Source organism: Pseudochaenichthys georgianus, chromosome 9, assembly GCF_902827115.2.
Source record: "Pseudochaenichthys georgianus chromosome 9, fPseGeo1.2, whole genome shotgun sequence".
In the NCBI taxonomy this organism is placed as follows: domain Eukaryota; kingdom Metazoa; phylum Chordata; class Actinopteri; order Perciformes; family Channichthyidae; genus Pseudochaenichthys; species Pseudochaenichthys georgianus.
In genome coordinates, this window is record NC_047511.1 from 5,139,641 (window position 1) to 5,283,819 (window position 144,179).

Sequence of the window (144,179 nt, forward strand, 5' to 3'; positions counted from 1 at the left end):
AATATGTTAATAGGTAAATCATTGTATTTGAACAATTTGTAAAAGAAAACGTATTATAATTATGACTTTTATCAATTGCGGTATATTGGAAGGATGATCATTATTGCATCATTATTCTCATTGAGAAATATATTATGATGAAGATAGTGTGATATTTTTAGAGGATCGTTTTGTCTCCTCAGCACCATAATACTTCAGATCAAATGGTATTTGAACACATATTTAGCCTTTAACACATATTTTTATTTCTCTAATTTGAAGTCCATATTGCCATGACGATGACATTTCGATTGATTGTGCAGCCCGAGTACATAAACTCTGAGTGTTAGGGTTTGGGTTGTACAACACTTTTCCTATATTGACACTGATCGCATTGCTTGTTGATGGTCATGTCAAGTTCAGATGTGACTGCAGATATCATCTCTGACTGAGATCCCCCCCGGGGCATGTCAGCCTCTGAGCTGCGGGCCATGATCAAACCCTCTCTTCCAAATCCTCTTCGACAGAGAAAAAAACCCGGTGTAAATGATGGCAGCACGTTTCTCTTCAATATTTAGCAGGAGGTGTACACTGAAAACAGAAATGGACTTACAGGAAATATATGTAGTCTTTAGTGCTGTTGCTTTTTCTAAACAGTTACCCTACAAGACTCTTTTCAGATACAAACATACATAGTAAGTGAACCAGAAGAAAATGAAGACCCTCTTACAACTCAGGGTTTTACTGATGTTATAAGATCAACATTAAACAGAGAGGAAATCATCACCTTTCATTTTGCATGAATAACAAAAACCTCCCTGCTGCCTTCTGTATGGAAAACTCACCCTGTTATTCTTCTTAATACTATTCATCTTGTATCAGAGGAAATGACTTACAAAGCGGCAGAAAGTGGTCTTTTCATGACTCCATGAAAACATGCACTGAAAAAACGAAAACATTGACTTGAATTAAATGCATTATGTCAGCAGATTTCAACTAACCTAATACATGCAAGTTATGTGAAATGTGTTGACATAATACATTTCATTCAAGTCAACGTTTCAGCGTTTTCAGTGTATACAGTGTGTACGTTTGACTCAGCAAGCAGCAGATAAAGTGATAGTATAAAACCTGTTTCATAGCTCAGGTATACGGTGTTGGGAAAACCTTTTTAGATGAGGCTCAACGTGCAGAGAAGCAGCTCTTCTCTGAAAACAGATGAGCGGCCTGTGCTGACCCTGCTGATGATAATTGATTTGCTTCAGCTAAATGATATATCCTACCTTACACTAAGCCTTAATTGTAGGGTCACTGTGGTAAATGGTGGCAAATTGCAGGGTTCTCAGAAATGATATTTTAACTGCAGTGCAGACATGGACATGTATAATTCACTTTAAACAACATTTTTGAAAGTAAATATAAGAGTTAAAGTGACTTGATTTTGGATGTGATCATAAAACACTGGAAATGCAGGACTTTTTACTTTGTTATTTGGGGTGGGCTCTCATCTGAAGAAGCAGAATAGTATTATGTATTAGTGGGATGGACCTGACAGCAGTGGGGGGGGGGGGCTGTGTAATGTCAGTTAAATATGCAGACAGGTGTCCTTTTTGTCTCCATGTGTAGCAGCCGCTGCAGGAGGGGTGTGTCCCGTCCCAGGTCAGATGGTTCTGATCGTAGTGATGATGAAAGGTACACACTGTTTGATTCAGGGGTTTGGGTGAAGCCGGACATTAAGTTCAGTGCAGCTAATCAATAGGAAGAACTGGATTTAGCATCAATATGATGAGTAAGGCTGGCTCGATTTGTCCGAAACAGAATTAGACAGTCGACTATTACCTTTATCTTTAATTAACATTATTGATTTAATGCGCAACACATATAACACAATATAATAACACACCAAAGAGTCAAATACAACAAATATATAACAGAAATAAATTAAATGCATTTGAATAATTATTAATATCATTTTGATTATTATTTATGAATTCAATGTAACAATTATCAAAACAGTTATTTAATTATTATTTATTATTAATATTATACATTTTTATTTTTCAATGAAGAACTTTTTTCAATGAAGAACCAGCATTTTCTTTTAACAAGTTCTAAGTTGACTACATACACTGGATCACCATACATTGAAATTATTACAAAAACGTAAAGAATCGGTGCCGTCTTAAGCAAGTATTCAAATGTTTAGATAGTCTGTCAGTTGTAAACGTTTTAAACATATATATCTTTTTAATGTGTTCCCGTGGTTTATGACAACTGAAATCAAACAATACATGAATAAATGATAATTTAATCATTTTATGTCATATTTATTCTAAGTGTCCCCAGGTCGCAGCGGTCCGCCTCAGCCTGCAGTAGGCCTACTGTCATACTGTCAGTATATTGACGTGTAGTTAGCAGATGGAGCAGGGGGCTGATCTCCACCTCCAGAGGTCATCCTCTCTACAGTCACCACTTGTTGCCAGAGCAGCTCGGGGCTCCAGCATTCAGCAGCAAACACATTTCAAGTATTTATTCCGCCTATCGAGACCTACATGTCTGGATGTTGAATGCGGAACGTTACGCGGACTGAAGCAAGACTCCTGTGATCCGGTTCCTAATATCTGGCGCATCTGACGGACAGAAGCATGGTTGATAATATAGCTACTAAATCTGCTTTGGTAAGGGTCCAGGCTTCTATTGGATTATTACACCTAACTACTTTACATAGTTTTCTATTCCAAATGCATTCATAAGTAATAATGTAACTCCATTAGGAACTTTGTTTGTCGACAGTTTATCGGCTCATTTAGTGAAGTTTGTCACGTTCGCTTGTATGAGTAAAATGTAATCCTCTTTATGTCACAGCAGCGGTGAGCCAAACTGTGTAATGAGGCTAATTGGTGGAGCATGTGTTTTAATCGTATAAAGTGCCGCTTTTAATAATTTCGCCACCGCCCTCTCCCCGCAGCAAGGCTCTTTCTCGTCCGCCAGCAGCCTTCCCCTGCCCGCTCCCTCCGCATCCTCTCACAGCCTCTTCCCCGGCGCACAGTCCCAGCAGCCCGCCAGCGGAGGCATGAAGCTCGAAGCCGTCATGGAGAACCTGCAGCGGCAACAGGCGGCGCGGCTGGCCCTGGAAGAGAAGCTCCGGCAGGCGGAGACAGAGAAAGACCTCCGCTCCATGGTGGAGTCCCAGATCCACCAACAAGCTCTGGCTTTCCGACACTACCAGGCGGCGATGCGCGGCGCCCTGACCGCCGGAGTTGCCAACTCGTCCCCCGGGGTGACGCTCCCACACATGGAGGTCCGAAGAGCTGACGAGGACAGCTCCAGACCGGGCAGCGACGACAGGGAGCGGGACGATGAGGGAGAGGACATGGATGAGCAGGACCTGATGGATGAAGACGAGGAGGGCGAAGAAGATGTCGGTTTGAACCACTTCCAGCACCGGCAGTCCTCGCTCCTGCAGGGAGCCTGCCTGCCTCCGAAGAGCACCCCGATGCATCTCATGGCCAGAGTCCCGGCGGCCTTCGCCCCGGGCCGGCACGCAGAGTCTCCATCGGCGCCCCCGCCCCAGCACCACGACTGGACCTACGAGGAGCAGTTCAAACAGGTAGGACATCCCGAGCGGCTCACACTGAAAGTAGCCGAAGTTACTCCACTGTTTGACCTCTGAATAACCATGCGGGCTCTTCATTAGATGTGCCGTTTATTTAAAATACAAGCTTGTGCCATCTTAGCCTTCCTTTACGCATTTGGATACATTGTTTTGGAGCGTCACTTCATGTTGCTGTATTTTGCATTCTGAAGAAAAACATGGCGATGAAGAGTCTGTTATCCAAAGGCTCTGTGTTGAATGTATTTGCAGATAATAATGAAAATGTTAAATGGTGAATATGTTCAGCTATCACTTTCTGTTAGAATGAGGCTTTCTAACAAACTGCGAAATGATTCCATAATAATCAGTGTTGATGCTCAGCTATAGATCAGATATAAAAAGAACAACAAGTTGTGAAGATTCACAACAGCTCCAGATTCCTTTATTTACATCAAAACAAGCAATATTTGATAGGACACAAACTAATATAACTGTATTAAAATGACAGACTATAAAGTACTCGGCTATTTACAATGAACAAGAACCCGTTTCTGGTTGCCTGTTTTTAAAGGCTTTCCCTTGTGTCTTTTGTTTAGATGGCAATAATGCAGTTAAACATGTTGATGGTACATTAACATTTAAAAACATTTCCATGAGACAAGTTGCCATATATGATCGCTCAAATTGACTTTTTACAAACTATTGCCCAAAAGTTTTTCCTGTTAATGTCGTATATCTAGAAAACGTAATTTGTAATGAATTATAATAATTATAAAGAATAAGTCATGATTTGCTCTTTTACTTTGTTAGCAGCTGGTTAATGACACTGAGTTATTTGAGTGATACGGCTGTGTGGATGCTTCCAGCCGGCAGCAGCGGATCTATACTCTGTGAGCGACTGTAGATGCTCCATGTCATCCTTTATTTATGATGGATCATTTACAGACTTCCCTAAATGTGATGTGTACATTAGTGACTGCATTAGCGCTGCACATTAAAGCAGCCCAATGCATGGAAATGCAATTTAAATAGGGGCTGAAACCAATAGCCTCAATATAGAGACAATTATGTGTGAGATGACGAGTGTGTGCAGAGAACGCTCAATCGTTGTTTTCTCTTCACATTAATGCTGTATTTTATAATTCATCTTCAGCCCTATAGTCATGTTAGTGGATAGCTTGCTTGACTTTTGCCATCAATGAGATCTGATGGTAAGTAAGCATTCCTTTCTTAAGTTACTACATCTTAGAAACAACAGAAAAGCTTCAGCGAATAGATTTAAAATCTACCAGTTATTATTTGTATAATATCCTGTGTGTACATGCGTGCTCCGTGCCGTCAGAGCAGCTTGAAGGGCTCCACAGGATGTGCAGTTGTTGCGGGGTCATTTGTATGTAGTCATTCAATGTAATGGTCATGGGACAATAAAAGGATGCTTATGGCTGCTCGGCAGACAGAGTGGAGCCAGCATAGTAAGCATGCTCAAAGCTGCAAAACAAAACCACATTTGAAGGCAGTAAATGCATCTTTGGAAATAGGAACAAGATGTGGGCTAAATATAAAAAGGCCTCAGTGAGGCGGAGAACTTTTAATCTGATCTGAGCCAAATGGGAGCAGCCGGTGTTTACAGTCGCTGCTAAATCACATGTGTTCACCTCGGGCACAACGGGAAGGCGTGTCAGGCAAGAAAACATTACATTAATAAACATACATCTTTTTTGACATAACATTACATTTTCCATTCCTAAATAGAAACAAAAGGTAACCACCACCTACATATGTCTTGTACAGAATGATGACAGGCAGCTGGTGGAACTTATTTTAGTTTTAATGACCCAGCAGGAGACGACGCAAAGAGATGAGAGTGTAAAACATAACGTCAATTCCTGGTGACAGAGAAAGATGCTGACGACAGAAAGATGCAAGGCGATGAGAGTGTGTGAGGCCGGAGGAGCGGAGCGAGAAGCGTGGAGCTCTGGCAGAGGCTCAGGAAACTGGATCTGGTGCTATTCCAGCCTGGCCCACACCCAAACAACGCTGGGATCTCCCTGTCTGGCAGCGTGTGTGTGTGTGTGTGTGTGTGTGTGTGTGTGTGTGTGTGTGTGTGTGTGTGTGTGTGTGTGTGTGTGTGTGTGTGTGTGTGTGTGTGTGCGTGCGTGCGTGCGTGCGTGCGTGCGTGCGTGCGTGCGTGCGTGCGTGCGTGCGTGCGTGCGTGCGTGCGCGCGCGTGTGTGTGTGTGTGGACTAGCATTACTATACTTGTGGGGACCTACATCTGTTTGCATAGTCACGTGTGGGGACTCGCCTCCCTTATGGGGACACATTGGAGGTCCCCGTAAGGGGGATCATTAATTTTAGGGTGAAGACTTGGTTAGGTTTAGGGTTAGGGTAAGGGTAAGGGTTAGGGTTAGGGTAAGGGTAAGGGTTAGGGTTAGGGTAAGGGTAAGGGTAAGGGTTAGGGTTAGGCATGTGTTGGTTATGGTTAAGGTTAGGATAAGTCTCTAGGAAATGCATGTAAGTCAATGTAATGTTCCCTGAAGTGGTGTGTGTGTGTGTGTGTGTGTGTGTGTGTGTGTGTGTGTGTGTGTGTGTGTGTGTGTGTGTGTGTGTGTGTGTGTGTGTGTGTGTGTGTGTGTGTGTGTGTGTGTGTGTGTGTGTGTGTGTGTGTGTGTGTGTGTGTGTGTGTGTGTGTGTGTGTGTGTGTGTGTGTGTGTGTGTGTGTGTGTGTGTGTGTGTGTGTGTCTAGGAGTCGGCTCTGTGCCAAACTATTACGAAACAGAAACAAAAACGCATGCTGCTACACACTCGGCCATGCTTTCACTCTTCATCACACACACTTACACTCGTGCAGATATGTGAGCATGCAAATTGCACTTCTCAGTATCCTCTTAAAAATGACAGAAAGAAAAAGTAATAGTGGACACTGAATAAACTAAAACGTTGACTTCATTAAATGTGATGTCACTGTATTCGGTTAGTTGAAACCATACTATTAGGTTTAAATATAGATTATTAGGTTCAACTTAATATTATTGCTTTTAACTAACCTGATACCGTTATGTGACATTTGTGACACTATACATTTCATTAAAGTCAACGGTTCAGCTTTGTCAGTGCATTATCTTTGGCATGTACAGCCTTGTGTTTAATGGTCACGATAGACTAAACTTTGAACTTGCTTTGAGTGTTGTCAAACCTCCGCTGCTGAACGTGCTCATGGGTCCTAATCCGCAGCGCTTTGCCACACGGCAACAACGTGACCAGGAAGAATGAAAGCAGATATAATGTTCATGTGGCGGGCTGTGGTCTCTGCAAGGTGATTTTCAGAGACCACTGGAACATTCTGGAATGAAGAGAAAGACAATGTCACCAATGTTACCTGTCAGTAAGAAACATTACAACACTTTTTGGATTTCAAGAACATTCTCATAAAGTCTGATCCTGAGATATGTGTGCATGATTTCTTCACTAAATTCACTGCTTCATGAGAACATGTTCTGACTATACTTATGTGGGAAATGTTTGCATTAGTGCTGCTCCTTTATCTGCAGAACATCCTGCATCTTCAAAGCCATAATGCAACAGCACGCGTATCAGAAAGTTGTTTTTCAGACATCAGAATTATGGTCCAATACGTTGTCCAGACTTCAATCTTCCCTCCAGTCAAATGTGTTTCCCTAGTTAGTATGCAGTGTTCCGACTCTGTGACGTTTAAAGACACTCATTTCTAGAGGCTTCACTGAAAAAAACTGAACCGTTGACTTTATTATTAAGTAAGTTGATATATATGTTTTTTTTTAAACATAAAATGATTGCTTTCAACTAATCTAATACAGTTAGGTGAAATGTGTTGACATGATGCATTTCAGTGTTAGTTGAGGGCTGAATGTCTGCATTTGAGACGAAAGGACTTGTTTGAACAGTTTCTCTTAAATCAGTCAAATTCAGAGCAGTTTCGTGTCTCGTGTCCTTCTCAAAAAGTCCACAGACAGACAGTAAAACTGATTGTGAACCAGACGAGACATCGTCACGATGTGTCGGTATACGGAGCCACTCCTTGTTGTGGATTGTACCTCTTCCAGCTTGTTTTTCCAACAACTATAGAAAAGTGGTGGAGTGGGAGCGTGAGCTGTACCGGTGTATGATTTCAATCCCCTCCCCCCCCGGCCACTCAAATGATCCACACTGCCAAAACGAGTCCTTTTAGGCAAATCAGGTGAATGTGTTCAGAACAGTCATCTGTATTCACCTGCAGCTACTGCAGCTTATTGCAAATACTCTCAGTGATTTTTGAAGTGGATTCAAATTGAAAACAGATTTTAAATCTTACCAACATGGCAATGAGTTCAGTTGTTTAGACTCAAGCATGCAATAACAGACAAGATGCATTTATAAGATATTTGTTAAATGGCTCTTTTCCCCAACAAGTAGTGTAAAAACAGAGACTGTGTACCGTTCATTTATCATATAGAATATAGATGATATGGTAGCCTATAGCCAACTACTGACGACCGTAAGGGAACTGCGCAGTGTGGCCACAAACGCATCACGGGATTGCTTTCATGAGGATCCTTTGAAGGACCAGATCTTAGATCCAAACATTAAACCTTTCTGCCAATTTCTCAATGCATTTCCGATTGATCTTTCATTCGGTTTCAATTAGGGCTTCATTTTGAAGGCAGATACTGGTATTGATATGTAGGTCATTTAAAATGACAATTTAAAGCCTTTTATTCATCACATACGTTTAGTTTATTATTAACCCAAGTTGGGATCAATAAAGTATATGTAATCTAATCTTATTACATTAGAAATACTCATTTCCATTGCTTGTCCCCAGGCAACAAACATTGTCAATGAGAATCCCGTAAATGTGGTATTTCAAGAGTTGTGCCCAGGTATGTGCTACATCGAGTGTCGGTGTAAGAATGAACACGTCAGTGCTCTCTGGAGGTGGAACTGTTTCCAAACCACCTCAAACATAGCTTTGCATTTCTGTATTGGCATAACCTAGATACCAAATATCCATCATAAACGCAAATTGGCCGATTTATAAACCCAGACAGTGAAAGCTCTTGTTTCAGAAAGCTGTGTCTTGCTGCAGGAATGCAAATGAAACTGTTCATATACATTTTTGAGGTGAGGGATCTTTTTATTTTCATGATTCTGGTTAGCACTTGAGATGTCGAGCAGAAATATTCAATGTATTATACCTCTTCACAAAATCAAAATAAAGTACTGCTTTCAGCGTGTTGTTTGTTGTATATGAAAGCAAATAAGCATAGTTTCTGTCATCCTTCTTTATCGGACAGCTTCTGGGAGCATTAATCCGAGCTAACTCCAAGCAGCTGTTCATTTCCATTCACTTGCTGTGTGCTTGAAAAATCAATTAACACACTCTGGAATGTGCGTAAATCAGTGAGCATCCATTCTGGGGTTACACAGAATGAATGGAAGCAAATGTATGCCTGGAGAAGTTCACCGCTCTGCAACAAGTGTACAGTTCAGTGAGATGTATGCGTGGTGAAGAACGGATGGGTTCTTTAGTATCTCTCAGCCATGTATCGAAGGGCTCATCTTGAAAAACAATCAGCCCTTCAATCTGACCCTTCCCCCCCACCCTGCACCACCCACTTTAATGTGACCATAAAAGCCAGCAGGGAGAGCCTCTTTGAAAGAGACACATGCTCCGCACCGTAACTCCCGCGTCAACATTCTGTCAGGGATGTGGAAACCCAGCCTGATCTCATGAAGCTACTGTAAAACCTGAATCATTCACATAGCAACGTTTCTTTTTACATCAGGCAAGACCGTCCGTAGTTGAAGCACGTCCCCGGCGCCCCTCCAGGAACCTTTCTCCACATATTCATCTAACAGCTGTGGGCCACTTTAAAATGTGCTCCGTCACCGCCAATGCTTTAATGGCATTCCTGGATTCTTTCACTGGGTGCCATTACACTTGTACACAGGGCTGCCACACGGACGGGTGGGGTAAAGGGGAACAGAAGTGAAAGGAGGATCGGAAGTGTGTGTGTGTGTGTGTGTGTGTGTGTGTGTGTGTGTGTGTGTGTGTGTGTGTGTGTGTGTGTGTGTGTGTGTGTGTGTGTGTGTGTGTGTGTGTGTGTGTGTGTGTGTGTGTGTGTGTGTGTGTGTGTGTGTGTGTGTGTTACCCCTTTCGCACCAAACTAGTTCCCGTTATAGCTCCGTGCTTGTACTTTTCTGGTTTCGAACCGGTCCAGCCCCAGTTGTGTTTCCACCGCTCAGAGCCCAACTGGTGCTGCGTCATGACATCACCGTTTACGTCGCTGATTGTCTCCCCAACGCCAGTCACAACAACGGGTCGATGCTCATGTTGAATTGACCCTATTTGGCATTACAACGCTACAACGTTATTAAACTTCCTTAGACAGCTGATGTTAGCATAGCAACTGAAGCTCTGACTGTCTTGACTGGTTGTTGTTATCATATCGTGGCATAAGCCGTTTTTTTACAGGCATATTTTTTCGGCATACTTTATGATTTTACTTGTATAGCCCATGTACTGATTCCAACCGATAGCTGATATAATAAAAAACAACAGGAAATCGTATGAGGCAGTGTGCTGGTCTTCAAACCGGGAAATATCAGCGAACGGATGGTCATTAAAAGTAAGGTTTAAACAAACAGCATCACAGTCTGCCTGGTTAGTGTTGCTAACTTTATATAAGTGTGTGGTGCTGAAGCGCTATTGCTTGTTACAACTTTATTCTCTTCGCCATACCCCCAAATAAACTGTTATTGCTGAGGTTAATCACGCCCCCACCTCCGATGGTTCGCATTAGGAAATCTAAATTGAATTAAAATCAAAGTTTCAGTTTTTTGTATGTCATTGACTTTTATTACTAGTGCCACATCGGAGCAGAAATGAGTCGGAATTTAACCAGGAAATTCGTTTTGTTACCACTTCCTGTTCCCTCTTCTCAAAATCCCCTTTGTGTTACAACTTGTTCTCGGTAATATGCCTGAAATAACAGATTAACATGTTTTAATACGTAAACAACCCACTTGTGAATGTTTAAAGCTTCTATGTTTCCTAAAAAACGGCTGTAGCTAACGTGTCAGAATGAGACTAATAAACATCGTCACGCTGAACATTAGCCGCCATTAGCTTAGCACTGGGGATGTGCGGCCATGCGACAGTAATGTAGCTCGTTTATAGCCTTAGGTTAGCTTCTTACATCAGCGGTTGCGACATAGAAGTGGTGTTAGTAGAGGTTATCCTGAAGAACAAAACGTGTAAGAGTCATACATCTGTGTTTGCCACAGATTTGTCTGCAATGATATGGAACCCAATGGAAAAATCCTGTTGTCAAGGGAGCCCATGTGATCAATCACTGTACCACTCTATACGGTCAACTGCCCCGACTTTCACGCTGTTGTTTTTTGGTATTTGTCTTATAATGGCAAATTCATCAGTAATGTTACATCTGTAGGCTACTAGTGTCAAATAAGGTCCTTTTCCTGTAGTCCTATTTTGTAGATGGTCCCTGTGTGCCAATCTATTGTAAGATTATCATTATCAGAATCAGTTCACTGGACAAGTACTGCATGGGTACACATCAAAGGAATTGGATTTTCTTAATGCTAGTTTTTCTCATTTGACTGCGTTTAAAAGTTTATTTTGCGCAGAGGGCTAATTGTTGGCGTTGTATCCACTCAGCGACGGGACTGCCCCAAACAGTCCATTTTGATTTCTTTTCAATGAGAAAATGAATCAACCAATCGATGAAATGTATATGTTTTCCATTCACATGACAATTGAAAGGGTCCTGAAACATCGTAACACTGAATTGACGCAACTTGCAGGAACCCTGGTATCATTAGGACATTGATCTCCTCATTTCCCCTCCCTCACACACACACACACACACGCACACACACACACACACACACACACACACACACACACACACACACACACACACACGCACACACACACACATACATACACACACACACACACACACACACACACACACACGCTGGGGCTGTGTCTCCTCTACTCATTCTGTGTCTCAGTGAGCAGTGGAAGGTGGGCTGTGAGACGTACTTGTTTTCTCTACAAATGGCTCTTCTTCTCTTTTCATTAAAACAGGGGCAGGGTTGGCTTGTTCAAACATCCACACCCCCCCCCACCCCCCAACCCTCGATGTGGGTGTTACTTTTTAATCGCAGCAGCCTGGAATTTCTGCAGCTGCTTGCAAAAGCCCCCCTCTCTGTTTACGAGACCTGACTGTTGGGCAAACATTGCCTCACCGCTGCGTCTCTGACTGGCTTTTTCCATCCTGCCATTGTTGGGGAGGCCCTCAGAATTACCATGACGACGTGTTATCTTTTGATTAAATGCATGTGTATCAGTTTGTAGATCTTTGTGCTCCATATCGTTGCTGCTAACCTTGTTATAAGAGAAATGTGGTGTAGCACAATCAAATGGTGCAGTGCTTCACGTCGTTAGTTATGGGGCCCTGAGAGGCCCTTAAGGGTTGATTATTGGGTTTGGAGGCGGCCCTCTAAGAGGGGCGATGTCACAAAGGCTGAAAATAAATGTGATGAAGAGTTTGGGAAAAATGTGAAAAATCAACTATCGGTGTCTTCCCACTGAATATGAACCGGAACCTGTGAAGTATTCCAGCAATCTTCATTCGTTTGAAGTCGAGGCAATGATGCTTTCAGTCCTGTCCTAGTTGGGCTCAGGTTCAACCATTTTGTGTATGTGTGGATGCTTCTACCTCAATTTGCTCCATCTAGAACACATTCACAACTTTAGGCATCCATTCACGTCTCTTTATTTGCTTTGCACGAGAGTATAGCAAGCATATTATCTGATTATTATATATGTATAAATGTATCTGCCGGCTTAATGACTCTGATAATGAAATCCTCTTGGCCTTATCGAACATAAGGTGTAGTACTACACGCTACCAATCGCAGCTGTGGAGACATTGGTATAGTTGTCTCTTTGTAGGACACTGATTTAAATTATTCTTAAACTATGAATTATTTTTATGCTATGTATGTAATTTATTATATCTAATGTCTTGTCTTTTATCTGGACCCTGAGTCTGTAATAACGTTTTCATTCATTCATTATTATATAATAAGGCATGCAATCAAGGTTAACATTTGTGAAGCCATCCATAATATTAGGAAAGTCAACTTGCTGAAACATTTTAAATACCTAGTTTCTGGTTACCCACAAAGGGAACCATACAGAGGAGTCACCAGCAGCATGGAAAGGCCCCCGCACAGGGAGGGTCTTGGGCCCATCTAAATAAAGACCACCAAGTGTCCCTGGGAAAGGTCTTATTCAACAAGTTCAATAATGTGCAATGTCAGCCGATTCATTAAATGTAGTTTTAATAAATAAACATTGAAATACCAAACAGTGAGAATTAGCTCATGCTCTCAGCTTTGACTCATTGGATGTCACGATGGCTGGACCAACACACCAATAGTATTGTGTTCTAATTCCCCAGAAAACCCACAAACATCTGTTGTAAAACACTGCAGCAGTCGAGTCAACTTGAAACGTTGCTTTAGCGAGAATGATTGAGACTAAATGACTCACTGAAATATGATTGCGATGTTTTTAAGTGAGCAGGTTGGTGATGCTGTGAATACATTATCGTGAACCGAGAATGAACCCGACCTGATGCTCTGAAGACTGAGTGTCAGAGCCAGGATGACGTGCACACTATGGCTCCCTCCCTGCAGAGGCCACGGATAACAAAGACAGAATATTCACTGATTCTTCAATATAGGCGACCTTCAGCCTCGTTTTGCATTCGCTGTAATGGCCAATCAGCATGTTTGTGACCCAATGTATGTAATCAAAAGCTGTACGGTCAATGGCTCGGGATGTGCATGTGCCACCTGGGCTGCTGCTCTGCACTAAGCAGATTGAGTAATCATTGATAGTCAGACGCCAGGCTAGCAGATTAGATTGCTGCCATAAAAGTGCGTTTGTGTGTCAAGGTCTCCGCGGTGCGCTGTGGAGGATCTGTCGCTGCTGCTCAATCGATCCTTGTATGATGAGCACTTTGAAGTGTTCTCTTTCCTGACGGTGTTTCCAAAATAAGCCGACAGTATGTGAGCATATAGTTTCAGAACAACACAGTACGGGGGTTTCACGGGAGGTAAACCGTGTACTTTTACTCCACTACATTTATTTAAATGTTACTTCACAGATTTGGATGAATGATGTGAAATATAATCAACTCGTAAATCAGACTTTAGTTCCACCCTGCAGAATACAAAGTCATTCAGACTAGCTGCACAGTTCGGGAACTTATGCACTTCTTTTTCCTGACAGTGGAGTGTACGGCAAACTTTCAAATTCTGCGACTTATAAAACACGCATCGAGTGAATAAGAAAAAAAGGAGCGCGGCCTATTAAAGATGATATTAAGTCTAGTCTCGTCGAGGCTGAGATGTTCCCGTAGAACCAGGTACTGTAGACAACGTGTGCTCATTTGAACCCGGGGACGGTTTGAAACATGAACCCATATGCTGCATGTATTTTAAAGGCGGGGGTGGCCGTGAATGCAGAAATGGCAACAAGCTGACGGACACAGAAAGAGATACACACACCAGTTCCATCTGCTGTACCTCCTGTCGTAGATTAATGTGTTTGTGCAGGTGTGTGTGTGTGTAATGCATGCCATTACATTCCTATTGAAGCCTGAGGGGCCCCCGTGTATCAGTGCTCTCCAATAGACTCTCGTGTCCGATAGAGAAGCAGACGTGTGTGCAGTTTAGCGCCATGGTTTCAGTTTCTCTGCTACTCCAGATTGAGGGTAATCTGGACATGTCCGCTCTGATCTGTCCGGGCCAATGGGTCACCGGGATCAGGTGCAACATACATTTGTAGTCTTTATTTAACCAGGTGAAAGCCTCTTGAGATCAAAAGATCTCTTTTTCAAGGATGACCTGCAGGACATTAGTTACACATGTAACATAAGTTACACATGTAACATATAAATGAATGAACCTCTCTGTTAATCCGATCACTGGGGAGTTTTCATAATGCTTAGAGACACGGCTATACACCATCATCTGGCTACCGATGCCATGGGAAGTGGGTAAACACATTTGTCAAATCTGAGATGAGTATTGGGGGGATGTGAGGAGACAGACAGATACAGTGACTAAAATAAACCAGGAGGCGGAGCTTGGAGCTGCTTTGTTCATCATCTTCCTGACATCAACAACACATGGCTTCTTTGCATGTGATTTGCATGGTGCACTTTATAGAGATTTTGCATGCATTTTGTATTTAAGCACCCTTCAATGTGCATGTTTGTCGTAAAGTAGAGTTTGACTGCCTTTTTGTCAGCAAACCTTTGACCTACTGTCCAACTCTCATATCGCTGGAACAATGGAGAAACATGGCCATGCTTACTTTTGACTGGTATTACAAATCGCTCATCTGTCAGGTCACAGAAAGAAAACCTCAGTGATCTTCTGAAGGACTGCTGCCATGGGCCCAGGAGAAGCAAAGTCACTGAGGCACAGAAAGCACCAGGATTTGATATTAGCATGCTACGTAAAATATAGTCACTTCTAAGCATCCCACCCTGTCCAAAAAGGCTGCTCAATCTGCAAAAGTACTATTTGGGAAGTGGTGATTGTCACAATATAATGATTAATACAAAGTCCTTCTCACTCGAATCACCTAATTACAAACCCACCTTGGGCAACTTCTAATGATAGATTCTAAACTCCCTGTAGCTGGCTGAAAATACCAAATGACCCAATATCAATCTTACAAGTAAGTGTGTCTAAAACATTGTACACATTCAATTAGATATCATGTTGCAATTGTTTGCTCAATTTGAGTATGATGTGGCACTACTACTACCAATACACTTGGACTACCTATGTTGCAAATGTATTATCTTTTCAATTTACACACGGCATCTATTGCACGTCTGTCCGTCCTGGGAGAGGGATCCCTCCTCTGTTGCTCTCCCTGAGGTTTCTCCCATGTTCCCTTTAAACTCTGGGTTTTCTTCGGAAGTGTTTCCTTGTACGATGTGAGGGTCTAAGGACAGAGGGTGTCGTATTGTCATACTGATATTCTGTACACACTGTGAAGACCACTGAGACAAATGTAATATTTGTGATATTGGGCTATATAAAAAGAAAGAAAAAAAAAAAGAAAAAAAAATACAAGATTGTTCTGAAAAGACACCCTATGCGTAATGGTATTTTAGTTTATTTTATCTTTTATATATCTGTCTAATCCTCTGCATTTATGATGTTCTCCCTACATTTACCTGACACCCACCATTGTTGATTTTGCTGCTGCCTCCACTATCAGGGAGACACAATCAAGTGTTTCCCCCAGCCGAGCAGAGCCAGAGGGCTGCCATTCAAGTGTTCATGGCAGTCACTAACTCCGCCCCCATCACTAATGATTATCTCCCCCCCACACACACTGACCTGCTATCTCAGATGCCACTACAGCCCCCCTCCCCACACTCATTTGGCTGGGAGTGACAGGGCGACATCAGCCTAACTATAGCTGCTGCTCATGTTTCCTGCCCTGCTCTCGCACCACTGCAGCCCCATGGAAAGACAATACCCTTTCTGGCTGATAGAGACGTGTGAGGTGACACTCCACTGAGAGAGCCTCCGCAGTCACTGATCAACTGGAGCCGTGTCAGGTTACTCACACATGCAGGCGCTACGCCCACAGTACTGAATGACATTTGATGAAATAAATCAGCATTATACTCCGATCTACACGTATGCTGAGTCCCAAATCACATACTTCTGTAGCCTACCTATATTTGCTGTTTTGAGGGCACACGTGCATCCCAATGTGAGACACAGTGCCTTATGCACACTTGAATGGTGCACTCGTAAGGCCCTCAACAATCGCAGTCTTAGCTATATAATGGAAGTGACACGAGCAGCCACGATTGTGGTTAACACAGCACTTTACATATAAGTTAAACACGTGGGAGTCTTTTGGCAATTGAAGTAACGCACCACCATACTGTTGACAAAAAGAAGCCACCGTGAATGTAATCGGGTTCATTGGGCAGTCTGTAATGATTTGCTAAAGTGATTGATTGTAGCATGCTAGCTAGGTAACAGCGGCAATCGTGAAACAGCTTCATGTGATTCGAACGCTGCAAAATTCACATACTGCAAATGTTCACAGTGCGTGACATCATGCAGAGGTGGGAGGAAGTCCTACATGTGCACGGCATGAGCACGTCTCAAGTCTCGACCTACAAGTATCAAGCAAGTCCCAAGTCACTGTGGTGAGAGGCAAGCAAGTCAAGTCCTTGCTCAGGTCAAGCAAGTCAAGTCAAGTCCTTGCTCAGGTCAAGCAAGTCAAGTCCTACGACATTCTGATGAATGAGCCCAGTTTCCACATGAAACCAGTTCAAAGACGGTGGGTATGAAATGGATTCGACCCACATATGATCTTCATTACAGACACAGTTAGTCATTGAGATCTAATTCAGAGCGACGACGATCATAGCTTCATATTAACGCAGAACTGCAGACGATAAGCGAGGACTCAAACAGCCTGTTCAGAAAGGCAGAACTCCAGGTCAGAACATCATAGATGGCGTTTTCCATTACACGTATTTCATTTAAACTTCTGTAACACGAGAACCGCCACCAGCGTCAGCGCCTACAGAGATATCGTTTAAATCACTTCCTGTGCTCCTCTTCATCATTTCCTTATGAACTAAGTACATTTAAAACTCACTTAATTGGGTTCATTTAGAAATGGCTTCAGTTTATCATCATAGCAGATCAAAAGGTTCAGATTCATTTGACAACAAATCAAGGAATGATGCACTTCTACAAACAAACAACATCATTAAAACATGTAAACAAACTACTAAAAGCAGATGAACTACATTATTTTAAAGTTTCCAGAAACTTCTGATAAAAACACGGGGGAAATAAACGAGGAATAGATCTCCCATCGCGAAGATGATACAGAGAAAGAGAGCGACTCCTCACTAGACATCCTATTCCTATCTCTAATGCCCTAGATCTCCCTCTCCCTCTCTCTCTCTCTCATCCTCTCTCCTCCCTCCTCTCTCTCTCTCTCTCTCTCTCTCTCTCTCTCTCTCTCTCTCTCTCTCTCTCCTGACAGCCCGTCAGTATCAGGGTTAGTCAAAATGAATCCCTTGGCGGTTCGAGTGTTCATTTACCGTTTTGTCTTCTCTTTGCTTAATCGATTTGAAACCAAGTCTAACGTAGCTTAAACTTAACGTTAGCTTTCTAGCTAACACAACACATGCACGTAGCCTAGCTTTCTCTGTGTTTTTGTTGTAGTGACGAATGAAGTTGGATGTTGTGGTGGTCGTGTCACTGACCTTTATGCTGCAGACCCTGCATACCGCTGTTCTCTTCTTATTACCGTCATCGACAAAATAATCCTTGAATCCAAACTTCACTCTTTCTGGAGTAACGCTAGCCGCTGCCATGTTAACTGACACTCCTGCCTACTAGTGGGTTGCCAGGTTTGCGCGCATGGCGCTATAATCACCCAATTACATTTAGAAAAATGTTTACGTAATATCTCAATACAAAAACAAACGCAAATATTTAATTTTAAAAAGTCAAGTCCTTTCAAGTCATCTGTCTCAAGCTTAAGTCAAGTCTCAAGTCATGAATACCAAGTCAAAGTCAAGTCAAGTCTTTTATCAATGTTAGTCAAGCAAGTAAAAAAATATGCGACTCAAGTCTGACTCGAGTCAAGTCATGTGACTCGAGTCCCCACCTCTGGTGACATGCAGTGCACTAAGGAGATTATCCAAACTGAAACACAGCATTACTAATACTTAAATATAATCAAGCGGGTACAAACTGCTTTTACAGCTAGCATCAAGCTAACACAAGGCAAACAGAGGGTGTTTCTCAATGTCGAGGACGCTTCCTTTACATTACATTACATTACATTTAGCAATTTAGAATTCCAATGATCCTGGACAGTCCTTCGGCGGGCCTCGATGACGTAGCATCCTTGAAATAGTGGCTCTGGAGGAGCCTTCCTCGACATTGAGAAACACCCAAAGACTCTTGGGAACAAAGTAGAGAATGTAGCCAGGTTGATTTACTTTGCTTTGACGTATTTTCTCTCTGCTGACTATGCCATCTACAAACAGCTAAGTTAGTAGCTGACTTAACTTGTAGTCAACATGCAAAAAAGGCTTTAGGATTATCCCTATGCTTTTACACAAAGCAATAATCAAATTCTGTAATCTTCCACTGTCATCCGTTAAGATGGAGGAAGGGTGGAACTCTCTTCTGGCCATTGTGTTACGGAAAGCAAATTTACAGGGAAATCAGTGAGGACGATTTGCATGATCCTTGAGATATGTATTCCCGTCGCCAGGCAGCGTTATGAGCATCCGATCATCTGGATAATATGAGATATGTGAAGAGCATACTTGCCAACCTTGAAACCTCAGAAATCGGGAGCATTTCAAAAGCACCGCGGGGGGGGGGGGGGGGGGGGGGATGGTCGGAGCTGTTAGATTAACATTAACATGCTTATTGTAGTTGTAAGGGCACTGCCTTGCTGCCTGAGCTCCTTGATGGAGCATACGTGCGGGCTGGACCTGTATTGTACAGGGAAGGTGTGAGCAGAGGGTCGAGTTGTCCATTATCGTTCAGTTTTCTGTGACTGTCTTCCTCACCATGCTGAACACCCTCTCAGACTTTCAGTTGCGTGCGCTACTAAAGAGACGCGCAACCATGGAAACCAAACAATGGTGTAGCTGTATTGAAGTCCGAGTGGAAACAGTCGTGAGTAAATCTGATTTTGTCAGCAATCGGGAGAAATGCGACCCCGGGAGGAAACCGGGAGAGGGCAGTGGAACCTGCTTCTTTACTCCCAGTTGTTGATGAATGAAGCAGAACATCAGCACACATTAATGTAGAGGGGCTTCCCTCTCCATTCGGAGTGGCACGCACACTTCTCCATTCCCATCTCCATATTGGTAATTATTCTAGAACCATCAATCCATCCATCGTCTTAGTGAGAACGGTTGTGCTAATGTGACAGCTTCATCTATCAACTGCACCAGCTAGTCATGACTACACATTACGATGGGAACACTAAAGCAGACAGATCTGCTGTCATGTGATTTCCCTCTTTAAAATGTATTGTCTTTCAACTTCCATAATGTATCATTTGTATACTATTTAATCAGAGATGACATTTTTGTTCAACTATTTATAATATATGCACCTTGTTATGCTGCGTCACACTAAACAGTCTTGTTGAGTATTATTATATTTGAGACATTTTTAGTAGTTGTTTTATTATGCAACCCAACGTAACGAATGCTATTGCAGTGATGCCACCATTGCATTCTTGAAACATTGCATTCATGTAACAAACCTGAGAGGACAGACCATTTTTAAATAAAAACAATCCAGGAAAGAGTTTGGACCCACTTAATAATAATAATAATGAATAAGCAGTCAAGTTAGTGCTGCTCAATTAATCCAATTTTAATCGCAATTACGATTTTGGCTTGCAACGATTACGAAAACAACGTAATCGAATTAAAACGATTATTTTTATTTATTTATTTTTTTGGTTTTCGGTTTTTCAGTTGAGTTATACTTAAAGTTCAGGGTAATCAACTGTTAAAAACATACTGTTCACATTTTTCTTTCAATAAATGGATGTTTTCAAAGTAAATGGATAATCGTGATATCAATTATTGACCCAAATAATCGAGATTATGATTGTTGCCATAATCGAGCCGCCCTAATTCAAGTGGTCAAAATGTCAAAATATCCAATATACTGAACTCCATGGCTCCTGATGCTATAGTCAATGGTGTGCCACTGTGTGACTAAATAACCGTGTGTGAGAGGGTACATGTTATTTTCTCCTGAACAGGTGGCACCTTGTGTGTGTGAATGCTAACATGAGTTGTAAAAGCGCTTTGAGTGGTTGATTAATGCTGTCATTTATCATTAAACATGCAGTTTAGACATTGTGAGGATGTTGCTGCTTTTCATTACCTTAGTCTTAGGCAGATAAGACTCCATTAACATGGAGGTGGACATTTTTTTATTTTCTGACAGTAAACAAATGTGTCGATTTATCTAGCAGCAGATTGATCCACTATGAATTGATTTGGTATTTACAATCCAGGAAGGCTGGTTGCGGCTACAGATCCATGCATTTGAAGGCTTATGGATTTATGATACTATGGATAGAAGTCAGGAAACATAATAATAATGTAATGTTTGTCAAATGATGGTGAGGTGCACAGAAATAGTTCATTCACATGAGAAAGTCTTGTGTTTCAAATAATGGCTTCATTTAGCTGCCAGTCTATTTAAAGCTTCTTATAGAACTCCAACCCACAAGATCCTGCTGGTACATTTACTTTCAATAAGCCACGTTTGTTGCTGCTGCATTCGAGACGAGCTACTGGATAGAGGTGGGATGTCAATTGCAGGTGGTCCAGGAAAGAGATAATGTGTGTAATGTATTAACTATAACAAAGAATGGAAAGCAACATTTAAGCTGCACTTGTAATATTTTAAAACAAAGCAAGTGTCTATGGATTTATTAAAACTTGTTGGTTGAGTTGGTCAACCAGAAGTCTTTGAGGAACAGCAGGGTTTCTGGGTGTCTTAAATTAATAGTTTCTGTTACAATAACTAATTACCTGAACACAAATGTGCTCTTTTCTATCACAATATACTCTTTTTAGGTTTTTTGTAATACCCATTTTATAGAAATGTAAATCTGATAGGGTGTCTTATGTTTTTTAACTGTAAGAGAATACAGTTACTTTTTTTTGTATCCCGAATCCTGTTCCTTGTAATCCGTTACTCACCAAGCCTGAAAATACAACAATAACTGATGTTACAAATCTTTTAGTAGTGATTGAAAGGTAATGATGATAAATGCGAGGCTCTTTATGGATCCCATGAACTGAAGATGATATTAAACATCAGCATGTCCTTTGTTTATGGAGAGGTCCCAGAGGAATTCCACAGCTTATTGGCACATGGAAATTGCTTGCATGGTTCTTTGTCCAGGCTTGCTACAAGAATCGTAACACTTAGTGACGGGAAAGGGGACAGAGGCATGGAAGAACGATAAGTGACTGCATGGACACTGGGTGATAAATAGAGACATTTCCGTGTCATTTAAGTTGTGACAAAGAAATCCAGATGGAAGTGTGCTCTTTGTTCACAGGGTCAGAGAAGCAATCAGTAAATTCAAGCCGAAGTGTAGCTGAAATCAATACAAACTAGATATAGTTCCTAATGTGCTTATGGATTCCTCAGTGCGAAAAAAGGAAGCAGTTGTACTTCCTGTCTTTGTTTCCTTCTGGTGAGATTGCTTGAGAAAACACGTTGTACAAACAGAGGAAGGCTAGCAGTGCAGCAAGAGGAGCTTTAATTTATGGCCAGCTTGGTGGGGGGCCATGGGGAAATAAATGGGTCACTTTGATTCACCCACGACCAGGACACTGAGGAAAATGGCGATCCCATTAATAATGTGTGAAGTAAACCCAGGTTTATTTGACACAAGCAGCCATTTTTCACAGCCAGCGCAGATGACATTATCCTATTTTCTCCAGAATGAAACCTAATGATGTTAAAAAGGAGCCTCACCAATTTTCTCTCCAGTCCTATCCAGGCTGATGACAAATGTCTCAGAAAAGTAAGAAATAGACATGGAAAAGATTATTCAGTGCTGCTCACATGGGAATGAAAAATCAATATTGACCTTGTTGGAAAAAAGCCAGCGGAGACCTATATAATTTGTGAGGGAGTCAGCAGTAGGAAAAAGTGCCGTTGTTTTGTTGGAGTCGAGCCTCATATGATTGTGTGAGGAAGGATGTTAGTGGACAGGGGCCTTCTTCAGGGAGCCATGTCAAACCAATACTCGGTAATAACATGAGAGGTGAGGCTGCATGCTGTTTAATACTAACTATATACTATGTGGTGCTTGGCCGAGAGTATATCCATCACAAGCATCCTGTGTTTTTTTCCCTTTATTTTTAGAACTCAAATCCAATTTTCCTTAAAGGTCCCACGTCACGGCCATTTCTACTGATCATGATTCCATTGTTGAGGTCGACTGGAATACATTTAAATTGTGCAATGTTCCAAACTCACGGTGGTTTCTCACAGCATCTCTGTATAGTCTGTGTACTCACTCTCTGTCCTAAACGGCTTGTTGGAGCTCCTGCCCCCCCCCCCCCTCCCTGTGAGCCCAGTGGCCGTCTGCGAGACGGCGAGACACAGCGACACCCAGCCCGAAACCAGCCCGAACACACACACACACACACACACACCCGCAGCCTGGCTGGGAGTTTGTGTGTGTGCTCACACACCGACTCACAGCCTCGCCGCGCCCCCCCCCCCGTCTCAGGGAGGAGAAATCGGCGGAGCTGCAGCTGAGAATAGATTGAGTGTGTGTGAGGAAGTCTAAACCTTAACCTAACGGCTCCGCGGACGAAACGACATGACATGGGCCCTTTAAGCCAATACGCTGAAGCACTCAGTGAATTGATTGTTTTGACCCAAAAGAAAAACAATACATTTGAATGAAATGTGTTACTGGATATTTACAAAGAAATAAACAGACATCCACAGTGCGGATTTAAAGGGGCCCTATTATCCTCCTTTTCAGGTTTCATAACACCTCTACTGTGCTGCAGCACCTCTTTTCACCCTCTGTCTGAAACCAGAGCCCAGTCTGCTCTGATTGGTTAGCTGGCCGGCTCTGTTGCGATTGGATAACATTGCATAGTGATGTCCCGCCCCTTTGCCTAACACATACAATGTGTTGGAGCGCTAGCCAATAGAAGCGTGAGTGTTACATAGTGATGTCATCATTTAACAGAAGTAAACAAAGGAGTCCAATGGAGTCGTTTCGGGGGGGGGGGGGGGTTAGCCCTTGCAGACCATTTACATGCAGTAACACCCACAGAGCGGGAACTCCCCAAAAGCAGACGGTGTTTAAAAACACATTTCGCTTTGGGAATTCTCCTGAAATGTGGTTGAGAGACCATGGGGTCTTCTTTAGTGACAGCACAGGCTGAGGTTACCATAACAACAAAAGCTGTCAGATGAAGCCTAATGACACAAGTAGTAAGTATTTTTCACTCAAACACAGCAAAGACCTGTAAACAAGTAATCACTTCATGATCCCTCCCAAAAGGCACTTTTCCTTTGCATACAGTAAGGGGGTATCTTCCTTTCTGCTTGGGCGTGTGCGCTTGTGGACATTTTACAGTTATCATTGTTCTGTCGTCCTGAAGTATGGAGAGCTGGTCTCGTGAAAACAGATGAACTGGTTGATGATCAAAATAATTGATATAACTGAATAATTAAAAAGAAAATTGAAAGTGTTTCCTTTTCATTTGATGGTTAGTTGATACTGAATTCTGATTGGTCAATTTGGAAGTTTCAAAAGTTTAAAGTTCTCGCAAAGAGGCTGCGGATCTATGGACCATTTTCACTAAGCAGAAGAATAGGTGATGATGTGAAGGCAGCAGAAGTCTTGTCGTGTGAACACGGTGGGTTTGTGCAGCAACTCCAAGAATGTGGCCCCGCCATGTAATGCGATCCTCTTTAATCGGCGTGTACTCCTGTGAAATCTAGCATGGGCTTGCTGACACTTTGTTTCTGTTTGGCATAAGCTCTGTTTGACGGCCTCTGGCCTACTTGTGAGCCGCTGCCCATCAGAACGCTGCTTAGCGCTCCTACATACCTAAGTTGGTCAGAGATCACTGAGGGGATCAACATCAGATTAAAACAACAGATTAGTGTTTGAGCACATGAGGCTGCAAGGGCGTGGTGGACATGGACCACTTACCGCTCCACATTATGAAGTTAAATAAAAACCTCTTGCCCAAAGTGGCAGAAGTTAATTATCTCCAGTGTTAATAGTACAAACGTTTTTAGTCGAAGTATTTCTTGGAGTTTATATGGTTGTGATCACCTTATAGCGGCTTACCAGCTTACCAAGCCCACAGGCCGACCTCACAGTGACATAACGTCAGAGGGACTGTTTCATGTGAGGCACCATGGTTTGGTATCACAACGTGTTCACATGTCTTGTACCACAAACTGAAAAAAGTAATTATATGTGATTAATCAATATACTATTAGATGTCGCTTTAATGATTTTATATGTATTTTACAAATGACTAGAATTTTTTCCTTGATTTGAATATTGTTTTTATCGCAAAGCTTTATTTTGTTCTTATATTTTCTCAGGTCATTTCCTGGAGAGTTGTAACTTGGTTCTTAAATGTCCATTTACTTGTAATCAATTAAACAATTATAATGAATTGCTTCACACAAATAGGTCAACATTTAAGATTAAACATTATAATTTATTTCCAAATGAAATATCCAAAATGGTTGAAATTGCAGCTATAAAGAACGGCTAAAAGTAATGAATGTATAATTAAATAAAAGTAAACATAGCAGAGTTTACAGTTAACGATAATGCATAATAATAAATAAATACTTGGCTTGTAATGAGAAAGGGGACGTTCCCCTCTTCAATCCACCCACAGAGATACACAGTCACTGTGCTGTGGGACGGTGCATTCACATGCTGGCATTAATGGACGTACTATATTTTATTGTTTTGAATGTAAAACATAAAAACATGGTTTGATAAATAGCTGGCACCTGTGAGATAAGATGCAACAATGTTTGATCCAGCCTCTCATATGATGGCATGACGACTGGAATCAGAATCCAATTCAAATCTATTTGAATACAGGACCGTGCAGAACGGTGTGTCTTCATTTCCTTTGCAGCAGCTCTTCTGCTGGTGAGATTTTAATTGGATTACCATAACCTAATTCATCCAATAGATGGATACGAATCCGAACATATATCAAGTGACACACAACAACAGCGACATGACAGGAAGTCGCCGGGTTGAGACTTTATTTTAAACAACTCGGCCTGCTTTACTAATAAATGAATAGTATTGATGAAAACATCCTTTATAGGAGACCTCAGTACAGAATGTAAGTAAGCTACAAGAAAGAAGGTAAGTGGATGTGAATAAGCAGGGTGGGGGATGGGGCGAGCTGACCAGGGGAGGAAGGGGGAGGAGGGGGGGGGGGGGGGGGGAATGGTAAATTTATGGCTCAAAGTGCCACATCATCACACAGGGCTGGTATTTCCTGCCAGGACTCCAGGCAGCTCCGGCCGCCGTCGTGTAAGCAGATGTCCAAGATACTAGGAATTATATCACACACACACACACACACACACACACACACACACACACACACACATGATTACTTTAAGCATGTTCTACAACTGAAGCCAGACTGAACCTTGACAATATATAGGTCATGTTTTTGCCTTCACCCCAAAACAATACAAGCTGATAGAGTTTAGGAGTTTAGCTCCTGGTGCCGTCAGAGGTGCTAAAGGCTAAAGGCGGTCCACGACATGAAGGATGCCTCTGCGCTTTCTGCTCCATTCTCACAGTGTGGACTTTCCAAGGGACTTTTATTTGTACTCTTCATCTACTGCAACTTTTAATGCAGCAATGTGCAAAACTAGTAACAAGAAAAAAATACAAGTTAAAATACTCTACAAAAAAGTCTACAAAAATGGAACTGGAAGTAACTGGAGCGAATGTATTTTTTGAAAGACATTTAAAATGCATTGCCCACTGAGCCCACTGAGCATGTGAACAATGAACAGGACACACAAACAAACAAACAAACAAAAGAGACCTACTCGTAAAAAAAACCTAGAAGTAACTCACTAACACTTTTTTAACCACCAACACTTAATCAACACATCACGTAATACTTTGTCCCTTAGCAGAACTTGAAACTGTCACTTTGCCTTCAAACGGAATCGGAATAATCTAATCTCTTAGATCAGTTTAATTATTTATTTATTTTTACAAATGGCTAGACATTTTTTCCTTCCTAAAGTTGAATATTCAATCAATTAAATAATTACAATGAATTGCTTCACACAAAAAGGTCAACATTTAATTGACATGAAATTAATAATGAATAGGAAATATCCACAATAGTAAAAAATAAGGGCTAAAATAAATGTATGTATAATTAAAATAAGTAAACCATAAGAGTTTACAGTTGACGATAATGCATACATAAACACATGTCGACGTGACCTGGTTGCATTACTGTCAGAGAGTAAGACCTTAGTATGTACCTACCAAAGACGTGCCGGAGCACACAGAAACAAAGTGCATGCCAAAAAGTTAGTTTTCCTGGAAAAAGGGAAACATTAGTGGAAACCCTGAGCGGCCCCTCGTCAAGAGCGGCCTCATGACGAGGTCACAGCGCGGGTTGATGCCGTTATCTTTTACCTTTATTATTCATATTTCCAAACATATGCTAATGAGCAGTACATCTCGACGTGTGTTTTGGTTCCATTTGTACATTTCCTGTATGTCTGACATGAAAGAATTGAGTACATTAATTTCAATCAAATGGTGCCCTGTCAACATATTATGCATATTTGATCAAATGAACATATAAAATACAAACTTACTATACTATACACTTTCTATACTCAAGGCATACACACATTGTACGTCCTAATGATGTTTGCATCCTGGACCCAGGAGCTACAGCTGCCTGGAATTCTATTAAATGAAATTAAATATGGGAAGATTCGTTTTTATGTCCGAAAACCTAGTGTCATAAATGTTAAATAAAATGCAAGCCAGGCCTCATGGAGGCATGGGCTCAGCGAGGATGGGCTCCTGGGCTCAGGCGGTGCTGGGGCTCCTGTGTGCTCGGTCGGGGCGATGTTTGTTGACTGCCCTATAAAAACAAAGGTATCATGGGAATGGCAGTTGGCTTGTCAGGCCCTATAAAAGGCCAGCACACACAGGGAAGAGCTGTTGATTCGGCAAAGCTCCCCTTCTCTACTGCTGAGGTTAATGAGACACAAACAAACACACACACACACACACACACACACAGCTACAGGAAGGAGGAGGGGGAGCTCTTTGCCGTCCTTTATCTGGGCGAGGCTAAGACTTTACTTTGCTCTCAGCTAGTTATGTGTGTTTGCCTATATTGACTAGTGTGCGTGTGTATGTGTGTGTGTGTGTGTGTGTGTGTGTGTGTGTGTGTGTGTGTGTGTGTGTGGTGTGTGTGTGTGTGTGGTGTGTGTGTGTGTGTGTGTGTGTGTGTGTTTGTGAGTGCGTGCGTGCGTGTGCGTGAGTGTGTGTGTGTGTGTGTGTGTGTGCGCGTATGTGTGTGTGTGCGTGTGTGCGTGTGTGTGTGTGTGTGTGTGTGTGTGTGTGTGTGTGTGTGTGTGCGTGTGTGTGCGTGTGTGTGTGTGTGTGGTGTGTGTGTGTGTGTGTGTGTGTGTGTGTGTGTGTGTGTGTGTGTGTGTGTGGTGTGTGTGTGTTCATCTCCTGTAGTTTCACATTACAGCACACTAGCTGATTGCAGTATAACACTATGCCAAACCCCCATAGCAACTAGAGTCACATGCTGCTGTGTCTAGTCCAACATAATTATAGCAATAACATATTATAGTTACCACATGTTATCATTTCAATTGAGTAAGGGGTTACTGTATGTGAATTCAAGTTTTATAGGTAGCTGTCACTGAAGTCTGGCATGCAGGGACCGGATGACATTTAAAGAGTGCTTTTAAACTTGTATTACATGCCTGGCAACCCTTTCCACGCCTGATGGCTGTCATCACTCTCTGCTTTTCCATATCTACCCCGAGTAAATATGATATTAGTGATTAGTGCTACAACACATGTTAAGAATCATGCCATGCAGCTGCAGAATCACACTCCACTTTATATCTTAGACAGAAGACGGATAACAAGAATAATGAGCCAGATAATAATAACAATAATAATAATAATAATAATAACAATAATAATAATGGAGGACCTGCTTTAAGTCCTTTATCGGTTTATTATCGTGCCGGTGAATTGAAAGCAATGTGTGGCGTGTTAATGCCTATCCTTTTAACATCATGGTAATAATAGATGAGCAACTATTCAAGTTACAAACCACAAATAAAGAATTATCTGGGTCCTTTGTTAGTTGAAAGATTCTTATAATAATATGTTTACAAGTTTAATAATATATAATCTGCGTAAAGGCTGACTTCCTGTTGTAAATCGGCACCCTAAATGTATTTGATGTTGTTGTGTTGCTGCCTGACTGCAGAGGCTGGTTGTCCTGAGAAGGTTGCAGCTCTGTGAGACCCTCTGAGGCTCACCTGAGGGTAAGCTTTGCTCATTTCACTCACCTGTCAGCCCACTCTCAAGTTCACTCCCACACTTTTATTTTGTTCCGTGTAATGTACGTTGGTTGTGTGGAAATGCTTCTTTGACAGTATGATTGACTGTTACACCAGCTGGTCTCTCCTCCTTCACTCACATGTTAAAGGTCTGTTGCTTGTTGCCTGTAGTCGGCCTCAGGTCCTCCTCTGTGTCGAGGTGATGACGGGGCTCGCCGGAGCAGCGCGGTGGTCCCCGCGGTGTGCCTTCTCGCCGTCCGGCTCCTGTATGTCTGCCAGGGCCCACGTCACAGCGCACTTTGTCTGACCCTTCCCACAGCACTTACACTGCTCACTTCTCTGCCAGAGCTAGTGTTGGCACCCGTCCAGCTGGCTGGGTCCCACGTGGATGCCTGAGAAGCATGGGAGAGTGAGATTTACACACTCCAGAGGAACGTGCTTCTGTTTGTGGTTCCAAGTGTACACATGAGAGTGTGTGTGTGGGTTCTTGTAACCATACATTCAGTCTTTCTGAATGATGGCAACAATCAAATAATGAATAAGGGTAAGACCCTATTTGCACTTTTAATGTATTTATGTCTAAGAATGCAGTGATTGGTGGAGAAATGTGAAGGATCTTTACCAAATAATCCGACTAAAGTTCATTTTCAAAACATGCCAATTGTGTTATATACATGTAGCTAAGCGGACGCATTTTATTGGTAGATGCTTTTTTTGTATTTGGTGAAGATTTTCTCAAGGCAGAGTGCATTTCAGTGCTCCGTAGTTACTGCACGGTAACGGTGCTCGAACCCTCCTTGAAATGACTTACCTTTTTAAGGCTAATATTGTAAAATTGAACATTTTCAAAAACAAATCAAATTTTAAAAAATGGACAGAGGGAGTTGCAGTTATTTGTAATGTGGAGTCTTCAAATATCCCTCTTAGGTTGCATGCAAATAGCTCTACTAGCTCCACCAATCAGAGGCTTAGAACAGATGTAGCCTGAGAGACAAAACCCAGGAACAGAAAACCAAAGGTCATTACGTGTGTTGGTGTGAATGAATGTAATAACTGAAGCCAGAGGAACATCTTCATCATCTGCTCGTGTCTCGTCTGAAGTCTGACAGACTGAGGACAAGTGAGAGAGATGTTTGTGACATCAAACTGAAACCTGAGAGGCACGAAGGCAGGATTTTAATCAAGCTAGGATTATTGCTAATCCAGAATAAAGATGTCTCTAAAGTTGGAGTGTCCTGTAAAGTGGGTTGAAGTGCTCCACCTCTCACTCCCATGCAGGCTGGGGTCTAGGTGCTGCGAGAGTCAGGCCGTCGTTATCTCCCCTCCATTTTATGAGGAGGAAGTGAGGGGTCTTTTCCCCCATCTTCAATGGCTCCTTCTCGTTCAGTTGAAGTGCACTAATGCGCTTCAATGGCAGACAGTGGAAACATGCTGTGGCTTGTTACCGGGCAGAGAAAAGCTGTTGTTTGTAATCCCTAAAAGTGCTTTGCTTTCACAATGTTGGAATATGTCAAAGTAAAACACAAAATGACATATACACGAGGTAACCAAAGCATAGCAGAATCTTTGTCATGTATGGATACAGATTTGAATTGAGACTTTATTATGATTGACTCTGCAGTTCCTATATATATTCATGGGCTGGACACTATGAAAAAACTGAAACGTTGACATAATACATTTAATTAAAGTCAACGGTTCAGTTTTTTCAGTGTGAATGGCACATTTAATGGGACTGTTGGAGTAAATATAAAAGCTGTATCCGATGTGAGGACTAGACAGTTGGTTGTTATGCTCCTGCGAGCACTGAGGCACGTCGCTGAATGGCAACCAGGCATGCAAGGCAAGTTTGTGCAACTGATACAAGCGGCGGGATTTAGGAGCTGGCCTTCTGTCTGGCTGTCTAGGTGTGGTTCTCAGGGCGAGGGTTGTAGACTCGTCCACATTAGTGGCAGACTCAAGATTAGCACCCACGTTTTATGGCCACACAATTACCCATCCTCTCATTCTGATGGCCTCTGTTTGAGGTGGCCATTTGGCTGAAGAAGGCAATAATACTCTGAAGAACTCTGCCCATGAATCCCAGAGCCTTTCATTAGCTCTCCACTGAAATAGTATTAGATGACAAAGGAGACCACTCTATAGGTGTTTGAAACTTGTTTGACAAGACCTGAAGCCAAGGTCGAAGCTGACTTTCAAGATTCTTGAGAGTAGAGTCATCGATGGCTAATTGCCCCCTCACCACAGACAACATGCCTCAGCTTGTCACATGACCAGGAGGCTCAAATGTGAGTAGAAAGGCCCAACGTGATTGGAAACTGAACATGAGATGTATTACCTGGACACACATTCCAATGTTGAGTCATAAGAGTAAGCTATTGGTTTCCAACTCCAACACAACAACGGGCTGTTCTTAGCAGAATGACACACTCCTGAAGAACAGTAGAATGAATGGTAGCGGCATGTTTAATTTTTATTTGATCAGATGATATGAAGGCATGTCATAACATTTCTGGAAGCTTAGAAATATGCATCTTTTGTCACAATTAGTCACTGGACAGCGAAAAGCAGTTAGCTTGCATTGTAGAAGTAGACATACCCTTTGCATGTGGACATGACTTGGCCCAGATGAGGTCATTGAGGCTTGCCAGATCTCTGACTACAGCTGACCTTTTGACCATATGCATTATGTGCTTTGGAGGTGTAAGACAACTTTAAATACATCTGGTTTATACACAAGGGATTGCTATTTTTGCTGTTAAGGATTTAAAAAAAGGTTCACCATTATCTAAACACACACACAAACATTCACACACATGCACATACACACCCACTCACAAAAAAACCCACACACACAGTGGACACCTGGTTGGTTTCCCTCAATCTGTCATTAGGCTGAAAGATGTCCAGTCAATTAGATTACAGGGCAGTGTGCAGAGGGCCTGTCTGAGGTCTTTCCTGGGAACAACAGCAGTATATCAGCAGGCAAAATATGCAGCATTTCTGAACCACTGTCATGGCTCATACTATTACTCACAATGTCCATGTTTGGTAATAACTTGAGCCGCACTGTGGCACTGGTCACATGTTCCTTTATTACCATGAACACAAGCACACACTTTAGTTTAACTACATCCAACCACGGTCATCACTAACCATGCAAGACCCCGTGTGTACTGGGTGGCAGTTGCATTGTACTTATTTTATACACTGCAAATGTTTTTTTAAATTATTCAATTTAATTCGACTTTCTTTTTCCCTGTAAATCTGATTGTGTTCAGCAGCTTGCTACAGATGACCAATACACACACAGCGGTTACAAATGGAGAGATTAACACAACACAAAAAAAGACAAATAATTAGCTTAAAAAACTAAAAGCAAAAATTGGTATACAATGAAAACATTGAAGTTACACGCTCATGCTTGCTCCACTAGAGGACAATATGAACAGACATGAAAGGTACATTAGGTGACTCTTGCATTATTACCTGATTTGAGGCCCCTCACATCGAGGCCTCAGGCAGCTTTGGTCCCAGGGCCACATTGCAGGTTAATCTATGTCTATGCCTAATCTATGGGTTTGGAGCTGGGAACAGAAAGGGGGGGGGGAGACATAAGTCAGGCCTTCTAACTGTTTACCACACTATGTTATGTCGACCATCTACAACACATTTCTAGTCGCGCCAAATTGATTTTCATATGAGGCTAATGGTGTCCTGGAATTCCAACTGAGAATGGTATACTTTGAGACATGCCTAAAGCACCGTGAGTAAACACAATGTTAGCTGGTAGGATCTAACCGGCACAAATAAGAACCAGGGTGTTTCCTTTGCAACCGTTTCAACAAGTCTTGAGGTTAATTTTCTCCTCTCAGGCAGCAAGTGATTTCATTCTGCGTCCACTTATTGGGAGCTCCAGATGGCTTCCCTGGTGACCGGGCCCCGAGGCCTGCTGCAGCTCCACTACACCACCCCAAAGCCCTGGACCTCAGGGCCTTTAATCACACCTGCGTCTGTGTCATTAAAGTGGAGTTAATGTTTGAATGGATGTACGATTTGACAGAGTTAATCACAGAGGTCAGCGGTGCCTCAGTTAGGCAGGAGAGTGAGTCCAGAGTGTGTCCACAGGATGCTGTTAATTAAAGGTAGAGGAGGTAATGTTTTATCACTGTACATTAAACCAAGCCTTTCACAACAGTTAAACATTACACAATTAATGGCTCCCTTCCATCACTGATTTCTAATTAAGAGACACACACACACACACACACACACACACACACACACACACACACACACACACACACAGCCAAAGTGCAAACAGACGGTTGTAAGACGGGAACACAGAGGGTACCAAAGATAGGTAGTAACATGTCAAAAAGGTAGCCTGTCCTAAATCATGCCCTGATTTATCGTCTAATTTACGAAATCACAATTTACTAAATGATCATCATGCATGTTTTAAAGAAATCTACAGTTTGATGCTATAAACTCTGTAGGAACATATTCACTGAGGTTATAAAAGACAACAATTGGATAGTAGGGCCATTTTCTCAGACTTCTATCAAATCTGACTTCTTTTTGCCACCAGTAGAGTCGCCCCCTGCTGGATCTTAGAGATAATGCAGGTTTAAGGCACATTGGCGTCTCTTTTTCAGAGACGGAAGTTGACACTTGCTTTTTATAAAAGCAAATGGCCATTGTTAATATAAAGGATAATAGTTTTTTTATCAAATGTTCAACTACGTAAAATGGCTTGTGTCCATACATTGTTTGGGTGTCCACAAACCTTTGGCCGCGTGGAATACAGACCTGCTTTGTTTTGTACTCTGTACTTTGTAAGCAATGAAATGACGTGACATATTTTGCATTGATAGCACAACAGAGTTTGATGTTCTCGAGCTGTGTTACCGCTGTTACAGGAAAATGTTCATCTGATCCAGTTCCAGAAAGTCTTGCAATCATTGTGGAATTCATTTAAAGGTTAAGCCTGGATTTATGAAAGATGTGGTTAAAGGTGACTCATGATGGATGTGTCTCGGTGTCCGCAAGCTATCGAGCAGATAGCAGACGCCTTAGGTAGACTTTTGTGACCCATTACAAAACTATTCCGTTAAGCAACATTTCTGGGACGCTTAGTGAGTTCCGGGTGGTGCAACAGCAATGATAGTGACTCATTATCAAAATATAAGAGGACAAATGGTAAAGATTAGCTCAATCATGAGTGTGCTGGTTCTCCAGGTCACATATTAATATGTATCTATGCAGGGCTGCCAACATTTGAGTTCAGCTTGGAGTGAGATTTTTTTTTTGGTGAACCGAAAAAAGAAACGTTCATGTGTACAGTGTTACAAATGTATTGAACATGTACAAACTAGGGTTTCCCATTAATGTACCGGGCGCTACAGTGGAATACGCACATACACAGTGTGCCCGCGACTCTTACAATGAAGGCTCGATAATCAGCTCACAGCATATCAAATGGCATATAGGTGTAGGCAGAGGTAAAGTGCTATTTTACAAGTGGGGGGGGGGGGTCCTCACCTCCTCTAGGGAGGTCCGGGGGCATGCTAAATATTGAAGTTAAATGCATCTATCTGGTGCATTTTGAGAGTAAAATGAATGTATGGATACATCTCTCAACACCCATATGTAACAGAACTGTAAACAGCTTTTCTTTTTCTTTATGGATATTTTACAAATCACTCACCTTTTAAACTGTAGGCTATTCTTGTTTTACTGTCATATAGTATTTCATAACTGTTTTTCATTTATTCTCATAAATGGTGACCAAAACATTTGAGACCCACTGAGATAACTAGACTAAAGTGAACTATCTAAACAGAGAGTCCCTTTCCTCACTGAGCTAGTTATCTCTCAGTCTGACAGGACAGAGCTCTGCCTCTCCTTGTTTTAGAAACATCTTCTAATATCCGTTAAGCTAACCAGATGCTAACAACAACAATGCAAATGGTGAGTTTGGTAGAAATATACCCGTATAATAGTAAAGTTATTTAAGATGATGCCATAGTTATTGAAGATTTATGAATATTCCCCAAAATTATTCAAAAGCATATTCTTCCAAACTCCTTGCTGTAGTATGACACACAGGAGACTATTGATGTGTGTGGTGAGTTTGGTAGTAATAAGCTGTATAATAGTGATTGAATATTATTGTATTCTCTTTTTTCGGAGTTGCACTTTGCAGACGGTCCCTGAGAACTCGTTTCTTCTCCGGCTGCGGAAAGAGACCAATGTAATGTGTCCAGCTCGGAGGACGGCGCGTATTGGCTTTTTTTAAATCAAAATGTGATTGTAGTTCGTTGTTACCACGGTACTTAGGAGACGTCATTTGTGTCTGAATAACGTTTTGTTCATGAGTTATTGATCCGTGAAATCAGAATCTCCCAATAGCGTTCCAACTTTACTGAACTAAGCCAGAAGACCGTCTCATTTCGTAGACCGCTCGATTTGCTGCTCCTTCACTTTATTTTTATATTTATACACATTTCTTTTGGACGAAAACTTAGCGTGAGGAAAGGCAAGTGTGGCGTGAGTGCGTGAGATATGGGTTGATTGCGTGACTCACGCTCAATGCGTGAGTGTTGGCAGCCCTGATCTATGTAGTCCGTCTTGCGAGTGTGATTAATGGTTAACATGTCTGTGTGATTGGAACAGGTTAAGTTGACATTCGAATTACAGCTTTGTGCAGCTTCATCTCGTCAGCAGTGGTTCGTTGTGTTTCCAACTTATCACTTCTGTATTAGTGAGTGATTATTTCAGGACTTCTTCAAATTGTCTTACATTTAAAAGGGAACAGTAATACAATGTCAAAGTACAATTGTCAAGTAATGCAGAAACTCTGAATAGAACGCTCATGTGCTCTTGTATGTCTTCTTTCAATGCCATTAACCTGCCTTGGATTGCAGAAAAATATATAGCCTCTATGCAGGGGCGCCGCCAGGGATTTTGGGTCCCATGAAAAGATATCACATTGGGCCCCACCACCAGGCCCAGGCCCATGCCAACCAAGCACAATGCTGTAACCACACCTCCAGAACCCAACCCACTCATGTATGCTTTAAATAACTCTACCTGTACAGGCTTGCATCTATCTTGTAGTCCAATACTAACTGCACAATATTTACTGACACTGAGCGGTGAACATATAACACTGTGCAGACGTGCAACATTCTTCTGCAGTAGAATTCACTATTTGATGTAACAGTAACATTCCTGACAATAGACCTCAACAGTCATCTTTTATGGTGTACATGCCTTTTAATAACATTTTTGAATGGAACATTCAAAAATCTAAATAAATATAACTTAAATATACATGACCTCTTAAATTAAAATAAAGTGAACATTAACACCAATATTATCATTTATAAAATGCTAAAACAAAAAAAATAACATAAGCAGCAGATTTTTTTATTAAATACTCCAAAATAAGCGGGTATTAAAGTGTAAACGGACAACAAAACGGAAATGGAAGTGAAAAGGCCTGATGGTGTCAGAGCCTATTACCTGTTCTCAGTCTTTTTCTCATCATGCATCTTGTGTGTAGTGATCTAATATCGTTACCATAGCCTTGCCCTATAACAGTTATTACGAGCCCTGGCTCAGCCTTACTCACCAAGAGCCCAGCGCCTAGCCTTCTTACAGGCAAAGTCACTGATCAAGTCCTTGATGTCCAGCTTTCTAGCCAACTGGCTTTCAATGGACAGCATGGCAAGACTGCAAAGCCTTATGGGGGTCAGGGCTGCAGAGCCTAAAGATGGATCTGTTGGTCCTGGCCATACTTGCCAACCCTCCCGATTTTCGTGTGAGACTCCCGATTTCATTGCCCTCTCCCGGTTTCCTCCCGGGGTCATATTTCTCCCGATTTCTGACAAAATTGGATTTACTCATGACTGTTTCCACTCGGACTTTAATACAGCTACAACATTGTTTGGTTTCCATGGCAGCACGTCTCTTTAGTAGCGCGCGTCTCTTTAGTAGCGCGCGTCTCTTTAGTAGCGCGCGCAACTGAAAGTCTGAGAGGGTGAGGAAGATAAGTCACAGCAAACAGAACAAGAATCGACAAAACTCCCCCCTGCTCACTCCTTTCCTGTATAACACAGGTCCAGCCCACACATATGCTCCATCAAGACAGTGCACTTACAACTACAATAAGCATGAGGATTTCTGAGGTCTCAAGGTTGGCAAGTATATCCTGGCACCAGGGGGAGGGACAACTGATTTAGTATGAATAGCTGATAAAAATGTACCTTCATTTATTAAATGTCAGTTAAAAGTGGAGTGAAATGAAAAACCTCTGAATTTTCTGTGAAGATATTAACAGTACTTAATGTCAGCAAAACATTACAATTATTATTTACAATGGACTAAGCTTAGCTAACAGACACATTTCCACCACTCATGGACCACACCCACCTTTTCTTTTGAAAAACTGGGTGACATACTGTCGCCCTTTAGTCCCTCTCTCTTGTCTTTCTCTCCTTTCTTTTCTCTTTTGAAAGCCTGACTTTGTTAGTCGTTGAGACATCGTACACACGTAAGTACTAGCATCCCTGCTCCTAACATGCTCTCTCTCTCTCTCTCTGCTGCTAGAAAGTGCGGTGCCGCACAGCGTTTGGAGGCAGGACCAAACCATTACATGTAAATAGATGGGGGTGTTCGATGCTTTGGATAATTAACTTTTGGAAGAAAATAAGTGAAATGAATCGTAAGTTTAGTGAGTACATCATCAATATGACGTTATATTAATGTTAATCATTGATGATTGATGAAAGGTTACTTTTACATTTTACAGGTTTACATTTTTTCTTAATGTTCTAAAAATATTTGGGGCCCCTGTCAGTCACGGGGCCTTAGAATCGTCCTAACTTTTCACCCCCTTACGGCGCCCCTGCCTCTATGAGTTAATCTGCCATATTTACATGCTGGACCTAAATGTCAATTCATATGCATAGTCCCTTCTTAAATAAATAAATACAAATCATATGCTTGTTCATATGCAGTAAAGTCAAAGTGATGTGTTTTGGCTGTGCACGACTAAACTCTCCATTATACTTAATATTTCATTCACTCTGTTCTTTTCCTCTCTTTTCCATGCTGCATGGTGTGTTGGCCTTTCTTCATCCTGTCATAGAAGTGTTTCCTTGTACGATGTGAGGGTCTAAGGACAGAGGGTGTCGTTCTTCTCATACTGATATTCTGAACAATCTGTGCTGTTGTATTTGCTGTAAAGTGTCTCTACTGTAGGCTATTTTTATTATATGTACAGCACTTTGGCTCCACCAAAAATCGTTTATAAATGTGCTATATAAATAAAACTTGATTTGATTTGTCAGGTAAACAAATAATGAATCTTCATGTTTTTGCTTTGTGTGATGACTCAAACTGAAATCATCTGTGTCTTCAGTAGACTTTCATTAAAACGTATCCGTTCATTATACATCCTTCAATTCAAACATTCAGAGCTCTGTGTTTCTGAATGATTAGGGCCTGCTGCTGTGAGCGGTTAAACACTGTGTTTGGTATTTTTGTGGCAGAAATCCTTTATGCGACCCACAGCGAGGAAACCGGTTTAAGTTGTGTTTTGAGCGTCTTGCAGTATTTTTTTATTTGCAGCTTTTTGTCTAAACACATTTTGTTTTCATTTCTAAAGCTGCCGTGCGTTTCTCCTAATGGAAATGTGTTGGGCTGTAACGCGTTGGCACCTGTCTGCCTCCGTGACTGATTCATTCAACACAAATGGAGATGATATCTGCAGATGGAGCGAGATTATTCAGTAATGAGAAGTCTGCAGATAACATGTTCAGAGGAGAATGAGTTGCACAACAGTCATTTCACTCACACAGGTCACCTAAATATGACTGATTGTGTTTGTTTTGGTTATTCTAGCTTATAAAAAGGCTTTATATGACAGTTGAGATATATGTTGGAGCAGATATCATCTCGGGAGTGTTCTAGCTGGACTTTGAGACTGCTGCTGCTCTTTGAATCCCAATAAATTAGAACATCAGCCAAGGTTTTAAGGACCTCCACTATCACATGCTTCCTGTGTAGCGTGAAGTCTTTTAAGAGCCCTAACCTCTGGCAAAGAATAAATTAATGGAGCCAAAAACAGAACAGCAGGTCTATAAAGAGAACATTAAGCAGCCTCCTGACATGGAGCAGCATTTTAATATCAGATGTCTAACAGCTGCCTGTCTGACATTGATTAACACCTCTGCTCCTGGTAGCATTCCAACTTCCTCAACAGGTCTATTTGGAGCGCTGGGAGGCTGATGTACCTCTGGGAATAGTTTCAAGCATGAGAGCAGTTCCTGCGTGTCGACAGTGCCAGCAGTAACCTGAGATGGTGCGCACATGACAGAAGGTGTTCTCGTAAGCATGAAGGAGTAAATGATTTATTCCAAATGTTGTAACCTTAGGAATGTCATGTCATCCGCGGTGCACAGCAACACACTCCCGTTTGAAGAATGAGCCTGTTTGTCAGCAAACACAGCCGATGTGGACAATATGTGATATCAAGTTATCTCATCCAGATTGGAGAGGCCTGAGAAGAGGCCAATGTAATGCCACAGGGTTGGCTGTTGATTGAATGAAAGTTGCAAAAGACATTACAAAGAATGTGTATTTAATGTGGATCAGTTGCATCTGGCCAACAATTTGCTTAATGAAGTTAGTGCAAATAGAGTGGTGCAGTGAGTGTAGGCCGACCCTAAAGTTAGCATCGCAAGGGCTCCACCTCGACCAAGAGCAATGGGATTTTTGGGAATATTGTGGAAATAAGACCCGTGGCTAAGCAATGATACTTACACGTTTTGTTCAGCAGACTAATCTCCATTTTTTTCCCGAAGAAGTTGAAAAGATTACATAATCCTATAAAGGAAATACATCCCAGCAACATGGCTTCACATCATCGCTGCTAAGCTAACGGCGGCTAATGTTCAGCGTGATGAAGTTTAGTAGTCCTTTAGCCAGATGTTAGCAACCCAGTGGGGTATTTACTGACGTATTTTATGTCGTAGGACAAAGTCTCTTCAGCTTGTGTTAACAACAGACCTTAAACACGATCAGAAACATTTTGACTTAGAAATGAGGGAATCAGACGTGGTCAAATGCTAACTCATTTCTGGGTTTTAGGCCTCATTCCTGTACCACTCTATAGAGCATGTTAGCATGCTGACAACAGCATTTAGCTCAAAGCCTAGTTGATTGTTGTATCTCTATTTTTCATAATGCCTTGGTCACTTATCATAAACCATGTCCATACTTTCTGCTCATAACATCCACAGTCAGTTACAGAAATAGCAAAAGTGATGCCTTTCTAATGTGTCTGTTCTTCGTATGGCCTGTTTGGTGTAAAAGAACCATCTAAATTCTTTGCTAATCATTTATTTTTCAAAAATATTAAAGATGTTAAATGATGTGACAGTGCCCACACAACAGGATATCAAAAAACCGAACCTGTTTCATATTTGCAATTTTAAATTGGTGCAGCCAGAGTGGACCTCTGAGCAGATCGGAGATGCAAAAAGCCCTCTTAACATACCACAGGAGAATCAGGCAAGATCATCTATAGATACTTCAAAATACTGGGGCTGTGCATTAGATAAAAAATACATCATTGAGAGAAAATCTTTAGGAAGAAATGACAGTGTTATCTTTGTTAAACTCCCTGTCAAATGGTCCAAGATGTTACAGTATAATAATCTGAGGTCAAATCAGCCTTTATTTTTGCAGCACCTTTTATGCAAAACAATAATTACTGTATACACTGAAAACAGCTGAACCGTTGGCTTTAATTAAACGTATTATGTCAACACATTTCACACAGCTTAGATTAGTTTAAAGCAATAATATTAAGTTGTACCTAACATATATATTTCAACTTAATATTATTTCCATTATTGACATAATTTAATTAAAGTTAACGTTTTAGTTTATTTTGTAGTAAGTGCTTTACATTAAGGTACCCAAAACCTTAACTGTTCAATCCAATTGGCCAACACTTAATATAATATAAATGGATTGGGGTCCTGTAGTGGGCAGTTTGCAGCAGAGGCCTGGGGGGTGCCGTGATGGAGGGGGTCTGCCTGATTAGCGGTGGGAGATTCAGTGAATTGAGCGTGACCTCCGCGTGTCAGCAGATCGTGTAACACGGAGCAGCTTCCAGCCTGTTGCATTGTGTTGGACACACTGCCTGCTGCTCATTGACTGTTCATGCTGAGGCTGCAGTTACACTCTGTGTGTTTGTGGAGAGGGGGGGGGACGTTTCTTTGACATTTCTGGCATTCATTGTGATCTTCTTTATCCCCACCACCTAAATCATTGCACTTTGTGGTTGGCAGTGTTTGTTTTGATCTAAATCATGTGCACATTTAAAGCACATTGCACAAAGAATTAGCAAGAGACAATGTGAAAAGAGTGTGACAGTTCTCCAACGGCTCTTCAGTTGGGGGTGCAGGGGCTTTACTTACCTCCACCTCCACGTGTCACCTCTAAGGACATCAGTACAACAGAGTCATGTCACTCCTACAGTGGCTGAACACTCATCCACAACGTGCAAATGAAAGGTTATTAGTAGAAATGAAATCAATAAATGGGTATTTGAGTAAAACATTTCAAATTGAGGGCAATTGAGTGTGAGTATGACAAGACAGCATTATTCTGTTGGTGCTATTGATGTTTTCGAGTCCCAGGTGTTATTTTAAGATTAACAGTGTGGTACAAGAGCAGAACTTATTTTACATTTGGAAGTTCTCATGTTCGTTCACGATGTCTTCATGTTCCCCCCCTTACTTTGGTGTTTGCGGTCAAATTTGAACGGTCCTGTTTAAACTGCTATTACATTAACACAAAAACCAATAATCATCACCACATTTAATGTAACACCCTTTCAAACTGTACATATTGGATCAGACTACTGGTACACATGAAGAACTGCAGTAAATATACAAAGAATAGACACTGAACATGTATTGTGTGTGCCAGGTGTGATCCATGTGGGGGGAGGGGCACATAAGGGGGCGGGGGACACACCTAGAGTGTGTGTGTGTGTGTGTGTGTGTGTGTGTGTGTGTGTGTGTGTGTGTGTGTGTGTGTGTGTGTGTGTGTGTGTGTGTGTGTGTGTGTGTGTGTGTGTGTGTGTGTGTGCGTGCGTGCGTGCGTGCGTGCGTGCGTGCGTGCGTGCGTGCGTGCGTGCGTGCGTGCGTGTGTGTGTGTTCGATCTGATCCGGATTGTTACTAATTCCGGGTGTTACAAAGTTGACTAAATCATCTAAAATGCAATGAAAGTGGTGATCAGCCATTGTATATGTTCAAATGTCTCCTGTGAAGGATATCATGAAGCCTTAATGCAATCGAATGTCAAACAAAAAAGTTATGATTGATGAAAGTAGTACATCTGTCAGATTTGACCTGAAGACAACAGGAGGGTAAAGCAGTGTTCCTCAAACTTTTTCAATAATGTACCCCCTATGCCTATAGTAACAAAAAGGAGAGTTCCACGCTATAAGAGTGTGATTCACTAATCAACAGGGTTATAACTGAAAAAGACTGAAATACTACATGTTAGATTTTTAGAATCTTTGACTACATTTGTGGCCAAACAATTGTTTGCAATGAGATCATATTTGAGTCAGTCTGATAAGGACTGACAATTGAGTGAGAAACATGTATTATTTATTTCTCTTCAGCTGTATTGTTGTGTCATTCAACATGAAACATCATTGTGAAAGGGATCGGGTTTGTTGCAGAAGTTTCGTCAATTAACGATTGGATTGAAAATAGGATTTCTTTAGAATCAAATGTAGTTTATTGATGTACATTATTTACTTAACTTATTTAGAGTAGTCATTTTAGGCACTTCTGGATTTTACCCATGCAGTACTCCAAAGTATATATGCACTGAAATGCTGACTTCATTTAAAGGGGACCTATCATGCAAAATGCACTTTTGTACGTCTTTTATACATGAATATGTGTCCCCGTGTGTCAGGGAACTCACCAAGTGTCAGAAAACACAACCCTCTCTCTTTTCCTCCATACCCAAATCTCTAAAAACGGGGCTGGAACGGATCTGATACAGACTGATACAGATTTGAAAATTCTCTGACGTCAGGAACGAGGAGCTCCGCCTATATGGGCAACTCTCCATCTATCAGGGGACTGAGAGGTTACCGTGGCATGGTAACAGCATGGCAACAGCATGGCAACAGCATGGTAACATGACGCTCGTGCCTCGCCCCCCTCCTTTGCAGGGGGGCGTGGTCAGCTGCAGCTCATTTGCCACAGAATCAGCCCATGCAAAGACAGGTCTGTAATACACATAGACTGTATATATAAATGGACGTAGTGTCCGTGACGTCACCCATACGATTCTGCAGAGTTGCAGAGAAGCCTAAAGTAGGCGGTATCGGCCACTAACGGCTCAACAGTGACGTCAGAGTCTAACTCCCGTCTGCTCCAGCCTGATCCAAATAAGGGCAAAGAGGCGGAAACGAGGCGGGACCTCCAAAAGCCATAAGATAAGTCCGATATTTAAATGAAGAATACTCCACCAGGCACCAACACCACAAACACGTCCGGGTTCAAGTTGTGTTCCCGGGATCAGCCGAGCAGTTGAGCCCCTGTAGCATCCTGGAGCTTACTGAGCTAACGGAGCTACTAGCAGAGACAGAAAGCTAGAAGCAGCACTCACTTCAGAGACCTGTCACTCAAGGTGACCACGCCCTAATTTATGCAAACACTTTAAGACCTAATATAACTAAAAGGGTTGCGTTATAAAACAATTCACCCCCCACACAGCAGTCATGAAGGGGGAATCTAACTATACAGAGAATATGGTTTTTTTGAACCACGATATAAACATGTTTATTTCTGCAGTAAAGTTGGTCATTTTAACTATGGTCTATGGTCTATGGAAATTGCTCCCTTCTGCAGACTGCTCCTACTGGCCACTAGATGAACTGCAGTTTGAGGCACTTCCTTATTGGCCTCCCGGCACTGCCCCAGAGTTTGCCGCTTGGGAATACAACAAATAGAGCGAAATGAAGCATGGCTAAAATGCATGATCTGTTTGGTATTTTCAAACAAAAACTTCACAGACATGTTTTATATAGGTATATAGGTATGGCCCTACAATATATTATTGAAATATAGCATGATAGGTCCACTTTAAATGTCAACAAATTGCACATAACTGTAGTATGTTAGATGAAAGCAATAATAATAAGTTGAACCTAATATTTATTATTTAAACGTAATAGTATTGCTTTCAACAGTTATGTGAAATCTGTTGACATAATTGACATGACATTTAATTAGAGTCAAGATTTCAGTCTTTTCATTGTGGGAAACGCTTCATTAAACTGTGCTAAAACTCCTCAGCAGTGGGACTTCATTGTAAAGTTACAGTTAGATTTTTTATGCGAGGAATGTGTTGGCTGGTGGAGGTTTGAGTGGGGCAGGCCAGTAATGGGACACTGAGCTCTGAAGTGCAACAGGAAGAGGGCGAGGTGGTGCTGAGGGATTTGTTAACCAATGTTGCACACCTGCTTTGGGTCACTGGCTTTTAAATCTATTTTTGATAAGAATGCAGGACATGGTGGATTTCATGTGGGGATAATTAGAACAGTAGCCTTGAGAGCTCCAGGACAAACACAATACGTGCGGGACAATCCCGGCTGACACACACGAGAGGAAAATAACTTAGGAACTGGCCTGAAAAATCTGAACCGTTGAGGCATTATAAAAATGTATAAAACTGTTTGGACATGATTACACAAAACTATTAATTATTGCACAATACAATTCCACAAAAGTCTCACTTCTACTTCTGCTGCTTCCCTCCCTTGTTAATCATGAGTAATGACAAGCTGTTGTTAGCGCTACACTGTCTGTTTATTGGTTAATGGATGATCGTTGTGTTGAGTGACTTAACTACTATTGCACATCATGTTGATTATTCCATCCACAAAACCACTCATGTTAATCATTCAGCGATGCAAGATCCCACGATAAAAATTGCTTACCATTGCAAAAATAAATAAAACATGGTTAACTCACAACTGACAAGCAGTAGTTTTACTTTAACTTGATTTGAAGAGAACATTTATTTTAGCTTCAACATGAATGCCGAGATGTTTCCCATCCGTCTACGTCCATTCAGGAAGTCATTCGCATGGGTGATGTATTCCGTTACAATCACTAGTAACCTGTTGAATTATGTAATAAACATAATCTGAGTATCACAATATAAATGTAATGTAACCTGATTACTTTCTGTTACTTTTGGATAACCTCTATTGAATCCAATCAAATAATATAAAAAAAAAATGAAAATAAATATCAATAAGACGTGTATTATGTAAGACTACAGAACAATGTAACCTTAGAAACGAAGATACCAAGATATTTAGTATCAATAATGATTTCATTAATATGAAAACCTGCCTTCCATAAAGCAGATTCAGGCAGTAGACGTATAGATTCACACTTCAAGTATTATCCTACAGAACAGTACAGCTGACAGAGAAGAGAGAACATCTGATCCTTTACAACACACACTATGATCTTTTTAGGTTTTTAGTAACATTGTAATCCTGATAGTATTTCAAAAATGTTACAGTAATCTTATTATAGAAAGGGAATACAGGTCCCTTTTTTGTATACTGATTATGTATTCCATTGCTCTCCAAGCCTGGCAATTAGATAGTCCTGTAAAACAATGATACATTTATTAAAGAGTATTAAGGACTATCGGAGGAATGAAGTAGTTTAACTACATTTAAACTCAGGGGCCTCTGCAACAAGGGGCCTCAATATAATAAAATACAAAACCCTAATAATGCAAGTGTCACTAAAGTGCTCCTTTTCTATTGGTTCACATTGTTGTGCCTTCTGTACTGCTGACACACTTATTTGTGCCAGTATTGTTGTGGTTACATCTAAAGAATGTGTTTTTCCACAAAGCACAATCACTGTTGCATATTAATAGTGCAGTAACAGAGTAGATCAGATGGAGGAGGTTCTGAGGATAAAAGGGTGGGAGGGGCCGCCTGCTGAGGTGGTGTCTGCACTGATTTACTAGGCCTTGTCTGTTTGGCTGGAGGCCATGTTGTCCTTTGAAGTGGCCCAGATGACATGTGAAAGCTGCCTTTCATGGTGTGGTCATTGTGTTACAGCACAGAAGCAGAAGCAGACATGTTGGTCATCTGCACAGACATACAATTAATGTGTGGACTTTTAAATAAAGCTGTGCATCTGTTAAGTATATACACAGACTACTTTTTTAAACTTTATTTTCCATTTTCTTTAACAACATAGCAACTTTGAATTACATACAGTTTCAAAAGCAAAATACAGGAGTGTGCATGTTGTCCATGTTTTACACCCAATCCCTTCCCCATACAGAACTAGACAACAGTAATAGTGCAAATACATTCAAGATAATAAACAAACAAGGAGTTGAAATATCACGTGGGAAAACAATTACAAAAACGACAAATAACTAACAATCACAATAATAATAATAATGAAATACATACATAAACTAAATGCACATATAGTTGCTTGCTAGTTTTTATTTTTAATCGCGAATATTCGTTTTTTTATTTGTAGAGAGTAGGGCTGCCTCGAATACCATTTTTCGGGCTCCGGATATTCGGTAGTAATCAGCAGCGAATATTCGGATATTCGGCCCGCGCGGGGGGGGCGTAGTAATCAGCAGCAAACCGCTTCGACACGTGTATTTCGGTTTATTCACGGAATTCATTTTGTAATTCTACAGTATTGTTGTGTTATAGTTATTTGTTAATGTATACAACCCAATTTGTGTTCTTTGAAATTGAAAAGGATAATTGCATTGTGTTTGTTACTTTCGTTGCGGTTGTATATGTCTTAAAGTGGACCTATCATGCTATATTTGAAATATATATTGCTGGGCCATACCTATACAAAACATGTCTGTGAAGTTTTTTTTTCAAAATACCAAACAGATCACCCGTTGTAGCCATGCCTCATACTGCTCATCCCCCTCTTTTGAAGCCCTGTTAGAGAAACGCGGATCTTGGGTCCTTAGCTTGAAAAAAAAAGAAGAGGAGGCGGAGCTAATGCCTGATCAGAATTCTACCGGAGATAAAGTAAAATTCGGTTGTGATAAAACGCCTTCCTGTTTAAACCACGTCAAGGATTATTTCTGAAACAGTATGGAGCTCAAATGCTTTTTCTCTTGCGAGTTTATCACAAGGTGAGTTCTTTTTTATTTCCTGCTTTTTAAACACATGTGCTCTCCAGTACAGGTTAGCTCTGAGTGTTAGCGATGCTAATGTAAACAAAGACGTCCAAAACACGTCAGGCATTGATTCTGATAGCAACTTTCTGTGGGTCCGCTGCTGATTTGATGTCATATCGGCAGCAAATCTGTATCCGCTCGTTGTACACCCGTTTTGAAAAGATTTGGGTACGGAGGAAAATAGAGAGGGTTTTATTTTCTGACGCTGCGTGAGTTCCCAGACGCACCGGGACACATATTTATGTATAAAAGACATCACAAAGTGCATGATAGGTCCCCTTTAAGTGTAATTTGGCTTGGCTTCCTATTTTTTACATATATGCTTTTATTTTGATGGAGAGTTAGCGCTGTTGACAGGAAGTTGTTGTTGCTATGGAAACAAGAGAGGTTTCTCAATACTCTAATTTCCCCTCCTCGACTCCTCGGTCCTCCGGTAGTGACCCGGAAATGGATTTCAGCGCGCCATGTTGAAGGACATCTCATTTCTCTAAATGCACTTCGAGTAACGAGCATCGAGGAGGCTCTCTGGAGGAGCTCTAACCGAGGAGACACTGATGGGTCCTCCACGGTCCTCCACGGATGCATTTCCGGGAACGGTGGAAGCGTTACGCACGGCTGGACTTATCTCAGCCAATGACAGCTCTGCATGCATCCCCTGGATATTATTTTAGTAACCGCTTGAACGGCGACACGATGTTTACAGAAAGAACAGCTGTGAGGTCCGTGCAGAAAGCAGAGCAGTGTGTATAATATATATCACTCAGTATAACAGGCCTACTCTCTTTATTTGCTTTAGTTTAGTAGATATCTACAAACAAAGAGTCGATATTTTTCTAAGAACCATTTAGTGCTTCACATAATAAAATACACAACGGCTGTAGCCTGATTATGCTTTAGGAGCTGTAGGTGTGTGTGGTGTAGGTGTGTGTGTGTTGTACAGTGCGTAGATGCGGCGGACAGACGGGTCTCAGTTGGTTTGGTGTCCTCTGCTTACTTTTAATACTTGTAAATACAACTTTTGGCCCGTAATTTAAATTCCCCATTTCAGCGACCAGAGAGGGGGGGGGATATATCCAGTCTCTGATTGTGTTACGTTATTATGAGAGTGCTCTCATACTTGTTTGATTCTGAAATTGTATTTATATAAATATATGTGTGTGTGTGTGTGTGTGTGTGTGTGTGTGTGTGTGTGTGTGTGTGTGTGTGTGTGTGTGTGTGTGTGTGTGTGTGTGTGTGTGTGTGTGTGTGTGTGTGTGTGTGTGTGTGTGTGTGTGTGTGTGTGTGTGTGTGTGTGTGTGTGTGTGTGTGTGTGTGTGTGTGTGTGTGTGTGTGTGTGTGTCCGCATCTGTAGCCTGTTATTGTCTCATTATACCGCACTGGGAATGAATCACAGTAAATATAGAAGTCGTCATGAACACATCTGTCCATCAGACAGAGGGCTGCTGCCTCCTGTCATCATTAATGGACGTCTCTTTAAAATGACCGCTCAGAGGAGAGGAGTTCTCATTTCTGCTTCCCCTCCTCTCTCCTCGGCTCCCCTCCTCAGTCCTCCACTTGCATCTCCTGTGGGCGGGACTAAGTATCGAGGATAGGAGTCGAGGAAAGGAGTCGAGGAGGGGAAATTAGAGTATTGAGAAACCTCTAAGGTGACGGAGATTAACGGAGAAAAGTCATATCAACATATAAAGACGGAGAAAGTAAACGATAAAGTTTATGGTTAAGTGTTAGCACTCCCCGAAGAGGCACAAGCTCTTACGTTAATATTGGAGATTTCAATAAATTAAAAAAACAAAACGAATATCAGAATAACGAAATTGAAACCCGAATAGTACTCCAACGAACGAATATTCGGATATTCGGGTACAGCCCTAGTAGAGAGCACAAAACGTTGGATTCCTAATGTCTGAACTGTCCCTAATTAAGAAAAGAGAATAGAACAAGAACAAGAAAACAGCCCAGGAGAAGGAAAGGGGTTAAAGTCACAGAGAGCTGAATTACAGAGATATAAGAGGAGAAGACAGACAGGAAGTAAACAATAAGAGGAACAGCTGAAGAAAACAGACAGGAAGTCATCTATATGGGCTCTGTCAGTGTTTAAACACTGAAACAGAAACCCTAATAGGGGCTGCTGTCATTTTAAGTAACATTGCTTCGCTGCAGTATTTCACTATTTGTCTTAAGAGTGTTGTTTTTTTAGTTCATAAAATCATCTTTAAATTAAAACGTTGGGTCAATTGATTGGTTCATGTATCTGCGCATCGGGTCTTGCTCACCCTCGTCAGGTTTCCTTTCGCAATAACTAGGCGTGCTGCATTTTATCATTTAAACCTTAAACATCAGTTAGGTCACTTTGTAACTGGGATTCTTCGCTGTTCTAATTGAGTCCTTATAATTGAAACATGTCTTGTGAAAACATGTTGTTTGGAAATACCTATGGTAAAGCCCATGTGTCCTCGAAGCACATTGATATTGGAGGACTGAAAATGCTCACTTCTTGAATTGTGGACCAATTTCGCTTTTCTTTTTCAGTTTTTCGTTAATAAACGGTCTCGCCTTACATTCTTGGGACTTTTAGCACGGCTTCTTCCGAATGTGTGTGTCCTGCAGTGGTCCATGGTAAAATAACACTTAGTGCTGCCAATATGTGGTCAGGCTGCTGCCACTTAATCCTGTAAGGGCTCAGCCTGCCTCTTCATATTAGCTTCCACATCTTCTGCATCTCTGTGTGTGTGTGTGTGTGTGTGTGTGTGTGTGTGTGTGTGTGTGTGTGTGTGTGTGTGTGTGTGTGTGTGTGTGTGTGTGTGTGTGTGTGTGTGTGTGTGTGTGTGTGTGTGTGTGTGTGTGTGTGTGTGCGTGCGTGCGTGCGTGCGTGCGTGCATGCGTGTGTGTGTTCACCAGCGGAGAGCTGTTACTGGTGGCACCAATCCAACTGGAAGGTGGCCAGCATGACCGCAGCAGCATTGTTTTCTGATTAACATTACACACACACACACACACACACACGCACGCGCAAACAGACACTCTAGGTGGTCACTTACACATGTACACTTTCACACTAACTTCTCACGACTAAGTCTTTTTGTTTACGTTTTTGTTTACGTTTCTCAGCAGCTTTTCATTGTACACAATGATATTATATTTCTTGTTTTATACTTGATGTCTGCACCATGACATCAAGTCAAGGACCCTACCTGGCAATAACCCGTTTCTGATTCTGATGTCTAAGTTCACCTCTTGTCTTTTTAACATGGCTACTCCAAATTGAGATATGTCATATATTCGGAACTCAATAGTGACGGAAGAGTATGTCATGAATAAAAAGTTAAGTTGCACTTGGTGCTATATTTTTCTGCAATTTTCACTAATTTATATTAAATGTGTTTCCGTTCTGTAAGTACCTTACTTTAGTAGTTACATTAGTCCCATAAGAATGCACACGTATGTATTATGTCAACAGGTTAGGTTAGGTTAGTTGAAAGCAATAATATTAAGTTGAACCCACTTTTCTTTTTTTTAAACTTAATATATTTGCTTTCAATTAACCTAATGCAATTATGTTTAATTTGTTAACATAATACATTTATTTAGTTCAACGTTTGAACAAGATGTCTTACCCTTTTCCACACTGAATCTTATATCTCATATCTATCTTAGAAGTCTGACTATCCACGAGATACTGTTCCGATTCAATTGCTACTTCGAGTTCTGTTTTCTTGAACTGAAAAAAGTGACCGTTGATTTTAATTAAATGTATTATGTCCACAGAGTACTAGGTTAGTTGGAAGCAACAATATTAAGTCTAAATAAAAAACATATAACACTTAATATTATTGCTTTCAACTAACCTAATATGTGAAATGATACATCTTTTTCAGTGTGGTCTTTTCTAAATGACTCTTTTATTTATTCTGCGTGTTCTCAAAGGTTAGGTCACCAGTGTTAGCAAAACAGATGATAAATGTTTAGTTACAGGTATAGTTTCTGAGAGAGGAAAAGGCCGCGCAGGAGAGACTTCCAAGTTCAACGTCGGCTCGGCAGGCTTCCCCCGCTGACCTGCTGACTGACAGAGAGCCTCCAGGTTCAGCTGAACCCAGTGTCCTTCAGCCTTCTCTCCAGTCTCACACACACACACACACACACACACACACACACGCGCACACACGCACACACACACACACACACACACACACACACACACACACACACAGAAGGGAAACAGTAAACAAAGTTCAGACAGGAATGCTGCCTGCCGCCCGGTCACTTTTCCCCTTAGCTCTCAACCCTTTGAGGAGAACCTGACCGATACAGTGTGGAACTGTGTGTGCAGGACTTCAGCTGATGCCTCTTATTATTGGACAGATTTAATGTCATAGACTGTGCATGTATTCAATTAGGTTAGACAATGTGTTTTCCATTCAGCTCTCAATCCTGTCAATGCTTTGCTGCAGTCATATTACATAGACCTGAATTAGAATCAGAAATATTTTATTAATCCAAAAACGGATGAATAAAAAAAGAACAAAAATGTATAAATAAAATATATTATAAAACATAAGAAGTAAGAATGTACAATGGATGATAAAATAAGTTAGATAAACATAAGAAATTAAAGTAATATGTCCAATAAAGATAAATAAAATAACAATCATATATATATTATTGTCAAATGTTGCAGTGACAGGGACAAGTGTGGGTGTAGTAGGTTTGAAACACACTTATAAGTTCTTCCTGCAGTCGTGAGCGCCTGTTCACATCAGATGAATTGCTTATGGGGTTCTCATTGCACAATGATCATTTGGAGCTGCGCACAGCAGCTGTTATTTTACATTTTGAATTGTAGGTGTAAAGTCTCTACCAACGTACACCTCCGTGCTGCATTCACACCCTTGATGATCACTTAAAGAGCATTTTAAGAACAGCTCTATGCAGGTAGTGATGAAAGAAAGAAATAAAAGCCTTTCAAAGCGACACTTATGAAACTTAGTAAGTGAACGGCTTTAGCTGAACAGTCGGTAAAGATGGATTTATTTCACTTAAAGTTCCAAATCACATTCTCACATTACACCATTAATCACAACTTGTTGTGAAGTCAAAGTTCCAAAGTGAAAATGATTCTTTGCCATCTTTTCTGCAGCATCTCGACATCTTTGAAAAATGAACGGTTTTAAATATAAACATGTATATTTGAGTTGTACTGGGTGTACCGGCGGCGGCGTGTTTGTGTGCATGTTGACACATGTGTCATCGCCCCGATGCTCATCATTGTCTCTGCACATATGCCTCTGCGCTCCATGGGCCTCACAATTGATCCTGCTGCATTGTCATCTGCTCTGCATTTGTGCACTTAACATTTTTGCAATGGCTTGCTGTTCCTTTACCTTTCGATATTGCCTGCACCATGGACTGCCTGCAGAGCAGCACTCACAATGCACTCACAAATACACACACACACACACACCACCTCCGGAACCCCCCCCCCCACGGTTTCCTCCTGAGTGCTGACCTGCTCTGGTCCTTTAATATTGGTGACAGCTAATACACTTCTAAATGATCAGTTATTATCTCTGGGGCCTCGTCCACAGGGCCCCACTGATTCCAAAGGTCATCTCTCTGTCTTCCAGTATTGATTAAGTGGGCCTGTTAACGTGGCTCTGGGCCTTGCTGAAAGTGAACATAGCCACTAACATATTTCCATCAGCTGTATCTGGCTGGAGAGGCCCATTGAAAAGCCTCTTTGACACTGCTGTCCCCGTGAATAGGGCACGATGAGGAGCATAATGGGTATGCCAATAAGGGAAGAAGTGCTACTGAAATATACGGAGGGCCAGACACACGGAGATATCCTGCTGAGATATTATAGCTTTTTATTCTCAGTCTTTACATTTACCTTTTTCTTTTCAAATGAAGATATGCGTCTCAGTGGCCATAAGAGTTCAGTTATCCCACACTCTTAAGTGGCTTTCAGGCGGACACAAACACTTATTATTACACTCATTCCAGACATTACTCGCTCAGATTCATTAGACTTTTTTTGTTTCCCTCGTTGACCAGCGGGGAAATTGACATTGTTACATTAAGGGGACATTGCCGATAAAGACAAAATAAAAGAGTAGACTTACATATTAAATAACAAGGAAAGTACATTAGATAAGTACATATCCAAGGTATTAAAGATACAGTAGGTAGCAGCATTATAAAGTGAATGAACGTATACAAGTAATGAAGAAGCATCCAGTAAGAACAGCAGGAACTAGTAAAACTATATATTGTACTGTTATTTTACAACCGTGTCATTACAGTATTAGTAGCAGCTGTACAATAAGATATATTGCTCGACTGGCCTAAAATGTGTTGATAACCTTTTCTACGTGAAATCAGATAACACTTTCAATATTAGGATGGGCTCATTATAACAGTCTTTGCAATACTGTGATCACGGAAACTGAAATATTCCTGCTGGATGTATTTCCTGGGACTTTAATAAGTGATGAGAGATCGCACCACCTGACAAACACGTGATATTCTCAAAACCAACCAGCTATTTAAAAAGGAGTCAGGTCCAGTGTTTCACTTTGTAAATGACATGTGCAATGATTGACTAGAAAAAGTGTTTAACTGACTTACAGTTTATTCAGGCTTGGGCAATAATGGACTGCATGGATTACATAATCAGGTTACAAAAAAAAGTAACTCTATTCCCTTACAGTTACATCCAAAACATGTAATAAAATGACTGGTATATTTAGAAATCAGATGTTCTCTCTTCTCTTAGAGCTGTTCTGTTCTGTAGGATAATACTTTAAGAGTGAATCTATACGTCTACTGCCGGAATCTGCTTCATGGTTTTCACTTTCTTTGCTTCATCTGTTCTGTTTTTAATTCAGCAGGTGAACCTATACGTTCATAAAATAGTGTGTGTGAGCTTAACTGTGTGTATTAAACTAAAACGGAGCATTTTCTGTCAGCTCAGATTTTATTTCTGCTTTTTAAACTGTAGTCTGTGCTCACGTGTTTCAGTGATGGTGTATGGCTGCTGCCGGAATGTGCTGAGTGACAGGCCGCTTGATTTCATTGCATTTGGAACTGTTTCTAATATTGTGTCCTCGATAGAAGATATTTAAACACCACGCTCAGAGCTTTGTATGAATGAACAGCATGTTTGTGCTCACCTTTTTGAAGGGGTCGGATAAGAAACGCTGATGGTCATTGGAGCTGACAAAGGCAAACCTCTCTAAGGCGCACAGATGAGAGAAAGCTATTCATGGGCAGAAACATCTTCCTGATATTGTTCCAGCAGCGGTGTGGCGCCGAGCCTTTGTGCTGGAGGTGTGAGCGGGCTGCTGGTCAGTCGCTGCCCCGGGCTCAAGGCCGCTCACAGACTGTCTTCAAGGAGCTCATTGTCCTCTCCTGATCGGCCATAATCCTCCGTTCACCAGAAACTCCACCAACCTCTCAGCGATCAAACATGGCCTTCTTTTTCTTTGGTAAAAATGTCTAATTCATTCCATTTCTTTCCTTCTTTTTTTCAGTTGTATGAATTGGACGATGACGAAAAGCGCAAAGAGTTTCTCGATGATCTTTTCAGCTTCATGCAGAAACGGGGTGAGTGGTTTCCACGGCAATAAGCTTCTTCTTTCAAAAACAATGTTCAGATGTGTACCTTTGCACTCTTTTCCTTATTATTACAATTATTATTTTTCAGTTGTCAGTACCTATTAACAGATACCAAAGCTCCCGATGATTTTTGAAGTTTTTACTTCTCAAAACGTAGTGAGGTCTATGAGATTGAGATGAAAGCTGCATAAACAGCAATGCAGTGAAAAAATGTAAACATCGACTTTAATTAAATGCATTATGTCCACAAATTTCACATAACTGTATTTAGTTAGTGGAAAGCAATAATATTAAGTTGAACCTAATATTTGTATTCAAACTTAATATTATTGCTTTCAACTAACCTAATACAGTTACGGGAAATATGTTGATATACATTATAATCAGTGTTGGGTGTAACGCGTTACAAAAGTAAGGGAGTTACAGTAATATATTACTTTTTGCTGTAACGAAGTAATGTAACGCATTACTAATGAAATGTGGGTAATATATTACCCACAATGCTCAGTAACGCAGTTACAACACATTTTAACCCGAAATTAAATGGTGTTTTGTTTTTTAAGAATGTACTAACATAGCGAGACATTCCAACACCAGACAAATTGTGCGGGTAGATTAGTAAACCTGGTGTTTACCCTTCAGGCTTCGCGTCGGGATCTTCGGGGCAGTTGAATGTTACGCACCCTCTATTCAAAAAAGAGAACGGAGCGAAAAATACAAACAACAAATTGTGTCAGGTGCGCGTGACCTGCTCCGCTGCGCGTGCATCATTTCCAAAGTGCTTCCACAGCAGCGACACATCTGTGGATAATCATTTATACGAACATGGTTAAAGCAACCATCACTAAACGCCAGCAACACTGCATCTACTGCAGACTGTAGCAACAGGTCAGATGGGGACATCACGTGACCCTCCGTTGTGGACACTAGCTTACTCCCGCCTGACTCGCCGGCCTCGGAGCAGCAGTCTTCGTCGCCCGAAACTACGCCGCCCCTCTGCGGCCCGCAGGTGCCAGCCAGGATACCACGGCAAAACAGAGCCTGCCCAGGTATATCTAAACAAGTACCCGCCTGTACAGTGGGGTTAGGCGGTCATTGTGCAGCTCGTGGTATACAAATAGACAAGGGCTAGAATATTCATGTGAAAATAGTGCCATATTCTGCCATGCCTGTAGAAATGTTGGGTCAAAAATAATGCATACAATAGCACAGATGCCTTCACCACGAATGGCTACAAAAAGATCTCATATCCCAAGCTTATCAACGAGCTAATGTTGCAGCTGAAATGTTCTCCAGGTCACAAAGTCAACCTCACATGATGATGATGTGATACCAGTTTTCAAGCACAGTAAATATTCTCTTCCCAGAATATATGATGGGACCAAGGTGATGATGTAGTACATGGTTTTAATAATACTTTTGCTTTGCAATGTTTGCCATTTTAAACCATGAGCTGGTTCAAATCATATTTGCCTTGATTTGCAATATGTTCTCATTTGTTTTATCAGTACAGCTTTGAAGCTTTTGGGCTTTTCTTTGCCATAGTCCACTTTGGACTGGATGAGATATTTCAGGATTGCACTTTTTTTTTTTTTTACTTTATTTTCCTTTTTCTTAAACAACATATACAGTTTCAGTTTCAGTGACAACAAAAATTGGTTTCAAAACATAACAAATGCCATAATCTGATCATTGGGGACCATCAATGCTATTTTTCATTGCTGTTGCCGGCCTCTATTGCTCATGTAAACCTACTACTGCTGCCCCCCTGTAACCTCAGAGGCACCCCGAGTCATTTTGTTCTGGAACCGGGCCTGCACACGGCCACATACTAAACACACTACAGAGCCCATTCCGTGTCCTGTTATTGTTTACTTTCTCTCTGCCTTCTTCTGGTGATTTATCTGACGTCCAGCGCTCCGTCTTTTAACCTGTTTCCCTTTATCTTTCTTGATCCTCCCTAGCAACCTTAATTATAGTCCTTGACAGCGGTCTGTATGACTGTATTAACAACGTGTCACATGTTAAGAATTTACAATCAGAATCGAGTATTCAACTAACCCGTGTAATACAAGTTGTTAGTAAGGCAAGGCAAGTTTATTTATATAGCACCTTTTAACACAAGGCAATTCAAGGTGCTTTACAAAAATGAAAGACATTCAGACAAAGGCATTTAAAAACATTCAAAGATAATAAAACAAACATTAAAAGAAAAAATACATGAATAAAAAGTACATGAATAAAAAGTTACAGTGCAGTTTAAGATATGAATAGTTCACACAGAAGTTCCACTTTACTGATGAACACAACAGCTCAGTTTCAATTAAAAGCAGCGGCAAAAAGAAAAGTCTTCTTGCTGGATTTAAAAGTAGTCAGAGTTGCAGCGGACCTGCAGGTTTCTGGGAGTTTGTTCCAGATATTTGGAGCATAATAACTGAACGCTGCTTTACCATGTTTAGTTCTGACTCTGGGGACAGAAAGCTGACCAGTCCCTGAAGACCTGAGAGATCTGGATGGTTCATAGTTTAGCAGGAGGTCAGAAATGTATTTTGGGCCTAAACCATTCAGTGCTTTATAAACCAGCAGCAGTATTTTGAAATCTATTCTTTGACACACAGGAAGCCAGTGTAAAGACTTCAGAGCAGGAGTGATGTGATCCACTTTCTTAGTGTTAGTGAGGACTCGAGCAGCGGCGTTCTGAATCAGCTGCAGCTTTCTAATAGATTGTTTAGTGAGACCTGTGAAGACACCATTGCAGTAGTCGAGTCTACTGAAGATAAAAGCATGGACAAGTTTTTCCAAATCCTGCTGTGACATTAGTCTTTTAATCCTAGATATGTTCTTTAGGTGATAGTAGGCTGGTGTAGTAATTGTTTTAATGTGACTGTTGAAACTCAGGTCAGAGTCCAGGACTACACCGAGATTTCTGGCTTTATCTGTTGTTTTGAACATTGCAGGCTGAAGCTCAGCGCTAACTTTTATACGTTCTGCTTTGGCTCCAAAAACCATTACCTCAGTTTTATCTTTGTTTAATTGGAGAAAGTTCTGACACATCCAGTCATTGATTTGTTCAATGCACTTACTCAGTGTTTGAATTGGAGCATAGTCTCCTGGTGAAATTGTTACGTAAATGTGTGTGTCATCCGCATAGCTATGGTAACTGATTTTGTTGTTTTTCATTATCTGAGCCAGTGGTAGCATGTAGACGTTAAAGGAATGGTATGCTCATAACACTCATTTGTAAATAATTATCATCCGATAAAACAGACCAGTCTCTGCCAGTCTCTCTTTTTTTTTTTTTAATCCGATGACATTATCAGTGATTTTAAACTGATTATATACCGAAATAACATCAACACTGTGGGCGCCGCCATTTCCCGGACGTGACGTAATCCATGCGTTTGGTTTTCGAAGACACGTTGATCTCCATGTTATTTACTGTAGTTTCTCTCTTCAAATATGCCTCACTGTATCGCGAAATATTGCCATAATTCGGATAGGAACAATCCACGGAATGCTCGGTTCCATCTGTTGCCAAAAGGTAAGCATAAGAAGTACATTCGGAGGCAGTGGCTAGCGAAATGTGGCCGGCCCGAACCGAGAGATTTACAGGCTCATGTATGCAGCGAACATTTCACATTTCCGGACGACTACTCTGAGAGTATGATCAATCGTATACCATCGGTCTTTCTGGTGTCATCACCGACCAGGACACCAGTTCGGCCAGTAGAGAAATCGCCCTCTGCAAGTGTGAAGCGACGGAGGAGCAGAAGTAGTGCTCGGAATAAGAATAAGGTATGTTATAGCGCATTTCCATTGCAGCGGCTAGCCCCGTTTTAACGTCCAGGCCAGGACAGTTTTTGGTGGCCTTTCCATATAGCGTAGTACCGACTAGTGTGTATTTCCCCCCAGTTTTTCCGGCCCCATAAAATCGTGATTCTATGGCCAGGGACAACGAAGCTGAGTATGCTAAACTATAGAGAGGGAATCGCTAGCAAGGGTGGTACTACATGCATACATATAGTATCTTATATCATCTTCCCATTATACACACATGCATTTTCAAACATTTGGACTACCTATGTTGCAAATGTATTATCTTTTCAATTTATACACGGCATCTATTGCACGTCTGTCCGTCCTGGGAGAGGGATCCCTCCTCTGTTGCTCTCCCTGAGGTTTCTCCCATGTTCCCTTTAAACTGTGGGTTTTCTTCGGAAGTTTTTCCTTGTACGATGTGAGGGTCTTAGGACAGAGGGTGTCGTATTGTCATACTGATATGTATGGCTGAATTCCCCCATCCAATCTCTTCACATTGGTCAAAACTTGTTCCTCTGCTGACGAGTCCGAACTGAAATACTCCACCATGTTTCCGTGTGTTGACAAAGTGAACGCATGGATGACGTCACGACCATCACGTGACTACTGAAAATGGCAAACATGGCGGCGGCCAGACGGAATATACAGGTCTTGATAAAAAAGAGCTATAAAATCATTATTTACCGGGGTATATCGCTGATTTCTTCAGGGTATGGTTTAAACATAACGTTTCACTAAATACTGAAGTTTTGATTAATTATCTAATAAGTGGACCATTCCTTTAAAGAGAAGAGGCCCCAAGATGGAGCCTTGAGGTACCCCACATCTCATATGTGTCAACTCAGATGTGTATTTACCTATAGAAATTTAGAACTGTTTCCGAAAGTCCCACCCAGTTTTCTAGTCGGTCGAGTAATATGTTGTGGTCAACAGTGTCAAACGCAGCACTGAGATCTAATAATACTAACACTGAAGTTCTGCCACTGTCTGTGTTTAAGTGGATGTCATTGAAGACCTTTACAAGAGCAGTCTCAGTGCTGTGGTTTGGACGAAAGCCTGACTGGAACACATCCAAACAGTTATTTAAATGCAAGAAATTACTCAACTGTTGAAAAACTACTTTTTCAATGATTTTACCTAGAAATGGGAGGTTTGATATGGGCCTGTAATTGTTCATTACTGAAGCATCTAGATTATTCTTTTTTAAGAGCGGTTTAATGACTGCAGTTTTCAGGGCCTGTGGAAAAATACCTGAGTGACGAGATTTGTTTACTATATGAAGTAGATCTGAGGCCATGCAACGAAAAACATCTTTGAAAAATCCTGTTGGAATAATATCAAGGCAGCAGGAGGCGGATTTCAGAAGTTGTATAATGTCCTCTAGGTTTTTATCATTAATCTGATGGAATTGTGTCATGGTGCTTGAATTGATATTAGTTGGACACAGAGACAAAACATTTGCTGTTCCTGATGCAGAGGCACTGACTGCTTGTCTGATTTTCTGAATTTTGTCAGTGAAAAAGGCAAAATCATTGCACGCCCTGGTGGATAGAAATTCAGAGGCTACTGACACTGGGGGGTTAGTTAGTCTGTCGACGGTAGCAAACAAGGCACGTGCGTTGTTTTTGTTTTTGGTAATGATGTCAGAGAAGAAAGACTGTCGGGCAAATTTCAATTCCAAATTGTAAAGGCCAAGTCTCACTTTATAGATTTCAAAGTGAACCTGGAACCTAGATTTGTTTTTCGCCACCTACGTTCAGCTTTTCGACACTCTTTTTTCTTCCCAGTCACTTCCTCCATCTATAACATTTTTAATTTTTGAATTAAAATGATCTACTAGCTCATTTGCTGAGATGTTAGCAGGGGCAAGTGTGGAAGAAAAATTCTGAGTAAACATTTCCCTAGTATTTTCAGTTAAATATCGCTTTGTGGTTATCTCTTTTTGAACATTTGTGTGAACAGAAATAGAGCTCTCAAAGAAAACACAGGAATGGTCAGAGAGCGCAACATCAGTCACCACAACCTTAGAGATATTCAGACCCTTTGAGATAATTAAGTCCAGAGTGTGCCCCTTATTGTGCGTGGGCTCCGTCACATGCTGAGTCAGTCCATAGCTATCAAGAACACAAAACAGTTCTTTAGCCCCTCTGTCCTGGGGGTTGTCAACATGGATGTTAAAATCACCAACAATGACTAGACGGTCAAAGTCAATACACACTATAGACAGCAGTTCAGTAAAGTCATCAAAAAAGCTTGCACAGTATTTGGGTGGTCTATAGATATTTAGGAACAGAGCTCGAGAGGAGCATTTCAGCTGAAGGGCCACATATTCAAAAGAATCAAAGTTCCCATACGATGTCTTCCTGCATTGAAGGGAATCATTGAACAGAATAGCAACTCCACCCCCTTTCTTATGCATTCTTTCCTGACTCATAAAACTAAAGTTGGGAGGGGTTGATTCGATAAGAACAGCTGCACTGTTATTTTGTTCAATCCATGTTTCCGTTTCCAGTAGCCTGAAGGGCCTACACAGTTGTTATGCTATACCACATTGCCCTTCACTGGATGTATAATGAGCTGCACTAAACTACATTTTAGCATTTAAAATACCTAGCCATTCTTTTGCGGTTATTTTGGTGAAAGTAACTCAAAAGTAATATAAAAGTAGTGTAACTCATTACATTTCAGAGACAGTAATATTGTAATGTAACTTATTACTTTAAAAAGACAGTAATAAGTCATATGTAATATATTACATTTTGGAAGTAACTTGTCCAACACTGATTATAATACATTTGATAAAGTTAATGTTTCATTTTTTTTATCAAAACTCAATTCTAACAATTCCAGCTGATTATAGCAAGGTGACCTGGCGTGATCCGCTTCTTCTTAGCGAAGGACAACACCCTGTTTTCTTGTATTGGTTGGTATCTTGTATTATTCTTGTGTGATGGTGTGTGTGTTTTCCCAAACTGAGCATTCAGCTGGCAGCCGCTGGTTTTGTAGGGGGGAAATAGATGCGTGTTAGGACCCTTCCATAACATAAGGAAGTTAACCACCCAGCAGAGAATAAAAGGCCCTACCACTTACAATGAAAGTCTATTTTAGGAGCCCAAGGCTGCCATGTTTTTGTTACTTTGAATTCCTTGTTCGGTACACAATGTCTGCAGATACATAATGTCCTCACCTGCCTGGCCCTGACTCATAATGCGCAATGGACATGGTATTAAAACGCGGGAGTTTTATTGTGGTTTATTTTCAATAAACAATAATTGCTAACCCTAACCCTAATCGAACAGAAAATGGATTTGAATCAAAATACATGGGGAAAATGTTATGTATTTTGATTATAGAAAGCTTAATGTAGAATGAGAATGTAAAAGCTATAATTAAAATCTTTATCCTTTGTGTTTTGAAAAGTCACCTCATTTGCACAACATTAATATTAGTTGGAATGCATTAAAGTTTAAAGATGTCTTTGAATAAGTTTAAATGATTTGTGTTAGGTGATATCTACACATGGATGACATGTGATTTCGGAACAGTTGTAGCGAACAAACTTGTTGGTATACAGTCTTTAATTGTTTTTTACAATTCTTGTATTATAAAGACTGAATCTTGAATGATAAAAATAAGAATTGAAGACCAGACAAGATTAGACTATGCTTACAGTAAGTTGTTTTTATAAGAAAGAACAGGAAAAAAAACAAGCTAACAATTCCATGGATTTCTCCCATTATTATAATGTTGTTTTAATACAAACAATCCCATCAAATGTGCCAAATAGCATTTTTTTCAATACATTTTTTTATTGGATAACAAAATACATTAATATTAAACTATTAAAGTTGAGGTTACAACTAACATCCTCCATACGCTAAGAGGAGATTTATTAAAGTGGGAAGTTCTTCAAAATATTATAACAAAATCAGAAAGTGTATGTTTACAAACTTAAATGTGTTATAACACAAAAAAGACACAGTTTGTAGAAATGTCAAAATAGTTGCTCCTGCTCAGAGTTGATATTAAAAGTGATCAGTAATACATATTCAAGAAGAGTCAGGATTCCATGATCATGTGAATCAAAGGATAATGAGCTGCTATTAACATTCATAAACAAACTAAACTCCACATGTTGAGCTTGTTCCGGTGTGTTCTGTAAAGGCCCGGACACACCAAGCCGATTTTGGCCGTCGGTGGGCGTCAGGCCGACGATGAGCGTCGACACGCCCTACTCAGATTGGTGTGTCCCGCACCGTCGTGTCTTTTCAGCCGGGCCGACGCCTTTTCGGCCGACTGCCCACCGATTCAACATGTCGAATCAGTGGGCAGTCGGCCAAAGGCTGTCGGCAAAATAAATCACTCTGATTGGCTGTTCAGCTAGCGAATCAGTGCATGAGAAGCGAAATCTGGCAAATCTGAGATTTCATTTAACTCCAGCTCTCGACACAGGTTCGGGAAAGCCCCGTGAGCTTCTCGCTGTAGAGTGAAAATTGGAACGTACACGCTATTTGTTGTTTGTTTATATCACGCAGTCTGTTCTTCTTCTCTCGGTTATCAGCAGTCTGTCTTCCGGTTGTTGCCTCTTTTGAGTGACGAATACACACTACCGCCGCCTGCTGGTAAGGAGAGTTGTTGGCGCTCACGCATGCGCAGTTCGTACGTGCTTCTTGGCCGTCGGATGTGTTCCAGTGCGACACATGGCCAAGACGCAGGAGACGTGAGGCGACGCAACAGTCGGGTCCGTCTGTGTCAGTTCTTTGGTGTCAGCTTGGTGTGTCCGGGCCTTTAGGTCAGGTCTGGAAAGTAACTGCTTACATGTAAAAGGATCAGAATAGAAAAAAAGGCAAAACAATAGTATAAAAGCAATCTGATTACTGCTAACAAAGAAAATGGGGATTGCAGGATTACAATGTTACAATAAAATGTCAAATAAAGATCAATATATTATAGGTAGACATACTTTCAGAATTTTGGTTTTCATTTACGTTACTCTCTTTTTTTTAATGCAGTAAGTGGCACCTGATTTATTAAACAAAAATACTGTTTTTGATTTGAATTCCTCTATTAAAAAAACAGCATTTGTAAACTATACTATTCTGTGGCCTAGCCTATCATTCAAGAGGATTTCTGATCCTAAATATCTTGGTTTCTTTTTCTAAGGTCACAAAGTGAAAGCCACTTATTGATTTTTCTTTTCTTTTGTCATTTTTCATATTGTGTTACATTTGAAGGTAATCCAAAAGTAGCAAAAAGTAATCAGATACATTACTTCTATATTGTGATACTAACAATTTCATTTAATGCGAATGTCAGAAAAGTATGTTCATTTTATATTTGTCTTTAAAATATCTGCTATATTGCCAGCTGTAGTTAACACGCTGGATGTTTGACACATTACTGTTTATGAAAATCCCAAAGAGCGAAGTCCGGTTTGAGTCCAGCTGTGCGGTGACAGCTGCAGAAAGCACACGTTGATGAAGTAATGATGTAGTTGGGTGGTCACTTGGGTTTAGAGACGGTATGGATTGTTGTTGGAGCGTTCAATTAGAGATTGATTTTGGACTTAGTGTAAAGAGACATTGTCAGTGCAGAGCAGATCAGCAGCAGCCTATCTCCACCTCTCGCCTCTGACAACTGTGACTGCTCAAATATCCCAATCAATGTTTCTTGAAAACATCACTGTCATTCAGCAGAGACAAAGAGATGTCAGCCAGGCTGGCTCTCTGCGCAGAGATCCAGTGAAAAGGGTCAAACATACAGCGCTCCTCTCACCCTGTGGACTTATTGTCTGGATGAATCCGGACCGCAGTCGTACAGGAGCTTCGGGCTCTCCTCTGAGCTCGACTGCATTGTCTGGCTTGTCAGAATTGAGCTTAAGATGCAAATGTCGTTTTTATTATTTCTTGGACATCGATTGCTCACAGTGCAGGTAGCAGTCACAACTAAACTTCCAATAAAACAAAATTCTGTCAGAGACTGTACTCGTATCTCACTGTGATGCCTTTATAAAGAATTCTGGAATTGTGATTTCCCGATGCTTAAAGAACAAAATGACACACGCCATCACTAAAGGCACTGGGTAAAACACATCTAAGCAGGTGGACTAAGTACCATGAAACCACATCCAAGTGACAGGTGCCCAGAGATACTAGCCAAACACAACATGTGCAAAAAACGAACAATGATAGAAATACAAATAATGAAATAAATGAATAAATAACTGGCCTTTGGCTGTTTTGGATAAGTGACATGAGCAAGTCTTCAAACTTCCTCCAAAGAAAAAAAATATATCATTTTTATAATGGCCTTCCAACGTAACATTCGAGTGTGACCAAAATCATTTCATCATAGTTGCAACAATTCAAACATCAGCATCATCCAGCGTGGGGACCTGCTGAGATTCAGGACAACTCAAGTCCTCATAATTGCCATACTGTATACCTTTTGATAGATTTTTGAGAACACCCCCTGTCCACCAGATAATCCACACGAACACTAATTAGTACTATTAGTATGACAATATTTGGAATAAATTCAATTGTATGCAATGAATGTACTTCACATCTACCGTGCATATCGCCATTGTTGAAAAAAGTGTAAGAAACGCCACATTACTCAACACTGTGAAACTTGATCATTTGGATAGTAATAAGCATAACATTAAAAGCATATAAGCAAGTTATTGCATACGTTTTATAATGTTTAATAATGCAGTGTGTCGGTCAGGATCGGTTGTTTCCGCGACAACACATTGTGTCACGTTAAGTGTGTCCATTCCAGGGTTCAGGTGATTGCACCCTATAAAGCATCATGATGTATATGATATTGAATGTCTGCTGTTAAATGGACGTACCACCACACGCTTTAGAAACACTCTGCAGTCCGGACTCAGAGAGCACCCCTTCAGTTTGACTATAGAGGGGCCGAAGATGCTGGTGCACTTCTACTACACCTTCAAAGGAAACACGGCAGCTTCATTGATTCATTTCCTGCCTTTAATTGTATGCAGCCATTAAGTCCTTGCTCATAGGCTGCAGTCAAATGTTCACATGGATTTTAATATTGTTTGTTTGTTAATTGATTTTACAAACCGAAACAGAGTCAATGGTGAGTAAATGATTGTCTGGTCCTCCTAATGTTCTCGTCATCTTTTCACCACTATTTCTCTTGTATACCAACGATGGTCAGACTCACTATAAAGACGTGTTCAGACCAACGCGTGCAGTGTTCTCTCACCTCACACACCGTCTGCTGACAGGCTGCGTCCCGTATCCAGTTACTGAAGGAGCTGTGTGTGCTGCTGTGTGAACTATGAAGGGATTAAGTAATGAACGATACATATCCAGTTTAGCACTTCTTGCTAAACTTTGTTTCTTACTGGACACTGAAAAACTGAAAGGTTGACTTTTAGTTTGTAATTGAACTATTCATATCTTAGACTGCACTGTTACTTTTATCCATGTATTTTTTCTTTTAATGTTTATTTTATTATCTTTTCTTTTTAATGACTGATTTTAAATGCCATTTTCTTAATGTCTTTCGTTTTTTGTAAAGCACTTTGAATTGCCTTATGTTGAAAAGTGCTATATAAATAAACTCGCCTTGCCTTTAATGAAATGTCCGATGTCAACAGATTTCACATAACTGTTGAAATCAATAATATTAAGTTGAACCTAATATTTTGTATTTAAACTTCATATTGTTGCTTTCAACTAAGCTAATACAGTGATGTGAAATGGAGACTTAATACATTGAATTAAAGTCAATGTTTCAGTTGTTCAGTGTAGTTGTGTTCACATAGTCGCCCTTCAGCCAGAGATACTCATCACTGCACGAGACCTGATATTAGCTCTGACTAGGTCATTGAGTTTCTCTATCAAAGTCACTATTTCAATGCAGGTATCAGTTACATGTAATCAGTCATGTATGGACGCTTGATCTGGACTCCTGTTGACTTGTATGAAAAGGAAGCCAATGAGTCTCCTGGTATACAAATTAAAGTTTGGGATAAAGAGGAAGTGGTATCATATCTATGAAAATAAAGCTGCCAGAGGAGTGTCTAACTTTCTGTTTCATCCCCTCTGTGATAGCGCAGTATTTCACTTATATCTTCCCTTGTCGGAGGGACCTTGATGGCTTGAAACGTGCAGCAGATGTTCAGAACACATTTCTGGTGGTGGTGGCTCAGTGGGAAGCAGAGACATGGGATCCTCACGGAGAGATTCCATCAAAGAGGAGCAGACAATGGCTGTGAGGGCCTCCTTTGTGTGTTGATAAATACCCACGGTGATTTACTGTTGCCCTGGGCTGTGGGTATTAATTGATTATTATCTCTGAAGACTACCATCAGCACTTTTCTCAAATAAGTCAACTGTTGTCCCCCACCTAATTGCTTAAGAATACTATGTGGAAAAGAAAAGGCTACTTGAGAGTTACTGTAAAAAATGGCTAAGTGTTCGATCGCTGGGACACTAAATATTCCTCCTTGCTTCCTCACCTTTGAGTCGCCTTTCTTTATTTGATGTTTTTCTCTGTTTAGTGCAGTCTTCTCAGAGTGGGCCCACTGAACAAACTGAACCGTTGGCTTTCATTGAATGTATGATGTCAACAGATTTCACATATCTGCATTAGGTTAGTTGAAAGCAATAATAGCAAGTGTAAATAAAATATTAGGTTCAACTTAATATCATTGCTTTCAACTAACCTAATACAGTTATGTGGAATTTATTGACATGACACCTTTAATTAAAGTCAACGTTTTTTCAGTGCAGGGAAACTAAGCTAAGGCCTGTGCTCATGTTCTGTCGTAATAACTGTTTATTTAAGTAAATTATTGACAAAATATGCTATTTCCCACACAGTTTGACACCGGTGATAATACTCTGAGTTACGCTGCTTAATCCCTTGTTTTTGTCGGCCGTGGGATTTAACGAGCCATACCAAGTTGTTGTTTTACTTTCATATTGGTAATCCTCTTAAACAGATACTAAGATCCTGAAAGCACTTGTCGTTCAGACACCATTGACTCTGAACACAAACAGAAGGCTAAAGAAGCATCTTTTCTGACAAGCTAGCAGTTAGCTCTTTTCTCTTGAAGGACTCGAGGTTGAATCCATTCGAATGAACGGAGGTAATAATGAAATAACCAGCTGTTCTATTATTTGCCACACTGAAAAAAGTGAACCGTTGATTTTAACGAAATGTATTATGTCAACACATTTCACGTGACTGTATTTATGGTAGCTTTAGTCTTTACAGTTCAACATTATATTATACTAATTAAAATCGTATTATTGTTCTGCTCAGTTTAACCTCAAAGCAAATAGTTGTATTGGACAAAACGGCTTACAAGCATTACAGTCACTATTCAGTTCATCTCAATATGTATGATAAGAACAATTGTGTTAAATATCCTTAATGTACTTTATTAAGTGGAAAATTGAATTAGCTTTATTACCATTTAGCTGCAAACAGCAGTCTCAGCTTCACCTTGTTAGTGTGTATGCTAATTGACCAATGTTAGCATGCTGGGTAATCTGGTAAATATATCTGCTTTACCGCTATCTGTCTGACTTCATACGAGGTACCTCTGACACACAGACAACACTCAAGTCTATCATTGCTTGGATTTCCGTATGAATCGTGTTGAAAAATGGCGGTTGTGTGACAGGTTGAGTGCCCCCCCTCCTCCTCGTCTTCATCTCGGCGCTTGAGCAGAGCTAGATAAACAGTTGGTTCCCCTGTGACGCTGCATTAATCGTTCATTTCATGGGTTAAAAGAGCAAAGTCAATGAGGAGGAGAAATTCTCATCCCATTATCGGCTCGGGGTGCAAAGTGAGCGCATCAGCGGCGAAGCCGAGCATAAGGATGATTACTGCACTACTAGAGCCCTGATGCTCCACATTGTTCCAATTACAAACGGCTCTGTCTCTGCAGCTGAGGGATTCACTGAAGACCACTGTGAGACTCTGGAAGTGGATTTCTCCCACCTTGTCCACCATTGCTCATTGTAATAATGATACATGACCTGATGAGATAGTTTGTGCTGACAAAAGGCTCTTTTATTCCTGATATCTCTTTCAGGGAATCAGAGAGACAAATACATCACCCTGGGTATTGAAAGCACATAACTCTTGTTTTAAGAGGCTTGTCTCTGCTCACATTCTGTCAGACAAAGGCTGCGCTTCTATTTATTACCTCAATGCGTGTTTGGTTGGCTATTGTGTCTTCCACAAAATAATAGTTTGATAGATAAGCATGGATGCACATTATAATCAGCGGTGATAAAGATGCATCTGTAGGAGGGCGGTGGAGCGGACGGTATGCTGCTGCTTTGGTTTTGTATCAGTCAGTCAGTTCTCCCTGACAGTTATCACACCTCATACAGACCCTACGAGAACTACCACTGTGTTTTCATACCACATTAGCAACCCCCAATTTGACACACAAATATATCTGTTAATCACAATTCATGCATTCATGAAGTTAACCTTTTAACGACTTCCAAAGACTGCAATCATTTCCATAACGTAAGAAGTCTCATGAGTGCAAACGTGTCACTGTCACCGTCACTTGAAACTAACCTGTACGTTTTACTGTCTTACTTTAACAATGTGATCACATGATTCCTTCCATGTGATCTCATATTATTGCAGATCTGCTTTAACCCTTAGATGCATAAGTGGGTCTTTTTGACCCGGTGAGGTGGTGTTCTTGGAGTATCTTTGTAATTACATTTTTGTTATCATTTCATATTCCTCAAAAAACATGTTTTGGATATCATGCCATTCAAATCTTAAATGTACTTTTTAAGAAATTGTAGTTTTTGTATTGCTACCCCAAGCTTCCACACGTGGGTCAAAAAGACCCGCATGCGTTTTCTTTGGAATTTCGTTTTTTTTTCAAAATGTAAAAAAAATGTCTAAAATTCTAAATAGTGAGAAATTAAATATAAAATATTTCTAGTGTGAACCAAAATATAATACTAAATATTATACAAGTGATTTTTCTTAACCAAAATGACAAAAATGGCATAACACATATTATTCTAATACGGGTCCTTTTTGACCCACTTATGGAAGAGAGTAGGGTCCGGTCCCTCTCAGGGCATCTAAGGGTTAAGCTAGCTAGCTAACATAGCTAACATAGTCATTACAAATATACTGAGAAATCACTAACAGTTATGATGTTTTTTTTTACTTGCAGCGTTTTGTTTATGTTCTGCAAATTTGATTTCAATTTGGTGACGATATTTCTTCTATGTGTTTTACCACATTTGTGTTTTTATATTTGTATAGTTTTTGAAAGTGAAGCGCGTTTCTGGTAAAGGAAACACATTATTGTTAACTAGCTGCTGCCTCAATTACTTTTATAATGCTGCTACATATTTGTATATATGTTAGCCTTGGATGTGCATTTATTTGCTATTTTATCAACGCGTGCCTTCCTCTTTTTTAATAGGGATTTTTGATCATGAAGATTGGATGTGTCCGTTTGAGTAGTGTTTCCTTTTTCCAGACAAACTCAAACGCCTCGTGTTATGAAGGATCATCCATACTGTAACCTGCTGAAATCCTTTTTTGTCTCAATCAAGCCTCTCCGGCACTTTCCTCTCCAAAGAGCGATGTGCAGGCAGTGCAGCTTCAGATTTACTGCCGGCATTGTCTCGTGAGAGAAGGGGAACATCAATCTTTTGTTTTAATAGTGTCTCATTCGTTCAAATGCCAGCACCGCGAGACGAAGCCGTAATTACTGGCCTTAATTGATGTGGTTTTACCACCTCAGACGATACTTCAGAGCTCTGCTCCCCCTCACTGTAAAGGCCCACTGCTGTTGTTTGCACTATATTTCTGCCGCTATTGATTGCTATTATGGTAAATCCGATGGGCACAATGGAACTCTATCAGCAAAATGCAGGTTAATTATCTCAGGGTCAACCACTTTGGAATGTTCACAAAGAGCCGGCCGTTCGCTCTTTATTGCCTCACATTAAATTGCAAATACTAATTATTGTCTGCGCCTCTTTTTCCTGCTAATAAGGGGACAGGCTGGCCGTCATTAATAGACGATTACCTTCCGTCTTCTACAGATTGTTTCTGTGAGTTTTAAACAGGCTTTAACAGACTGGTTCATCTGTGGTGCTGTTGTTATCCTTTGGCCTTTATTTCATGTTTGATATGTAGTCTGTTATACTGTAACATAGACACAGTATATGTAGTAGCTGTTGTCCCTTTTAAGATGGCTGCCCTGCATCCTTACATGAGCTGATAGCTGCTGCACATGTCCAACGTCTCCTCAAGAGATCATTGCTGCCTGTCGTAGAAATGAAGCATGTATAATCGATAAAGCCTTTCCAGTGGATGCCTATATAAGATATTAGAAACTTTTTGTGAAAGTTGTATTTCTCGGTGTTAACAGAGCTGTCAGAAATGTGACTGGCTGGAGATAAATTAGCCTTATAAGAAGGTGCATAAGCCTATTGATGGGAGCAACCGAAGTTAATGGAATTGATTGTGGATATTGTGTTTGCTTTCTGCAGGGACTCCAGTGAATCGGATTCCTATCATGGCCAAGCAGGTGTTGGATCTCTACATGCTCTACAAGCTGGTCACAGAAAAGGGCGGCTTAGTGGAAGTCATCAATAAGAAAATATGGCGTGAGATCACCAAAGGCCTTAACCTCCCTACCTCCATTACCAGTGCAGCTTTCACCCTGAGAACACAGTGAGTAGAGCTGCTGCACTGACACTGCGCCGCAAGTGTGTGTGTCCACCATGACTCACAGCGCCACAAGTGTGTGTGTCCACCATGACCCACAGCGCCACAAGTGTGTGTGTCCACCATGACCCACAGCGCCACAAGTGTGTGTGTCCACCATGACCCACAGCGCCACAAGTGTGTGTGTCCACCATGACTCACAGCGCCACAAGTGTGTGTGTCCACCATGACTCACCTTGTCTGGTTTGATGTTGTTTACAGAGCCCTATTCTGCTGTTGGTGTGTTCTCTTCCTGTCGTGTGTTGTCAGGGTTGGTGCACGTCAATGCTCTGCAGAGGCTCAAATCCCTGACTTTCTCTGACACACTCAACTCCTTTGTTTCTTTCCTGAACATAATGACATCACTACGTAACACTCGCGCTTCTATTGTCATCACATTGTTCGTGATAGGCTAAGGGGCGGGAAATCTCTAAGCTGTTGACCAATCACACGGCCAGCTAACAGGCAGTATGAGACAAATAAAGAGCTTTTTTAACATTACAGCATGGAGACATGTCCCAGTAGAGACACAGCATGCAGACATGTCCCAGTAGAGACACAGCATGCAGACACAGCATGGAGACATGTCCCAGTAGAGACACAGCATGGAGACATGTCCCAGTGGAGACACAGCATGGAGACATGTCCCAGTGGAGACACAGCATGGAGACATGTCCCAGTAGAGACACAGCATGGAGACATGTCCCAGTAGAGACACAGCATGGAGACATATCCCAGTAGAGACACAGCATGCAGACATGTCCCAGTGGAGACACAGCATGGAGACATGTCCCAGTAGAGACACAGCATGCAGACATGTCCCAGCAGAGGCACAGCATGGAGACATGTCCCAGTAGAGACACAGCATGGAGACATGTCCCAGTAGAGGCACAGCATGGAGACATGTCCCAGTAGAGACACAGCATGGAAACATGTCCCAGTAGAGACACAGCATGCAGACATGTCCCAGTAGAGACACAGCATGGAGACATGTCCCAGTAGAGACACAGCATGGAGACATGTCCCAGTAGAGACACAGCATGGAGACATGTCCCAGTAGAGGCACAGCATGGAGACATGTCCCAGTGGAGACACAGCATGGAGACATGTCCCAGTGGAGACACAGCATGGAGACATGTCCCAGTGGAGACACAGCATGGAGACATGTCCCAGTAGAGACACAGCATGGAGACATGTCCCAGTGGAGACACAGCATGGAGACATGTCCCAGTGGAGACACAGCATGGAGACATGTCCCAGTAGAGACACAGCATGGAGACATGTCCCAGTGGAGACACAGCATGGAGACATGTCCCAGTGGAGACACAGCATGGGGACATGTGGCCCCTTTAATGATGATGTTGGGGTCAGTGCTCTGTTGTTTTAATTCATCTGAAATAGGACCATGTATTTGTTCTTGAAATGCCGATCAAAGGCTTATTTGATTCCACGTGCCCAGACGGTGAAAGGCATGCTCACTTCAGCAGCAGAGTGCATGTGTGGTCTCTACCTTCATGCTAATCATAGTCTTTAGAGGGCTCGGCCTTTAATCTGGAGCCTCCGTGTTCTTAGAGTTCACTGCGTTTGCACTTTATTCCTCACCACACGATCGTCAAAGGAAAGTGTGATTTTACAAAATGAAATATCTGACACCTTTCTAGCACAAAAGAAATAACCCTGAATGTATTGCATGCGTTGCACTCCCTCAGGAGGGTCTTTGGTATGTGTGCCTTCAGGCCAGAATCAGCTCTGTGGACCCCGTGACGAGTTGTCACTCACAATGATTTAAACGCTAGATAATTGCTATAATTACATAAGGTGAAGATGCAGGGTGTCTGCCTGAGCATGCTCCGTGCTCCTCGGTGCGGGGTGCTTTTATGAATCTGGGCTCTGTGTTGGCTTTAGGAGGCATAGTTACACACAGTGAGCTGAGACAGATACACGGTGGAAAGAGCAACAACTTAGTCAACTTTAAGGTGTTATTGTTAAAACTGTAAATGTATATTATTGCTTTCAACTAACTAATACAGTAATAGGACATTTGTTGATATGATACATTTAATTGAGGTCAACGTTTCAGTCGTTTGGGTGCCGCTTACTTACGATGAAGAATACATGATGCAGCACATCACTCATCACACTTTATCTGGCATGATGGGGAACTGATTTGAACTGTTGGTGATAGAGGACGTTGTGTCTTTTCGCGTGTGTGTGTGTGTGTGTGTGTGTGTGTGTGTGTGTGTGTGTGTGTGTGTGTGTGTGTGTGTGTGTGTGTGTGTGTGTGTGTGTGTGTGTGTGTGTGTGTGTGTGTGTGGGTGTGGGTGGGTGTGCGTGCGTGCGGGTGTGTGTGTGTGGGTGTGCGTGCGTGCGCGTGTGGGTGTGCGTGTGTGCACGCGCGTGTGTGCGTGCGTGGGTGGGTGGGTGTGCGTGCGTGCGTGTGGGTGTGTGGGTGTGCGTGCGCGTGTGTGTGTGTGTGCGTGTGTGCACGCGCGTGTGCGTGTGTGTGCGTGCGTGTGTGTGTGCGTGTGTTGCAGCGAAAACTGACAGGAGGTCAAACACGCACAGCTTTCCCTCCCAGCACAAATGTTTCTGAAGTCAACAGATATCGAACTGACTCTACAGGTTCTCGTTTGAGTCATATTTGAGATCATTTGAAATTGGAGGACAGATTGCTTGTAAGTGCTTCCTCCTTCCACCCTCCCTCTCTCCTCCTGTCTGCAGTCTTTAGTCGTAAGAAGCCGATGATCAACCCAGTTAGGTGTGAACATGTTGGGTGGAAACTCGCTGAGATTAGGAAGGAAAACATTTTCAAATTGACATTGACACATTTTAAGTAATCTGATCGAAGCAGAAAGCGGGCGGTGACTAGCATGCGTGCTAACCCCTCTGTGACTAGCATGCGTGCTAACCCCTCTGTGACTAGCATGCGTGCTAACCCCTCTGTGACTAACATGCGCGCTAACCCCTCTGTGACTAGCATGCGTGCTAACCCCTCTGTGACTAGCATGCGTGCTAACCCCTCTGTGACTAGCATGCGTGCTAACCCCTCTGTGACTAGCATGCGTGCTAACCCCTCTGTGACTAGCATGCGTGCTAACCCCTCTGTGACTAGCATGCGTGCTAACCCCTCTGTGACTAGCATGCGTGCTAACCCCTCTGTGACTAGCATGCGTGCTGACCCCTCTGTGACTAACATGCGTGCTAACCCCTCTGTGACTAGCATGCGTGCTAACCCCTCTGTGACTAACATGCGCGCTAACCCCTCTGTGACTAACATGCGCGCTAACCCCTCTGTGACTAGCATGCGTGCTAACCCCTCTGTGACTAACATGCGTGCTAACCCCTCTGTGACTAGCATGCGTGCTAACCCCTCTGTGACTAGCATGCGTGCTAACCCCTCTGTGACTAGCATGCGTGCTAACCCCTCTGTGACTAGCATGCGTGCTAACCCCTCTGTGACTAACATGCGTGCTAACCCCTCTGTGACTAGCATGCGTGCTAACCCCTCTGTGACTAGCATGCGTGCTAACCCCTCTGTGACTAACATGCACGCTAACCCCTCTGTGACTAGCATGCGTGCTAACCCCTCTGTGACTAACATGCGTGCTAACCCCTCTGTGACTAGCATGCGTGCTAACCCCTCTGTGACTAACATGCGTGCTAACCCCTCTGTGACTAGCATGCGTGCTAACCCCTCTGTGACTAGCATGCGTGCTAACCCCTCTGTGACTAACATGCGTGCTAACCCCTCTGTGACTAGCATGCGTGCTAACCCCTCTGTGACTAGCATGCGTGCTAACCCCTCTGTGACTAACATGCACGCTAACCCCTCTGTGACTAGCATGCGTGCTAACCCCTCTGTGACTAACATGCGTGCTAACCCCTCTGTGACTAGCATGCGTGCTAACCCCTCTGTGACTAGCATGCGTGCTAACCCCTCTGTGACTAACATGCGTGCTAACCCCTCTGTGACTAGCATGCGTGCTAACCCCTCTGTGACTAGCATGCGTGCTAACCCCTCTGTGACTAGCATGCGTGCTAACCCCTCTGTGACTAGCATGCGTGCTAACCCCTCTGTGACTAGCATGCGTGCTAACCCCTCTGTGACTAGCATGCGTGCTAACCCCTCTGTGACTAGCATGCGTGCTAACCCCTCTGTGACTAGCATGCGTGCTAACCCCTCTGTGACTAGCATGCGTGCTAACCCCTCTGTGACTAGCATGCGTGCTAACCCCTCTGTGACTAACATGCGTGCTGACCCCTCTGTGACTAGCATGCGTGCTAACCCCTCTGTGATGAAAGGGAGATGGCATTGGGTGATTTACAGTAAGTGACCAAACTGGAAATGAAAGCATTTTCAGGTAAACCCTGCAAACGACTCAACAGTTACAGTGTGTACTTTGAAGTGTCATGGTTTCATGGTGGGACGGTTTCCAATGTCTCTCCCATCGCCTGCACGTATGGGTTGATGAAAGAGTGATGACGACATGTGAATCATTGCCCTCTCTCCTCCCCTGCAGGTATATGAAGTACCTCTACCCGTATGAATGTGAGAAGCGGGGGCTCAGCTCCCCCGGTGAGCTCCAGGCAGCCATCGACAGCAACCGGAGGGAGGGCCGGCGGCAGAGCTACGGCTCGGCCCTCTTCAACTACTCTCCTGTGGGCACCCCCACCCTCCTGTCCTCACCAAAGATGCACATGTCCCACCTCTCCATGCCCATGCACAACTCTGGCCATATCTCCCAGGTGCCTGTGATCAAGAAAGGTACCACACAAGATTTGAAATCATGAAACAATCAAATATTGAACGTTTAAAAAAAAAAAGCTCAACACTTCCTCCATGTTGACTGGTTTCCACAGTATACTGTTTCTCGTTCTTTAAAGAGGTCCTATTAGGCCCTTTCCTGTCGTGTATCATGTAGGTTTTAGTGCATGTCAATGGTCCTCAAAGGCCTGTGTGTCCTCCAGGAGGAGTATCTCTCCCACCACTTCTGTCTTTCATGTACTGCAGCTGGTTCTACCTAGGAGAGTTCATCACTGTCTCCCAAACCAAACGTCCATGTATGGTCATATTGCTAAGGGGACTTATTGTCCTGGTGGGCTTTTCATTTCAATCAGTAGTTACTGATTCAATAAGTAGAAGTGTTACATTTAATTGAAAGTATCTTAACCAAAAAATAAATATTGTAACGCAGAGTTATACCGATGACATGTTGACATAGTAATGTGTAAATATGCATCAAACTGAATGGACCATGGCGTTATCAGATAACATGTGTTAATAGCTGGATACTTAAAACATGACGTGCAAACCGACCTTCAGCAGACAGAGTGCAGTGTACTTTTCACAAACAGAAATCTGGCACAACAGCAGGAAGTTGGTGTGATGAAATAATAATGATAAAAATAATCTAGGCATGATGCGATCAGCAGGACACCCAAAAACATTTATTTCTGTCACCCCGAAGGATGATTCATTTCCTCCGTATGAACACTTGTGATGTGTTTTAGGGATCACGACATCTATTTGAGAAGGAGTCGCATGATTCCCCGGCTGCACAAGAACAATTCAGTGTGTTCACATGTCAGGAATACGTGTCACAATCCCCCGAAGAGGAAACATGTTGCAGGACTTCCTCATATCAGCGAGACACACTAAAGCCCCAGCGCTTTGATTACAGCTCCGCGAGGAAACCAGCCTCTGAGTCGTCAGCGTCGCGTGCCGTGGAGACATCACACTCTTAGTGATCAGTGGAGTTACGCATATTACATAGGATGCATTGTTTCATCAACAAACTGACAAATGTGCAAGCGTCACGTTGTTCTTCTCCTCGCCTTCTGCAGCCTTTGTTGGTTGCTTTCTGTCCCCAGCCAGCATTAACAACACACTCTAGCTTCAACAGGAACCTGCAGCGTCCACGATCTGACTAAATGTTAAATCACAAGAACAATTTAATCGTAAAGTTTTAAATGATTTTTTTAACATCGTAAGATGGAAATATATACAGTGCAAATAGAACCCAAAGACACGTTATGCACCTTTTGTATGGAGAGGTGTCAAAGCGAAAGGGCTGCCATGTTTCAGAGCTGTCACCACAGGGAACAGCATATACAGAAACATTGGCATGTTGTTAAAAATCTGCAAGAATTCTGAGCGTCAAATGATAAATAATGCAAAGTTGATTTGAATACTAATGGGATGGAACGCCCAGCAATATCCGTTTTAAAGTCAATTCACCTTTACAAGAATCTTACCAGAAATCTGAAAGCTAGGAAATGCTTGTGCCACACATTACGAGGTGACTTCATTATGAATAAAAACACCATGACATGCTCCCAGGAACTCGTGCACTATAGTGAGATCTTAATATCAGCGACAGTACATGCACAGGCCTGCAGACTGTAAGATATAACCTGCTTGTTCTTCTTCTCTCCAGAGGAGCCCATGATGGCCGGCTGCCTGCCCGGCCGGGGGGGTCTCCCCATGTCTCACAGCAGCCACCACGCAGCAGTCATGGCGGCCCAGGCCCAGGCAGCCGCGGCCGTCCAGGCGGCGGCTCTGGAGCAGCTCCGAGAGAAGCTGGAGGGGGGGGAGCCGCCGGAGAAGAAGAAGATGATGATGATGGAGGAGCAGCAGAGGATGGTGCAGCACGCTCTGCAGCAGAACCTGCTGGCCATGGCCTCCCAGCTGCCGCTCAACATCAAACTCAACAGCAGAGGTGCGAGTGAGCATCCTTTGCCATTATTCATTGTTTATCATTGATGCAGATTCGAAGGATTTATTTCTTTGGACTTGTTATTTTAAATACAATTAAATCAAGTTATTTTGGTAAAACTAATGAAAGTGTTTGTTTTTTTACGTTTTCAAATATTATGTTTTAAAATATCTTAGGCCCTTATATCTTAGGCTCTTGAAATTACAATTGCTATTATGTTTACATTTAATTTTTAAGTGAACATTTTTGGTATAAAACAAACTTCACAAAATTCACATGAAATATTACAGGGCCATGACCTCTGCACCTTATCAGTATTAGTAATTATAGTGAAATTGTCTGCATGGCTTCTGCAATGAAGTGTAAAATGGCTGGCAGACATTATATCGGAGGCTTAAGAAATGTTCAGCGAGCAGACTACTGTTCCCTTCGGAGGGAACACAGGGATTGTAGCCTTAGCCGACATTTACATACAAAACCCCCAAAAGCAGAACAGGGCCCCTTTAAAGTTGTCTTTTTACTATTAATTGTTACATGTTTATGATATATTTTCTGAACCATTCAACAAGTGTAATCCTGATTTGAATGCATCATTTAACATCAGGTGTTTTAATGCTGAGGTGGTGAGCTGCCTCCATCAGACCTAAACACAGTCTGCCCTGTGGGCGGTTTCCAAACCAGCTAATGGCATGCCCGAGGGATCCAGCTGTGGACCACTAATGTGCACATAGTTCATCATATAACATGTGTAATTTAAAGCTCAGCCCCATAGATGTGATGAAGAAATAGTTCTTGTTGACCGCAGGCAGAAGGCAGCGTGTCATGAGTAAAAATGCTGCAGCCAGCGCGGCTCCTGACAAGCCATAAGTCACATATGACTTAATGATAGAGGCTAAAGGAAGAATAAGCGGCCTATCTGCTCAAGTGTGATATCATTTCTGTCTGCATCACTGCCTCTCTCGTATTAGTCATAATAGCGGGCTTTGCACTTGATACGTGATGGAAAAATGAGTGAGAATCTTTCCCAGGTTAATTCCCACGCTGGTCGTCTGGCTCTGGCCCTCACATATAAACACTGTCATTTAAAGATTACATCCAAACACTATTATTTGTCTCCACCCAGTTGCACTTAGACAGATAAATGAGTGTTTACAGATGGTTTGATATCACAGCAGCCTTCCTTAAGACCTTTGTTATTTCAGAAGCAGGCACATTTATTCAGAAGTGTCCACACTGTGTGCTGCAATAGGACTATCTATAAGTGACATGTACAAATGGCTGTAACATCTTTTGACAGCTCTTTCTCCCAAGAACTCTTTAATAAAGCTCTCCTTATCCTGTCACTCTCTGAGTTATCACCAATACTCCAGCGAGCGCTCCTCTTGCTTCTTCTGTTCCTTTTCTAAATGCCCATATTGAGTTTTTCTCTCTCTCGTTCTCTGCTCCTCTCTTGACAGATGATAGACAAGAGACCGCATTGAACCTGTCTACCAACGGCATTAGCAGCATCAACATGTCAATAGAAATAAATGGAGTTGTCTACACAGGTAAATAGAGGGGCCGTTTGCTGATGTAATTGCAGGCAGGAAATTCAATAAGTTATAGCAGCACCCTGGTGCTTAGTCCTCTACGCAATTTGATGTCTTTGCTATAAAATCCATCGTAATGAAGTGGCAGTCCAATAGAGTTAAAAAAGTTAAATATCTCAAAATTGGACCTGCGGAGTTCAGGTCGATGGGGCTTATTGTCTTATGTTCCTACGTGTGTGTGTGCGTGTGTGCGTGCGTGCGTGAGTGCGTGCGTGCGTGCACATGTTTCAGATAATCATTGATTTTATGTATTTTCTTGTTATTATTATTATTATGTATATATATATATATAAACTGTAGCCTGAGACAAGTAGTTTTCATTTTAACATTTAACCAAATGAGTTTATAGTTGTGTTTTTTTTATTATTATTCAGTTTCCCTAATTTCGAACAACTTCCCCTCCATAGTCATGTTAGGTAAAGCTAATTGAATCTCATTTAAATGTTGTCTCTGCACAGCATACAACAATAAGTATTGTACTTTAATTACTGTTTTGACATACTTACTTTAGTATTTCAATTTGATGCTAAATATTCTTCTACCTTACTTACTTTTAGAGGCAAATATTGTACTTTTTCCTCTCTTGCAGTTATTTAACCCTCATAGTAACTATCTACACAGTATTTTCCAAAGTTACCATCATTGTCTCATCATTGACAAATTATAACAATAAAACAATATAAAATGTATTGGTGTATAAACAGATTAATAATATTCTATAATACAATAACACTGTGAACAAAGTACCAAACTGAGCACTGCTATTCAATCAGGAATTATACTGGAGTATTGTAAGTAAAGAAGCAATACTTCCTCCACAACGGGCCATTCACACAAAAGTCAATCAGGGTTAGATAAAGTTAAACAGAGTTGAATAAAGCTCCCTGCACGCTGGCAGGTCTGGGGTCAGTTGATGACGTGCTCTCTGCCCCTCAGGCGTTCTGTTTGCCCGGCAGTCGGCCATCGCAGCGATGACGGGACAGCGTGGGAGACACGGCAGCTGTCAGGCTCAGGGGAAGAGCAGTCCCTCTCAGTTCCAGCCCTCCCGCTCCTCCTCCTCCTCCTCATCCTCTTCCTCGCTCCACGGACACAGAAACTCCTCCCCCTGAGTTTCCTGTCCCTCTTCACCTCCTCTCCAGACTTACCAGGGAGGACATCTTCTGAAAGACACCAAGCAGTCAGAGACACATCAGAGAAAGCCACCTTCACTCAGTTTGAGGGAGGCTTCCTCTTCATCACAATCCTTCTAGGTCAGATTGAAGAGTAGTCAACATTTTTACATGCAAGAAATCTTCCAGCCCCCCGTGTCCCCCTCGTCCTGCTCTGAATTAGCGGTGTGTTTGAGGACCTTTGTGTGTAACCATTGTCTTGAACACTTCAAAAGCATGGTCGCCCTTCAGCATCAGGTGAAACCTGGGTGAAGCCAAACGAAGAGTCCCTATTGTGCAACATTTCAATCACAACATGAACAGCTGACCTTCAGCAGGAAATGATGTGAATTCGCTTCATGAAGCCCACTACTAACAGCTGATACCAAAGAAGAAAAACAAATCCATATTGGTAAGCACGTCCAGCGTTTTCAGTGAGCATAAGCTCCAGTTATCAAATCACAAGCACGTCCACAGAGGACATCTTCATGTCATGGGTGGAAAGGCTGTCTACAAGCATTCATATGGTCTAGCTTTGGTTACAGATGTCTCCACCAACAAGAAGGTTTACAGAGTCACGTGTGTGCATCCAGCAGTCTCTCCTCCTCAACAGTCAGCAGACAATCAGAAACACGTTAGCTACTTTGTTAGCCAGCAGGCTAATGGAACAGAAGGTCACAGTTAACACATAGCTCCTCCGACAGTATCAAACAGTATCAAATATTAACATGTAGTCGTAATATATCCCCAACAACAAGGATTACAACTACATTTACAACAGGGTCCCTCTACAAATAGGTTTGTTATTGGGTTTCTGTTGTGCACAGCAAGTACATTAATATTAAAGTGACTAGAGCAGTTGTTTGTTACCCTGAAAAAACTGTGTAAACATTCACTTTATTTAAATGTTGTATGCCAAAAGATTTCACATAACTGTATTAGGTTAGTTGAAAGCAATAATATTGCAAATCTGAAATATTAGGTTCAACGTAATATTATTGCTTTCAACGGTTAGGGTTAGGGTTAGGGTTAGGGTTAGGGTTAACTGATACAGTTATGTGAAACTTGTTGATACATTTTTGTATCAGCTCAAAACAACATTGGACAATATAAATTGGACAATTTCACCAAAGACTTCACCAAAGATGTAATACTTGCACCACCGACCGTTAGTTTCCCAGACCAGCATGTACACATTATAAGAACCTACCAATTGGGATAGCCAGCATTCAAAAACGTAACATTTATATGAGTTCACAAACACATATTTTGTAGACTCCGCTAAGGCTTTATAAATATGAACTTCTTATTTGTGATTACTTTAATATAATGTTATAATGGACCCTCATCAGTTTTCAATGCATCTCTTTTTTAACGGTGCTTTGTCCCTACATGTATTGTAGATTGCATTCTGGGACATCGACCACATTAAGGAAGAGTTTATGATGCATTTGGCTCACAGTTATTAGCCTTATGTTAGCTGTTGTCAGAAATGATGACAGCTAACTGAGATAAAGAGAGAATCCTTCCCGTGACATAGTCTGCTCCCAGCCACACACTTTTTCATCTACTGCACTTCAAAAACTGAAACGTTGCCTTTCAGACTTTCAATTAAATGTATTTTATGAACAGATGTCACATTATTTCATTAGGTTATTTGAAACCAATAATAATAAGTTAAACCTAATATTTGTTATTTTTAACTTCATATTATTACTTTCAAGTAAACAAATACAGTTATATGAAATCGGTTGTCATAGTACATTTAGATAAAGTCAACATTTCAGTTTCTTCAGAGCGATGTGACAGACATGGTGAACATGAAACAGACAGCTGCATTCTGCAGAAGGACCTCAGCAGGATGCTTCTTCCTTTACGAGGCTGCTGACAACATTAGTTTATTCTTTATCCCCCTAGGTTTTTTGTTGCTCTGATCACAAACTAGACTTTTGACACAAGAAATGCCTGATCACAAAACTGTTCGAATGCATTCTTTGCTCGTAAAGATCGCACAATATTAAATTAGTATTAAAACAAGATAGTTAGTCAAGATAACAGAGAATCTTTCCTTCGCTTGATGACAAGAGAAGTACTTCTTTAAAAACGGTCCTCTCGCTTGCAGAGTGGACAGAGACAGATTGAATTGATGTGATGGCAGACATTGTTCCGGTACAATGCTTTCCTCATTCATTAGAGCAACTGTTGCGATCGACATCATCGGCCCACTGTTATGGTCAGAAATACTTACAGAGATCTGCTGAGTCGGTAGAGCTGCGGCACATGAGACTGCTTTTGTTCTTTGAAGAACTCTTCTGCAGCGCACAATGAGGAGAGCCAGGACCACGAGCATGTAGAATATATCAGTGGTGTTTGTTCACATATAAGATGCATAATAAGCACAAAGCTGACATAGCTTTGGGAAGAGATGAATCAAGAGTGCTTGTTGGCTTCAGCCCGAGGCAGCAAGCGATGGAAATAAAGGAGGCGCACGAAGACGTGTCGTCTGCAGGAGACTGTTTTCACCCTCACGTTTTATATTGTAACCAGAACCTAGGTTTCGTTTTTTAGCAATGCACTTGTTTAACATCAGAAAGCTCTTCCCTCTTTAAGTTCTCTCTTTCTTTCTCAGCTTTCAATAAGACATGAAATATTTTCTTTATTATGAAGGGAAATGGGAACTAGTTTGAACATATGGGTTTTTATTAAGTCTGTTAAAACATTTCATTGCAGATTTTATTTATTATGTTTTATATTCAATGCTGCAAACGTTGCTTTCAGCTCCACCACTTTGTTGCGAACCCTTTTGAAGAGTTTTCTGGAATGCAGATACCTCACCAATATCCCTGTACATAGTCATAGTAAAGTATGAATACAAGATATACCTCATAAATTTCATTTATTTTTTATTGTACAGCCACCTGAACACCAATGCTTTACTTCAACAGATCACTGGATTTTTCTTTTTTTTCATATTTTGTATGATTATACCAAAGAAGGGAATATTTTATTGACACACATCTACCTCATTTGTTATAGACTGTGCCAACAAGCATGTCCACACTCTTTATTGCCGGTGTATTCATGGTGTTTCATATCCATGTATTTGTGTGAACACAAAATGCTTTTCAGTCAAAGACAAATCAATAGATTAGTTAAGCAACATGTTCTAAGTGCTTTTTACGTTGGGTGTTGTGCCGGCGCAACAAAACAGCCTTTTGTGGAACACAGTAGGGACGCTTGTCAAATGAATCCCATCTGCATGAGAACATGAACATACAGCGGGAGGAGGACAGCAGCTGGAACAATGAATGGCTCAGATTGGTGTCAGACGCTCTGGTTTCCAGAAAGACTGGAAGGTGCCGTTGAAAAGCAAGTCAACTCTCGGAGAGTGTACCGTTAGACATCAGCTGATATAAGCTCAAAGCCCAATATATCATATTGGCTGAAAAGTAACAAGAAATATCAAAAATAGCTTTGAGGTCCTTTGGAAAAGAAGCTTGTCCAGCAGAAAGCATTGACAATGTTTCACTTCATTGTGTGGCTTACTATTCTTTGAAGCAAATGTAAGGATCCTTATCAAATGTGTATTTAAAAAACAAAGGTGGGCGAATACATGACATCATTTTGCAAATGTAGACGACTTAAATTACGTTTCGATTACATTTGCTGTGAATTTCCTCTCGACCAAACCCCCACCTTTACTCGAGCAACACCACCAGCCAACATTTTGAACTTCACAAAACGTATCAACAGGCAGGTTCACAATATCGCACTAAGCAGATTCATGTTCCCCAGAGGTTGATCCCTTTTGAGTTGCTGTCTTCCTCACCTGATCTCCTGGTCTGACTTCATGCAGATTGTTCACAGTTCCTGATTTGAAATGCTTTGACTAGCTTATGATGACAGTGTAACACTCTAGGCTGAGTACTGGTGATAAAGCTAATAATATATTATGTGACTGTATGTATAGATGGTGATGTTGAATTTGTACAAACACAATCGTGCAGCAGAGGACAATCCTCAGCCAATAAGATGGTGGATGTGCTTTATAATTCTCATGTTTACTTGAAATGTGTTCTCTAGCAATCAGACAAATGTGCAGGTAGACAAAGGTCAGAGGAAAGGATCCCTTCCTTACACACTTTGTGTTGCATCCCTGAACACTGAAACACTGATAGCAGATCAGTATTAATGGACCTCAGTACTGCAGTAGAGTGGTGCATTGATGATGTATTTGTGTTGGCCAATCCGGGAGTTAGCATCGGTTCGCTCGACAAAAAAGCAATGGGATATTTCTATTGGATTTGGTTCCAGAAAATAAGATGTGTGGCAAACACACCTTTTCACATTTTGTTCAGCAGGATAAACTCCACATATTTTTTGTTTTTTGAAGCATAAATGTGATAGCAAGACATCACAATTACAGGACTTTTCGTCACCACCACTAAGCTAAAGGCGGCTAATGTTAAGATTTATGACTTTTAGTAGTCTCAGTTAAAAAACTTTGGAATTGGAAAAATGCTAGCTAATGTCCCGGTTATAGGACTCATCCTGCACCACTCTATAGAGTCGCAAAGTGGGAGAAGTTCTTTTTATTTGCAGGTATGCAGGGTTCTGGAGGTTGATGGTTCCATCTGCTGCACCATGAACTCTTCTTTACCTGTGATACACCCAACCACTGCACAGACACCAAGAATTTGAGCCGATGACAGCATTTTAGTAGAAAGATAAAATAAAATAGTAGCTGCTTCTCCCTCTGTCAAGATTAGGGAGAATAGTCTTAGGTCCATTCACCTTATTACCATTTGTGATTATGAATTGCATACGTGTACCACGTTCCTGGATCAGTCAGTCAGAGGTTCTGTAAATTGGAACTACATTGGGTGGTGTTCTTCTTGGAGACTTTTAAGGTGAAGTAACAAAGAAAGTAATTTTTTCAACATGGAGAGTCTTCCATTTAAGTCAATACAGACATGTAACCTTAAAGGTAACTAAGTGCCACGCCTTTGTCTCCATTCCCTCAAAACAAAGAAGGAACTTAATTGTCCAGCTGTCCAAGATGGTGGTGCACATGTTGCCTCTGGATCGGGGCTCACAGTGTACATTTTCTACTTCCCTGATCCAGGTGCTCCTCATAGGTCAGCCCTGTCCACACCCGCTGTACATACTGCTGAACGATGCCACTGAACACATCAGATACTGCATTCTTCTCACCAAAGACTTTTTCAAATTGTGACGACGTTAACATGATTTTTAGGTCATAACCAAAGGCAGAGCAGACAAGCAAAGACAAAGTGACAGCTCTGCATGCAGAAAAAAAAGAATTGACTTATGTAATCAAATAACATGTTGTTTACTTTGTATTATGCTATGCTGGTAGTTTGTAGACACTAATCGCTTTATTAGCTGTGTATGAAGCTTTAAATGTTTCTTTTATTTCCCTTTAGTTCATCTTGGATAAATCCAGTGCATTATGGGAATGCTGGATTGTGGTGCTCAGGGGTTAAAAATGTACAAAAAAGATGTGAAAGAGATTTTCCTGTTTTGCCATTTGACTTGTAGCGTATTTAGAAATAAAATGATGCTTTTAACTTCAGTGAAACAAGTTGTGTGTCGTTCTTGTTCTTGTCGTGAATCCTAAAGTACAGTTCTACAATTGTTCCCTCTTATTCAGAGCGGATGGAGCCGGGTTTATAATGGACAGGCATTCGCTTTATAAAATCAAGATACTTCTGATGATTATTTACTGACATACCAGAGGTTTTAATGTTCAACAGAAGTTTGGTTTTAGATTAGTTTTTACAAAATATTCTGCATACTGGGCCGATGACCTTTGTGCAAACGATTGGGCTTCATTCACCTGCATTTAAACTGCCATTATTCAGGGGTGCCCTGAGTCACGAGGCCTCAAGAGAAATGGCATCTGGGTCATTCCTAGCATTCGGGGGCATTTAAGCCTCCATGATATTATATGATATATTTTGCATTTTAAAGGGCTAATGCTTATATCTAATAGCTTGCTTTGTTTAAACCCCCTCTACTATAACAAAAAAACAACGTTAAATACCATGGATAATCAAAATTCTAAATAACTACTTTGATTTTGGCACCAGTAGGCCAAACTGCCATGTCTCCATTCATGCTTGATCCAATTCAGTGACAGATATAAAAACAAAAATCAAACAAATGGTGTCTGTCACTGTATTACAGCCGCATTCCTAATATTCCTCACCAAATTGCATTTTCTGTTATTAATATGTTTTTAATTGCTTTAAGTTTTTTAAGTATGTTCTGTCCCCCTGAACACGCCCCCTGACTAGTGCTGCGTACCTGGACTCACATTCAGGTTCAGGTCCGGACTCAAGTCCAGAGGTTCAGGTTCAGGTCCGGACTTATAAGTCCGGACCTGAACCTGAACCTCTGGACTTGAGTCCGGCTTGTGTCAAGTGGTGTGAGTAACTAAAGTGAACTTATTGTGAGCTAATTATCAATTGAAAATTAACTCATAATCAACTCAAATTCAAACTCATCAGGTTTATTGTGCTCCCTTCCAACTTGTGTCTACATTTCTCTACAAAGTACAAATGTGCCACTTAGTCTACAAATGACTTATGACAGCAACTACAGTGAACTACTACAAAGTTCAAACATTTATTTCATTTACCAAACTAAAGTAACCAAACAGTCCCTGAGCTGACTGAGCCTAAATCCCTAAAACGTTGCTGAAAGGTAGAGTGTAGAGTAGACTATACGCATCACACTGTTACACACCTAATATACAGTATAGGCTACACTCTAGTGACTGTACAGTCAGAGTGTACTGTACTGTCTGTGCACCATGTCTTTTCTACAACTCTACAATACATACTGTTAGAAATTAAAATCAATGTTGATATGGCGTAATTTTGAATTAAAAACACTAATTTAAATCACTTTTATTCTGAAAAAACCGAAAGTTCACACTATTAACTTAAAACTTTTATTCTGAAAATTCTTCACTTCCGGTTAGCATTAGCATGTGGCGAAATTCTACGTTTTCAAACCGTAAATCGAAGGTGAAATGACATGTGATGTTGTACACTGAGCACACTGGGATTAGCACTCATCCAAAAGAATACCTTTTCATCAAAAGATCACCTTCGAAATCCTTTCTTTTCCAATAAGTGTCTTGGGGAGATTTATCATTAATAATGCCGCAAACGTTTTTTCTTTTTTAAAAAGGGAGACAGACTTAAAAAAAGATCCAAGTGGGCTGTGTGTCTGGTCAGAATGGTGTTTTCACACAAATATATTTTGTATTATATTTCCATTCGTGGCAACCTTGCTTTCTCTTCTTAGGCAGCTATCTGCACTGATCAGAACATATGTTTTACACTTCCCTAGGAATATGAAAGTTCCGTTTGCTTTTTGCTTTTTGTTCCTTGTGTGATCCGACCTCTTAAAGATGGAATGGGCCAGCTTCCTTTAACCGGGTGTGCCATATACTTTAACCATAATTACTTTATTTTAAAGGTTATTGGTGACCTGTCATGTCAGGCCTCATTTGAAAGAAATGTACCTTAAAAACAATTGTATTATAGTTCGACAAGTTTGCTGTTAATATCAGATAGCTCCAATGTACGGTGGCCGACAGGTGCCGACCCGTTACAACAGACCAACACACTTCCATGAGGAGAAACGCGCTGCAGCTTCAAAAACGATGCAAAAAAAACCCACATTCAACTTGACAAGACATGCGCAGCATTTGGGAAACATTCACTAACTTAACGAAACATGCGCAGCATTAACCAGAGGCGTAAGAGTATTTATATTAGTTTCTGAAGCTGCAGTGCGTTTCTCCTAATGGAAGTGTTTTGGGCCGCTGAAGCGCATTTGCACCAATGAGTACTGAAACATGCATAGACAAACAATATATTTTAGTATGTAATTAATATTAGTAATTATTCCTTAGAAAGTGTGGGTAACCCTGACATTTGGAAAGACATAACCCCAAGTACAACAAACAAATATAATAAAATAAAGCACAACTTATAAGATTTAAGGACATTTACTTTCTGCCGAGGACAGGAAAGTCCTATTCAGCAAGTGCAGGCAGTTTGGTTGAGTGCAGCATTAAGCAGGTAACATGGCCTAAAGATTGGTTAATTAAGGTTGAGAATCCTGATGTAATTAGAAGCAGCAAAGATTAGTGGCTGTCGATGGCGCGACGAGGATTTGCAGGTAATAGACTTATTATTGGGGCTGGCTGAATGTTACTTTATACTTCTGAATACACAAAAACAAATTAGGAGCGGTCGTCCAATAATGGGTTATCTTGTCAAGCGCTGACAGAAATCCATGCCCTATAACACAGTGTTAATTTTATGCACCACTGACAAGCACAGTGCTAATCAATAACACTACTATAAAAAGAGGTGAAGCATCAATCTGCAGTGAAGGTGTTGGATGGAGCTGTGAGCAGACGGAGAGGGAAATGTCAGCATGTGTTTTGGGGGAACTGTTCTCGTTGCTCGTGGATAATGGAGCCTGTGCACGGTGTGTTACATCCAGAAAGACTGACACAGCAGAGAGAGAGCCCGCTCAGTACTAAATCTGTCAGAAAGTAATCACATTACATTTCCAAGCAGTCAGAATACATACACTGTTTGGCGTGTACAAACTACGACCTGGCACCTTCAAGGCTTTGGGAGTAATTGAACACATTACGAACTGCATTACGTTTGCCGGTAAATAAAAAAAAGGGATTATTGCAGGATTAAAATGCTTTAATACATTTTTAAATAAAGATACATTTATAATAACGACACTTCATGTGAGTCCCACATCACCAAATGAAACAAGTCTCAATGCTACCTTCATATATATATTTTGCCGTTGGTAGACATCTGATTTGTTAAACAAAAATACTTGCTTTTATTTTGTGTTTTCAACGAGAGAGCATTTGTCAAATATACTATTTTGGAGGCCAAGAATGTATTTAATTTGAAATCTTCAGGCCTTTATTGGCTGTGGTTTTTCTTCCTTTTGTTCAGCAGTTTTGTTAAACAAATATTCGAGGTGCTCTTATTCCATACTGTAGTAAGAGCATATAGTGTTAGTTTGTAAAAGGATCAGATTTTTTCCACTTTCTTTGCTTCATCTGTTCTGTTTTTAATTCAGCAGGTGAACCTGTATGTTCATAAAATAGTGTGTGTGAGCTTAACTGTGTGTATTAAACTAAAACTGAGCATTTTCTGTCAGCTCAGATTTTATTCTGCTTTTTTAAACTGTAGTGTGTGCTCACGTGTTTCAGTGTTGATGTACAGTATGGCTGCTGCCTGAATGTGCTGAGTGACAGGCAGCTTTTCATATCAATAAAATAATTTGTACTCACAACAGAGTAGACTGGGCTCTGGTTTCAGACAGAGGGTGAAAAGAGGTAATGCAGCACAGGCAGTATGGTTGCAAAATACAGAGATGTAAGCCCGATGTGTGCGGGTAGGTCGGGGGATAGTTGTATTTGATGAGATCTGAAACTGCAATTTTGTCACAGCCTTTTTAAACTTAACAACCCTGAGAGTCAGATGTCCCTGTTTTAGTTCATCCCACTGACGTCTGAACATTGGACAAAAGCTTGCAAGAAAAGAAGTATGATCATTTGTTTGGAAACTTTTTGAGGCAAATCCGTTTTTGTAGTTTATGTATAGCATAGGTGAATATATTCTTAGCAGGGGTGAACCGTCAGGGCCTTCAAGGTATTCAGAGAATACCCTGGAACACTCAGATAAAACAAACACATTTTTTTTCGATTTAATTATATAAATAAAATGTATGTAAAATGAATAAATATCTGTATCTGTGTTGTTGATCTGTAATATTACAGTGTTACGTTGATTTGTTTGTCCTTCTCGGACCATGCACTACGCATTTCAGTGGTTTTGTGTTAGAAAAGAAAGCAACCAATCAGATCTTGTTCTGGGTCTCTGGGTAGAATATCCTTCAACAAGGTATTCTACATCCTTGATCGAAGGCCCTGGCCGTTGCACTGAATGAGAGCGTACGTTTGGACTGACAGTTTGATCAACCAATCATATATTGACTTGTAGCCAATGGGCGTGTTCTTTCAGAGTTCCCCTCGGTTCCAGGGTGTTCTAGAAGGCCCGCTAGTTCACTGGCTCGAGACAGAGGATCTAGAACGAATGCGACGAAGCAATTCATGCCGTTTTATTGTTTTTAACGTTGAAATGACAAGTGCAACAGGTGGAGATGAAGTTGTTGCGGAATTGTTGTGAGTACCATTTTCAAGACGACAATTCAGTGAAAAGACGGACATTATAATGCCGCGGGGGGGGGCGGGGACGTGTGTGTGTCTACAGAAGGTCCAGTTGTGATAGACACGGTTCGCCACTGATTCTTAGTCCAGTCGATATATAAATATACAAACCCACTTCTCATTAACAGAAGGTCATCTGTTTTGTCATTTTTTAACATCTTTGTCAGACATCATCTGCTTCTTGTTCTTTAGCATTGACGTGTTAATATCGGCGGCACAGAGGGGGGGGCCGCTCCTCTCTGCTCTCTCATTGATTCTGAATGGGACCTTTGACCTGGGCTGTCTGGGAATAAAATCACGCCGCGTGTCAGGGAGGGATTGCTCTGCTGATCTGAACGGCCTGATGCTGCTCCGTCGATACCAATTAGCAGCTCCTGAACACACCTGCAGATACTTGCACGCTTTAGCCTAGCTTAGCACAATAACTGCAAAGAGGGAGCTATTAGCTAAAGATTTACGTAAAAAAGTGCATTGCTATTTGTCAACAAACACCTGTATAAGTTAATTGAAAGCAATAGTATTAGGTTAAACCTAATATTTTGTATTTAAACTTAATATTATTGCTTTGGATAAGCCTAATACAGTTATGTGAAATCGGTTGACATAATAGCCTAATTAAAGGTCTCCTATTATGCTATTTTTAGACAGTGGCAAAAAAAAATAATTAAATATTCTTTTTAATTATATTTTTCATTAGTTTTACCAAAAATAACTTGATTTAATTGTATTTAAAATAACATTTCCAAAGAACTAAATCCTTTGAATCTGCCTGTTCAGTTTCTGTTTGAATGTGAAGGGTTAAATGAAAGAAGCTCCTTCAGCCGTCTCTGCGAGGTGAAGAGAGGAGCTGATTGGTGGTCCTGCTGTAAATTCACAGAGGGCCCCCGACAGTAACTGAACGAGAGAGTAATGTCAAATGACAGTACAATTGACCAATCATATCTTCCCTCTAAATGGGTGGGCTTTATTATCGCGGACTTTATGACAAATTCCGCCTGCTGTGAAGTTTATACATGCGTGTTATAACAACGGGTCAAGCTAGGCGGAAGTAGCTAATTAGCATAAGTTCGTTCATGATGGCTCACTTCAGTGATAGTGATGACATTGTTGTGTGTGAAGCTGACAATTGAGCGGCCCGACCAAGTAAGGAGACAGAGGCAGAACGTACAAAATTATAACCCGGTGTGGGCATTTATTAAAATCATGTGCACATAGTTCACAGCCTCAATCCTGCTGCTCTCCCTGAACACATCCTGCAGCCACAAGGATCTCACACACACTACCAGCCTCTAACAGACAGGGAAACAGCCTGAATACACACACTCTAATCAGCACAACAAGACACAGGTGAGGGGGGAGGAGACAACATAGGGGACCAGGTGCACAGCGATGTTTCTGATAGGGCCGTGGGCGTAAAGCCAGCCCACATTTCAGATATTACGTCATATCGGCAGCAAATCTGGATCAGCTCCGTTTTTAGAGATTTGGGTACGGAGGAAAAGAGAGAGGGTTTTGCTTTCTGACACTTTGTGAGTTCCCCGACGCACCGGGGACACATGTTTATGTATTAAAGACGTAAAAAGGTGAATTGTGCATGATAGGAGACCTTTAAAGTCAACGTTTCAGTTGTTCAGTGTCCGATCCACTTACTCTTAATCTTCCAGCTCTGTGTCATGATCTGCATGACAGGCAGGAGATGCTGTGCAATCAAAGAGAGCGGTGAAAGAAGGCAAACCATAGGCATATATTTAGACATGTATTTCGGTCATGCAATGCTTTAAGAAGCTTCTGGGAAATATCTATAAGAGGACTTTTAATTGTTTTGGTATCTCTGAATACGGTAGAAGCCCACTCATTCTATAGTTGGAAGAAACCAGAAGAAATCAAACATATTCTTTCTGACCTATTCCCTGTAATAAGAGCAGCAATAATGAAACGGATGCAAGGAGTTGGTCAAATATGATGACTTACTGTCTTTGTGTTCCCCCCCCCCTTACTTTTGGTGTTCGTGGTCAAATTTGACCGGTCCTGTTTTAACTGCTATTACATTAACACAAAAACCATTCATCATCACCACATTTAATTTAACACCCTTTCAAACTGTACATATTGTATCAGACTACTGGTACACATGAAACACTGCAGTACATATACAAAGAACAGACACTGAACATGTATTGTGTGTGCCAGGTGTGATCCATGTGGGGGAGGGGCACATAAGGGGGCGGGTGTTGTGTGTGTGTGTGTGTGTGTGTGTGTGTGTGTGTGTGTGTGTGTGTGTGTGTGTGTGTGTGTGTGTGTGTGTGTGTGTGTGTGTGTGTGTGTGTGTGGTGTGTGTGTGTGTGTGTGTGTGTGTGTGTGTGTGTGTGTGTGTGTGTGTGTGTGTGTGTGGTGTGTGTGTGTGTGTGTGTGTGTGTGTGTGTGTGAACACCAAGTTGACTAAATCATCATCAATGAAAGTGAGATCAGCCATTGTCTAGGATATCATGAAGCCTGAATGCAATCGAATGTAAAACAAAAAAGTTATGATTGATGAAAGTAGAAACCGGTCAGATTTGACCCGAAGACAACGGGAGGGTTAAACCTAAAATGGAAAGATCTTGTACTTTGAATGGAACACGCCATGCCAGTTAGAAGTCAGGTTCATATCTTTAACGATAGACGTGAGAAATGGATGAAACCACACACAACGTTTCTAATGACCCTGCGGTTAGATGTGATCATTAAAGTATGAGAAATAAAGATGTATCTGTTAACTATATCCAATTAATTCATTTATAATAAATTATTTCAGTTTTGTCTTTCTTTCTCTCTCTCTTTTTCTATATGTGAATATAATTATTTGACTATTTAATGTATTGTATTGATTGAGGCACCTAAAGAAAGCTTTATCATAAACATGTTGTCTAAATGTAAGATGAGCTGTACTCCATGTGGTACTGCATTCCCAGAGTTCTTCAATCATATCATTTTTATTTATTATTTGTATTGTCTTTAATAATATATATATATTAATAATAATATATATATATATATATTATTTGTATTGTCCTGATTGTTTTATGTGTATTTATTCACTGAGATGTTTGTCTGTATTACTTTCACTGAATGTGTGAATTTATGGATTATTTTTGTATTTTATTTATTGTCTTGACTATTCTACCACCATTAAAAAAAAGTGTGCATAAGTACTCTTTCAAGCTATTTGAGCTGCTTTTCCGTGTATTTATAGTGCTATACAAATGTTATAAAATGTGTATGGACTATGGTCCAAAGAGATGAGGCTGTTATGGCAGCCTGTCGTTATGGGATCACGTCAGGGTGCACATTCTCAGTGAACATACCATACACACTAGCTAATGCAAAACGTCAGTGTATTCTCAACATGTGTTTCAGAGAGGGAGGGTCTCTTTCAGTTCAAGGACATGTGGAAGTCTTATTAAGATGATGAGAGGATGAGAGATAAAGGAATGTTATGCCAAGGCCCTGGAACACAATCACAACATCATTACGTGCTGTCATATCATACACTGACCACTGAGATCCACTGAATGGAGCGTTTTGACAAGAGCTTGTGATGGGAACCACTTTAAGACGCCTCGGCTCTTTCTTTCTAAATAACCTTTTTATCATCACACTTATACAACAACTGATGTGTAGGGGAGAGTGGGGTAAGATGAGCCAGTGGGTAAGTTGATCCTCCCCCTTTATCTAGGGAACTGTGCACATTTGATGTCATGTGACCATACATTCAGGAAGCATCCTGTGTATGTGGCTGTGATGCAGAGAAGCAAAGGGTAAAGTGCTAAATGTGGGGTTTTTCACAATAAACCACGTTTTGCTCGTCAAAGTTAATTTTCAACATGTCAGGTATAATTACTGTTATGTCAAAGCAAACGTATCGAGGTCTGGAAATATGTATCATACATGTTGGTTATTTAGCAAGGTGTAAAACCATGAGAATCATTTAGCTAAAGATTAGCATGAATGACTAGCTAGTTTGTTTCCCAAAAAGTGTCTGAGGGGCGAAGTGAGCCAGTGGTTCAGCGTAACCCCCCATGAGGCACTGAAGTTAAGTTCAGTCTTTGTAGTATAACATGCTATTTCAGCGTAGTTTTACACTATTGATTGGTTTTTGATGATCTAAACATTGTAGAAAAGCCATCGTGCCAAGACAGTCCAGCAGAAAGACTGAGGAGATGGAGAGAGCCACTGATGGAGAGGCTGGAGAATCCGTCAGAGCAGTGGCAAAAGACAGAAATATGGACAGGTCGACCCTGGGTAGAGACATAAAGAGGAAGGAGGAAAGGAAGTGAAAACAGTAGGTACAGAGGAACCGCAGAGGAAAGAGGGTCTTCACACCGGAGAGAGAAGGGGCTTCAGACCAGATCCAAAAACTGCTGACCAGTTCCATGGCCTCGATCCAAATAAATCTGTGAACTGGCTTTGAATTACAGACAGAAACAACATTCCTACCACACAACTCAAGTTTAAACTTCAAAAGTCAATTGGACAATTTACCCCCAGATGGCTCGATGTAACTCTTGACTCGGATCAACTTACCCCTTAGATGGGGCAAGTTACGCCACCAGACCACTTTTTTTAAGAAGTCATACTTTCATGGCCCTTTGATGCATTATTTTCATTTCAATTGACAGAGGACATTTCCTTTCCTAGAGGACAACATAAGTAGCCTATACATCGGCTCATCTTACCCCACTCTCCCCTATTCCTAAATGAACATCCAGTACCCTGTCTCAGCTTACTCAGTGACGTCTATCATCAGGAGCCACACCTCCCTCACTTTAAGATGTCCCACAGTCAGAGAACCCGAGAGAGATTTGTGAATGAATGAGGGTGAAAAGAAGTCTTCCGGACTAAACTTCCGCTAAGCTTCATTTAACATTCTTATTCCCTTATTTGCATTACAAAAAGCGGGGATCCTGTCTGCAGAGCTCCGGGCTGTGTGCACCTGCCTCAGCGTCCACTGGAGTGCACGACACGGAACATTTCATATGCAAAAACACACACAAAGAGACAACGTGGGCCTGGTGCTGACCTGCTGACAGCCGGCACACACAGCTGCAGCTCTGCTTTGCCTGACAAATCCTCCGAGACACAGCTGGGACATGGGGGCTGCTCCTCAACACACATTGTCTGTCCCTGTCCGTCTCTGTGTCTGTCTCTGTGTCTGTCTCTGTGTCTGTCTCTGTGTCTGTCTGTCTCTGTACCTGAGTCTGTCTCTGAGTCTGTCTCTGTGTCTGTCTGTCTGTCTCTGTGTTTTTCATTGTGTCTGTCTCTGTACTTGTGTCTCTGAGTCTGTCTCTGTGTCTGTCTGTCTCTGTGTCTGAGTCTGTCTCTGAGTCTGTCTCTGTGTCTGTCTGTCTGTCTCTGTACCTGAGTCTGTCTCTGTACCTGTGTCTGTCTCTGAGTCTGTCTCTGTGTCTGTCTGTCTGTCTCTGTACCTGAGTCTGTCTCTGAGTCTGTCTCTGTGTCTGTCTGTCTGTCTCTGTACCTGAGTCTGTCTCTGTACCTGTGTCTGTCTCTGAGTCTGTCTCTGTGTCTGTCCCTCTCTCCGTCTCTGTCCCTCTGCCTGTCTCTTTGACTCCGTTCCTGTCTCAGTGCCTATCTTTGCCTCTGTCTCTCTCCCTGTGTCTGTGCCTTTACCTGTCTCTGTCCCTGCCTCTGTCTCTCTCCCTGTCCATGGTCATGTCTCTGTCTCTGTCCCTGTCTCTGCCTGTCCTCCGGCTCTCTGCTGGCTCTGGTTCTCTGTAGTCTCTGTGTGTGGGACAGTGGCAGGGACAGAGGACGGTGATGGCTGATGTGATGAAGCTGATGTTCAGCAGAGTGTCACTGACCTCCTCTGGCTGGAAGTCTGTTGCACATGCAGTGATGCTCAATGAGTATTCACACACAACAGATAGAAATAGCCATAGAAAACATCACTGTTGAGAACCTGAACGATGTGAATAGAAGAATAGAAACACAACTTCAAGCTCAGGTTATTTGTCCCAGCAGCAAATGATGTTTTCATAATAAGTAGAGACTAGAGACTCTCACAAGGTGGTAGGGACCAAAAGCAGAGCTAAAACAGAAACAATGATTTACTTTCTTGTCACGGCCTAGTCGCAAATTCCGGCGCCTGACAGGACTGACTGTATCTCTCACAGATCCAACATTAAAACAGTGATATCACATGGAACAGACCTCAGCATGATGAAGGAGAGTTTGAAGATGTTCTCTGCTGGGTCAAACACATCCTAGACCTACAGTATCAGTGTACTGAATATTAAAGATGACTTCTAATGTAACTAGGTTTGAACATGTTGGACAAAGCCTTTCAGGTCAACTGGTGAAAGGTACTGCCACAACATCATTTCTTAATATATTTCTTAAAGCGACCTAATATACTTTTTGATGTTTCCCTTTTCCTGTAGTTTTTTCTATATGTTTTTTGCGCATGTAAATGGTCTGCTTGGTCTACATAGTGACATCACTATGTAACACATGCGTTTCTTTTGGCTTGTGCTCTAAAGGCCCTGACACACCGGCTGTTGCGTCGGCGTGTTCTCCTGCGTCTTGGCCATGTGTCGCACTGGAACACACCGCAAAGACTTCAGCCCAGCACGTACGAACTGCGCATGCGTGAGCGGCAATAACTCTCCTTACCAGCAGGCGGCGGTAGTGTGTATTCGTCATTCAAAAGAGGCAACAACCGGAAGACAGAGAAGAAGAACAGACTACGTGATATAAACAAACAACAAAGAGCGTGTAAGTTCCATTTTCACTCTCGTCCATCGAAAACATTTTTCGTGCGGTACTGGAGCTATCAGCCATTGGAGTGTTGCTTGTTGAAGACATTCTCAAGCAACCGTTTAGCTTCTCATGCACTGATTCGCTAGCTGAACAGCCAATCAGAGTGATTTCTTTGTCCGACTGCCTGTGGCCGACGCACGGCCGATTCAACATGTTGAATCTGCCGTGCGTCGGCCAAAGGCCAAATGAGGCATGTCATGGCCGACGGTGCGGGACACACCAAATTGAGTTTGGGCGACAGGGCACGCTTCGTCGTCCGGCTAACGAAAATGGCCGATTTCGGCCTGGTGTGTCAGGGCCTTTACACATTGTGCGTGATAGGCTAAGGGGCGGGACTTCTCTAAGCGATGGACCAATCAAAACAGAGGCGGCCAGCTAACCAATCAGAGCAGACTGGGCTCTGGTTTCAGACAGAGGGTGAAATAATTTATAATTATCTTATACTAACAGAACTACGCCTATATTGCGTACAGCGCCCATAAACTATGGCGCACCCCCCCCCCCCAAATCAAGTTGAACCGCCCCAGCCCCAGTAAAAAGGCTCTGATGACCTCAGCTCAGTGAGGTAAAGGCACACCTTTATATGATCATTATAGTTATAAAAAAATAAGAGAATAGATTTTCATCTATTCTCTCATAGATCTCCTAATGTTGCTCTCAAAGTGCACCAGATTGATGCTTTTAACTTCAATATTAAAAAAAAAAATCTTCCCGGACCCCCCTAGAGGAGGATAGGTCCACCCCCCACTTAAATCATGTTCACATGGATAGGAAACTAAATACATTTGCACACATCTTGTGTTCATATCTTTCTGTTTTGGTGGTCATGCCACAACCGTGCACGTGCATGCATGCGCGAGTCATAGTGAGTGTCTGCATTTTAGGGCGGGGGGGGGGGGGCGCCAGCTAAAATCTTGCCTAGGGCAGCAAATTGGTCAGGGCCGGCCCTGGGCATAATACATCGTTTTTAAATTGCTTTATGCAGCTCGACCTTACCTGGTTGTCTACAAACACAGCAGTGGCAAACCGCTCGGTGTGATTCCCTCTGTTGGATCCTCTCGGGCAGAATTGATTCTTGTATTGGAGACTAGCCTGCAAACGTTGTAAAATGATGACATTACAGCACAGTACAGAGCGGCAGTCAACAATTACCTGAATAAAAGTGAAATAAAAAAAACGTATACAGAAATGCAACCACATAGTATTAAGCGTAGGGCCACATATTGGCTCACTGTTATGACTATAATTGCTGATTGAGGACAGGCTGACGGTAACAAGGAAAATACAAAGCTCCCAGAGGAGGAGCTCCTGCAGGAGGAGCGCTAACAAGCCTCCTCACTGCTGTTCATTCAGACTATAATGGGGATCTCTCCTCTGTCTGCCATCCACTGTGGCTCAGAACATACACGTAATGAGCGTGTGTGTGTGTGTGTGTGTGTGTGTGTCTGTGTGTGTGTGTGTGTGTGTGTGTGTGTGTGTGTGTGTGTGTGCGTGCGTGCGTGCGTGCGTGCGTGTGTGTGTGTGTGTGTGTGTGTGTGTGTGTGTGTGTGTGTGTGTGTGTGTGTGTGTGTGTGTGTGTGTGTGTGTGTGTGTGTGTGTGTGTGTGTGGCATTACAAATGAATTTAGTATTACGTACATTTCTTCTTTCCAGATAAGAAAGTGGAGGGAAATGCCTCTACTTCCAAATATAGAAAAAAGTTGTAAACACTTGGTAGAGAGGTTTGTATACTTCCATACAGCTTCTGTATAGGCCTATCAACCTCCACTCGCTGCCACCTGGTTTTCTTCAGTGGTGGAAATAAATAAGAACATTTAATCAAGGTTTGTACTCTGTTCCTTTGACTTTTGCTATTTTATTATTTTACTCTGTTACATTTTGTTGAGGGCTTTGTGAGTAATGAGGAGGACTTTGAAGTTGATTCTTTGACGGACGGGGAGCCTGTGGAGGTTCTGGAGGATGGGAGTGATGTGGTCTCGGGAGCGGGTGAGGAGGCGGGCAGCAGAGTTCTGGATATGTTGGAGTTGATTGAGGAGGTTGGATGGTATGCCGTAGAGCAGTGGTTCCCAACCTGGGGGGGGGCGCCAGGCCTCAGATGATTTGAGGCCAAATATCATATTTAGACTTTTTTTCATTTGTAATTATTTTTATTTTTTTTACATATAATTGTAACGCAATACATGATTGTCACTAAATAAAAAGCCTTGTCTCTGCATTACAAGAAAATATAAAAAATAATTGATTAATGAGGATTTGAAAAGAAAACGTTTTTTTTTTTTTGTTCTGAGAAAAAAGTCAGAATTCTATGAGCTCAGAACAGTCTCATAATACACACATGCACACAGAAGGATTCACACTTGTATTTCATGATCAGCAAAAGGATTCACACTTGTATTTCCGGATCCACACTTGTGTTTTTCAATGCACACACAAATTTGTTCCGTTTCATATACATGTAAATACAATCCAAATACAGAAAAAAGTCTTACATAATATGTATTTTTGTTCCACACTTATTTGTTTTCAGTTTAAATCCTGAACCTGCAAACACAAACCGCTTTCTGTGCACGGATCGCTGTGCATTCGTGTGTGGGTTTTTTGAGACTCTCCTGATGGTCAGCCGATTCGTACTTGTAATTTTTTCTATCTATAGCCAATCAGATGTCTCCTCAATTCTAAGCCAATCACATGAGTGCGCCCCCACGAGGGTAGATTTCTTGCGTTCATGACGTAGCGCTTCATGTACGCATTTTGCGCAGTCCGGAGCTAACAGGTCCATGGAGCCTGCCTGCAGGTGCTAATGTCAGGACACCTCCACTCTCAGTACAGTGCCACTTTCCGAACAGGAAATGCACGCAAATACAAGCCTTTATATTATTAAGGTACAGCGCCACTTCCTGAACCATTGATGAATGCTTGTGTACACAAAAACGGCAGGCAAACCCGTTTTAAATGTGTGTTTCCTGTGTGGCAAATACAGCTGCTTTATTTATGTCTGTATGAAGTTGTTGTGAGTGTGGAGGGAGTAGCTACAGGTTAGCTTAGCCTAATCGATCAGTGCACTACAAAGCCAGTGCTTTCGTTTTTTGTAAAGCACTTTGAATTGCCTTGTGTTGAAAGGTGCTATATAAATAAACTTGCCTTGCCTTGCCTGGCCTTGCCTGGCCTTGCCTGGCCTTGCCTGGCCTTGCCTGGCCTTGCCTTGCCTGGCCTTGCCTGGCCTGGCCTGGCCTGGCCTGGCCTGGCCTTGCCTAGACATGCCGCTTCATACAACAGATCTGAGCTGTCCAACTATGGCAACACTCCTTGAACATACGCGCGCTATGTGAGAATCTGCCTTGGTACAAAGTAGCAGTGAAAACATGGTACGGAGTTTCATTGATTTGGGCATTCTCTCAATAAGCAAGTGGAATAGATTTGATAGTGAAGCACTGACACAGCGCTCTACAAAGTGCGGCGAGTGGATAGACCGATTCACGGACTTTCCACATGGTAAAGGTGGGGGGGTCTAAACTAATCATTTGAAAAACTGGGGGGGGACTTGTCCCACCCTCATATAATGGCTGGGACGCCCATGTCCATGCCGCTTTCAGTTGGATTATTTGTCACAGTTGCTCCGATCAGATCGGTCTCCTCCATTTTGTAGATTATTTACGACTTTTGAATCAACATAAACACATCGGCAAAATCCGGCTTACTTTGAGCATGTGTTTTAAACAGTTTAATCCCTTTGTGAATTATTTCCACTTGCGGCGTCCTTTAATTTCTTCATACAGCGGGAATCCAAATGAATTAATCCTGAGTCCAATAACAAAGTCACTCCAATAGTGCTCCTCAGCGCCATATATGGCTCTGGTGCTCCTTAATTACGCTTTCATCCTCCTTTAACAACATACTTCACATTCATCCAGTTTGTGACAGTAGTTGTAGCATTTTTGAAACTGTTACACTTTAATTACCGCTGTTGCGTCCCCCCTTTGTGTGTGGGGGGGGGGGGGGGGCGCAACTTCCAACAGGAGTCATTTGAGGGGGCTCTTGGGAAAAAAGTTTGGGAACCCCTGCCGTCGAGTCGTGAAGTGATGAATGCATGAATCGGGGTTTCAGCAGCAGAGGAGGAGAGTGATGGGCGGAGACGGGCAATGTTTGTGAGGTGGAAAAAGGCAGACAGGTAAAAGTAATCATGAGCCGCGTTCACACTGCGGTACTTTTCCCACAAAGGTTCATGCGAACTTAGTTCATGATCGCGTTCACACCAAAAAGAGCCGGTACTAAAAGTAGTTCATGCGAACCTTTTTACCCCCTCGAAAGTCCCTGCTAGAGAGCAGGGACTTTCGAGCGGCTCTTTTTGAGAAAAGAGCTATATTCCTGATTGGCTGGGCGAATTGCAAACCACGCCCCGTAAAACTCCCAAAAAGTTTTGTGAAGCCGCCATTTTATTATCCTCGCATTAGCATTATTAGCATTAGCATTAGCCCAGCGCAGAAACGTGGGAGCGGTGGAGATGAGGAGGTGTCTGCATTCTGGCGATTTACTCTGAAGGCTTCAGTAGAAGCTGCTGGGACTCCCAGCAGCTTCTACTGAAGCCAGTCCCCAACTCCGGGGACTTCCGGCCGGGGACTTTGGGCGGCAGGATACGCCGTGAAGTGGTTTGCGGCCTGCCAGTAAACCCAAAGCAGAAGAAGAAGAAGTGACGTCAGCGGCTTCATTTGCCTAATCCTCCCTCAGGGACTTATTCCGGTGTGAACCATAGACTGTATATATAAATGGACGTAGGGTCCGTGACATCACCCATAGGATTCTGCAGAGTTGCCGTGAAGCCCTTAGTAGGCGGAGTCGGCCACTAACGGCTCAACAGTGACGTCAGAGTTCAACTCCCGCCTTCTCCAAATAAGGGCAAATAGGCGGAGCCGAGGCGGGACCTGCTGCCACCCAGCTGGAAGTTCCAGAGCTAGCTGAAGCTACCAAGCTAAGCTAACATGCTCCCCATCTGCACACTGCCGTCGCATTTTACGTTTCTAAGGTAACCGGCCTTGAAACTATTCAGCAAAACTATAAATAATAATCTAAGTTATTGAGTTTTTAGCATAATACTTCAGAATCTTAAAACCCCTTAACGTTTGTATGCAATTGTGCTAAATTCAACTCTGGAATCAAGCAAATATTAATATGTTTGCATGACATTAGTTATTTATATTTTGATATCACTTAACCATACGTTTAATACATTTAAGTCAAGCTAAGGTACATGTGATGGTAGCTAGTTAGTGCTCTTACCTGTGAGGCCAACAGCATAATAACCAGACTATCATTAAAAATAAGTACCAGTTCTAGATCCTTGACTTTAGACAAACAATTCAAAAGACAAATGTATTTAAAGACCAATCTTTATTTGAATGTGCCTCTTAACCTGAGATATTAGTTATACAGTAATAGTATTGACAATCTAAAAAAACTGAGCAACTCAACAGTCAACTTTATGTTTCTTATTGTCTAAAGCATTTATTATTTTCATTTCCCCCCTCTCATATTCAGAGTGGACGGATTGAGACAGCCTGGTGTTCAGAGAGCAGCAGAGACTTCAGGGAGAAACCTCCGTGTGATGGACGTCCTGTCTGTTGGTTTGGAGAGGACTGAGGGTCTTTCCTCAGCGAGGAGGACCAGGCCTGATGGAGGAGCCCATGCTGGGCAAAGCTGATACCAACTGCACAGGCCTAGTCTGTCACGTTATTTGACTAAATGTGTTTACTTATACATTTAATAGGTTTACACCTTCTGTCCATATGTGCTTTTTATTTAAAATATTTGATTAACTTTTGGTTCACATTTCAATAAACTGTATTTGTATTTGCATTCCTTTCGTCCATTATTCTTACTGAACATGTTAGATTACACATTCACATCTGACTGAAGATTGGCCCCATTTATTTGTGACGTTGCAAACTCTGCGGTACAAGGCACAGGTGATGTGAAGCTCATAAAGTGAGGCAAATAGAAATAATCAGCTGATGGAGTGTAGATGTGGAAATAGCTGCATTCGATCAGCTGACTGTGTTTTCACAATAAAAGTTGTTTATAGTGAATGTCCTGTACTGGTCTTAACATCTCATAGCATCAGCTTTTAATGATCCTCTTGGATGTTCTTCTTGACCCTCAGAGAAGGAGAACATGCCGTGTCTTTCAGGCATGTCCTTTCCTAACAAAAATGACAGGAAACATAAAACATATTATTGCAGAACAAGTGTGTTATTTATGAAAGCGGTGTGTTTGTGTGTTTAGGGGCTGCAGATATCATTATTTTGTAATTGGAATGTTTTTTTTTTATTTAAACAATGAGCTACAAAGACAATCAGATTATGAATGAACAGTATGAAGTTCATCAACATTGAAATATATGTTATTATCAAAATAATATTTAACTGTTATCAAAACGTAGTGCAACTGTAGAAGCTTGCTCTGTTGTCTCACTGAAAGAATCACTTTTACCACGTTTTTTCAGACAATATTGAGAGATAAATAGTAGCAGTTCTCACTATGTGTTAAATATCTTTGCCTTCAATACATTAAATTAGAAAGCTGACAAAGTCATATTGCTAAATATCTAAATGTAACTTTTTGCATGGAAAAACCCCTCAACTTAACTGATGTGTAGGTGATCTAGTATTTAGTATTGTTTAATGGAATGTATATCAGTGTATTCAAGTCAATACTTCATTCATTTAAACCAATATCTTTCTTGATTCTTTGTACAGTATGAAAAAAAGAGTCTTAGTACCTGTGCTGAAGTTCACTGCTGTGAGGAGTCCAGTTCTGTCTCTCACTCTCTGGTCCAGCATGTCTGCATCACCTGGACACCTTAAACAAACAGATATATATGTAAAGTACCATGTGTACAAACAATATAACTGATTCTCTTCTGTTGAACATGTTGGATTGTGTATTGTCCGAGTCAGGGTCCTTTTTATTTTACTGTAACTTTGGAAGTTGTGTTACCAATGCTTACTGTTTATTTGATACCCATTTGGTAATGCAATTAATAAAAACAACAAGGTTTGGGTTCGTTCTTCAGACGACTGTGACGTTAACGTGTAAGCTCGATAATGAACTCCAGCTCAACCAACCATATTGTAATATCCAAGTAATCATCTTGAAATATGACACTAATAATTGTAATATACACACATCTTATTGTGAGGTTGATTTCACATACACTACTTCGACATTAACTTGTCTACATACTTGAGCATAGCCAATTTAAATTAACCTTAGCGATGCATACAGTTCCTCCTACATAATAAAATATCTCTCTAAGTTACAAGGATGACCTTATTTTATCAACCTCAAACAGAAGCCGTTTGTTCTACAGTATTATCCCACTTAACGCTTAACACTTGTCTATTTCGTTTTAACCTTTATATATACAGTCTATGATTTTAACTTGGAGGCTACGATTAGCATCGTTAGCACCGATGTGCTAACGTGGTCACTCAACGTGACCACGCCCTAATTTATGCACACACTTTAAGACCTAATATAAATAAAAGGGTCGCGTTAGAAAACAATTCACTCGCAGATCCATAATCATGAAGGTGGAATCTAACTATATCGATAATAAAATGTATGGAGCCAGGGAGAGAAACATGTTTTTTTCTGCTGTAAAGTTGGGCATTTTAACATGGGGGTCTATGGAAATTGCTCCTTTCTGCAGCCATCGCCTATCGGCCAATATATGAACTGCAGTGTGTGGCACTTCCGTATTGGCTTCACGGCTCTACCCCACAGTTTGCCGCTTGGTGTGAACGCGATCTGTACTTAGTTCATGCGAACTAAAGAGTTCGCATGAACCTTTGTGGGAAAAGTACCGCAGTGTGAACGCGGCTATTGTGCAGAAAAGAGCCTTTTTGTGTGTAAATAATTATATTTCTATATGTAACATTACTAGATAATATTGTTGCATCAAGTGTAGAGTTGTTGTAGAGAAACAAAGTTCTGATGGATTTTTTATAAAATATTTTTAAAATGTGACTCTTTTGTAACTTAAAGAGTTAGTCCACTAGTTTAATATTTAGAGATGAATTTAGTTAAAAGTAACTTAAGCTATTAAATAAATGTAGTGTGGAATAAAATGATTACACAACTTCCCTTTTAAATGTAGTTGAGAAGAAGTACAAGTAGCATTCAAGGAAAATACTCGTGTAAAGTACAAGTACCTCAAAATTGTACTCCAGTACAGTACTATAGTAAATGTACTTAGTTACTTCCCACCTGTGCTAACCATGTGGCTGCTGCGTTCTGCTCCAGGAGTTCAGTGTGTGTGAGCCCCTGGTCCTGGCAGGTAAACTGTGGAGTGCATTGGGACAAAGTGATATATATCGCGGTCCATTTGAAGGTGACAGGGTGCATTCACAAGGAGAATTTAAGCCACACAATGCTACAAATATTCCCTTAAAGTCACGCTGAGTTTTTTTTAGTGTTGCTGTTTGACAGCCAGCGAACCCCCACCTGAGGATGGCCCTGACCTTCCCTCACCCTCAGCCTTCACTCACTCACTCTGATGCTCCAGTCTGATTTCCCACGTTGACTTTCCCCCTGTTTTGCCTCTGCCTTCCCCATATTTCCTGACCTGCAGTCCTAGCCTGCTCTTTGGTTGTCATCTGACCTGACATGTTGAGTGTTCAATGATTAATTTGGCCTCATAGCCCCTGACCGTTTCTCAAAGATATAAAACAGCATTACCCTACAGTTGACAGGAGGTCATTTTGGGAGTGGTGTAAAGAAACTAGGTAGATCTACTGTATCTAAGTACAATGTTGAGGTATTTGTACTTTACTTGAGTATTTCCATGTTTTGCTACTTTGTACTCCTTTACAATGCAATGATTAATCATGTACTTTTACGGCCGCCATCAGACAGGAACACTTGAAGCTACCTGGACCAGAGTTCTGATCACTGAGCTACAGAAAACATGATGTTCAGACAAGGAGCAGAAACAGAGCTCTGTGATCAGTGCTTATTAGATTAAGGGTTTGTGCTGATCTGACAGAAATGAGGTTTAACTTTATATTGTTATTTGATTTGCGGTGTTTATCAGGCGATGTTATGGAGTAATCCACAAGTAATGTAACTAATTACTTTCAGCAGTGAGTAAAATAGTAAAGTAAGGCATTATTTTTTTACTAGTAATGTGTAATGCATTAGTTTTTTGAATAACTATCCCAACACTGGTTAGGACCAATGCAGACTTCCTGTTGGAGGGTTTAATAACTTCCTGTTGGAGGGATTGATAACCCACTCCCCACAATATTTGTTTTGGAACAGCACTTTATGTGGCGGACCCTCCTACGCACACGCAAACGGCGTGGAAGTGGGAGGGGCTAGTGTGAAGGGGTCGATTTGGAACCGGCCCCCCTGTGACGAGGACATTTAGAGAGGGGAACACAGAGGAAGACCATCTCAGCACACGAGGGTCACATGAGCTAAAAACTCGACCTTTTACCTTTTCTGTTAGAGTAAGTACTTTTGCTACTATCCTGTAGATGTAACGTCCACACTACAGCTTCAAGAAAAGCTTGGAGCTGGGCGTGTCTGGAGCTTGGGGATTTTATTTTTATTTATTCAAGCAACACGACCAACAACCAATCACATGAATCTCCCGCCCCCGACATACAAAGCAAAAAAACCCGGGGATTGTATGGGAGCAATATATATATAAACTCCCCAAACAGGCGAAAACCTACCAGTTTCCCCCACTGTCTCTGCCACCTCCCTCCATGCCTGGTTCCTCCGGTTTGTATCCCGGTAGGTGAAGAGGGTCTGGTCATACAAAACCGGGTGATTTGCTACGGCGATAATTAGTTTCTCCTCCATCTTTTTTTGAAATATAGAAATGAACGGCGGGATATCTCTCCCAGCTTAGACACGGTTTGATTGGCTACGGCTTGAGCTGTCAGATTTTCCGAAACGGGATTTGATTGGCTGGCGCTGGCTACTCCGCCGGAGACGCTGGAGACGCCGGAGACGGACCGCTCTGCTACCCACAATTCAGTTCGGCGAAAAAGCGAGGCAACGTGACGTCACCCCATTCAAAGTGAATGGGCAGATTGGAGTTGTCGACGCTGTAGTGTGGACGGGCCGTTACAGTTGTCCGGCTGTGGCTCAGTCAGTAGGGGCTTGGACTGTGAGCTGTAGGGTCGCCGGTTCAAGTCCCCGACCAGACCTACATATGGAGTGTGGACTGCTACTTGGAGAGGTCCCAGTTCACCTCCTGGGTTCTCCTGCCGTGGTGCCCCTGAGCAAGGCACCGGACACCCCCCTTCCCCCCCCACTCCCATTGCTCCCCGGGCGTTGTACAATAGCTGCCCGTTGCTTCTGGTACTAGGATAGGTTAAATGCAGAGGCCAAATGTCACTGTGTGCATGTGACCATTAAAGAGGGTTTCATCCCTCTGCTTCTATTGAACTTACTGTGTGCAATAAAGACTGTAAGAACATATTGATACACTTGTGTTTTGCAATATACTGTAATTGAGGGTCATACTGTGTCATATTCTGTTTTTTGGGATTTTCCTGTAGTGTGTTCTATAGGTTTGTGTGCATGTAAACGGTCTGTTTACTGTGTGTTCTTTATACTATATATTTCTTTCTAAATGTAAAATAAAAAATAGCTATACAGTATCATAGTAGTTTAAATGGTAACCAATGTATCATGATACATATTCAAGTGTAATCTAACCTAATCCCTATGCTATGGCAAAACAAATCAAATATAGAACCAAACTGTTAAAAAAACAAAAACAAGCGCACGTTTGAAATAACAGCGACATTGAACGCTCATATGTTCGTGCATTACAGACTCAGACTGTAATATTTAGGTTTCACTGCTCTGATTTGGATAAAGTGAGCAGCTTGTTCTCAACTCTGTTTGTAGTGAGGCTCAGACTGAGACTATTTTCAATGAAAAACAGCAGACCTGAAATCCAAAAGCATTATCTACGGCTCATAATTATCAAACTGCAGGAGAAAATTCCTCACTTTTCTCAAACTCGATGACTTCCTAAACACTAGGACAAGACCTGGGATTATACAATCCAGCAGGATCATTTACCAAACGTTTTCATCTGTGAAGTGTGACGACCTCTCCACACCACTAGGCGTTCCGTTGTCTCTCTCTCCTGATTGCAGGTTCGAGAGCCATGTGGGTGATTGTTGCCTGATGAGCTGCACCTGGGTCGGGAAGCCTACAAGAGAGCCCAACCTGCTGCAGAGCAACTATTTCAAGTATACTACGTCATAGATTGGCGCAGAATGCTGGGCATTTTCTTATTATACATCCATGCATTTAACATGCATAAACAGTCCTTCGGCGCCACTCGATGACGTAGTATACTTGAAATAGTTGCTCTGCAGCAGTTTTACTTGCGATTGAGAAACGGCCGGTGTCTCCCTCTCACTCCTCTGGGCACTGCACTCTCTCCGGGCCATCCAGCGTCCTCATTTTTGTTTATAAAAATAAACGTCTTTATTATTCACAACCCTCGTCTCGCCGCCCAGCTTTATGTTGCAGCCCACGAGCCGGGTTGTAACAGAAGCCATGTGAACACTTCAGAATATCCATCCTGCTTTCAATTAGAATGACTCATTAGGAATAATTTAATATGGTTTTGAGCGATGGGGCAGGAAAGGTTAAATCCTTGAGTCTGATTGGTTCATTTTTAACCATGTGATCAATGAGGAGCTCAACTGTTCCTCATACACATTGCGTCTTATCTTTCACCGATAGTGAGGAGCTGGGTCACTTTCAGGAATAATACAGATATTAGCTGATTTAAAAAAAAAGTAATTCTTTATTATAGAAAAACACCAACACATGTCAAGTTTACAATACAGGAAAAGACCATTTTGAAATAAATCATCCTGTAATAAACCTTGTGAATCTGAAGCAAAGAGTACTTCGTTAACATAGGGTCAAAGGAAAAATGATCTGGATTGTGTTTCAAAGTCCATAAAGAATGAAGGGTACACAATACAAATCCACATGGCCAACATCTGCCAGTTAACTTTTCAAAAGTAGTATCAGTAATTTCATAAAACAGAACTTAATGCAAACCCTTCCCACCCTTCTGTGCGAGTATAAAGGCCGTGTTTGATGCTGTTGAATCTGGACTTTTTTCAACAGTGGTTTCCCAAAATGCCAAAGACATCTCGCCCTGTCACCAGTGGTATCCCTCCATGCAGAGTGAATTTTATTGTTCCAGGTTTTGAGATATCTTTGCCTCCATCACAATCCAATGAATGAAAACGTAGATATCAGTTTCACAGTTTCTGAAAGTTCAGTTAAAGACTCCTTTAACCTCCTATTGCCTCCATAGGGGGAGTGGAGAAGAAGAACACACCAGTTTAAGGAACAGTTTACTATTTTGGGAAACACAGAGCTGGAGTCCAGACCTGGTTAGCTTGGGCCAGCCCATAATGCCTCGTGAATCCCCAGACGTATTGGTTATTTGTCCCTATAGAGATGTATTGTCAACCTAAGATCTAGGGAGTGGATACCATGGAGCTAAATGGGATTGCTGTGTAGTTTGGGTGAACTGATCTTTATCACAGCCTTTAAATTGCCAACATGAATTAAATAAATACACAGACCTAAAAATAAACTTAATTAGCCTCATCATCATCTGTATTTCACTTCCAGATACTGACAGTGTTGTTTCTATATGTCAGTATTTGTTCACAAGTGGAGAGCAGGTCCCTGAGATTGAGCTCCTGATGGCTTGGAGTCCACATGCACAGCAAGCCATCGTGATAAAGTAGGAGTGTAGAGTTCAGTAGATGCCCTGTTTACTGCATGATGTGAGAAAGTGGCTTATATGTAGTAGGTGTTGAGTGAAGGTAATGTTCAATCCAGCCATCCCTGTCCAACAACACAGCATCATCAGCATACAATACAATCTGAACAGATGCAGCTCAGAACATTTACAGAGTGACTGAAGAGAAGAAGATCCGGCGGTATTAACCTAACTTTTTGGGATGTTTTGCAACAAAACGCTATTATCCACATTAAGTCGAACTCCAAAAAAACGTCTCACAATGATTTGTGAGAAAATGTGCTCTGTACTTAGACAGATGGTATAGAGTGGCGAAGTCACACCCATCTACTTCCGGTCCATGGGACCTTATTTCGGAAAATTATGCATTGAAGTCAATGAAGAGAGAAAACTTGAATTGTGCCATGAATTACACATACGATGTTTGTCAATCTTAAAAAAATCATTTCCATGTCAAAAAAGTCAGTTTGTCGTAAAACTGTTGAAATATAAGACTATGAAAAATACGCAACTAGAAAGACTACAAATCCCAGAGTAAGTAAGTAAGTGATGTCATAACTGTTTTCCTAAGAGATAGATTATATCTATATGGCGCTGATTTTAGCTATCTATATGGCGCTGGCTAAGATAAGATACTGGCTAAGATAAGATACTGGCTAAGATAAGATAACTTTAACAAGATGCCTGTGTGCTTAGTACCAGGTTGTTATCATACCAGCAATGGGTCTTGCTCGTTCTTTCGCTTCCCGTCTGATGAAAGGAATGGATCAATGGCTGGATCAAGTTAGCTCCCTAGCACGTTAGTTAGCATTACAGCCTTGTCATTTTTATTAGCCTTAACATGAAGTAACATTAAGTAACCCAACATGTTAAACAGTAAGAGTAGTAGTCATATTTCGTGACCCTTTGGAGAGTACCGTCACCGGTGTGATCATTCTATAATACACAATTTAACCTGTTAAACCCCGAGCCTGTTTTTCAGGTTTCGGGGTCGAAAATGACATTCCCATAACAAATGACCATATCTTCCCTTCTAAAAGGGTTAAATTAATAATCTTTTTTCTCACAGCAAGGTTACACCTGTGAGTTGGATGTAGAAGTGTCAGAATCAATATAGATGTTTTTATTTTAAAGTAAATTAAGATTGAACACAGTAAAAAAAAAAAAGATTATTGTGTGCGTCCAAAAAAAAAAAAATTACTTATAGTGAAAACCACCCTTGAATGATGGGATGGTAGACTAAAAGCTTTTGGAATCCAAACTACAACATATAATAAGTACCAGAGATGGAGTACTCGAGTGCCGATTTTCGGGACTCGTGACTTGACTCGGACTCGCGCACTGATTGACGCGACTCGGACTCGTGAATTCTCACGCACGATGACTTGGACTTGGACTCGAACACAGGTAATGATGACTCGGACTCGGCTCGGACACTCCTTGGATGACTCGGACTTGGACTCGGACTCGAGCAAGTTTTCTCTGGAGTCTGATGTCTCTGTGTCCTGGCGTGTGCACCTGCGAGGCGAGTTCACGTACTGGGCACGCCCCAGCTGCTATACCAGTCTAAAGATGTCCAGAGACACACCCCGCATCGTGCTGTATGCTTTTAAAGATTTCGTTTCCATTTTGGGAAAGAGCAGCGCAAAATGCACATTATGTGGACAGAAGATTGAAGAGAAGACTGGGACGTCGAATTTCAATCGACACCTTTCACGGCGGCACCCAGAAAAGTAAGTAGAAATGCTATTGTTAGCTTGCTAACCCACGTTAACGTTAGCCACTAAATTGACTCCACAAAGGTTTTAAGATGTCGGGTTAGATGGAGGTAGGGGTTGACATCACATCCTAGGGACCAAGTGCAGTTTTATTGTCTAGATAGATACTGTTAAAAAGCTATACATGTCCTTGGTGATACTGCAGATGATGAGTAGCCTAGCCCTAGCCTACAATGACCGTGAAAATTAGAGACTGAAAATGATCTCCGTCACGGAGGCTCCATAACACATTACTCTAAGGATTGTTCTTAATAATGTATTTTCAGTTTCTGTGGGTTTTCAAACCATTAAATAAGTTCAATTGTGACATTGTGTCACTGTGTTTAATGTATACCATTTTCATTTGTAAAGCAGCTCTTTGAAGATGCCAGAACGGAGCACTGGAGTACTTAACCCCAAATTCAGAATGAAGTGAAAAGTATTAAAATAGGTGAAAATCACTACAAGTCTGGCCATTTTGAGAACTGTACATACACAAAAGGGGAGTTAGTCGGTTCCGTAAGAGCCAGCATGCGGGACCGGCTTTACAAGGTTTTGGTGAGTAACACGAGTGTAATGTGTAGCGTTAATGTTCTCTGGGATTTGTAGTCTTTCTAGTTGCGTATTTTTCATAGTCTTATATTTCAACAGTTTTAAGACAAACTGACTTTTTTGACATGGAAATGATTTTTTAAGATTGACAAACATCATATGTGTAATTCATGGCACAATTCAAACGGGATCGAAAGATACGTTTTCTCTCCATTGACTTCAATACTTAATTTTTCAGAAATAAGGTCCCATGGGGCGGAAGTAGATGGGCGTGAGTTCGCCACTCTATTGATATCCATCTGATCATTTCAATCTCTGAAAGAAGGCAAATGAGTGTATTTGCCTAATTTTGGATGGGCAAAATTATTTTAGCAACAGAGCTGGGATGGATTTGGGAGGCAGAGTGGAAACCAACTGGAACCATTTACTGAGTATCTGAACTACATTTACAACTTTGTTTACCTAATTCAATTATTATTGCTCTGACTAAATTACAAAGGAACATTTTACATTGAAGGCTGCTCTGTAACAGCTGGTAGAACCGATAAAAAAAACATTTGAATACCCGACCTGCCTTTTATGTTTACAGTCAGCAGTCTGTTCAGCAGTACATAAGTATTTTTCATCCTGCTTCTAACAATTCTTTCACCAGCATGAATGTCTGAAACAAGTTGAGCAACGAGTCCAAGCTCTCCTTCCATCCGGCCCGCCTCTGTTCCATGTTGAGGCACAGTGCAGATCAACAAGGTCACGTCAGCATGTCTTTTCTAAGTCAACAAATTGGTATAAATGAAGATTTCAATGTTCTAAACATTTCCAATAATTACAGATATTTATCTATCTGCCGGGGGAACAAAAATACAGAGCCGAGTGTGTTATTCACATAAATAAGAAAATAAGGATGGCCAAAAGACTAGATGTTCAGTTCATAATGATGAAAAAAAACTACCAAATATTCCCCAGGTTACACTACAACTAATGACTTTCTTTACTGTTAAAGGACGGCCAGTTCCACTGATTGGCAAACATATAATGGCACAGAGCTGAAGTCAATGAGTGGTGGGGGGGGAAAGTGACACAGAAAGCTAGCCAGAGGGAGACAGGGTTTTCCTAAGGATGCGACCAACTGTGATCAAAACAACTGGACTGAACCCAGGCTAAACCACTGGTAAATGTATAACCAAACCAAAGCTAAAACGCTGGGGACATTTGCTACAAAACCAATGCAAATAACTCAGTTTGAAATGTGAGCATGTGAGGTTAAAGCGCACATGAGAATATTTCCTAAAGTCTAATAAATGAACTGCATGTACAGCTCTGGAAACAAAACAAGATACCACTGCAGCATTATCAATACCTCTGGTTTTACTTTGTATAGCTATGTGTTTGAGTACAATTATTTAGTTTTTCTTTTGTTCTATAAACTACTGACCACATGTATCTGTGTTGGACTTCAACGGACACTAGACTGGAATGGCTGCCATACATGTAGAGATTGAGTGGTTTCTTAATTTCTTCCACTGCTGTATACGGATCTTCCAGGCTCTGGGACCACTCAAAGCGCTTTTACAACACGTCAGCACCCATTTACACACATTCATACGGAGGCAGAGGGCTGCCATCCAAGGTGCCACCTGCTCATCAGGAGTGATACATATTCATGCACACAGACTCACACACTGTTGGCCATGCCATCGTTGGCAATATGGGGCTCACTAGCTTGCCAGATGACACTTCAACATGTTGTTTGCAGGGGCGGGGGTGCAATCCTGTGTGCAAAACCCTTTTGAAGACCCCCAACGGCAAAAAGAAACATGCCTGGATACCGTTTTACACCGTTAAAATGCTCAGATCATCAAAGTACTCATGTATACCAATTAGGAAAATTCTACATGGCATGTTCACGTAGTGCACACTGAGAAGGCCACAGAAAACAGGCCTGGAGAGGTCCAGTGAGACGTGGCTCAGTCTAGTGAAATGATATCTGAAATGCCGCTGTCAGCCCCCCCTCCGGGGCCCCCCCCCCCTCCAGTGATGACCCGGGTCTCGTGGAGGGAGCTGGCAGCGTGGGAGCTGGTGTCGTAGTGGCCGCTGGAGGAGGACACCAGGGCGGAGGAGGTGCTGGCTGCACTCTGCATGCTGCTGGCCAGGTTGTCCAGGAACATCTGCGGCCGATAATGCTGACGGGAAGAAATGGTAATCATTTATTAAAGTCCACTCAAAGAATATTTAAACTGCTAAGATACAATTCCAACTTCACCCTCTTTTGTATCCACCTGAGCAGAGTCCCTGGATTGCTAACGACACATCTTTTTAGATTAACTTTTTATTAGAGATACCACATTTTTAATTGGTCTTTTAATCTTTACTGTTCATTTATTTGTATATAGTTTTAATTATTGTACAGGTTTTTACTTGTAAGGTTTATTATTCCTATTATTGATTTCGTTTTTATTCTTATTATCTAATTGGGGTTATCATTTTTATGTTGTTTTTATTTTGATATCGTAATTTCTGGTTTTGTCCTCCTTTATTTTACCGAGGAGAATATTATGAAAATGTAGAAAATGGAAGTAGTCGTTTTTGAATATAATCAACTAGCTTGTGTGAAATAAAATGGAAGTCAGGTTGCTACAGCTGTTATATTGATATGTCAGATATATCTAATAGGGACATAGGCGTTGAATATGGTGAAGGAAACTGAACGGCAAAGTCAACATTTTAAAAAGGAAAGACAGTGAAATGTGAAGTGCAGTTTTATACTAGGGGTCAATATAATATTTATTTTATAAAATATATAAGTTTATTTGGATGCTTAAGTACAATATCTGAGTACTTCATCCACCTCTGTAGAGAATGTGATCACAGTAGAAAACTCACCTGAGGATCTGCTTGGATTAAAGAAAACAGATCCAGACCTGTAGGAGAGAGAGAGAGAGAGAGAGAGAGAGAGAGAGCAGGTTAACAGTGGGCAGTGGGGAGATGGCAGCAGGTCAGTGTCCCTTCACCCCGACTCACTCTGCATGTCAGTGGGGATGGAGGCCAGGGTGGAGGGGTGGAAGGGGACTGCATAGTCAGCCAGCGCGGAGCTCAGGTAGGACGGGTCCAGGGCCTGGACATTTGGCACACGCACAGTGGGCTGGTAGGTCAACACTCTGAGAGGAAACAAGCATTACTGTGACTGTGTGTCCGACATTTTGTTATTCTCATTTCGATTTTAGGGTATATTTTCAAAGACATACTTAACAGGAAAGACAGCAGTTTGATACAAGGACAATGCTCACACACATAAAGAGAGGCATGCCAGAGCTATGAGTTTCTTTTATGTTTAGAAATGATGCCATTGGGCGTTGTGCCCAGCAAGCATGTAGCTGGACTCGAGGCTACTTCCGTATTCAGGATCTCAAAGAGTATGCACTCTTAGTAGTCACTCCAATAGTGACTGTAGGAGCCATGAAACGTGTAGTAATGCGTTTTGTTTTAATATAAGATATTTGTTTGATCACTATTGATTGGTTGGCTTGGGTCACATGGATATGGGCGGCACTCATTATAATCCTGTTCACCTGCGTGAGGTGTGTGTGGAAGAGAGGGTGACACAGGGCCGTTGTACTTTTTGTTGACCGCAAGTTTAATGATTGCTTTGATTACTATAACAATGTACAGATTTCATTAAACTACATTATTTTTCAACAGTTTTTGATCTCAGCAAGTACTGTTTTGTAGCGTGCCACACAATATCAAACAGGCCCGGCCTCAGCCTCTCAGCGACTTTAGGCGCTTTCACACGCAGTACTTCACCCACTTTAGTTCCGATATAGTTCCAAAATGTTGCGTTCACACCAAAAAAATCCGGAACTAAAAATGAGTTCATGAGAACATTTGTACCCCCTTTTCCGTCCCTGCTATACCTCATTCACACCAACGCAACTCCGGTTCAAGCTCCGTGCTAGAGCTTTTCAGGTTCAGAACCGGCTCTTCGGTTTAGCTCCGGCTCTTTTCACACCGCCCAGAGTCCGACTGGTGCTGCGTCATTGCGTCATCGTTTGCGTCATGACGTAACCGTTTGCGTGCCTGCTTCATAAAGCCAAACCGTGCAGAAACCCCTCACAGCTGACTAGGGGTGCAACAACTAATCGACTTAATCGACTTAATCGATTAAAATCGATTACCAAATTAGTTGCCAACTAATTCAGTCGTCGATTCGTTGGTGACGTCATCACGTGCGTTTTACGCGCCGTTAAGCAACAACGTTATTGGTACTGGAGACATTTAAAAAATATATGTCATGTATTATTGATACAAAAACATTATATCGCAGTCTTAGTGTGGCCAGCTCGTTTATAATATGTAAAAAGACAAACAAATGCGTCTATGATGTATTTTCGATGAGACGAGATCTCTCTCCCTGGTCTGTGTGCGAGGGGGCGGGGCAGTTTACACACACGGGGCTGCTACATGCAGCAACACTGCGGAGGTGGCGGGGAGAACGCGCTCCGAGGTGTGGTTAAACATTACCCATATCGTTGCTCGTTGCCAAAAGTGCAATAAGAGTTTAGCATGTAAGGGCGGTAACACGAGCAATGTGTCTAAACATTTAGCAAAGTGCTCCACATCCAGACGGAGGAATGCACCGGGTTGGACTGTCTTTCTAGCAGCTCTGTAGCCCCGTCCACGAGTAACGTTTCCACGTCAGGTGTTCTGTATGCTAGCAGCAACACACGGAGTTAACTACATTATATAAACATGGGGTAATGATTTGAGGTAACTGAATTAGTTAGTTTGTTAAAGTTTCAGCTATTCTGTTTACAGTTAATCACATTATTTATTATTTGCTAAAACACTGTTGTTTCTTTTGATGTGAAATATTATTTATTTAATTTAAATGAAAAGCAATGATCATTTTGTAAACAATTTATTTAGTTAATTTAATAATATGTATTTTTTAATCAAGTATTCATCTTTATTGTCTTCATTGTTAGTTTCCACATGCCTAAAACAACCTCAAGCTAAATCTAAAAGTTGATAAAATCAGAGAGTTTGAGAAATTGTGCAAGGCATAATAGTCCGAATAGTCGATTAATCGTTTCATTAATCGATAGATTAATCGACTATCAAATTAGTCGTTTGTTGCAGCCCTACAGCTGACACCGACAACAACAACAATGGCCGATTGTGCTCCAGCTTCCTCTGTGCCTCTTCGGAAGACCCAATTCCCAGTAGGTAGCTGGTCTCTTCAGTGGACCACTGCTGCTTGTTAATTTTCTCCATCGTTGTGTACAAACTGGATAAAATGCCGGCTTTTTGTTGTTGTTCAGGAGTTGATCCCGGCCCTGCCCCCGCCTCGACGTAAGCGTGACGTATGCGGTGCTTTTGCTCCAGCCGGAAAAAATGTTGGTGCTTGAAACGAACCGGATTCCGGAGCTAAGAGGCTGCTCCGCTGCGGTGTGAACAGGAAAACCCGGTGCTTTTCAAGCTCCGAACCGACCCTGAAACACCGTTGGTGTGAATGAGGTATTATGGCACTTTTCCACTGCAGCGGGTAGCTCGCTTTAAGCGTGCCGACCGTGCGGGGCCCGTTTTTCGTTGCGTTTCCACTTGGCCTAGTTTTGGCCCGGGGCTACTTTTTCACCTTTTTTCTGGCCTGACTAAATCGTGGTTCTAGGACCAGGAACAACCAGGCTGAGTCGGGCTGAGTATGCTAAACTAGAGAGAGAATCGCTGGCAAGGGGGCTACAACTACAACAAGATGAACATATTTGACCGTGATTTAATTGTAATACACGTTTCAAAATGATGCCGAAGTAACAACATACTGATACCGGTTAGTAAAAACCATGAATTAATGCTTTGACAAGTCTGCAGACAGACGTCAGGCGAAAACCCTTTTAAAATGCGTGCTTTCTAAATGGAGCTTGGCTAAGCTAACGTTATATATGCTCCGACCGTCCACACTCACAACAACGGCCTATACAGACGTAAATTAACCAGCGACTGTATTCGCCATGACACAGGCAGTCTGTGGTTTGTACTTTAACTTGTGTCTAGTTTCTGAACAGATATGAAGAGCTGTGAGCTCTGAGTGCTAACAGCTAACGGCTGTGTTGTTTTTCTGGGGCGCTCATTGAAGATGACGTCACGGCTCCGCCTACACTGCGTTACTATAGTAACTACCCCAGTTCCTAAACTGTAATGGAAGCGCAGCATTAAAGTGAGCCGGGCCTAATAAGGCCTAACCAAACAGAGCGAGGCCTGCAGTGGAAACGCGCCATTAGAGAGCAGGGACTTTCGTGGGAGAAAAAGGTTACTATGTCTGATTGGCTGGGCGGAATGCAAACCACGCCCCGTAAAAGTCCCAAAGAGTTTTGTGAAGCCGACATCTTATTATCCTCGCATTAGCATTAGCCCAGCGCACAAACGCAGAGAGACTAACTTATGGCAACACAAAAGAAAACATGGGAGCGGTGGAGATGAGGAGGTGTCGAACTAAAGAGTTCTCATGAACTAAGTACAGATGAACCTTTGTGGGAAAAGTACTGTGGTGTGAAAGCGCCTTTTGTTTGTTTCCTACTGTCGTTATAGTGACTAATGTATTGTAAATATTGTGGACCACTACGACAAATACTGTGTCTTCCCCTTGGCCCATGCATCAAATGTCAGCTAAATGTAATGTGATACTTGCAGATTTGGTCCAGGCATGTCTGTTTATGGTTCTAGAAAAGGACAAAGACAGGCTTGCTCACCCCTTCGGATGCATCTCCTCAGTCTTGGAAATGTAAATGCAGCGTTTCTTCAAGGGAGGGTCCGAGTCCTCTTCATCAGAGGAAGAGGAGGACGAGCTTTCCAGAGTCAGATCGATCACATCTGCCTTCTTGGTGGTGCTGGGCTCAGTGGAGTGGGGGACCGCTGCAGACTGGCGCGAAGGAGCTGACGCTAAAAGGTTCAGACCAACATAGATTTGTATTATTGACAGTAATTACCATGAAGAGACCAAACCAACAATGTCTGTCCCTTTCTGGCTTTCTGTCTGTGGCTCTCAGCTCCAAGCCCATTGCACCCTATTGAATTCTCAAAACAAACGTAATCTTAAAAATATTCTTATGATCAATGGCCGAGAGGAAGAAGGTATGTCAGGCTTTGATATAAACACATGTCGCCGCCTGAGCCGTATCAGAAACCCGGTTTGTTCTGCGCAAAATTGATTGATTCTTATACTTTTCAGTGTATATGAAATATTAAATGGCCTTCAAATAGAGAACAAAAAACGGAATTTAGAAATAATAACTTGATAATATTGGCAAAATATTACAAACTAAATGCCGTTCCCTCAAAATGTCTCCCATATTTATTGAATTATTTATAACAGAGTACTTTATGAAAAATCTATACAATTTAGCAACATTAAAAAAGCCCTGCAAAATGACCAATATCTATCCACCTGAATGACCACTGTCTATAACGCCCCTCAGTTTCATGTCAGCATATGGGTGAGCATTTTTCTGATGTTGGTGTTGTAAACTTTTTCATTAAGTTATTTAAAAAACCAACTCCCCCGATATCATGGATTTTTTTTTTAGTCTTTTCTGACTTCTATTACATAACAAGTCCAACCAAAGATAACATTATTTGTATTTAAATCCCAGGAAAAACGTGAAGTGCTTCAACATATTTCAGTGAGCATCATGGGAATTAGCAGCATTTTGGCACAGGCGCATAAGAAATCGGTGAGTGGCAACATTTTGTTGGTCGGATCATTTCAAACCTTGCTCAGGTACAGGATGATGTACTTACTCTCCACTTTTGAAATTGACTGCGAGGGAACTTTGACGGCTTCTTTCTTGGGTCTCATGGGACACCAGGTTCCGTCCTCCTGGAACTTGATTTCATCCACATCGGAGCAGTCGTTCAGGATCTCCAGGAATAGACTGAAAAAGAACAAATCCCTTCAATCACCAGTTTATAGCAGGGGCCACTAACTGGTCAGGTGGACTTCATTGGTGGGTTTCTCAGGTTCTGACACGACTTTCATGACCTTGAGCTATTTAAGACTTCTACATATCAAGTGAATTTCAATATGCATGAGCATGAGGAATGTCCCAATTGATTATACCGAAATGATAAATGTCAAACCTATTGATCCTTGTGTTAGAAAAAGGGATGTTCCAAGCAATGTTGTGTTTCTCCAATACTTCTTAATGTTGATGCAGACTGTATCGCATATGGAATTACATGTGCAACCCTCTCAATGTGAGAAATCTTTTTTTTTTTTTACATGCTGCTTAATCCAAAAACTGAAAGTATTTACAGTGGGACAAAAAAGTATTTAGTCAGCCACCAATTGTGCAAGTTCTCCCACTAAAAAAGATGAGAGAGGCCTGTAGTTTTCATCCTAGGTACACCTCAACTATGAGAGACAGAATGGGGGGAAAGAATCCAAGAAATCACATGGTAGGATTTTTAATGAATTAATTGGTAAATTCCTCGGTAAAATAACTATTTGGTCATCTACAAACAAACAAGATTTCTGGCTCTCACAGACCTGTAACTTCTTCTTTAAGAGCCTCCTCTGTCCTCCACTCGTTAACTGTATTAATGGCACCTGTTTGAACTCGTTATCAGTATAAAAGACACCTGTCCACAACCTCAAACAGTCACACTCCAAACTCCACTATGGCCAAGACCAAAGAGCTGTCAAAGGACACCAGAAACAAACATGTAGACCTGCACCAGGCTGGGAAGACTGAATCTGCAATAGGTAAGCAGCTTGGTGTGAAGAAATCAACTGTGGGAGCAATTATTAGAAAATGGAAGACATACAAGACCACTGATAATCTCCCTCGATCTGGGGCTCCACGCAAGATCTCACCCCGTGGGGTCAAAATGATCACAAGAACGGTGAGCAAAGATCCCAGAACCACACGGGGGGACCGAGTCCATGACCTGCAGAGAGCTGGGACCAAAGTAACAAAGGCTGCCATCAGTAACACACTACGCCGCCAGGGACTCAAATCCTGCAGTGCCAGACGTGTCCCCCTGCTTAAGCCAGTACTTGTCCAGGCCCGTCTGAAGCTTGCTAGAGAGCATTTAGATGATCCAGAAGAGGATTGGGAGAATGTCATATGGTCAGATGAAACCAAAATAGAACTTTTTGGTAACTCAACTAGACGTGTTTGGAGGAGAAAGAATGCTGAGTTGCATCCAAAGAACACCATACCTACTGTGAAACATGGGGGTGGAAACATCATGCTTTGGGGCTGTTTTTCTGCAAAGGGACCAGGACGACTGATCCGTGTAAAGGAAAGAATGAATGGGGCCATGTATCGTGAGATTTTGAGTGACAACCTCCTTCCATCAGCAAGGGCATTGAAGATGAAACGTGGCTGGGTCTTTCAGCATGACAATGATCCCAAACACACACTGCCCGGGCAACGAAGGAGTAGCTTAGTGGCCTAGCCAGTCTCCAGATCTCAACCACATAGAAAATCTTTGGAGGGAGTTGAAAGTCTGTGTTGCCCAGCGACAGCCCCAAAACATCACTGCTCTAGAGGAGATCTGCATGGAGGAATGGGCCAAAATACCAGCAACAGTGTGTGAAAACCTTGTGAATACTTACAGAAAACGTTTGACCTCTGTCATTGCCAACAAAGGGTATATAACAAAGTATTGAGATTAACTTTTTGTTATTGACCAAATACTTATTTTCCACCATAATTTGCAAATAAATTCTTTAAAAATCAGACAATGGGATTTTCTGGATTGATTTTTTTTTCTCATTTTGTCTCTCATAGTTGAAGTGTACCTAGGATGAAAATTACAGGCCTCTCATCTTTTTAAGTGGGAGAACTTGCACAATTGGTGGCCGACTAAATACTTTTCTGCCCCACTGTATATTACATTATGGAGAGTGAAACTATGCAGTGACATGCTCGCAGTGTAGAGCCTGGCTGTCACTAAAGACAGTAGCACTGCAACACTAGCAGTTACCTAATATATCATATTTCAATGACTTGCATATAGACTCTTATTGCACTATTTCAAACTATTTTTCTTCTTGTATTTACTTGCACTATATTTTTCTGTTTATCTGTGTTGCTCTGTTGGAGAAGCCTGTGACACAAGATTTTTATCGACATAACTACACTGTAGCTATGTTCGTTTGACAAATAAAGAACCTTGTATTTTAAACACTAGCCTGCTCAGTGAAATTATTTATTGTAAACATATTTGTACAATTTAGCCTTTAGGAAGCTAACTCCTGCTCTCTGCTGCACTTGCTCAACGCACTCTTACACATGTTAAACTGTCATCTGATTTTGTGTTGTATTTCCACTATCCTCCTTTTAATGCACAATTCTATTGTCAGACCTTTAATCCATTTTTGTTACGTCTTTTCTATGCTATTTTTTGTTTTTATGTAATTTACTGGTAACTGTATTATATCTTTTATCCATTTTCTGTGAGTTTTTTAAGAGACGTCAACCGTGTACTGTGAAGCACTTTAAACTGCAGTTCTTGTATGAAAGGTGCTATACGAATAACGATTATTATTACGCCAATTTTTTCCATTTTATGGTGAAGTAGAGATATTAGGAATTGTTCTGCCCAGCTTTAATAACTTGTTTTATCTTTTGTATCACAATCTGAATGTAGAAGCAGCAGGTGTGTGATGTGGTCCAATGAAGGGAACTGACCCGTCGATGATGAGACTCTCGTACGCAGCCTTCTTGTCGCACACAGGACAGATCCAGGTGGGTTTCTTCTCATTCATCTGCAGGTACAGGGCCGCGTCAAAGCACTGCAGGTGGGAGCAGGTCACCGCCCGGCACGGCACCGTCAGGCGCATCTTACCCAGCTGGAGGACAAAACACACAGGTCAGTCAGGACACATGCCTTTAGGAAATGCTTGGTTCAATTCATGCCGTTTTCCTTACATGGCATTATCTTTATGTAATGTAACAAGTGGAAAGGTCTACGTAACATTAACACAATGGACATGATGGCAAAATGAATTTAATCTAATAATTCTGTCTTGAAAACCAATATAACTTCACTTCTGAAGGGAGTGCTCATTTATTGGTTTTAGGCGAAGATGCTCTTGAGCCTTTGTGCTTTTTAAATATGATCATGGCATGTATATTGAATTCTTCAGACTTTGGCACCCCCCAGTGGCATCCCAAATGAGAACTTGTGGCAGAAAGTAATGCATGATTATTCTGTGATCAGATCAACTGCCGCTGTTTGGTCACTACGGAAATTGGCTCCAACATCGGCCACACTTCCTGGGGGCTTGCCCCTGACAGAGTAAAGAGTCTGATGGCCACAGGCAGGAAGGACTTCCTGCGGCGCTCTGAGATGCATCTTGGTGGAATGAGTATTTCACTAAAGGTACTCTTGCTCCTGACTAGTGTCTCAGGGTCAGAATTAAAAACGTGCTATTTAAAAGTCACATTGAACATGGATGCTTCATTTACCGGGCACATGAGTGAGACTCGAAGGCTCGTTGTAGCAATCTCACTGTCTGGATCTGCCGTCAGCTTCTCTTTAACTGGAACACAGACGGCATGCGAAACAAAATGATTCATTAAAAATATATATATACACAATATGCAAAAACCAAAGTCATCCCCAGGGGATGCCAGTCTGGAGGCGCACTCCAGACTGGCTTTCAACAAGTTGTGAGAAAGTGCTGCTGAATGGCATGTAGTCTGCCACACTGACAGGTTTCACTGTGCACTCACTCAGTGCTCTGGAGTGGTCTGGGTTTCTGATGCCCTTCATCCTCAGCCTCTGCAGGAGCAGTGGGGATGTCAGCTGCCTCACCAGGTACACAGACATGGAGTACGTCTGTAAAACATTAAAACAACCTTTACGGAATCTAATGCACTGTTAATGACCCAACACGTCCAACACAAGCACAGGGAAATGCAGTAGAAAGTGTTTGAATCATTTTCATATTCTCACTTTTCCAATTTCAGGTGCCCACGTCACTGAAATCTGATTGGGTACGGCGGAGGAGAGGCGGACCAGAGAGGTGATGTTGAGAGGTCTTCCCGGTCTCTTCTGTTCCACACCGTTTTTTGGTGGTGGTGCATAACCCTGCGAGAATACAATGCTTTGTGAGCGTCTTTATGGGGAGGACTTAGGTTGACTTCTGGAGAAGAAGAAAGCACTTACTGGCAGAGGGAAAAGTTTCCCATTGACCTTTATACAAAGACTGTTTGGGTAGTTGTCCTCTTGAGGGCAACTCGTCTCTGACAAGCAAAACCTGAAAACACAACGAAACATTTAAGAGACCGAATCTATATCTGGAAAAAAGCAGACTCCTCGTGAGTTCAAAGTATGATGCACAACTGGAGTATTGTAGTGTTTTTGAACAAGTGTCTTTCCTACTCATAGTACATGTTTAGTGTGTTTAGTAAACCTGTGATGACACGTTTATAATGGTTTGGAGTACAGGTGGACAGTTGTGTTTTTGTTAAAGCTGGTGCCATTTTTTACAGAGCAGGGCAGCTTAGGGCGGAGGTGGCGAAGTCCATAGGGACTTGGCTTGGCAACTGGAAGGTCACCAGTTCAAGTCCCGGAAAGACCAAGTGCTACCGAGGTGTCCCTGAGCAAGGCACCGTTCCCCACACGCCGTTCATAATGGCAGCCCACTGCTCCTAACACTAGGATGTGTCAAATGCAGAGAAACCGTTTCGTTACATAGTGCCTGTCCTACGTAATGACAATAAGTTCAATCTTCTTATGGCTGATATAGATCATCTGATAAAAATAGTTTCATAACTGATACACAATAGCGTTGAACCTAAATGTACATTTATTGAATGCAGTTGTCTGTATCGTCTCTCTTTACTTAAGTAGATCTGTCTGCAGTGTGCTTTATTTCTATACAATTACATTTGAAACAAATGTATCATTGTGTCTAAAATAACCAACACATGGGTTTACAGCATGAAAGTCCTGGTTTCTAGAACACGAATATAAAAATATAATATGATTTTAAAAGAGATTTAATAAATGGTTTGCTCACTTCATTTGAATAAATGTGTATTACTTTCATTTGTTTTTCTTTCCTTTATATTCAAAGTATTTGAAGATGTTTTATCTCCATGTCAGAGACAGTTCTCACCTCAGTTGAATCTGAACCATATAGTCTCGTCTTCCCCCTGGGAGAAAATCCCTGCAAAGAAACAAGGTTTAACAAACTAATCATATTTATTATTTAACACCACGAGTCTCTTTTCATTAAACAGTCCTACCTGGATATGCACACTTCACGAACTTGTTGTGGTGTCAGGGCAAAGATGAAGTATTTCTCTTGGTGGTACCTCTGTGCAGGACCCGCTCCTGGAGACACAAATGGTGACTGACAGTTAGAGTGAATACCATGGCTAATAACACACATTAGCATCATTAGTGACCTTCATACAGAACAAAAAGTTACCACTTTGGTGCCTTTTCAGATGGATCACTGCAGTAATCCCAACTCATCTGCACAATCCCCCACCATGAACTCAAATACTCTCCGAGAGTGCACTGAAACGCTGCAGCCCCCTCCTATCTGCTTCAATGTTTTCATTTGTGCTGCCTCTCCATGAACTACAGTAGTGGTTCCAAACCGGGGGTACGTGGACCCCTGGGGGTCCTTGATGCAGGATTTCCGCCCTGTGTAGCGAGTGTTTTCAGGATCAGCAAATGAAATCCAACACACAGAGTGCATTTTCGACTTCTGATCACTTTGCTGGAGAGAAATATCTCAAAAAACTTTGTCTGAATTGTTTCTGATGGTTCAGTGTCTAATCTCTATTCTCATGAGTCTTTCCCTCTTCCACAACAAAGGCTAATTGTGTTCACAATTCAATTAAAGTTCTGTACTAGGGACAAAGGCACTTAAGGAACACAGTCAACTCCGGTTAGGCCTTACTACGGAACAATGACAAACTGTACCCTTCCTACTGTTAGCTGGCACTGCCTTCGTCAAGTAGAAGTCTTGTTAGTCATATAGGATGTTGGTCATGTAAGGGTTAAAATACTCTTAATTGACCAAATAACTCAAACTTTGGTTTGAATTTCACTGAACCCAACTTCTGATATCAAGGTTCCATATTTTATTTTCAGTCACTACTAGACTACTTATTGCCAAGTCGGATACATCACAAAATGTTCCAGTTTCAAATACGTCTTGGGAGTTGATATGAAAGTTCATCATTATGACATGAAAGTGGCTTTTGATAAGCTATTCCCCAGCTGGTTGTATTTACACAATTGAATATATTAAAAGGTTTTTTTAGTTTGTATAGCCCACTCAGGAACGTTTCTTCATGAAAAACATAATGTGACTTTTTGTATTCCTTTAGGTTTTGCACATATTACCAACATAAGTGAAGTACTTCATACTACTAACTACACCTTCATGGAGCATCTGTATCAGAATTAGGGGCGCATGGGTAAAACATAGGCAAATAATGGACATACGCCACGTTTATCCGTTTTGCACGGCCTTGTGACTTAGTGCTGCTGCAGAGGTCTCATTTGCCGTCATTTTTCAAAGGTATGATGGAAAAAATCTTCAAGCTTAAATATGACATGAATGTGGTATAATCCTGTGATAAACAATTCCCTAGCTGGTTGCATTTACACAATTCAAAACATTTAAATGGTTTTAGTTTGTAAAACCTACTCAGGAAAGTATTGTCATGAAAAATGTTTTGTTGGTATATTATTAGCAACTTCTAGAATAAAACATTTGCAGCAGTATATGAGATAATTCAAAAATACCCGCCACAAGTCATGATGGCAGAACCAAGGGTTACATGTCTCACAGTTTAAAGCAAAAAGAAAACTCCATGGCGCACCTAGACTCGAAGGCTTGATGAGGATGTCCAGCACATCATAGAAGGGGAGGGGCTTCATTTGCACATCAGGGTGGACGGGGGGGACGAGAGGTGCCGGCTGCTGGAGGTTCATGCTGCTGTTGGTGTGGTCCCACGCGGCTGTTTCTCCTGTCGACACGCTGAGGTCTCGGCTGCTACAGGAAGGACTCCTGCTGACAGAAAAGGCAGTTTGGACTGTTTACCTACATCACAGTGAGAGTACGCCTACACGGCCGACCACTACACACAGCATAGGTCCTGATAAACCTGTTGCTGAACCTACCCTTACCAGGTGCAACGCTGTTTGTGTCCCTCATGAAACATGCTATGTACACATAGTTCCATGCGAACATTGACAAATAAAAAAAACCGAAACGCCCTTTAAGATTTTGGGAGTTTTATTAAAAAATAGTCAGTGAGAGACAGATTTGAAACTACGGTTAGAAAAAGTTACAACCGTTCCCGTTTCTGCCAGAGATAGGAAGTATTCCCCAAGCTTGTGGCTGTATTGACACCCGCCGCCTTAAAGAAGGAGCGTCACTCAGCTGAGAGTGTGACTACAGACGGAGTCCGTCACAGAGTGGGAAGCAGTACGATTGGAATTGGGCCAAAGGGTCTTTGATCCTTGACTTATTCTGGACACAGTGCCTTCATTTTGACTTTCAACCTCTTTTGTCGTGCCAAATAAAGCCCAGAAACACCTGAAGCTGGGACACTCTTGATTCCTCTATAAGTTACACAACTGAAGAAATAGTTAAACCAAGTGCTGAACACTACTGCTGATAAAGATCTAAACAAGAAGACGCTACACAAGCCAACATCAAGGCCAAACAACACACAATACAAGTCTTGATTACATTGTATGCATGCTTTTCTATGAAAAACCTGTATCTTGAGGAAATCTGGTTTTCAGGCTTTTGTGGCATTCATTAAATAATCATAAGTCTGGGTTCAATCAGGTTTGTTTACTTTAATACATCATTTTATCTGTGACTCCCTTAGGAACACTGTATGTTCTAATTTCAAAAACGGTTTTAAGTCACGTTCAGTTAATTCATATACAAATGATTAATTCAAGACAATTGATTAACATGAACAAGAGTGTAAGAGAATAGATGTTGTAATTTGCTAACACCATCAATTAAATCTGTGTGCACACATTATTATAGTTTCCTATTAAACCCTTTCAGGGTCTACAGGTTTCTTCTTTTCTAAGGTTACATTGTTACATAGGCCTACCTTAAGTACAAAACAACATCTTTATCAGATTAGGTAAATGAGTAGGCCTACAAGTAACACCGCTAAATGATTATCAGCATCACTTGTATTTTCATTATCACAGGAATAATACCTACATTAGACAGTGATGTTTAATACATGTAGTTCATAAGCAAAACAACTTCCCATCCTCCTTTAACCAAATTCAATCACGTTATATTACCGAACAAGCAAATAGTCAGTTATCGGCGGAGCAGCTGTTCACTCAGCTTTGTGTTTGCAAAGAGTTGTTTACATCAGAAAATATAGTCTAGACTTAACAGTACAATACAATGAAACTATTAAGTTGTTAAAACGATCAAAGAAAAAACCTAAAGACTTTAAACCAGTGTGGCTAAGGTTATATGAAGGTGTTAAAATTAAGATATTTAGACACCATAGCGTTAACTTTTTGCTAGCTGTTGTATCATCGCGATAATAGCTGCATGTAATCGACTTCGTGTAGGAGGGTTTTAATGACCAATTATGTTGCTTAACAGCGTTATACAACTACTTACAAAGACAACAACACCGCGACCAGACACATTGAGAAATGAAATTCAGCAAGGGTTTCAGTTGAAGTGAAATAACAAGAGACCTATTAGCGTCTCTTAGCATTAAGGCTAACTTCCTAAACGCTAACGACCTGCTCTTAAAAGTGCATATTTCTGCGAAATAATGCCCTATCCTCTGAGCCCGTCAGCTCCGACCGCCATATTTATAACATCATATTATTTTCAAGTTTTTGTAACGTGTTTTAATGAAAGTCACAATCAGTGTTTTTCTTTTAGCCTACCCGAAACTCTTTACTCTCCGCCATCTTGTTGTTCCGGTTATCCCGCCCAGAGTGACTACTTCCAGGTGACGCCCTGACGCCACAGTTTATAAACACAGCGGGCAGTGGAGCTCCAGTCCAGGGCAGTGGAGATCCAGTCCGGGGCAGTGGAGCTCCAGCCCAGCTTTTTTGCCTTTATTTATTCAAGAACATATTTAAACATTTTGTATACCACAAAAGTTGAGATCAGGGGAAGACATATAAAGACATAAAAAATGACAATCATAAAAGATAGCTTTTCTTTGAGGAAAATAAGTATTGCCCTACTTCTTTAGGACAAAACAGATCAAATAACCACCTTAGATCATCTGCGAAACACAACATGTGATGATGTATCTTAAAGAATATGATGCATTGTTGTCCAAACAGGAATTATAACTAGCACAATCTTTATAACAAAACAACAATAACACAATGTCAATGTTTCTTTCTTGTTTTACTTGTGTGATCTTTACATGTTTAGTCTGTAATCTGGAGAGAGATTTAAGATTCTTATTGCCAACATTTGCTCCTCTGTATGTGTTAATTAAATAGGCTACTATAGGCTAAGATATATGATACATAAAGAACATAAACCTATATTTTCATTTGCTTTTCTTTGAAATTTAACAGCCTTACAGAAATGTACATTCATACTAATTTGTGGAAACCCCCACTACAGGTACAACCTTATTCAAACTAAATAAGGCCTAATCATGTATTAGAGACATTTTCCGGTATCAAAAGTAAATGTTCTTAAGATTGAAATCTTTCCTGTGTTTATAATGTGCCAGTCATGTTTATGATTAGTTGTGGCCTATCTTTCAAAAACGAGCTGAATTCAATACAAATTATTCTGTGGTATTTTGATAGATTACATCTCTGGTTGTAGAAGAGAACAGAATAGCATCAATGTAAAGCATTGCCTCAAATACAAATATGGATAAGGCAAAACTGAACGTTGTGGACAACATTGTTGCACTAAAATTTCAGAGGTGAATATATTTGTGAATGATATTTGGATATAGAGGTTTTTTTTGTGCATTTAATATTGTCTGTTTTCACTGGGGGGAAATGAACACCTATCCTAAATCCACCAGTGCCACAACCAACAAAGATGGTATAAAAGGTGGAGGCTTCGCACTGCTCTCCAAAACGGATACATCATTGGGTGCTTTTACATTGCACAAAACGTACAATTCCTGCAATAAGCGTGTACATCCAAAACCTCAACAATGAGAATAAAAAAAAACACAACAAAACAACTTGCAGGAGTTCTGATAAGGAAACTTGACAACATAATGTGTCACAAGATGTCCGCCTGTTATGCAAACGTCTGATTTTCAGAGATAGAATTTTTGTATATTCAGCTTTTTCGCATTCAGGTGACTTAGATTCTGATGTCCCTTTCTGCACCCTCTGTGGCAGAGGCCTGAAAAACACATGAACACAATACTGTTGGGTCTGAATAGTCTACTAAAAACTGAAATTTAAATAATAAACTGGAGTTTAGACAAGCAGATTAGTTTCTCCCTGGTTTACCCAAATAACCAATACTGCAAGTTTTGACATAATAGATTATCACATTTAATTTAAAATTTGTTGACTACAAATATTTAATAATTTATTTCTGTACTTATTTATGAATGTATTGATACTCAAGTAGCTTACTTTGTAAGCCTCAGTTTACAAGAGTGAGAAATTGAAGTAACAGTCCGGAAATACCCAGCGATAAGACATCTAGCCATGGGTAACGATAATGGTGTGCTATAGGATTTTATCACTATGAACACATGCCATGAATAGGTATGGGTAACACTTCGATGCTACGTAAAATCGTAAAAAATAGAGCAAACTCCAAATTAGCTTTACGTTATCACATCTGTTGCACATATTTTGGTCTATTTTATGGAATGCACATCTTTGACAATATTCTAAAATCCTAAACAAAATTAAAAAAGTCGTCCTGTAACTTTAATGTTAAGGTTTTCTTCTCAACTGGGGTTAACCATGGGGTTAACTGATGACTGATATTAAGTTTGTAGTTAATTGATCCCACGCATGTAGCCCAAACATATAGATTAACTTAAGGGCTTCTGTTCAGCCTGTAAGAATCTGATTTTATTTTATAGATGACTTATACACATCCATGATATATTATGGATGTGGAATTGCATCCATTAGTTAACCGGATGGCTGATGCTCAGCCGGAGCTCCAGCCCCATATTCGCCGCGCTGTGAATTCTGGGAACACACAGTAGTATCAAGATGGCGGCGAGCAGGAGGCTGGCCAAGGTAAATCTCCCGATCCGTTCTTTTCATATTATTTATTATCTGTAAAAACGCATTTTAGACCAGTGTACTCATTCATTATTCATCTTAACGAATATGAGATCATGTTGTATGAAGAAACATTAAGAGGCTATTTTTAACTGTTAACTTAATATAAACGAGAGGTCACTACTGTCCACCGTGATGCCGTTAGCCGACCAAATCATATCGCCTAGCAGCAAAGCACCGGCAAAATTAGGCCAGAGACTCGATAGTCAGCCTTCTGAAGACTAACACGGGACACATGCTCTGTTTAAAACCTATCTATAGCTTCCATGTAGCTGTTGTTGTGTGACCGCGAATTGAGTTTAGATGTGGCCGACAGAGAGCGTGAGTGGATTTGCTCGGCATAAGGCGCTTGCTAATCAGCTAACGGGCTGGCCTCAGATCTGAGCTGCGTTTCAGCTAATGCTAGCTAGCAAGCGAGTTTTAGCTACACTGAAGTTAGCCGGGTTTGGATTGGCGGTGATTAATTTAAAGTACATTCACAGCTCCCATTTTTTCATTGCTGTTATATGCAAGCACCAGGTGGTAGTTCTTTGTAAGGATATGATCTCCCGGTACCCAGACAATGAGGTAACGAGGCTGTACAGGAGCTACACACAACAACATGGAGCCTTAAAGCTAGCTAACAGAACAAGGAAATAGGCCCAAAACAGACAGAGGCTTTACCTTATTTCACATAATTATACAGCAGGTCAAAATTAAGCTTTTACTAAGATCTTAACGTAGTAACAAAACTAAATTGATTAAAAAAATAAATGTGGATTCAGCAGGATCTGTCAGACCCGGCTAAGTAGACGACAGTGATTGACGATCATGCTCAAGGCCTACAAGGCGTATCTTTGTTCTATATGAAATATGAAGACCTGTATGTTAGACAACATACTGTGTTAACCCACTTCATACTTCTCACCATATTTTAAGATTTTCAAAAAAGCCCCTTAATAGTCACACTCATCACCGGTGTCTTTATGAGATAGGGAGGACAGCACACTACACTTATAATAAAATAGCACTGCAATAAACTAAATTTAAATGTGAATCAATTACATATGATATAGTTAACTAACTACAACATCTAAATAGGTGAAGTATAGTGTTGGTGTGTTTGTTGTAGCTTCTCCATTTTTTTTTAATTTTTTTTTTTTTTTTATAAAATGAATATGGGTACAATTTAACAGAGAAATAAAAAAAAAAACCATTCTCTTTATTGAGAATCAGTTTGTCATAATCAATCATCTGACATGACTGACACCATATTTAGAGATAATTTAATTTAGGATTTTTCTTCTTCAATGTCCACTTTATGATCAGTGCCATGAGGCAGATTTTAAGGCGGACTCACGAATAATACAATCTCATCAGTTCCATTCCCAATTCTGCATGCAGCCTCACAAGCCAGTAAAAGTCACTAGTGCAGCAAAAACTATGGCATCACTCTTGGGCTTTTTCCCTGTGAGCTAAATTCTTCCAAGTCCAGCTGCACTATCTACTATCAGTTATTGAACCACAGAACTCTGAGGAAGTGGGCAAGAACCTAACAGCCTGCACTTCCCACCGCCTCCTTCTCTTATGCAACTTTTTTAATGTTTATAAACTTTATATACGTTTGCTGTCACTAAAATAATGCATTAAGTATGGTAAGACCTTCAGAGATCACAAAGCAATTCATATTTAATTCCCAGGTACAGAATTTGACATTTCAAAACTCACCTCTAATATTTATTGTTTGCTTGTTTTCTCAGGAACTTGAAGAGATTCGCAGGTCTGGAATGAAAAACTTCCGAAACATTCAAGTTGAGGAATCAAACCTATTGTCATGGCAAGGGCTCATTGTTCCTGTAAGTATATTTACCTTTTTAGTTTTATTTTATTTTTTGAGATATTCATGTTTGTTTATTTTCTACTCTTTTTACTTTCCAAATGATGTGTAATAACTTTGTTTTAACATGCTGGTCTAAAGAAAAAAATATCCCAATTTGGGATTAATAAAGTATATATCTAATCTGTATTTACCCTTCTTAATGACTGCTCTGCCATCTGCTGGCCCACACTTCCTCTCACTGACCTCTTCTGTTCCCTTACAGGACAACCCTCCTTATGACAAAGGTGCGTTCAGAATCGAAATAATTTTCCCCACCGAGTACCCTTTCAAGCCTCCCAAGATCACATTCAAGACAAAGATCTACCACCCCAACATTGATGAGAAGGGCCAGGTGTGCTTGCCTGTGATCAGCGCAGAGAACTGGAAGCCTGCCACCAAAACTGACCAAGGTGGGTGTACAGAGGAGCACTGCATGTGAACTGACGCTACCTAATCACAGTTTGTCTTAAATCTTTATCATCATTACGCTGCCTGGTTTTAGTGCCAATACTCAAACAAAACACCTTCAGTACATTACTGTATGAAGTCAAATGAACAGAAACAGAACACAATTGTCGTTGTTTTCGTTTCATTCATATGAAATCAGTTTATTATGGAGAGACTGATAGGAGCAAGTCAGACATTAGAGTGATGTCATCACTGGCAGACACATGTATTTTATATTATCATATATATGTAAAGGACTATGATCTGCCTATGGGTAACATTGGGATTTTCCCCATACTAATACTGTGGTCATACACCTTAAACCCTCCAGAAAAACGCGGGCTAAAATCCTTGATTATGCGATTAACCTGTTAAACCCCAAGGTCGCCGTCGGTGCGGACCCTGTTTTTTTTTTTCACGACACTGTCTCAGGGGATCTTAATATTTAAGAACCTATTAATGTGTTATACCAGATTAACGGGAATAATCTCAGCTAACTGACGATACAAACCATTTTTACCAAAACAAAACACAAGTCTCATAAGAAGCATCTAAATGACCCCTTAGCGAAAAATGCTAACGCACTTTGGCACAGAACTCAAGATAAAAGTACCCTTATTACTTATCGTAGCTGCACTTACAATATATCCGATTAAAGCTGAGGTTCCACAGATTATTTAGGTATATAGTATCATCACTGAGTGATCCGAACTCGCGACAGGGGAAGCAGACACAGACATCACAACACGTACCTTTACGGAGCTTCTAGGGAGATCGTCTCAATCTGATCAAAATACGTGTTCAATGGCATTAAAACGAGAAAAAACGTGGCTGAATCGGTTAATCCATAGGTTTTTAACGTCTCTGTATAAAACAATTATTTCATTTATAATCCATAATTCCATTTTAATGTAAAAATCGGAGTGCAAAAGTTAGCTGCTCATGGTAGCCACCAGAGTGGCTGCTGCTTCCGGTCTAGGCTATGCGGTAGTCTCACACACACACATTACCAAATAAGGACTGTGGGAGTTCCCCTCGATTCCATTGGCTCTCAGAAAGAGATGTCACATGTCAAAATCCAGCAAGGGGGGCCAGAGATATGGAAAATCCACCCAAATGACCCCAGAAGAGGTTTTTTCTAAAAAGGTCAAATATCACTTGTTTTGCATCAATCTTGATACAGGGTACTTATTATCTGTTGTACTTTGGATTCCTAAAGCTTTTAGTCTACTAACCCACCATCCAAGGTTAGTTTTCACTATAAGTACAAAATATTTTTTGGACGGACACTATAATTTACAGTTTTTTTTACCATGTTCAATCGGAATTTTCTTTAAAAATAAAAAACATCTATATTGATTCTGACTTTTCTACATCCAACTCACAGGTTTATCATTACTTTGAGAAAAAAGATTATTAATTTAACCCTTTTAGAAGGGAAGATATGGACATTTGTTCTGGGAATGTCATTTTCGAGCATGAAACCTGAAAAACAGGCTCAGGGTTTAACAGGTTAAACATGAAGGGTTTTTATGCGGTGAAATTGCGGGAAGTTGCGAAATAAGCTAAAAAAAAATATTGGGCTGTCTTATTTATTCTCACACACAACCTGCCACTAACGTTAAACCCCTTTACTATTCAATATTTCCCCCCCACTTTCGTGCAAGACATCGGGGTACTGCTTTGCCCGGTCTTTAGCAGAAATGTTCGTCGGTAAATGAGATGGATTAGCTTTTTTCATCTTGGTGAACTCTCTCGTGTACACGTTCACTCTCCGGTGTTGTTTACCTTCTGTGATGCGTGAGCTGATGACGTCACGTCATCATCACTTCACGTTAGTGTTAATTTCGTTGACTAAAACTATGACGAAATATGTTCGTCAACGACCTTTTTTTACAAGACGATGACGAGACGGCACCGACGGCAGTAAACAATAACTGTAACGAAATCATCATGCAATATCGTTGACGAAAAGTGACGAGACGAAATATCAAAGATAACGTTACATCCCTGATGGTCAGTTTTTCTCCCAGCAGTTCCATTTCCGGTGCTGCGGCTGGGCAGCAGCTGTGTGTCTGTGCTGCGCGCGGCGGTACATTTGAATTACACCGGGCAGCGGCACACTGTGAACTGTCAGGAAGACTCGGGTCTAACTCATGGTCTAACTCATGGTCTAACTAACCTTATTTAACAGAAAATAAAATGGCAACAACAGGGCTTGGGAGCAGTGGTCGCACTCGCGTTAACCGAATACCCCCCCGTCAGCGCGAGTGAGTGATAAATTGTGCACTCGACGGATAATAATGGATTATGAAATGTTACGATCCTGTCCGTCAAAATGACTAACAACGTAAAGTCTAAAGCCACCACTGCTTGGGAGAAAGAAACGATGTGATATTTGGGCCCATTTTCGCTACAATGAGGCGGAGAGAAAAAAGCGAATGCATTGTTTTATCAGAAGGGAAGCAATGTGGCCAAAACACAGCTGGTACAAACACCACAAACCTGACCAGATGCTCTCTGCAAAGCTTCTTAATCATTCAACCTGTGTTTTTCATCAAATAAGGACAAGATATAATCCTATTTATTAAAATGACAAATTATTGGTTTTGGCTAGACTAGTTTGACTGAAATGTTCTATATAATCTGATGACTAAAAAAGACTCAACAGTTTTCATTGACAAAATGTAGACTAAAATAATTAGTTTTCTTTGACTAAAATAAGACTAAAATGCTCAGACTTTTAGTCGACTAAAACTTGACTAAATAAAAACAGGATGAAGGTGACTAAATATGACTAAAACTAAAAAGGAAATTTAACACGGGACTAAGACTAAATAAAAAAAATAGCTGACGAAATTAACACTACGGCACGTCAAGATGAGTTAACTTTTTTTTTTTCAACAAAAATGCGGGGATTATGCAGCCTTTTAATAAATATGCGCCCTTTTAGTGAATATGCGCCCTTTTTCTGATTATGCGTTAACTTATCCGTTTTTCTGGAGGGTCTAACACCTAATTCTTTATCAATATTCTTATATTTTTTCGTTTTTCATAATAAATTATTTGAAAAAATAGTTAATGCAGAACAGGATAATTAATTTTCAAGTTCAATAAAACTAAATGTTATTTCTAGAGAATCAAGAGTTGTTTTGTCACATATAAATTATATCTCACTTAAAACAAATGTAATATGTCCATTAAATGAATAATATTACTGACATCACCATATTGACTGATGTAAGATTAGAAAGAAAGTTCACAAGAAAAATAAAGTGCACAGGTACTGGAGGCTTGAGCCCAACGTCTTAACGTTAAAGCTTAATATCCAAAAGTAAATAAGAAATTTTAAACTTTGATTTTAATGATTGGTTTCTAAGTCTGGCAATCAATCGGAATGAGAAATCCTTTATTGGCCAGCAGCAGGAACATGTACGGTGTTCCAGCACTAAACAAGAAAGACATTTTAATGATTGTAATGTTTTTTTAAATATTTACATTAAACATTTAAATCTGGGATTTAAAAATGAGAAGATGTTTACAAAAAACAAACTCCACTAAAGATTTAGTTTGAGTATTATTATAAATATATATATATATTTAAAAAAAAAAAAAAAAAAATGCTTATTCTAAACTACAGTTACAAAGGTCCGAAAGGAGTTTGCCCCATATCTTGATGCTTTTTTTTACACCCTCCACCTTCAGTTTGGAATTGTGACCGAAAGTTGAGAAGTGACATGAAATGACAGGAAGTTCCAAGACCAAAGCTCCCGATAAGGTCTACACTCAATGCTCTGATTATCATTTTCAAAGTGTTGGCGCTTGGCAGAGTTACTCCCTTGATTTAAAAAATGTTGTAGGGAAGTACCGACTGAGATTTTGTGTGCAGTACACCAATGTTTTGTATTCCCCCTGTGTGCAGGGAAACAAAAACATTTATTTTATTTTTTATATATATAAAAATACTTGAATAGGCCAAATGCCGTCGTACAATTTAAGACGCAACGGGTAGCTTGTGAATTTACTCCAGGTGGAACTAAAGTCTGATTTAAGACTCGGTTATATTTCACATCATTCATCCAGATCTGTGAAGTAACTAAAGGTAATGCATACATGTAGTGGAGTAAAAACCATTTACTTCTGAACTGTAGTGGAGTAGAAGTACAAAGTAGCAAAACAATGTAAAGTACAAGTACCTCAAAATTATACTTAAGTACAGTACCACTGGACCGTAGTGTTGTTGGGAGAAGCACTGTACGTTTATTTTTTAAACTTTATTGAACAGATCTTCCAACACATTATAAAAGGGCACATACAAATCGGTGTTCATTACAATAATGAAACACTGAGGGCATGGCACTGTACGACTCTAAGCTGCTGTCCTGGGCTGTGTGTCTTTCAGTGATTCAGTCCCTCATCGCGCTGGTGAACGACCCCCAGCCGGAGCATCCTCTCAGGGCGGACCTAGCAGAAGAATACTCAAAGGACCGAAAAAAATTCTTGAAGAATGCCGAAGAGTTTACAAAGAAACACGGAGAAAAGCGGCCAATGGACTGATGACCTGACGAGCGTGTAGCCCTCTCTCTATCTCCTCTTTCTCCCCCCCTCCTCCTCCTCCTCCTATCTCACCTGCCCAACCAAACACAGATCTTCCTCTCACCTCCCTGCTCTCCCCCCCCCCCCCCCCCCCCCCCCTCACCGGTCCTCCCTGCAGTCCAGGAGCCGCCCAGCAGTGGCAGCCTCACCGCTCCCCCCCCATCCAGGACTCTCTGTGGATCAGACAGCCTCCTCCTCGGCCATAACTCTCCAGACCATTTCTAACTTTTGACTCTTTTCTTAATGGGAAAAAATAGCTACGGGAACATGAAGTTCAGATGAAGAGTTAGATGGCGATACGGAGTAATTTGTTAAAGTTTGCTTTTCCTCTATATAAACAACTCCTGTGTTAAATAGATGATCACTTAGACGCGATTTTTCTGAAGTATCTTATTTTTGGTAAAACGGGTTGATTACTTGTCCTCTTTTTCTTTTGCCCCACCCTTGATAATATTTTAGGCTTAAAACACAAAGGTGACAGACAGAAGAGAAGCTGTAGCTAGGACGTTCAAAGTGTTCCCTTACTCACCGCCACTGCTTCTACGGGACAATCCCTCACCACCCCACCCCCAACAAACAGTGGCAGGCCATACATTCATTGATCTGTTGTAGCTGAAAGTGCTACAGAAGATACCTGTGTGTTGAAGAAACATCATTGGTTTCCAAACATGCAGTTATCTTCTATCCCCACATTGGACAGGAAACACAGGAGAGGCACCATGCCGTTAAAACGCTTAACAGCCAGACCAATGGCTATTGTTCTTTGCTTTCCCATATTCATCATTCTTTCTCCCCTCTAAATGGTTTTGATTGGCACATGATATTTAAAATTGGTAACGTGGGAAGGTTGTTAATTTGAATCCTTCTCACATATTTCCCCCAATATAACCCCCCCCCCGTCCCCCCTTCCCGTCACCTTTTCCATACGCAACCAACATACCTTCAGCTGCCCTGCTGTGAAGGACATCACTTGTCTGGGGGGGGTGGAGGAGCTGGAGGAGGATGCACTCGGCTGGAATAAAGCTCAGCTCCTGGTGGCAGTCCTAGTATCGGGCAGCTGGGAGAGGGCTGGCTGCCGGGGGGGGGGTGGGACACGGGAAGGGACTGCAGTGGCCCAAACACCACCATGTAACAGCTGTTTGATCTGCTCCCAATATTGTTTCATAATAAAGATGGCTAACCATTTGGCCTCACTGTCTGTCTGCTCTTCCGCTGGATGTTCCTTTTTGGCTTTCAAGTCAGTCAACCTTATTGTACATTTCTGAGTGTTTCAAACAGGGACACCAAAATGCTGTTTCTCACCATCACAACAATGCAAATATATACGCATACACACAATTAAATAGCACACACATTTGACATGTCTAGTCTGGTAAACTTTAATGGATGAATATATTACAACAGTACAAATGTATACAGTCCTAGACAGTGGAGCAAAACTCCTCCAGACTATCAACAGGATTTCATTTTCAATTCACAAAAACAGGTTCAGCTTCTCCTGAGTTTGACTCACCTGCTAGCTCTTACCTTTGGAATACAAGAAGCCATTAGGCATTGAGATACAAGTACATTCAGTCAGATACTTTCCACCTTGTTCCCAGCATTATCATAATCATACAAATCTGGGTGTTCAACTGAATATGACTATTTCCATTGAGTTATCAATTACCAGTTTGATGTAAAATAATGTAAGTATATCAATATAAAAGTAATGTAATCTGATTACTTTCCGTTACTTTAGGATACCTCAATATCAAATGCTAAGCAAATCAATAAAGGAGAAAATAAGATGTTTCATAAGACAACAGGACAATGTATCATCTTAAAGATGGGGTAGGTAACTTTGGAGAAACCAGCTGGAGTGCGCTAGAATTTGAAAATACACAGCCGGAAAAAATCTGCCACTTCCTTACAGAGCCCCTCCTCCAACACACAAGAACGCGCACGTGACCAATGAGGGCACGAGACCAGTTGTGCACAGATGGAAGGCTGACAGGCAGGTAGGCCATCCATTTACTTTACTTTTCTGATGATTGGTCGTGCTTTTTACAGCGCCACGGCTTCCACAGATGACATTTTTGTTATGGATTTTTTGTCAAAGCACTTCAGATATTCATTGCTATCGGGATGTTAAGAGCATTCCATGGAATATAACAAGTGTATCTCGAGCCGGTTTCTGAAACTTACCTATCCCACCTTTAAGGCAAGGCCTACAGAATACTATAGTTTACAACTGCTGTTTTAGTTAAAAACTTGAACTAAAGTAAAACACAGTATTATTTTTTAAATCAGGGGTCCATCTTATGGAAGCCCATTTCCGCCACTTGAAAAAAATAAAATCCCCATGAAAAGTCATTATGAGATGATAAAGTCGAAATAATGAGATAAAAAGTCATGAGATAAGAAAGTCGAAATAATGAGATAAAAAGTCATAATGAGATAAAAAGTCATAATTATGAGATAAAGTCATAATGAGATAAAAAGTCATTATGAGATAAGAAAGTCGAAATAATGAGATAAAAAGTCATAATGAGATAAAAAGTCATAATTATGAGATAAGAAGTGCGCATGCGCTGCAGTGGCGCTGTCTTCAAAGGTCCCTTCATCACCTTGCTGCTCTCCACCATGCAAACGGCATCTAGTAGAGATGTTAAGATTCACCGATTCGCATCGGCATAAACGTTCAAGATGCGAGTGCACCGGTTGAAAGAGTGCACATCGGCTACAGTTTGGGTTGAACCGGGTTGAACTCGCGATGCATCGATTGCGTAGCGTCTTTGCATCGGTAAAAAACCGATTCATTCATATAAAATCCCCTCATCCTGTCAACGCTCAGCAGAGACGATCTTTGATTTGGATATTTGCTTCGCCCGAGGCCGAGAGTCTCAGTTATCAACACACACGGAAGTTGAGGAGAAAGAGAAACACAGCGCACCGAAAAATACCTACAAATCAAACGTTTGGCAACACTTCGGATTGTTCAAGAAAGACGGTGTAATAGTCCTTTATGCTATATAGCTGACCGCAGGTCATGGAGAGTAATAAGGTATCCGTAGACCTTTGTATGAGGTATCTTTATTACTCAACAGGTCTACAGCCATGATACATAGATCCGTCCTAGATGCGGGCTTGCATACACACAGTATCACTCCGCAGCCGCACCCCATCAGTAACGTCCTGATGGTAGGCTATATGTGCGCGGCACTATATACTACAGTCAACTTGAAAAATCGCTCGCAAATTGTAAACGATGCCGAGCCGCTTTAAAGTACACACGTAGTACGAGGAACTTAGCGACGCACATAAAGAGGCGACATGGGGTCTGCGGCTGAAAAGAGAAACCTGAAAGTTAGACATGAGTTAAATCACTCAGTGAGGTGATCTGTCAGAGAGAGTGGTGTTTAGTTTACAGCAGCCTGTGACGGTCAATAATAATTTAAATGTCTTCCTTACTGTAAGCAGTTATGAAATACCTGTTTGTGAAAGGTTATTTGTATTCTTTATTGTTCCTATAGAACCCACTGCTTTCTGCTCACTGGTGAGTCAGCCTATGAATGAGTGTTAAGCACATCAGGCTGGCAGCTGTATGGGCATTGCACCATGGTAGCTGTTATTTGCACATTGTTAATCATGAGCAATGCATCCTTACATTGTTTAACTGTGAGTTGTTATACAATTGTACTGTAGCCTACTCTGGAGAGCTTTTAAAGTTAAAAAAATAAACGGCATGATGGGATGTGCAGTACCAAATATGTAAAGCACTTTTTTGTTAATGTATGATTTGCTGCATATAAGGAATAAAACAAAAATCCTCTGTCGTACCAAATTGAAGTATCATTATTTTTGCATAGTGTTGAATCGCACCGAATCGCATAATATTGAATCAAATCGTATCGAACTGTATCGCAACAGGGGTGAATCGTATCGTATCACCTGGTGTTTCAAATGTATCGTTAATGTATCGTATCGTGGCAACGTATCGAGATGCGCATCGCATCGGCCTCAGTGATGGAGATGCACATCCCTAGCATCTAGTCCTAAATAAGGTAACTATTACAGGTGACTTTTGTAAATGTTAGATGTTAAATATAGCCTATATTGCAGCTACACTACAACAATGCAGTTTATAGCTTTGACATTACCTGTTATGAATATAATATATATGCCTATAGTTTTGTGGTAACGTTCACGGGTTAGAGTTAGAGCAACTCACAGCAGCAGTATGCCTACACTATTGTCATTAGTGGCGTGAACGTTACCACAAAACTATAGGCATATATATTATAGTTCATAACAGGTAATGTCAAAGCTATGAACTGCATTGTTGTAGTTTAGCTGCAATATAGGCTATATGTAACATCTAACATTTACAAAAGTCACCTGTAATAGTTACCTTATTTAGGACTAGATAGATGCTGTTTGCATGGTGGAGAGCAGCAAGGTGATGAAGGGACCTTTAAAGACAGCGCCACTGCAGCGCATGCGCACTTCTTATCTCATAATTATGACTTTCTATCTCATTATTTCGACTTTCTTATCTCATAATTATGACTTTTTATCTCATTATGACTTTTTATCTCATTATTTCGACTTTCTTATCTCATAATTATGACTTTTTATCTCATTATTTCGACTTTCTTATCTCATAATTATGACTTTTTATCTCATTATTTCGACTTTTTTATCTCATAATTATGACTTTTTATCTCATTATTATGACTTTTTATCTCATAATTATGACTTTTTATCTCATTATTATGACTTTTTATCTCATAATTTCGACTTTTTTATCTCATAATTATGACTTTTCATGGGGATTTTATTTTTTTCAAGTGGCGGAAATGGGCTTCCATACCATCTCTATATGCAATAAAAAACAAAAAGAATGAGAATTTAATAAAA

The 144,179-nt window shown here is 41.2% G+C and overlaps 3 protein-coding genes across 3 annotated transcripts; 2 read left to right on the forward strand and 1 right to left on the reverse strand.

The window, feature by feature from the left end:
* Positions 1-2,423: 2,423 nt before the first annotated feature.
* On the forward strand, positions 2,424-86,432 carry arid3c (AT rich interactive domain 3C (BRIGHT-like)). Its single transcript, XM_034091801.1, has 9 exons — positions 2,424-2,657; positions 2,948-3,589; positions 54,721-54,793; positions 71,167-71,350; positions 75,904-76,148; positions 77,821-78,102; positions 79,557-79,646; positions 80,625-81,248; positions 85,962-86,432. The coding sequence occupies exons 1-8, from the start codon at positions 2,625-2,627 to the stop codon at positions 80,795-80,797; spliced, it is 1,722 nt and encodes a 573-aa protein (XP_033947692.1). The 5' UTR covers positions 2,424-2,624; the 3' UTR covers positions 80,798-81,248; positions 85,962-86,432.
* A 27,222-nt stretch (positions 86,433-113,654) lies between these two features.
* pias2 (protein inhibitor of activated STAT, 2) lies at positions 113,655-130,059 on the reverse strand. The gene is made up of 14 exons (XM_034091722.1): positions 130,019-130,059; positions 127,948-128,135; positions 126,352-126,439; positions 126,222-126,272; positions 125,267-125,357; positions 125,054-125,188; positions 124,831-124,936; positions 124,564-124,637; positions 123,784-123,944; positions 120,884-121,017; positions 119,836-120,025; positions 116,111-116,247; positions 115,973-116,010; positions 113,655-115,272 (listed from the first exon to the last, which is right to left on the reverse strand). Exons 2-14 carry the CDS (start codon positions 128,057-128,059, stop codon positions 115,057-115,059), a joined length of 1,533 nt encoding a protein of 510 aa, XP_033947613.1. The 5' UTR covers positions 128,060-128,135; positions 130,019-130,059; the 3' UTR covers positions 113,655-115,056.
* A 2,180-nt stretch (positions 130,060-132,239) lies between these two features.
* LOC117452774 (ubiquitin-conjugating enzyme E2 L3) lies at positions 132,240-140,475 on the forward strand. Its single transcript, XM_034091529.1, has 4 exons — positions 132,240-132,331; positions 134,116-134,211; positions 134,458-134,644; positions 139,084-140,475. Exons 1-4 carry the CDS (start codon positions 132,305-132,307, stop codon positions 139,236-139,238), a joined length of 465 nt encoding a protein of 154 aa, XP_033947420.1. The 5' UTR covers positions 132,240-132,304; the 3' UTR covers positions 139,239-140,475.
* The last annotated feature ends 3,704 nt before the right edge of the window (positions 140,476-144,179 follow it).

Coding starts and splice junctions, on each gene's coding strand:
- arid3c (XM_034091801.1), top strand. CDS start 2,625: ATGGTTGATAATATAGCTACTAAATCTGCTTTG. Junction 54,794..71,166: donor CAGCTTCATGCAGAAACGGG/GTGAGTGGTTTC, acceptor TGCTTTCTGCAG/GGACTCCAGTGAATCGGATT. Junction 76,149..77,820: donor GGTGCCTGTGATCAAGAAAG/GTACCACACAAG, acceptor TCTTCTCTCCAG/AGGAGCCCATGATGGCCGGC.
- pias2 (XM_034091722.1), bottom strand. CDS start 128,059: ATGAACCTCCAGCAGCCGGCACCTCTCGTCCCCCCCGTCCACCCTGAT. Junction 126,273..126,351: donor CGTGAAGTGTGCATATCCAG/GTAGGACTGTTT, acceptor GTTTCTTTGCAG/GGATTTTCTCCCAGGGGGAA. Junction 121,018..123,783: donor GAGAGTCTCATCATCGACGG/GTCAGTTCCCTT, acceptor GTTCTTTTTCAG/TCTATTCCTGGAGATCCTGA.
- LOC117452774 (XM_034091529.1), top strand. CDS start 132,305: ATGGCGGCGAGCAGGAGGCTGGCCAAG. Junction 134,212..134,457: donor GGCAAGGGCTCATTGTTCCT/GTAAGTATATTT, acceptor GTTCCCTTACAG/GACAACCCTCCTTATGACAA. Junction 134,645..139,083: donor TGCCACCAAAACTGACCAAG/GTGGGTGTACAG, acceptor TGTGTCTTTCAG/TGATTCAGTCCCTCATCGCG.